Source organism: Puma concolor, chromosome B1 (assembly GCF_028749965.1).
Source record: "Puma concolor isolate L17-30 chromosome B1, mPumCon1.1.hap2, whole genome shotgun sequence".
Classification (NCBI taxonomy): Eukaryota; Metazoa; Chordata; class Mammalia; order Carnivora; family Felidae; genus Puma; species Puma concolor.
In genome coordinates, this window is record NC_141670.1 from 44,959,185 (window position 1) to 45,065,651 (window position 106,467).

At 42.0% G+C, this 106,467-nt stretch overlaps 4 protein-coding genes and 2 long non-coding RNA genes across 12 annotated transcripts; 3 read left to right on the forward strand and 3 right to left on the reverse strand.

Moving 5' to 3' along the window:
- Window positions 1–1,223: 1,223 nt before the first annotated feature.
- Window positions 1,224–31,427, reverse strand: BAG4 (BAG cochaperone 4). Of its 3 annotated transcripts, XM_086703700.1 has the most exons (5): window positions 30,966–31,427; window positions 14,449–14,553; window positions 3,665–3,919; window positions 2,963–3,217; window positions 1,224–2,237 (listed from the first exon to the last, which is right to left on the reverse strand). In XM_086703700.1, the coding sequence occupies exons 1-5, from the start codon at window positions 31,233–31,235 to the stop codon at window positions 1,752–1,754; spliced, it is 1,371 nt and encodes a 456-aa protein (XP_086559826.1). In that variant the 5' UTR covers window positions 31,236–31,427; the 3' UTR covers window positions 1,224–1,751. The 3 variants fall into 3 exon arrangements, with proteins under 3 accessions (XP_086559826.1, XP_025777580.1, XP_086559827.1); XM_025921795.2 differs by lacking the exon at window positions 14,449–14,553; XM_086703701.1 differs by lacking the exon at window positions 3,665–3,919.
- Window positions 31,428–42,231, forward strand: LSM1 (LSM1 homolog, mRNA degradation associated). The gene is made up of 4 exons (XM_025921740.2): window positions 31,428–31,823; window positions 36,257–36,325; window positions 37,683–37,798; window positions 41,718–42,231. The coding sequence occupies exons 1-4, from the start codon at window positions 31,526–31,528 to the stop codon at window positions 41,886–41,888; spliced, it is 654 nt and encodes a 217-aa protein (XP_025777525.2). The 5' UTR covers window positions 31,428–31,525; the 3' UTR covers window positions 41,889–42,231.
- LOC147581606 (uncharacterized) lies at window positions 41,983–48,066 on the reverse strand. 2 transcript variants are annotated; one of them, XR_015250082.1, is made up of 3 exons: window positions 47,896–48,066; window positions 45,545–47,420; window positions 41,983–42,661 (listed from the first exon to the last, which is right to left on the reverse strand). It is a non-coding gene; the product is annotated as an uncharacterized LOC147581606 (long non-coding RNA). The 2 variants fall into 2 exon arrangements; XR_015250081.1 differs by lacking the exon at window positions 47,896–48,066 and having other exon boundaries at window positions 45,545–47,729.
- A 2,620-nt stretch (window positions 48,067–50,686) lies between these two features.
- STAR (steroidogenic acute regulatory protein) lies at window positions 50,687–55,850 on the forward strand. Its single transcript, XM_086703709.1, has 7 exons — window positions 50,687–50,921; window positions 52,285–52,398; window positions 52,726–52,853; window positions 53,492–53,650; window positions 53,787–53,971; window positions 54,541–54,634; window positions 55,126–55,850. The coding sequence occupies exons 1-7, from the start codon at window positions 50,858–50,860 to the stop codon at window positions 55,237–55,239; spliced, it is 858 nt and encodes a 285-aa protein (XP_086559835.1). The 5' UTR covers window positions 50,687–50,857; the 3' UTR covers window positions 55,240–55,850.
- Window positions 55,851–58,319: 2,469 nt separating this feature from the next.
- On the reverse strand, window positions 58,320–90,858 carry ASH2L (ASH2 like, histone lysine methyltransferase complex subunit). Of its 3 annotated transcripts, none has more exons than XM_086703707.1 (17): window positions 90,631–90,858; window positions 89,889–89,955; window positions 89,612–89,757; window positions 85,362–85,450; window positions 84,981–85,075; window positions 80,337–80,432; window positions 79,619–79,714; window positions 77,930–78,005; window positions 77,179–77,196; window positions 75,634–75,727; window positions 74,657–74,874; window positions 66,735–66,902; window positions 66,244–66,437; window positions 61,344–61,436; window positions 59,953–60,051; window positions 59,150–59,209; window positions 58,320–59,055 (listed from the first exon to the last, which is right to left on the reverse strand). In XM_086703707.1, the coding sequence occupies exons 1-17, from the start codon at window positions 90,816–90,818 to the stop codon at window positions 58,948–58,950; spliced, it is 1,905 nt and encodes a 634-aa protein (XP_086559833.1). In that variant the 5' UTR covers window positions 90,819–90,858; the 3' UTR covers window positions 58,320–58,947. The 3 variants fall into 3 exon arrangements, with proteins under 3 accessions (XP_086559833.1, XP_086559834.1, XP_025777209.1); XM_086703708.1 differs by lacking the exon at window positions 90,631–90,858 and adding an exon at window positions 90,174–90,469; XM_025921424.2 differs by lacking the exon at window positions 77,179–77,196 and having other exon boundaries at window positions 90,631–90,857.
- Window positions 90,820–92,964, forward strand: LOC147581607 (uncharacterized). 2 transcript variants are annotated; one of them, XR_015250084.1, is made up of 2 exons: window positions 90,820–91,824; window positions 92,511–92,964. It is a non-coding gene; the product is annotated as an uncharacterized LOC147581607 (long non-coding RNA). The 2 variants fall into 2 exon arrangements; XR_015250083.1 differs by having other exon boundaries at window positions 90,820–91,534.
- Window positions 92,965–106,467: the final 13,503 nt, after the last annotated feature.

The following is a 106,467-nucleotide window of genomic DNA, read 5'->3' on the forward strand; positions in this document are numbered from 1 at the left end:
CACTTAAATAGTTAATAGTATTCTCTCCTGAATGTCACTGTCTCACTGGTTTCCTTTAAATTGGCTTTAAGGTTCTTCCCCTTCTAAATTTTTAGTATCAAGTACAATTTTCTAATTTTCATAGAAAGCCTTTTTTAACATTCTTACCTTAGGCCAAAAATAAAAATCCTAGAATAAAACTGTCACCATATTATCTCATAAAATCATTCATCCCATCCATCAGACCCAGCCAATATCTTTACTCCATTTCTTCTCATCATACGTTTGTTTGGCTTTGTTTAAAAGGAGAGGAGATGGCAGATAGATTTATTAGCACTAATAGGCCTGATAGTCTAGAAAAAAGTTATCACTTGGATATCTTATTAAGAAACAGCTGTTTTTCCAATAACAGATACTGTATACTAGAACTCACTTCTGACAGAAAAAGTAAGTCATTTACCTAAGTCTCTTCCATACCATAGCATGAAGCTACCCAAGCAAGCCCAGCTAAGACCCTTTCAATATCACTTTCTTAACTCTGTCTCTGAAATGACTGTTATTAATGGTAATAAACATCTTTTTTATAAAACAATTTACTCTAAGGAAATAAAGGTAAACATCAAATATGCCTTTAAAAGAAAATTTCCCACTCTAGCTATGGCTGATTCATTCCCTGAGCATGAATCCTTTTTTATCCTTACTGTTTTTGACTATCAACTGAGGTGAAATCTGCCCATAGGGATCTTGATGGTGAACCTAGTATTTTAGATGGAGAAGCACATTTCCAGATGGTCACATTTATTACTTTTGCAGTTATTTCTACTCACTGTGGCATTTAATTTTTCATCCCTACCTATCAAAATGCTCTACATGGAAGCAGCAGTAGTGAAAAGACGATGGGGGGGGGGGGGGGCAGGAGGGGATTAAGGAAATTTTAAGGTGGATCTTTATCCAAATATAATAAAAAAGCAAAAAAGAAAATGGCCACAAACATCTCATTCCTATGCCCCTGCCATCTCCCAATTCGCCTTCCACTATTAACATGAAAAGTAGGAGTGGTAAAACTCTACCCTAAAGATCTATACAAAAAAGGAGACAAGATACCTCAGGAACTCAATACACATTGCAATATGTTCAAGTGGTGCAAAGATAGAAATTCATTCAGAATTGCCATACTATCGGGCTACCAATATAGTCTCTTGAATAATTATATTAAACATATTACTACAAAACGTACCAAGAAGTAGAGAATAATACTATATTTATGAACTGCAAATAACAAACAAAACAGAGGTCCAAGAAGGCTAAAGTCCAAGCTGTAATTTACACATGAAGTGTATGTTGAAAGCAGTCACAATGTACAAAAATGTGACAAGTAATCCAGATGTTTAAAAAAACAGAGCCTGTTTGCCTCAGATTATATCCAGTCTCATCTGGTAGGTTTTTGATAAGCCTGTTACATAAAGCATGTTTCCCTCCTGCTGATAAGAAGCAGCGTGTAGATATCCACAAATTTCTTAAGGAGTGAGTCTACTTGGCAATAATGGTAACTCCACAGTTTCCTATTACATTCATTGGTCTGAAAACTGAAAACAACTCATAACTAAAATGTTCTTTCAAGTCCTTTACCAGTTTTTCAAGTTTTAATCAAAGGAAAGTTGGAATGTATTGCTTCTTGTCACCAACAAGCATTTCAAAAAGAGGGTTAATTAACCAAAATCAAGAGTTCTTTGGTCAAGTTAGTAACAGGCTTCCCCTTTGTTCTAAGTCCTTCATAATCCTTTTTTTTCCAATTTTTCCAGTATGGCCTGGATTTTACAAACAGCCTCTTTCCTGGCCTGCCGGACAGAGTCCTGGCCCCCAGTCTCAACTGAATCCAGTTCCAAAAGTTCCTTAGTTAGCATTTCTTCCAGAAGCCAGTATGCTTTGTCTGTCTTTTTTCCTACGAATTCTTCTACTTCTTGCTCAAGATATTGGACCTTCTCCAGCACATGTATGATTTTTTTAATACTTGGGGGAGTACCTTCACCTGAAGATAGACACTCTTCAGGAAGATTATCACTTTGATCTTGATTGCTGGGGTGTTCATTGGTGGCATTACCATAAAGCTGAGGCTCAGCACTGTACTGGACTTGGGAATCCAAAAGATCTGAATTATCATTGTTCATTGTTCCCGAGGACTCGTACTGATGGACATTGCAAGGAAAGTTGTGCCGGTTCATGCCTTGATCTGATTGGCTATAGGTGTAGGAGGAGTCCTTGGAGTGGGAGAGCAAAGAGGGGAAAAGAGCTGTTTTAATGGCAATCCATCAACATCAGTGGTTAGCCAACATCTTTCACCAGACCGTGAAGTACATGAAAAGAGTCCCCACTAAAAAAACTAGGCATCCCTCCTTAACAATTTGAGGAAAACACAACCCTAAAAAGACAAAAGGAGTGCTCTGTCAAGTAAAAGGCAGAGAATTCCTGAGTATAATGAATCTACCCTGAAGTGTTCATCCTCATGAACACCTCACAATCGCTCCTTTCCACCTCACAATCCACCCAGTGACTTAATAAATAGGAATTAGATAGTCTTCCTCTGAAGAGTTAAAACCTAAGACAGACCTTAAAAAGGAATGTAGCCACAGACAGATGATGTTTATGTCTGTGGTTTATACAATTTCACATTGATATTGTCTTCTGTGTACTGACTGAGGTAATAAAATGCAATCTTTGATTTTGCTTAACATTCAGATAGCATTACAACAAACAGTAAATGAGCGTTTTTCTGTCTTTTACAAAAAAGATGCGAACCTATAACTGCTCTAAAAAATAAAGTGTATTAAAAAAAAGAGGAAGAAACTGGGCTAAAGCTATAGGTAGTAATCACCAACTTTTTGCAATTAGTCCCCATTTAATACACACCAACGCAGGAAAGTTTCATGTTGTGCCTTTTCAATTACCCAAACATGAAAAGAACAATGTTTAGAAGGCCTCCTACCTTGGGCTGCTGGGGTGGTGGTGAGTGAGGGGACTGAGGAGAGCTGCTGCTGGGCCATGATGAAGTACTCTCACTCATGTAGAGATTCCCAGGTGGTGCTGAGGGCGCAGCTGAAGGCCAGGGGTAACGGGTTCCCATTCCATAAGCACCAGGAGAAGCCCATGAGTCCTCCTGTTGTCGTACAGTTGGTCCTGGTTGTGGAACACTACGATTACCATCCCCATAAGGATAATGGGGCAGGGTCATTCCAGGGTTCTAGATTGAAAGGAAGGAAATATGCTGGTCACTGCTAAAAACAAAAACAAAAACAAAAAAACCTGAACGAAGTAATGAAAATAACTCTAGTATCAACAGATTGAGATGCTTCCTCTCTCCTTAACAGATGTACTTTGGCTGCTACCAGGCTAAGTGGTAGCATCTCTAATCAGTTGCAGTCATTTCTTCACACCCAAAAAAAGCTTCATTCTGAAGATACCAGGGGCAGATTTAGAGACAATCAAACTCAGAAGGAAGAAGGCTTAAAATTCAATGGCTAAATTATAGCATAAATCTGTCCCAAGATACGAGAAATAAGTGGACCCATACGCTATAAGGAATAACAAATTAAGATTTATCAGAACTCCCCTTGAAGGGACAGAGAAACAAACATGGTATCACTCATAGAATATTAAACAAATAAAAACCCAACAGATAACTGCTCACCTGTGAAGCAGGATATCCTGGAACCTGCCCCCGAAGAGAGGGTGCTTCAGTCTGGCAGTCCTGCTGAGGATACAGCCAACGAGAGACTGGGGCTGGGCTGTTGCCAGGTGAACGGTAAGTGCTTGGAACCTCTGGGGAGTAACTGGTCTGAGTATATCCAGGTGTGTAATAAGCCCCAGAGTAGGATGCAGTATTCGCCCCAGGGCCAGGAGGGTATGGTGGACCATATGCTCCATTTGTATAAGAATTCAAACTCTGTTAAAAAAAAAAAAAGAAAGAAAGAAAAAAAAGTTACTGAGTAGAAGAACTGAAGTGCTCTGACCTAATACCCAACTTTGAAAAGTTTGGGAAGGGACAAAGGTCAGTAACTAATGAAAATATGAACTGCCTAAGCAATCTGTGAAGCATTCTTTCTCTCATGTATTATGGCCATATACCATATATTAAACTCAGATTATCACTGTAGAGTCTGTGTTGTAGCAATGACAGGGTATATTGTGATGAATGAGGAAGTGAAGGCCTCAGGGCTGTGCTTCCCAAACACTTCCATAAGTATACCTAACAATTACAACTGACAGTGGAGAACCTTTGCCTGCCACCTAGAGAGGGGTCCTGGGAGACCTAAGATAATGGCTAGTCACAGAAAAAAACAACCAGGGTACAACTAAAAGAGAAGACTTAGAGGAGCACCTGGGTGGCTTAGTCGGTTAAGCATCCGACTTCAGCTCAGGTCATGATCTCACAGTTTGTGGGTTCAAGCCCCACATTAGGCTCTCTGCTGACAGCTTGGAGCCTGGAGCCTGCTTCAGATTCTGTGTCTCCCTCTCTCTCTGACTCTCCCCCACTCATGCTATGTCTGTATGTCTGTGTCTGACTCTCTTTTAAAAATAAACATTAAATCAGGGCGCCTGGGTGGCTCAGTCAGTTAAGCGTCCAAAGTTGGACGCATGGCTCAGGTCATGATCTCGTGGTTCGTGAGTTCAAGCCCCACATCAGGCTCTCTGCTGACAGCTCAGAGCCTGGAGCCTGCTTCAGATTCTGTGTCTCGTTGCTCTCTGCCCCTCCTCCACTTGCACTGTCTCTTGCTGTCTCCAAAATAAATAAACATTAAAAAAAATAAAAATAAACATTAAAAAAAAGAAGAGAAGACTAGAGAGACCAAGCTCTGCCATAGGCTTTGTGTTTAATCTCTCTGAGCTTTTCTCTACCAGAAAAATGGAAATCATAAACTTACCTGGTAGGACTACTGTGAAAATTAAATGAGCTGATATATATAAATGCTTAGTACAGCGTCTGGCACTCGGTATGCTCAATAGATAGTAATTATTTATAATATCATTGTTGTTATTACTATTATGGCAATATCAAGAAATGAACCCAGATCTGAAAAGTACAAAGCCCATGAAAAGCCCACGTTCTTTGTACTATCCCACTCTGCTTCCCAAGTAAATAACAACAGGCTGCAATGAACTATTGGGACCTCACCAAAAAAGAAAAGCTTCTGCACAGTGAAGGAAACAATCAGCAAAACTAAAAGGCAGCCGACAGAATGGGAGAAGATATTTGCAAATGACGTATCAGATAAAGGGTTAGTATCCAAAATCTATAAAGAATTTATCAAACTCAACACCCAAAAAATAATCCAGTGAAGAAATGAGCAAAAGACATGAATAGACACTTCTCAAAGGAGACATCCAGATGGCCAACCGACACATGAAAAAATGCTCAACATCACTCATCATTAGAGATACAAAGCAAAACCATAATGAGATACCACCTCACACCTGTCAGAATGGCTAACGTTAACAACTCAGGCAACAACAGATGTTGGCGAGGATACGGAGAAAGAGGATCTCTTTTGCACTGATGGTGGGAATGCAAGCTGGTGCAGCCACTCTGGAAAACAGTATGGAGGTTCCTCAAAATATTAAAAATAGAACTACCCTATGACCCAGCAATTACACTACTAGGTATTTATCCAAGGGATACAGGTATGCTGTTTTGAAGGGGTACAAGCACCCCAATGTTTATAGCAGCACTACCAACAATAGCCAAAGTATGAAAAGAGCCCAAATGTCCATCGATGGATGAATGGATAAAGAAGATGTGGGGTGTGTGTGCGTGCGCACACACACACACACAATGGAGTATACTCAGCAATCAAAAAGGATGAAATCTTGCCATTTGCAACTACACGGGTGGAAATGGAGGGTATTATGCTAAGTGAAATAACTCAGAGAAAGACAAGTATATGACTTCACTCATGTGAGGAATTTAAGATACAAAACAGATGAACATAAGGGAAGGGAAGCAAAAATAATATAAAAACAGGGAGGGGGACAAAACATAAAAGACTCTGAAATATAGAGAACAAACAGATGGCTTCCGGAGGGGTTGTGGGGGGGGGGGGGGCGGAGGGAGATGGTCTAAATGGGTAAGGGGCATTAAGGAATCTACTCCTGAAATCATTGTTGCACCACATGGTACTAACTTGGATGTAAATTAAACAATAAATAAATTATAAAAAATAAAATAAAATGTTTAAAAAAAAGACTACAGAGGCAAATTCCTCATGTGTTGCTGTCATTTTTTTTTAAGATTTTATTTTTAAGTAATCTCTACACCCAATGTGGGGCTCAAACTCAGAACCTCAAGATCAAGAGTCTCATGCACTGCTGACTGAGCCAGTCAGGCGCCCTGTTCATTATAGTTTTAAATCACCCATCCACACTACTATTGGCACCCAGAATCCTAGGTTAGATATCCAAATGAATTACAGCCAAACTTTACATTTAAATGACTATCTTAATGTTTCAATTAACTTCTGCTTCATCTTTTTTAAATGCTAAAAACACAGAATCAAGTTTTCCAGTACTTGTCTAAGACTACATAATCTTTTCCACTTCAGGTAGAAAAACAAGCAAAGAATCCTATGATGTTAACCAGACTTACTGTGGTGATCATTATGCAATGTATGCAAATATTGAATCATTATGTTGTACATCTAGAACGAATACAATGTTACATGTTAGTTACACCTCAGTTAAAAAAAAAAAAAAAAAAGACAGCTGGGGCGCCTGGGTGGCTGTCGGTTAAGCGTCTGACTTTGGCTCAGGTCATGATCTCGCCATTTGTGAGTTTGAGCCCCGCATTGGGCTCTGTGCTGACAGCTCAGAGCCTGGAACCTGCTTCAGATTCTGTGTCTCCCTCTCTCTCTGCCCGTCCCCTGCTCATGCTCTGTCTCTCTCTGTCTCAAAAATAAGGAAAACATTAAAAAAAAAATTTTAAAAAGACAGCTGCTAACAACCGAAAAAATAATAGTCAAATTTGATTTCTAGTCTAACACATCAAAAAATGAGATGGATCGGGACATCTGGGTCATTCAGTCAGTTAAGCACCCAACTCAATTTTGGCTCAGGTCATTATCTCACAGTTTATGAGTTCAAGCCCCACATCTGTGCTGATAGTGCATAGCATACTTGGGATTCTCTCTCTCTCCCTGCCTCTCTCTCTGTCCCTCCCCAGCTTGTGCTTGCGGCTGTCTCTCAAAATAATTCTTTTTTAAAATGAGATGGATCAAAGTGGCAGGACAATCTAATTCTGTAGAAAATAAACTCTTAGCCATATTTTTATGGCAAGAGGATAAAAGACAGGGTATTATCACCACATGGCCAAAAAATTCCATGCAAGGACAGGTGCTTGGAAGATCCAGCAAGGCATTCCCTAACCAGAGGGATGACTGAACCACCCCTTGTTAAAGCCACTGGAGGGCTGTTAAGATCTTCCACCTAGATGTGCCTAAAAATAGAATCCTTAATACAATGTATGCTGTTAGAAACTTGATAAAACATCATGTGGCTTTTTGTACTATTATTCAACTTCTAGAAATTTTTCCTAAGGAGAAGATTCAACTACAGAAAAAGTTATAGGCATGAATTTGTTCAACACAGCATTATTTATAATCACACAAAACTGTAAACAACCTAAATTTCCTGTAATAATGGAATGATTAAGTACATTACAGGCTATTCATTGAGGGAATTTTATTGTCTTAAAATTCACTGTTAGACTGACCGGACATTTAATGATATTAAAGAATTATTTTTAGTTTTTTTAAGTTTTAAAAATGACATTGTTATGTTTTTAAATCTTCTTTACATTTTAAAGATATATACTTAAGTATTTACAAGTGAAATAATATGGTGTCCAGAATTTACTTCAAAATAACTCAAGGATACAGATGAAACAAGAAGTCTGTGCACTGATATTTACTGAAACTAAGATGAGTACATAGGAGATTATTGGGCTACTGTCATTGCTTTTGGTTATGTTTGAAAATTTCCTTAATGTTAAAAAAAAAAAACTTCACCTCTTATTTTAACCTATAACATGCAGAGTACATATGATAAATGAAAAGCCATACAAAAAAGTTTATATACAATAAGTTTAAAGCTGTGTAAACATAATAGGAAAAATGCAAAAACAAATTTACCAAAATATAGATCTTTTAGGATGGCAAAATTAGTATTTTCCTCCTTTTCTTTATTTCCCAAATATTTAGTAATAAAGTTGTATTACTTTTGTAGCAAAAAAAAAAAAAAAATTATGCTATTACAAATGTCGTGAAATCCCAAGTGTGTCTAGAATCCAGCGGGCTGCCAGGACCAGAGCCACTTCATCAGTGTCCAAGTAGACTATTTTACTGAAGGGAAACTTGTGTCTAAGGAAAAGAAGTTACAATTTGAAAACTGTCAGCTGATACGGCAACAGATAAAATCTGAAAGAGAAACTATAAGAATTAAGTAAAATCTTTGACAGTTATTAAATTTCTGTAAAAGTCTTATTCTGGCTTCCAGAAGAAATCAAGAGACTGGAAACTCAGAAATCCCAGCTGCTACTCTTGTTCTAGATGTAAATATAGATATTACCTAGCATTCAAAAGTCAAACTAACATCACATCATCTGGCATCTCCTTGCAAGCTAAAAATCACCCATATGAATACTTCTTCCAACAGTCAATTTCACAGTTGATGGACTGTTGTATAGATGTAGAATCCAAAGAGGAGAAAAGTGGTCAAGTCTCTCACACGGACAGCGATACACTGTTAGGCGGATTCCCTTTCCATTCTACAGCAAACAGACCCAATCCAAGCAAAAACAGATTACCTTTCAGCAACACAGTTCCTCCTATTGAGCTTCTCTTGAAAAACATGGAAAGTTTCACCACAAAAGTGCTCCAAGAGTCATAATCTTCAGCAGTTGACATCAACTTGAATTTCTCTAATACTCCTTTTTAGAACTAACAAATCTATGATCACCCACAGGTTGCTTCCTCTATTTATAGAATTTTTCCAATTTTTGTCTCACAGGAGCTCCTGACCAGTTTTTAATAGGCTGTAGTTTACAACCTAGTTATCCTTCAAATTAAATGAAATTTCTGACCAGTGTCTTTCTGTATCATGGTTTCTCAATTCAGAACCCTATCAAAGGACTTCAGTATTTTTTGTTAGAACTTTGCCAGTTCCTCAAAGTGTTAAACACAGCAGAACTACCTACCGCATGACCCAGTAGCTCCACTCCTACATATATAACCAACAGAAAAGACATGCGTCCACATAAAAATTAGCAAACAAATGTTTATAACAGCATTATTCATAACAGCCAAAAAGTGAAAAAGACTCAAATTTCTATCAACTGATAAATGGATAAAATAAATGTGGTATATCCATAGAATGGATAGTACTTGGCCACAGACAGGAACAAAGTATCAATACATTGTCACAACATGGATGAACATTATGCTAAAAGAAAACAGCCAGTCACAAGATATCAAATGTGATACGATTCCTGGGGTGCCTGGGTGGCTCAGTCTGTTGAGCATCTGACTCTTGATTTCAGCTCAGGTCATGATCTCACAGTTTGTGGGATCAAGCCCCATGTTGGGCTCCATGCTCACAGCACAGAGCCTACTTAAGATTCTCTCTCTCCCTCTCTCTCTCTGCCCTTCCCCTACTTACGGTCCCTCTGTCTCTCAAATTAATAAACATTTAAGAATATATGTTATATGATTCAGTTTAATGACATGTCCAGAATAGGCAAATCCATAGAGATAACAAGTATACTAAAAGTTGCCAGGTGCTAGGGGGAGAGAAGAATGGGGTGATAGGTACACAGTTTCTAACTGGACTGATAAAAATATTCTAGAATAGATAGTGATAACAGTCGCACAATCTTGTGAGTAGACTAAAAACAACTGAATTGTACATTTAAAGGGTGAATTTTATGATATATGGCCAAACCATAAGCATATCACATTAAGCAATAACAATGTGTGCCTCTCAATTTCAGTCACAGGAATGCAGATGACAGAAGTAAAATACAAGTCTGTGATAAGAGGTAACATGGTTTTGGGGTGCCTGGGTGGCTCCGTCGGTTGAGTGTCCGACTTGAGCTTAGGTCATGATCTTGCAGTTCGTGAGTTCAGGCCCTGCATCTGGCTCTGTGCCGACAGCTCAGAGCCTGGAGCCTGCTTTGGATTCTGTGTCTCCCTCTCTCTCTACCCTTCCCCTGCTCATGCTCTGTCTCTGTCTCTCAAAAATGAATAAACATTAAAAAAAAAATTAAGTAGTAACATGGTTTTTTCTTTATTTTGTGTTCCATGATCTCCTACAACCTTATCCTAAAGTTGATTTACACATAATCATTATGAAAAATCAATTGCTTTTAGATTTTCTTTAAGTAAAATAAGCAAATCTTGCTCTAACTTCAATGAATTCTTCTGGCTCAAAATCAATCTTAAAGGATTATATAACCAAATTGATGAGGAAAAAAAGGGAACATGATTTTTTTAAATTTTATTTTAAATGTTTTTTATTTATTTTTGAAGGAGAGAGAGAGAGAGAGAGACAGAGGATGAGTGGGGGAGGAGCAGCGAGAGAGGCAGACACAGAATCCAAAGCAGGCTCCAGGCTCTGAGCTGTCAGCACAGAGCCCGATGCGGGGCTGGAACTCACAAACAGCGAGATCACGACCTGAGCCGAATTCGGACGCTTAACCAACTGAGCCACCCAGCCACCCAGCCACCCCAGGAACATGATTCTTTTAATGAATTAATTATTCAGCCCCATAAAGAAACTTCTTTTCATTATTTCAGCCTCCATATCACCAGTAAGTCAGAACAGAATTGAACATATTATTTGACTATTTGAAATCTATCAGAAGAATTATATTAATGTTTTATGGTGATCTGAAAATTTAATTCTGCAGAGAATATCAGTTTACAGAGAATTCTGACCTGGATCTAAATTCAGATCCTTTGAAAGCTACTAAAATGCAACTGCTTTAAATTTGTATATACTACAGTCTTATTTTTAAAAAAAAAGTATTTGCATATGCAAAGATGGTACCTCAATAGAAAAAAATGTGACAATTATTGCTTTGTTAGGGTTGGCAGATTATGGGTGACTAACTTTTTAAACATTTCCTCATTTCCACAATGATACAACCATGGTGAAAAGTAATTTGGCTATATTTAATAAGCATGTATACCAAACTGAAACAATTCCATACTCCAGGAAAGTTCTTTCCTCAAATGTATCCAATAGAAAAATGGAAAGCAATGTTGAGTAAAAAAGCAAGCTGCAGGAGAATGCTAGTATGAAACCACTGATATCAAGTTTAAAAACAAGTTAAATAATATTATATAAATGTGTATACAAGTAGTACAAGCACAAAAACACATATGAGATCAAAATATAACTTCAGGAAATAGAAAGAAGTGTTATATGTGACTTCAACTGGGTTTATTTTACCCCCCTTTAAAAATCTGAAACAAATGTGGCAAACTTAAAAATTGACAAAGCTTGGGGCACCTGGATGGCTCAGTCAGTTACACGTCCGACTTCCACTCAGGTCATTATCTCACGGTTCATGAGTTTGAGCCCAGCAATGGGCTCTGTGCGGAAAGCTCAGAGCCTGGAGCCTGCTTCAGATTCTGTGTCTCCCTCTCTCTCTGACCTTCCCTGGCTCACACTCTGACTCTCTCTCTCTCTCAAAAATAAACATTTAATAAATAAATAAATAAACAGTAAAAATTTTTTAATTAAAAAAATTTGACAAAGCTAGGTGCTGGATAAAAAGATGTACGGGGGCACCTGGATGGCTCAGTCAGCTAAGCATCCAACTTCGGCTCAGGTCATGATCTCACAGTTCCTGAGTTTGAACCCTGCATTGGTGCAGACCTTGCTTCAGATCCTTTGTCTCCCTCTCTCTCTTTCCCTCCCTTGCTCTCTCTCTCTCGCTCTCAAAAATAAATCAACATTAAAAAAAGATGTACATATTTTCTGTACTTTTTCAGTTACTTGAAATATTTAAAATTAAATATTTGTCCTAAGAGGTCAGTTTTTTTGACATCAAAAGCAAAGGCAACAAAAATAAAGGTAAACAAGTGGGACTACATCAAACTAAAAAGCTTCTCCATGGCAAAGGAAACCACCAACAGAATGAAAAGGCAACCTACTAAATGGAAGAAAATATTTTCAAATCATGTATTTGATAAGGAGTTAATAACTAATATATATATATATATATATATATATATATATATATATATATATATATATATATATATATATATATAAGAACTCCTAAAACTCAATAGCAAAAAAACAAACAATCCAATTAGAATATAGGCAGACAACCTGAATACTTTCCCAAAGAAGACATACAGGTACATGAAAGGTGCTCAACATCACTAATCACCAGGGAAATACAAATCAAAACCACAATGAGATATCACCTCACACCTGTTAAAATGGCTATTCTCAAGACAATAATAAGTGCTGGTGAGGATATGGAGAAAAGGGAACCCTTGTGCACTGTTGGTTGGGAATGTGAATTGGTATAGCCACTATGGAAAGAAAACAGCTTGGAGATTCCTTGAAAAATTAAAAATAGAGTGACCCAGTAATGCCCCTATTTGCAATATATCCAAAGGAAACAAAAAAACTAACTCAAAAAGATATCTGAATCCCCATGTTCATTGCAGTATTACTTACAATAGCCAAGACATGGAAGCAACCTAAGTGTCTACTGATGGATGAATAAAGAAAATGTGGTGTATACAAAAACAATTTACTATTACCCAGCCATAAAAAAGGAGGAAATGTTGCCATCTGTGACAACACAGATGGAAATAAGTCAGACAGAGAAAGACAAACACTGTATGATCACATTTACATATGCAATCTTAAAAAAAAAAATTCGGGGCGCCTGGGTGGCTCAGTTGGTTGAGTGTCCAACTTCAGCTCAGGTCATGATCTTGTGGTTCATGAGTTCGAGCCCCGCGTGGGACTCTGTGCTGACAGCTCACAGCCTGGAGCCTGCTTCAGATTCTGTGTCTCCCTCTCTCTATGCTCCTCCCCTGCTCACACCCTGTCTCTCTCTCAAGAATAAATAAAGATAAAAAAAATTTTTTTAATAAAAAATAAAAATTCCTAAATTCAGATAACAGACATGGTTGCTAGAGGTGGGGCCTGGGATGCAAATGACTGAAGGGCGTCAAAAGGTACAAACTTCCAACTTCCAGCTATACAATAAGCAAGTCATGAGTAAGTAAGATACAGCATGGCGACTATAAGTTAATACTGTATTGCATATTTGAAAGCTGTCAACAGAATAAATCTTAAAAGTTTTCATCAGGGGGCACCTGGGTGGCTCAGTTAATTAAGCTTCTGACTTCGCTCAGGTCTCGGTTTGTGGATTTGAGCCCTGCGTCTGGCTCTGTGCTGACAGCTCAGAGCCTAGAGCTGCTTTGGGATTCTGTGTCCCCCTCTGTCTCTGCCTCTCCCCTGCTTACATTCTGTTTTTCTCTGTCTCAAAAAAAAAAAAAACATTAAAAAAAAAAGTTCTTGGGGGGCTTGGGGGGCTCAGTCAGTTAAGCATGTGACTTGATTTCATCTCAGGTCATGATCTCCAGCAATTCGTGAGTTCAAGCTCCACATGCAGCTCTGGGCTGACAGCTCAGAGCCTGGAGCCTGCTTCAGATCCTGTGCCTCCCTCTCTCTCTGCCCCTCCCCTGCTTGCACTCTGTCTCTGTCTCAAAAATAAATAAACATTAAAAAACTTTTTTAAAGTTCTCATCAGAAGAAAAAATTTGTAACTATATGTGGTGATAGATGTTAACTAGATTTAATTGTAGTGATCATTTCACAATAGACACAAATATCAAATCATTACATTATACACCTGAAACTAATATGGTATTACATGTCAATTATATTTCAAAAAAAGTCAAACTTAGAAAAATAAGTACATTTTATGTTTATTGTTTCCAGGTCCTAAGAAATAATCTATTACGCTTCAAACTACTTTTGCTAAGGGTAATATTTGCCTAGATATTTCTTTATCTCTGAGACAAAAACATGAAGACAGAGTCCATTAAATAACAAAAACCCACACATCATTATTATGAAATCTCACATGTTTTGAAAATCAGTATATTAAGAAAACATTCAGGGGGCGCCTGGGTGGCGCAGTCGGTTAAGCGTCCGACTTCAGCCAGGTCACGATCTCGCGGTCCGTGAGTTCGAGCCCCGCGTCGGGCTCTGGGCTGATGGCTCGGAGCCTGGAGCCTGTTTCCGATTCTGTGTCTCCCTCTCTCTCTGCCCCTCCCCCGTTCATGCTCTGTCTCTCTCTGTCCCAAAAAATAAATAAACGTTGAAAAAAAAAAAAAATTTTAAAAAAAAAAGAAAACATTCAGAAAGTCTGGCAATTTTAGACCATACCTGGCCTTGCATTTCCGGTCTTACAGGATATGTACTTGGGTATGGAGCCCTAGGTCGTGCAGAATTCCAATAATTAGAATTGTAGCTAGGATATGGTGGCTGGTCCTAAGGAGGGAAAAAAAAGTCACCTTTAATAATATTCTTACATCATATTGAAAAGTTGATAGAGGCAAGTATAATTATCAAAAAAAAAAAAAAAAAAAAAAGGCAATAGAACCCTACTATAAAATGGGGCACCTGCATGGCTCAGTTGGTTCAACATTCGACTCTTGGTTTCAGCTCAGGTCATGATCTCAGGGTTCTCACAGTTCATGAGTTCAAGCCCTGCATGGGACTCCATGCTGTGTAGGGCTCCATGCTGACAGCATAGAATCTGCTTGGGATTCTCTCTCCCTACTCCTCCCCAGTTGCACATGGACTCTCTCTCTCTCCCAAAATGAATAATCAAAAAAAAAAAAAAAAAAACAACTCTATTAGTTACAAACAGAGAGGGAGAGAGGCAAACCGTAAGAGACTCTTAAATACGGAGAACAAACTGAGGGTTGCTGGAGGGGTGAGGGACAGGGGAAAATGGGTGATGAGCATTGAGGAGGGCACTTGTTGGGATGAGCACTGGGTATTGTATGTAAGCGATGAATCACAGGAATCTACCCCCAAAACCAAGGGCACACTGTATGTTAGCCAATTTGACAATAAACTATATTTAAAAAATAAAAAAATCAATAAAAAATAAAAAGAGAACTTTACTATAAAATCACTCATTATTAAATTGATGCTTGAATATTATATTGTAAGTCACATGCCCTAGAAAAAGCAATTATTGACTATCTAGGTCTATTCTTATGCATTATGATACCAAATGACATATAAAGGAAATCTACTATTTTAAGATGATTATCAAAACCAGATACCTAGATTCCTTTGTCCCTCTCCAATCACCAATCCTATCACTACCAATTTAATTAGCACAACAAGAATATAGTTCTTTGCCACTGTTAAGAATAGTATTTGCCCAGGGGCACCTGAATGGCTCAGTCAGTAAGCATCTGACTTCAGCTCAGGTCATGATCTCACAGTTTGTGAGTTCAAGCACAGCAGTCAGGCTCTGTGCTGACAGCTCAGAGCCTGGAGCTCACTTCAGATTCTGTGTCTTCCTCGCTCTCTGCCCCTCCCCCATTCATGCTCTCTCACCTTCAAAAATAAACATAAAAAAATTGTTTTTAAAGAGTAATATTTGCCTATCTCAACAACTTTGAAGCTTGAAAATATTACCACTAAACTTTACTTCAAACACATACAACTTCAATACTCGTTTGCCTGCCACACTAGTTTTTTCATATTTCTTTGCTTTCTGATATGGCTACACCTTCTGCTGGCAGTCTACAACTAACTCCAGCATCAGGAATTGATACAGAATAACTACCACTCCAAGAAGAAAATCTAGCTATGACATTAATCTCTACAGCTGTGCACTACAATTCAAAGAGTTAATGATTTGCAATAAGCCAATAAACTCTAAGAGACTAGTTCAACTCAAAAAAATTTTAGAGTCTATTTAATGTATACACTTGTTCCTAGAAGTTATTTCCCTTTGAACTTTATAGTTTTAGTTTTAAGCTTAAACAAGATCTTCAAATTGTTTCACAAAGAAATTCACTGGCAGTTGTAATCACTGAGTTTAATTGTCACCATCTTAGCTTAACTGCACTAATCAGTTTCATAATGCTTTGTTTTCAAAGCACGAAACTCTTCCATAAGACATTATACAAGCTGGGCAAGTAGCATCTCCTTTACATAATGCAGAAATTAGAGAAGAGAAGATTTAAAAAAAAAAGATCACAGGCATACTTCAGATCCTAACTACCAAATTTCTTAATCAGGCAGATGCCCCCAATTAATGCCCTCCCTTCCTTCCCCTGGTGAAAGGGTAAGCATTTGACTAACTGATTTCTCTCTACCAAGAACATGAATTGTGAGTAAAGATGAAAAGACAAGAGTTGAAGCTGACTCACCCCGGCAGTGGTGAACTAATCCCTAAATCTCCAGAACTAGGTTCCTCTAGCAGGAACCAGGTTCCTGTTCTCTCCTACTGACTCTCTGAGGTACCCACATTTCCACTACTTCACACTCCTATCCCTCACCCTGCCCAGGTCCTCACTTCCTTCCTTCCTCAGCTTACCAACACCTAATCCTTTGCCACTGCTTCCCTCAGATACACTCACCCTGCAAAAACCCAGCCCTGTCTAAACCCAACTGTCCACTGACTTCGCATCTGCACTTCCTCTAAATACTGGTGGAGAAACACAAGCTCTGGTTTCACTTATTTAGAGGCCATAAATCTCAAGTAGAGACCACACTTCCTTAGAATGCTCATCTCACTCTCCAGAATAGTTCCACTCTTCTCGTTCCCTCAAATTCTAATATCCTCTTAGCCTGGAGTGCCTGGGTGGCTTAGTTGGTTAAGCCCTGACTTCAGCTCAGATCATGATCTCACAGTTCGTGGGTTTGAGCCCCACATCAAGCTCTCTGCTGACAGCTTGGAGTCTGGCACCTGCTTCAGATTCTACGTCTTCCCTCCTTTCTGCCCCTCCCCCGCTCGTGCTCTGTCTCTGCTGTCAAAAATAAACATTAAAAAAAAAATCTACCAGTATCCTCTTAGCCCATCCCTCATTTTTCAACTGACTTTATCTTTCACCTTAAAAAAAATAGGAAAAAGTAATCAGAAGTGCCATCTTCCCACTTAACTAAATTGAATGCACCCTATCTGCCATAGTCTTCCCAGAAAGCTTGAAGGAAGTGCCTCTGGTCCTATTAAAAGCTGATTCCTGGAGCTTCTGGGTGGCTAAGTCCATTAAGCATCCAACTCTTGATTTCAGCTCAGGTCAGGATCTCAGTTTGTGAGATTGGGGCCAAGCTCAGGCTCCATGCTCACGACACAGAGCCTGCTTGGGATTCTCTCCCACCCTTTCTGCTCACGCCCCACTCATGCTATTGTGCTCTCTTTCTTAAAATAAATAAACATTAAAAAATAAATAAATTAAAAAACTAACAAATTGGATAACCACACACAAAAAATAATTCATTCAAGTAACTCCTGAACAGGTTTCTGAATGGATAGCCTCAGTGGTATACATTCTAAAGGCAAAATAAATACAAAGAAATATTAAACTTTATGTAGAATATTCTCAGTAGTGATATTAGCATTTTAATTTTTAAACTATTTGTGTGTATTTCAGAATAGAGGAAATAAATAGAACAATGGTATTGGGAACCAGTATTTTCACACTAGAAAAGAAAAATAATATATTAAATGGAGAAACATCAGAAGTATTGTGTAGAGTGGATTTGAATTAGACGTACAAGTATAAACATATTCTAAAATGTAATTTAACATTTTTTTAAGTTTATTTATTTATTTTGGGGAGAGGGGAGTGGAGAAGAGAGGGAAGAGACAGAATCCCAAGCAGGCTCCACACTCAGCGCTAAGCTCTATGCAGGGCTTGATCCCATGACCTCTGGATCATGACATGAGCCAAAATCAAGAGTCGGACACTTAACTGACTAAGCCACCCAGGTGCCCCTAAAAATGTAATTTCACCATTTAAGCAAAAGAAACAAATATGTGTGTGTGTGCCACTTCCAAACAAAGGATTTAGGAATTAATGCAAACGCTAGCAACTCTTTTGCATACCTGTCCTCCACCATGAAACCAGCATATCCCATACAGGAGCTGTGATTTCAGCTTCAGTCCCAGAACAAAAAGACACACGAGCAAACCAAACCCAACCTGGAGCCTGGAGAAGAGTCACTACAGCAGACTCACAGAACACGAGCAAGAAATAAATGCTTACTGTTGGAAGCCACAATTCTTGAAGTGTTTTTTTTTTTTTACTACAGGAAAAGTCAGGAATACGATAACTAAATACCAAGTTGGTAACAAAACCATACAGAAAGAATTATTTCAAATGACTTTTAAATAGCAGTATTTTTACTATACATCTTCAGTGGAATATATTCTAGGGATAAGCTCAACTGCAAAGAAACCTAAAATTGCACTCATTAGTTAACTGTTAGTCATAACATTGCTGTTATTATTTTTATTAACAGCTTTACTGACATATAATTCACTACAATTTAACCATTTAAGTTGTACAATTCAGCGGTTTTTAGATTCACAGATAAGTGCAATCATCACTAGAACCAATTTCAGAACATTTTCAAAACCTCCAAAGGACACACTGTACCCTTTAGCTACACCCTCCTACCTCTGCACTCTCCCAGCCCTGTGCCACTACTAATCTACTTCTATCTCTATGGACTTGACTATTCTGGATATTTCATATAAATGGGATCATATACGTGATATCTTGTGGCCAGCTTCTTTCACTTAGCATAACATTTTTGAGGTCCAACTATGTTGTACCACGTATCACTACTTCATTTTTTTGTGTGGCCAAATAGTATTCCATTGTGTATAAATTCCATTGTGTATGAATTCCATTGTTTATCCATTCATCAGTTGACAGACATTTTTATTGTCTGTTGCCACCTTTTGGCTATTATAACATTATGTTAATGTTAATATAATACTATAAAATATATTTAATATATATATTTAACGTATATTACATACTTATTTACATATAATATATAAATATAATGAATATTTAATATATATTTTAATATATAATATAATAATAATGCTGCTGTAATCACTCATGAAATTTTTTAAAGATTTTTAAAAGTTTATTTATCTTGTGACAGAGTGTGAGGACCCACACACACAACCAGGGAATGGGCAGAGAGAGAGAATCCCAAGCAGGCTTTGTACTGTCGGCGCAGAGCCTGATGCAGGGCTCGAACTCACAAATGGAGAGATCATGACCTAATCTGAAATCAAGAGTTGGATGCTTAACTGACTGAGCCATCCAGGTGCCCCTTCATGAATAATTTTTTATGTGAACATACATTTTCAGTTCTCCTGGGTATATGCCTAAAAGTGAAATTGTTAGGTCATATGATAATTGTGTTTAACAACTTGAGGAACTAGAAACTGCCAAAGCAGCTACACCAATTTACATTCCTATTAGCTATGTGTGAATTCCGATTTCCCCACATCCTCAGAAATAGTTTGTCTGTAGTTTTGTGTTTATAGCCATCCTAGAGGGTGTGAAGTGTTATCTCATTGTGGTTTTGATTTACAGTTCCTCATGACTAATGATGTTGAGCATTTTTTTCTTGTGCTCATGGGCCATTTTTTGTCTTCATTAGAGAATTATCTGTTCAGATGTTTTGCCCATTTTTATATTGGGTTATTTGTATTTTTATTGTTTAGTGTTTTTCTTTAATGTTTATTTATTTTTGAGACAGAGCAAGAGACAGAGTGGAAGCGGGGGAGGGGCAGAGAGAGAGGGAGACATAGAATCTGAAGCAGGCTCCAGGGTCTTGAGACCAGAGCCCGACGTGGGGCTCGAACTCACGAACCATGAGATCATGACTGGAGCTGAAGTCAGACCCTTAACCGACTGAGCCACTCAGGCCCCCTACTGTTTAGTTTTAAGAGCTCTTTATGTATCTTATATACAAGTCCCTTTTCAAATATATGATTTGCAAACATTTTATTCCTTTTCACTTTCTTGATAGTGTCCCTTGAAAAGTTCTTCATTTTAATGAAATCCAATTTATCTATTTTTTTCTTTTGTTGGTTGTGCTTTTTGGTGTCTTATCTAAGAAACTGTTAGGCAGGAAGCTAGGCATGAGCAGCAGGAGAATGGACCTTACATGTCCTGACAGACAGCCCCAACTGAGGACCGCCCAGGGACTACCTTATTCCACTCATCTAGCAGTCGGTTTGTGGTTACATTATCACAGCAGAGAAAGAGTTAAGTTTGTTGTGCCTGTCCTTATCTGACCTATGTTTCTAGAATACAAATAATATTGCCGTTTCCTATCCCATGCAAGCATTTCCAATACTTCTTGGAAAGGAAATACATAGTTGACTAATTATCATGTATTCCAGGCCTATGTTGTGACCCTAGAACCCACCCAAAAGAAAAGACGGATACAAGTTCACACCCCGGAGTTTGCAGGGCCCTTGTCTGTCTTCACTGGTCCGCTCCTCCCTTGAGTGTACTTAACGAAACTTTGCTCTGCTTTTGCTGCCCTGTAACTCTTTACTATGGCAGTGAAAAGAATCCAGGCTTCCTTCCTTTTCCATCTAACACTCCGTAACATAACCACTCCAAAATCCCAAGTAATGAAGATTTACCCCTTGTCTAAGAGTTTTATTTTATAGTTTTAGCTCTTACATCTAGGTCTATGATCCATTTTAAGCTAATTTTTATATATGGTATGAGAGTCCAAACTTTATTTATTGTATATGGCTATCCAGTTGCCATGGTATTGTATATTGTGCCATAGACTGTTCTTTCCCTCTATTATATGGTCTTGGATGGGGCCCCTGGGTGGCTCAGTCAGTTAAGTGCCTGACTTTGGCTCAGGTCATGATCTTGCCGTCCATCAGTTCAAGCCCCGTGTTGAGTGCAGAGATTACCTAAAAAAATAGTATCTTGCAAAAAAAATTTAAAAATTAAAAAACACTTGGAGCACGTGGGTGGCTCAGTTGGTTAAGCGTCCGACTTCGGCTCAGGTCATGATCTCACAGTTCATGGGTTCAAGCCCCGCATCGGGCTCTGTGCTGACAGCTCAGAGGGTGGAGCCTGTTTCAGATTCTGTCTCCCTCTCTCTCTGCCCCCCCCACTTGCGCTCTGTTTCCCTGTCTCAAAAATAAAAAAACATTAAAAAATAAATAAATAAAAATTTAAAAACATTAAAAAAACCTATTTCACAACTCTGTCCATTGAAAGGGTCTAGAAGCAGTAATAACACAATTGCAATCAGTATACCTGGCACCCAAATTTAACTTCTGTACCAGTTATTAAGCTTATTGTCCCTCAACTCCACAAATGCAGTGCTTTTCTGTGATGCAGGATTTGGAACATTTCTCCTCTGCTGCTTGCTTATTACTATTCAGTTCTACCATAGGAGGCACTAGGTTAGAGGAGGAGAGAAGAGATTTGCTCCTTCCTGTTTGCTTGTTTGCTGTTTCTGTGTCAGCCCAGCAATGCGCTTCAACCTGGAGGCAGCAGTTAGTAGCAATCTCCAGATTCTTCTGGTTTTCCAGAACTCCCTCAGAGAGACCAGCAGCAGCTAGGCAGTGCCTCTTCCTGGATTCCAGCTCCAGCAGGCCATTCTTCCAAGTTTGCTGGTTCTAATAACCTTACCTCTTCTCTTATTTTCCAGCCCTAGGAACTGTAGTTGTTTCCTGCAGTTACCATCTTCTGTGTTACCTCCCTTTTCTCTTTTTGCCTTTTGAGATCTCTAACACCCACTTAACTAATTTCCTAAAACAAATTCTTTCTTTTAAAAGAACTAGTGTGGGGCGCATGGGTAGCTCAGTCGGTTGAGTGTCCGACTCTTGATTTCAGCTCAGGTCATGATCTCACAATTTGTGAGTTTGAACCCCACAACAGGCTCTGCACTGACAGTATAGATGGAGCCTGATTGGGATTCTCTCTCTCTACTTCTCTCTCTCTCTGCCACTCCCCCATGCTCTCTCTCTCTCAAAATAAGTAAACATTAAAAATAAAAAATAAATTAAAGTAGGTTCTGTTTTCCTGCCTACGTCCTGACATAAATGTTTCTGAAAACAATTCCCCATTAAAAAAAAAAAAAAAAATCAAGGCTTCTTAAAAGGAATGGTTGATTATATGTCTGGACAGAATATATACAAAATAAGCCTGGCACATCTTGTACCAGAAATCACAGAAGGTGACAAAAATCAATGGGTCATGTCAAAAGGACTCAGAAGCTAAGAAGAAGGAACTCCCATTGGCATGATATGAGATCATTTAAGCAATAGAAATCAAATGACTGCAACTGCTTGAAACGCACTGAAAATACTGAATATATTTTATATGTGTATACATACATTTATTCAGGTTATGCAAATGAGATCATAATGATACTTCAAACAACAAACAAGAAAGTTACTTTCCTATAATTTTAATAGGGTTTAGAAGTGAATGAAAACTAAATCTTACATCTTTTTTTTTTTAAGTTTATTTTTGAAAGAAAGAGAGAGAGCACACATGAGCAGGGAAGGTGGGGGGGGGGAGAGAGAGAGAGAGAGAGAGAGAGAGAGAGAGAGAGAGAGAGAGAATCCGAAGCAGGCTCCAGGCTCTGAGCTCAAACCCACCAACCATGAGTCATGACCTGAGCTGAGGTTGGACGCTTAACCGACTGAGCCACCCAGGTGCCCCTTAAATCTTCCATCTTCTCTTGGGAATCTTTTTTTTAAAAGATGGGTCAAGGGCGCCTGGGTAGGTCAGTCAGTTAAGTGTCCAACTTCGGCTCAGGTCATATCTCACGGTTCCTGAGTTGGAGCACCGCATTGGGGTCTGTGCTGACAGCTCAGAGCCTGAAGCCTGCTTCCGATTCTGTGTCTCCCTCTCTCTCTCTGCCCCTCTCCGGCTCACATTCTGTCTCTCTCAAAACTAAACAAACATTAAAAAAAAAAAAAAGAGAGAGAGAGGCACCTGGGTGGCTCAGTCAGTTGAGCATCAGACTTCAGCTCAGGTCATGGTCTCCCAGTTTGTGAGTTCAAGCCCCACATTGGGCTTTGTGCTGACAGCTCAGAGCCTGGAGCCTGCTTTAGATTCTGTGTCTCCCTCTCTCTCTCTGCCCCCTCCCCCACTCACGCTCTGTCTCTGTCTCTCAATAATAAATAAATGTTAAAAAAAAAAAGTCAATATCTATACCTTGATTATGGTAGTGGTTACATAACTGTATACGTTTGTCAAAACTCACAGAACTATATCTGTAAAAAAGTACAATTTACAGAATGTAATTATACCATAATTTTCAAAATGAAAAAAAAAAAAAGAATGTTGTCTATGGTCATACCACCCTGAATACTCCCAATCTTGTCTGATCTCGGAAGCTAAGAAAGTTCAGGCCTGGTTAGTACTTGGATGGGAGAAGGTCTTCAATGAAGTAGTAAGAATTATTATTAATTTTATTAAGTCTTAATAAAAAAATTGTCTTCACTTTTTTTCCTCCCTTTTGGACAAAATGGAACAAATCTAAAAATATCCCCAGTAATGATGAAAGTCTGCAGCTCAAGGTCCTCCTAACACAACACTAATTCTATGAAATAGCATTTGGTCTCACAGGAAGCTGGCTGAAGCTGATCTCTGTTTTATAAACTGAGTTGCCAATTTTATCACATGCTTAACTCTTTCCAAACTCTTTATTTGTTGTCTGAAACTAGACAAAGGTGCTAAAAGGTGATATAAACCAGACAGAGGTAAGAAAACGCTTTCACAAGAGGTAGTAATTAATGTGAATTAAAGTTCTTATGACACTGGAAATTTGATCAAAATTATGCAAGAATAAATTAATTTACTTCCCTTTTGAGAAGAAATACTTAAATCGTAGATGAAGGCTGGAGTCAACTCCTTTCACGTTTATCTTAGAACTAGTTAACAAACAGAAAACTAGGGTTGAAGAAGTGGATACAAGATTAAATTTACAAAGTGACTTACCAACATGCCTCCAAAATATGACCCCAGCCCAAGCAAATCTAACCAGCAGAGGAAGCTGACTAGTGCTGCTACTAAACTCCATTTACAGATTTGTTTACCTTGTTAACAAGAATTAGACAAAAACAATTAGAAAAGTACATTAAAAATGGTTTTTATAGCTATCTATGTCCAAATCACTACAAAAGCACTTTATGTTTCTGTATTGACCACCATCAAAAAATTTTCTCAATCTCATTTGGGTCTCTCCCGTGCTTCTCTACAATTTTCCACTTTCCCCTAGCACCTGTTTCAAATATTCACCATATCAAGTTCCCAGCTTAATCCCTGCCATTTCCTTTCCTCTCAGATGACCTCACCTCCTACTTCATCAAGGACACCAAGAGCTATAAACTCCTTCAATGTTCCTCCACTCTGACTCCAAACTGATTTTTCCTTCCTCTGGCTTGGATGGTTTTCCAGCTCTTCCTCACTTTTTTTTTTTTTTTTAATGTTTTATTTATTTTCGAGGTGTGGGGGAGGGACAGGATCAGAGTGCGAGCAAGGGAGAGGCAGAGAGAGAGGGAGACACAGAACCGGAAGCAGGCTCCAGGCTCTGAGCTGTCAGTACAGAGCCTGATGCAGGGCTCAAACTCATGAACCGTGAGTTCATGACCTGAGCAGGAGTTAGACACTTAACCGACTGAGCCACCTAAGTGTCCCTTTTCCTCACTTCTTAATTCCTCTTTCCACAAGCCACATTCTATTCTTTTGTTCTCATCTTTCTTCTCATTCTACTAGGTTACCCTCCTTTGCTTACAAACATATTCAAAATCACCTAATCCTAAAAATTCTTCCCTCAATCCTGGTTTGCAATCAGCTAACTTTCTCATTTACTAAACTTCTGGAAGTACAGTTTTTACACTGGTTGTGTTTTCACCCAAACCTCCCATTCATTACTTTTAATACGATTTTAAACTGTCATCACTAAAATCAACAAGGCCCTTTTAATTGCCAAATCCAACAGCATCTTTTCAGTTCTCATTACCACTTACCTGCAAAACAATATTACGTCCTTGCTTGCTTTGCATTGCATGACTTTCCTGATTTCCCTACTGTCTTTCCCCGTATTCTGATTGTCTCCTTCTGGAATCCTCTTTCTCTGTCACTATTCTAGATCACTATTTAAAGATCTCCCAGGGGAACATTACCCGGTTTAGTACCTCGAATATGCTTCAATTTGATAACTCTCAAATCACTATGGCCATCCCCCATCACTCACCTAACTCCACATCTATTGTTTTGTCCTACCAACAACTCCTGGATGCCAGACTCTAAAATTTGACATCAATGGGTACCTGACTGATTCAATCGGGAGAGCATGTGACTCTAGATCTTGGGGGTTTAAGTTCAAGCCTCATGTTGGGTGTAGAGATTACTTAAATAAAATCTTTAAGAAAAAAAAAAGGTGACATCAAAAAACCCAAAACAAAAACAAAATCATAAACTTCTCTCTAATCAATCATATACACTGCATCCAGAGGTTGGCACATCATAAGCACCATGAGTAACCGACGTCCAACAGAAATGAAATAAATGTAGCACATAAACCCTTGCCAAGTCTTTGTATTTTTTTAAGCTTCTCTATTAAACAATCACTAGTTCTTCTAGTACAAAACTAAACTATTATCTTCCCATAAAAACCTGTTCCTCCTTGGGAATGCAAGCTGGTGCAGCCACTCTGGAAAACAGTATGGAGGTTCCTCAGAAAACTAAAAATAGAATTACCCTACAACCCAGCAATTGCACTACTAGGTATTTATCTAAGGGATACAGGTGTGCTGTTTCGAAGGGACACATGCACCCCCATGTTTATAGCAGCACTATCAACAACAGCCAAAGTATGGAAAGAGCCCAAATGTCCATCGATGGATGAATGGACAAAGAAGATGTGGTGTATATATATATATATATGCACACACACACACACACACACACACACACACACACACAATGGAGTATTACTCAGCAATCAAAAAGAATGAAATCTTGCCATTTGCAACTACATGGATGGAACTGGAGGGTATTATGCTAAATGAAATTAGTCAGAGAAAGACAAAAATCATATGACTTCACTCATATGAGGACTTTAAGAGACTAAAACAGATGAACATAAGGGAAGGGAAACAAAAATAATATAAAAACAGGGAGGGGGACAAAACAGAAGAGACTCATAAATATGGAGAACAAATTGAGGGTTACATGAGGGGTTGTGGGAGGGGGGATGGGCTAAATGGGTAAGGGGCACTAAGGAATCTACTGCTGAAATCATTGTTGCACTATATGCTAACGAATTTGGATGTAAATTTTTAAAAAAATAAAAAATAAAACAAGTTAAAAAAAAAAACACAAACCTGTTCCTCTTCCTTTTTATTACTATGGAATATTTACTCCTAGGAAATACTAAAACCTCAGGATCACCTTGTTTCTCCACCTTCCCTCACTTCCAATGGACATACACTTTTAAAAATGTCTTTCTGGGGCGCCTGGGTGGCGCAGTCAGTTGAGCGTCCGACTTCAGCCAGGTCACGATCTCGCGGTCCGAGCCCCGCGTCGGGCTCTGGGCTGATGGCTCAGAGCCTGGAGCCTGTTTCCGATTCTGTGTCTCCCTCTCTCTCTGCCCCTCCCCCGTTCATGCTCTGTCTCTCTCTGTCCCAAAAATAAAAATAAAAACGTTGAAAAAAAAAAAAAAATTTTAAAATGTCTTTCAAATCTATGCAACTTGCTTTGAAATGCATTCAAAAAGTAAGATAGAGGTGCCTGGCTGGCTCAATCGGAAGAGCATGTGACTCTTGATCCTGGAGTTTTGAGTTTGAACCCCATGTTGAATGTAGAAATTACTAAAAAAAAAAATAACCTAAAAAAAAAGTAAAAGTAAGCTACATAGGTATGATAAAGCAAATATAATAAATGCTAATTACAGAATCTAGTTGGTGGCTACATAGGTATTCACTGTGTAGTTCGATTGTTCTGTATGTTTGAAAATTTTTGTAACAAAATGTTGAAAAAAAGCCGTGTACATTCATTGTTCAAATGCTTGCCTTTTTTACCTCTCCTCTGAACTACTCTGAGAGCATAACTGAGCTGTTTCCCCAGTCCTTCCCATTGTAATCACCCTCTAAGATGGCTCCCAATGATCCCCTAGTGTGGTATTTTCACCTTTGTGGCGATGGCTCCCACACTGTACCAGAATTGGTCTCTGTGACCATAGCACACAGCAGAATTGGTCTCTATGACGCAGAGCACACAGTGATGGTCTATCACTTCCACGACTGGGTTGTAAGACACCAACCCCGCAGCTTCCAGCTTCCATCTCAGCTCTCTCTCTCTCTCTCTCTGATGACTCATTCTGGGGTAACATGCAGATCACCTAGGGATCTTGTTAAAATACACACTTGATTCTGGAGGGCAGGGGCAGGGCCTAACATACCTAATTTCCAACAAGCTCTTAAGGGATGCAGATGCTGCTAGTTCAGGGAAGGTGCTGTAAGTATAACTAACAAGTTAAGGAAAGAAAGAAAACAGGGATAGTTAGATTTCCATTTTCTTCCCCTGCATATTTACATATGTTAATACAGAGTCAAGTCCTTGTAGTGGTTCAATGCAACATCACCTCAGTATCTTTAATTCTATACAGCAGTGCTTCTCAAACATAAACAAGCATAGAATCACCTGGGGATCTTACTAAACTGCAGCATTAAGTATGGAGTAGGAGAGATTCTGCATTTCAAACAACCCCCAGGTGACACTGAAGCTTCTGGTCCATGGACCGCATTTTTTGAGTAGTAAGATTCAAAAGTCTCCTATATATACCTCCCAGCCCCGAGAGAGAGAGAGAGAGAGAGAGAGAGAGAGAGAGAGAGAGAGAGAGAGAGAGAGAGAGCGCGCGCGCGCACACGTGTGCACGCTAATGAGCATGAGAGAGGGGCAGGGAGGGGGAGGGAATTTCAAGCAGGCTCCACACTCAGCATGAAGCCCAATGCAGAGCTCAATCCCACAACCCTGGGATCATGACCTGAGCCAAAATCAAGAGTTGAATGCTTAACCGACTGAGCCACCCAGGCGCCCCCTCCTATACCTTTTGTTTTTTGACATACTTGATTATATAAAAATGTAAACTTATTATATGTCAAAAACCACATTAAGTTAAAAGACAATGAATTTGGAAAATACATTTGCAACATCTGATAACATGCATATCTTTTGCATCAATTTTCTATTGCTGTGTAAGAAATTGCCATCCTATGCTTTTCAAGTTTCCAGAACACTAACATGAAAGATAAATTCTTGAAATGGTTTACAAATACCCATAACACATTCCAGTTTCATCGCCAACCACTCCTACTCCAGCACCATCACCCATCATACACGCACACCTATACTCCAACCATACGTTACAACACCCTACACAATTCTAAAACCTTAACTTCTCTAACCTCGCCCAGAAAACACACTTTTGTTTTCAGAATACTGGAAGTCCAAGGAGAAGTGTATCGGTCCTCTCTTTTCTTTCCCCTGATCTTCGGTCTAGTTTGCCTACCTATAAGCCAAGCATTTCATCACTCTGATCCCATGGAACAAAAGTTCCATAGCCTGCTTATTCCAGATTTAGACAAAAAAATATATAACCCTTCTTCACAATTAACCGCTACTACAACATGTTGTTTCTCGCATAATTTTTTTTAAAGATAGGACTATCATAGCATAAAACCCACCCTTTTAAAGTGTACAATTCAGGTGCACCTGGGCAGCTCAATCGGTTAAGCATCTTACTTGGGCTCAGGTCATGATCTCTCCCTTCGTGAGTTCAAGCCCCACACTGAACTCTCCACTCTCAGCACAGAGCTGGCTTTGGATCCTCTGTCTCCTCTCTCTGTCCTTCCTCCACTCGCATGTGCGCGTGCTCCCTCTCTCCCTCTCTCTTTCAAAAATAAACATTTTTTAAAAAATAAAGTGTACAATTCTTAGTATATTCAGTATACTCAAAGTTGTGCAATCATCATCACTATCTAATTCCAGAATATTTTCATCACTCCAAAAAGAAACCCCATACCCTTTATCATCACCTCAGAGTCCCCAGTCCCCCTAGCCCCTGTCAACCACTAATCTTTCTCTCTACAGATTTGCCCATTCTGGACATTTCATATAAATGAACTCATACAGTATGAGGTCTGACTGTCTTTGTTCATGTAGCATGATGTTTTCAAGGTTCATCCACATCATAGGAAGTATCAGTACTTATGTCCTCCCTATGGCTAAATAATTCCATTTTTAAGTGAACCATATTTTATCTATTCATCAGTTGATGGACATTTGGGTTATTTCCACTTTTGGCTGCTCTGAGTAATGTTGCCACGAACATGCTTGTTGGTCATAAAAACATGCAAGTTTTTACATAGACATGTTTTCAGTTCTGTTGGGTACATAATTAAAAGCAAACTTGCTGAATAATATACTAACTCTACACTTAATGCTTGAGGAACTGCCAAACTATTTTCCAAACCACTGAACCATTTTACATCCCCACCAGCAACGTATGAGAATTTCACTACTACATTTTCAATCCATGAAGATGCTATTAATTACTGAACAAAAACAGAGGTGTGCGCCTCACCATATAATAATTCTCTACTAAGAATAGTGAAATTAGCAAAAGAGAGTATATATCTGGCAAGAATACAAGGAGTAAAATGCTGTAAATCCGAGTGTACAGGTTTCCCCTGCTATCTTGAAAGTAGGACATTCCTATGAAATCTTTTGCAAGCCAAAATGGCATAAGGCGAAAAAGCGATTACCATTAATTTTTATGAAAAACGTTTGCGCAATCCCAGACCCTCAAAATAACCTTTCTGAGGCTTTTCTAATACCTTAGGACATATCCTGCTGATGGATGCACAAAATAAATCGACATAAAACACAGATGCTCACAGACACAGTTCAAAGCTATGGCAGCATGATACTGAGATGCGGAGTGCAGTTCCCAGGGAAGAAGCTTGGCGGTGCCACTCTCACTGCCCAGTTGCGCACTGCCTCTACAACTGCTTGCTGCAAAACAAACGCTGAAGCTATTTTCGCTTTTCACCTTTTTTCGTGAGAGCAAAACTCTTCTTCAGATTTCTTTTCGTTAAGTAAAAATAGGCACTAATGTAGGTCTTTCCTGAAAAACCTGAAGTGGCAATGAGGTGAACCTTCAAAAAGCGGGGGATACCTCTATTGACCAAGTTAAGTGAGTTGACCTCTCAGAGCCAACTATTTAAGCATAAAATAGGGAGACTGTGATGACATTTACGTTGCAGCCGCAGTGAAGATTAAGTTAATAATCCAAGTAAAGGTGTTTTCTAACACTGATTATTGGTGATTCAATCCTGGGCAAAGTATTAGGGGCAAAGGGCTAAATGCCGGATCCCTCCTCTTCCTTCACCGCTCCTTCCCGGCGGGAGGGGTTGCTGAGTGACAGCGGGGGCTGCAGCCACCTCCCTTCTTGGGGAGAGCCGGCCATATGAGCCACGCAGGATAAATTGTCAGAGCTCGAAAAGCTTGCCCAGGTCACTCCGGCCCCACATCAATTCAAGGCGAGAGACTCCGCAGCCTGCTACTTAGCTTAGCAAGTCAGCGCAGTATCTTTCTTCCTTTTTTAATGGTAATAGACACATTTACTATGGTCGAAGCAGGAAAGGAAAAGCAAAGAGAACACAAGCATATCCCCCCGCCCCCGCCACAATTCCGGTCTCCGTCTCTCCAATCCTCCCATAAGGAAAACAAATATGAAACCTGATCCATTATGAACTCTGGAGGTTTATCAATCCCGATGGCCCTCACCCCCCACCCAAGACTCCCCTTATCGGAACCCCCTGGGACAGATGGCGCAAAGCTTACCTGGTGGCTTCCTCCAGCTCGACCTGTCTCTGACCAGGCGCCTGCAGAGGCATAGTAGCCATCGCCTCCTCCGCCTTCTCCCGGCCAGGTGGTCTCAGCCGGGCCGCCCCCGCGCACCCGCCAGGAAATGGGAGGCTGGGGAGGTTCAGGGCGAGGAGGATACAAGGGCGGAGGTGGGTGCATGGGCACATCTCCACCCCCTGGCCCGTAGTAGCGGCCATATGACGGGCCGTCACTGGGGCCGTAGCCCGAGCGCCTCAAGGCCGACATGGGGCTCTACTGCCCCTAAGCGCTTCCCGCCCCCCACGACCGTCCCATTGCGCAGGCGCCTGCCCGCGAGAGGAACTGGACAGCAGTGAAAGGGGTCGGCCGACAACAGCCAATCCCAGACCCGGTCCCGCCCCTTCGGCTGTCGAGTCCCGACAATTGAGGAACGGAGGTCCGTGACTTTGGGGTCTGGGAAGTAAGAAGGCAGGCGGCAGCGCCGCGTTCCTCAATAGGTAGAATACGTCTTCCCTGCCATCTAGTCAATCTAGATTCCTCTTCCTCTTTTATCAGGGATGGGGAAATGTTGTCTCGGGACCGCACGACAGTCCCGCCTCTTCCTGAGGACGGGCACGTGGTACCGGAAGTGGGTGGGAATAATATGGAGGCGTTTCCGGCAGGCCCCGGCTGCTGAAAGCCGGGGCAGAAGTGCTGCTCCTCGTCGGGTCCTTGTCCCAGTCCCGCCCAGGCGGCGACTGCGGTCGGAGGAAGGTGTTGGACACGCTGGGCCACCGCCGCTGTACACTGCAGCCTTATCTCAGCTCAAAATGAACTATATGCCCGGCACCGCCAGCCTCATCGAGGACATCGACAGTGAGTAGCTCATCTCCCCTGGATGAAGTCCGGGGTGAGATCCTTCCTCCTGGGCGCGTATCTCTTCGGGAAGGGGCTCGTAGAATGAGTCTGGGGCGGGTTGAGTGTGTTTTTGACACAATTCAGGGTGTTTGGCGTTGACATCCTCCACGTGAGTGAAGAGCCGCAAGACGCTCCGTTTGCCCACCCCCTAGCCGTCTACCTCTGCCCTGCCTCTCGCAGCCTCCACCAATCCCGGGGTCGGTAAGCCACAAGCTGTAGAATTTAAGTCCTGCTGTGGAAGGACGCGGCTACTGAGGCCCAAACACCAAAATTGCCCCCCCCCCCCCCCCCGTCTACTATCTCCCACCTGCGATATATCGAAGTACCAGGTTGTTAATGGTGGATGAATCAGAATAGAGAAAGGATTCATTAAGAAACGAAAAATTTAAGACCAACAGTGGTTGGACGTAATTGACACTAAACATAGGCTTTATGCTGTGTAGTCATTGCAATATTCTTCTACCGTAAGGGTCTTAAGCACTTTCAGGTTATGATAGTAGAGATCGCTGTCAGACAAGGTCTTGACTTTTCTGGAAAGGCTGAATCACTTCAAATTTTTTTTTCTTTTTCTGTTCGACAATTTTCTTTTATTCCTACTAATAAGACATCTCTTATTGCCAGTAATTGTCCTGAAGATGAGTACAGTCCTGTACAAAAGAGGATCCAACTTAATAGTTGTCCTATCTTTCCTTTTTTCTAAGCTCTCATCTGTGAATTATTCCTCAAGCAACATTTTATAATTTTAATCGTGTGATCTGTCTCATTAACTTGTAATTGCTGTAGAATGGTTTACACGGTTTTGAACAAGTCACAACAATCACAGTTACTGTGTATGCAAATTTAAAAAGTGAGTCTGTGTGGCCCCTGGCTGGCTCAGTCAGTAGAGCATGCGACTGTTGGTCTCTGGGTTGTGAGTTTGAGCCCCATGTTGGGTGTAGAGATTACTTAAAAATAAAATCTTTAGGGGCGCCTGGGTGGCGCAGTCGGTTGAGCGTCCGACTTCAGCCAGGTCACGATCTCGCGGTCCGTGAGTTCGAGCCCCGCGTCAAGCTCTGGGCTGATGGCTCGGAGCCTGGAGCCTGTTTCCGATTCTGTGTCTCCCTCTCTCTCTGCCCCTCCCCCGTTCATGCTCTGTCTCTGTCTGTCCCAAAAATAAATAAAAATATTGAAAAAAAATTTAAAAATAAAATCTTTAAACAATAGTAAAATAAGGGGCACTTGGATGGCTCAGTCAGTTGAGTGTCCAACTTCGGCTCAGGTCATGATCTCATGGTTGGTGAGTTCAAGCTCATATGGGGCTCACTGCTGTCAACTTGTCAGTGTAGAGCCTGCTTAGGATCCTCTGTCCCCCTTTCTCCATCCCTCCCTCACTTGTGCTCTCCCAAAACTAAATATTAAAATATAATAATAATAAAATAAAAAGTGAGTCCATGATCATATTCTCTTTTTATCATTGTCTGAAATCATTTTTTAAATCAAAATTAGTGATTTTGCTGTCAAAAGAAAGTGTAGTGTGAATTGGACCATATTCATATATGAATAAGAACTGCACAAGCTTATCTGTAATATGTAATGAAATCTTCAATTTCTGTCGTCTGTGGATGCCCTTTTGCCTCCATCTCTCGTTTTGTATATCTGAATTATGTGAGGCCCCTAATACATTCTGCTGTTTTACTAAAAATAATGTAGTAAAGCCCTCTAACCCGTTCTTTGTAGATTCCAAGCCCCTTCCTTTACTAAAAAGTTTGAAACAATTCTTATGCACCCTTCACTACCCCCACAGCCACACATACAATTTCATCTTCTCTCCTCAGTCTTTCTGCGTATTCATTCATTGTCTCATCTGAGTAGGAAGTGTTTCTCCCTTTCAGTCTCTTTTATTCCTCTTTCTTCCCACTGCTTCTTCCATTAATACCCTTTTCCTCTCATATCTTCTCTCTTCCCCTAAATTCTTTCCTTCATTTATATTCTTGTGTGTCCATCTCATATTTTCTCTCAGTTACGTCTCCTCAGCAGACTCCCATTCCTTTTTTCCTATCTTTACCCCCAAACCTTTTGAATCTTCTCCATTTGACTCTACTTCCTGAGCACCTCCGTTACCCCTGCAGTCTGATTTTTCTTGTCATCATACCGCTGAAGCTGCATTCTTTTTTTTAAGTTTATTTATTTTGAAAGAGAGAGTGCCGCAAGAATGTGCGGAGGAAGAGCAGAGAGATAGAGAATTACAAGTAAGCTCTGAACTGTCAGCGTGGAGCCCAAAGCAGAGCTCAAGAACCGTGAGATCTTGACCTGAGTGGAAATCAAGAGGGTGGACACTTAACCGACTGAGCCACCCAGGTACCCCTGAAGCTGTATTCTTGAAAGGCAGCAGTCTGATGCCTTCTTCTGGGTTCTTCCCTCCCCTCTGCAGCACTGTGATACTGTTACTACTAGATTCTTAATTGTTTTCTTTTCTTGATTTCGCCAGATTGATACTTGGTGATTTTATTACCTAACTCTCACTATTCCCTAAAATAGGTGGTCCCTTAGGTTCTGTCTTTGGTGTGCTTCTTTTTTTAAATCTCTAAGAGAGTTCCTGGACTTTAATAATTATATCACCTCCCTGTGGACTTATCCAAAATTCTAATTCTGACCTCTTTGACATTCCAGTCTTAACATTTACAACTGCCTGTTGACATCTCTACATAGGTGTCCTGGTTAGCACTTCAGAATCACAAATAGCTAAATAGACTTCCACCTTAAGCTTCTTTTATTCCCAACTTTTGATAAATGAACAGCCCTGACATGAAGACTCAAAAAATTCCTACATTTCCTTAACTCCTCTCTTCAGCACTCACCCCCTCCACCCTCCCACACCTTTACAAACTCAGCTGACCAGTCCCATCATTTCGAACTACATAGTGTAGGGGTGCCTGGATGACTCAATTGGTTGAGCATCCAACTCTTGATTTTAGCTCAGGTCATGATCCCAGGGTTATGGGATCAAGCCCCACATCAGGCTCCTTGCTGAGTGTGGAGCCTGCTTAGGATTCTCTCTCTCTTTTCCTCTGCCTTTCTCTTGCGTGCATGCTGGTGCTGTCTCTCTCTCTCTTTCTCTAAAAAAGAAAAAGGATCACACAGTCTTAGTTCTCTCTGCCTCTCCGTTTCCATTGGCCTTGGCGTAGGTTTCTTTTTCATGTCTCACATTCTGCTCTCCCTTTTCTGCCGTTTCAGTGTTCAGTGTTTTCTTGTGAAGCATAATGTGAGCTGAACCTGCTTCTGGTACTTTTTGGACTTTATCTCCTGTGACTTCCCTTTACACCCCCAACTTTTAGCCAAACGTATGGATACATACAGACCTTTTTTTTTTTTTTCCTGCTGCCTAAATTACAGATTTCCCTTTCTCTCCCCTTCCCTGTCACTCTTCCCAGAGGCCAAAAATTATCTACCTTTCAAGGTTGAACTCAGATACTTCCTCCAGCTAAATAGTTTTTCTCAGTTTCATATAATTAAGATTTGCTTTCTTGTAATACTTCATTATAGCCCAAAGAAGACTACAGATTCCTTCAGGGAAGAATCACTGTCTTGTTTCTCTCTTATGCTTCTAGTAAGTACTTTATGGCATTAAAGAAATTAATGAATTTTGCTACCTATTCTAGCAACTGGCTTATTGTCATTTTTCAGTATCAGCTGAAAGTCACCTCTTCAGAGAGGTTTTTCCTAGCCACTTTCTCTCTCTCTTCATCATACTCTCCTGCTGTCTTGTTTGTTATTCCATTGCACTAATCACAGTAGGTCGTTTTTTGGTTTTTTGCCTTCCTCCACCAGGAATATAAGTTGATAAGGTTGATCACTTTGAGTCTTCTCTACTGTGTATCTCAGCCCCGGAACAACACATAGCTTTCAATAAATATTCATGAATTTTTGCTCTAGCTGATTGTCAGCATCCTTATTTCACTTGAGGCATTGTTTGTATTTAAAACCTTCCCTGATTCCAAAGGGTGAAATAGAAGCTCTTCTAAGTTGAGAGGAAAATAATTGTGGAATTAAGATCACAGAGGTCATCTAGACTAAATTTCTCAATTTGTGGATGTAGAAACTGACATGACACTGGGAGGGTTTAACTGCCAACATTAACATCTAGAGCTGGGAGTCATGCTTCCGTGCTCCTCACCCAGTCCTTTGCCCACTCTGCCACATGCTTCTGCTCCTTTTCACCACGACTGTTGTCATCTAAACCCCAGAATACCTTGGTCCTCTTTCTAATTTCCCAATGAACTCTGCCATAAATACATTGGAAGAGGAAGTGGTGGAGCTTAAATTGCTATTAACTTTTTTTTATTGTTAATCCTGTAAACTAATCCTGAAGGTAACAGTTCTCATTTTTTAAAGATCTTTTTTCCTCTCCCCAGAAAAGCATTTGGTCCTGCTTCGAGATGGAAGGACACTTATAGGTTTTTTAAGAAGCATTGATCAATTCGGTATGTACTAGTTGTGGAGTCTTATCTTCTGGATAATGAGAGACACCATTGTTACGTATTTTTGTTAATTCATGTTGAAATTGACTTACCTGCAGCTTTCTCAAGTGTCTGGCATAATGGAATACTGTTTTGAGTCATTACATCATTGTTTTCTAAATTATGATTAGGTGATTCAAAAGCTAGTATTTTCAAGTTCGTATTTCTAAAACTGGTTTTCACTAGAACATACGATTACAATGTTTTGGACTGTTTTTTTATTTTCCCCAGTAGAGGGAGCCAAATGATAGAAATAAACTCAGTCCACTGAAAAAGCTGCTCATTTGTACATTGGCTTGGGTGCCACTACTCTTCAAAGCAGTTCCTGCACTGAAGGTAATCCTTCCCTGTCCAATGAAAGTTGGATAGAAGGTATTTCTGGAAGCTTTTTAGGGATCCCAACGTTAAGCTCAAGATTTTACACTTTAGGGATACATCAGACTCAAGAGTCTCGATCTTTGTTTTGCACCTTGCATTTTTCTAAAGAGATCTATATTTGCTTCTGTTTCAAGGAACTTCTCAGTTCATACCAACATTTGTTGGATTTCTGCTAGTGGATTTGGGCATGGGGAAAAGTAACATAATTGAAACACTTTATAGGAATTGGGGAAGATAACATAGATATTTGCTTTTCTTCAAATAAGACAAATAGTACCAATTTTAAAAAGAAAAGTAGTTACTCTTAACAGATTAGAGTTCTGAATCTTAAGTCAAATTTGTCTAATTATTTGGGGGGGCGGGGGGGAGTAGCAAATGCTTTATTCTCAGTTTACCAGGTATGGTTATCTGACAGTGTGAAAAAAAGTTTTTGTATGTCATAACCCATGGATACCTGCACTGGGTTAAATGAATCCTAAGTACTGAAACAAAGTTAAATCTTTGGTAAATCGTCATATACACATACCCACACGACATAGAGAGATTGCTTTTGTCTTAAAAAATTTTGATCTCTGCAGTTGTTTAGGCTTTAGAGTCTTCCAAGTGTCCTACTCCTTTGTATTTTCTTACAGTCATGTTGATATTTTCAATTTAACTGATAAAGGAAGTTAATTTTTGTGACTGATTCCCACCAACATTCATGCATCAGTGCAACATAATCCCAAATGCTCTCTCAGTTTGCAATTGTTTAGAAGTCTCTCCCAAGTGGTATGTCTTAGTGAAATAGGAGAAGACTATTTCAAATTTTAGCTTTTGACCAGAATTAGAAAATTTTAAAATCATGTTTAGCTAAATCTTTTCTACTCAACTGATTATTTGAGTTGTGGACCTTTACCCAATAATTTGAACTAAATATCTTTGTTTCTTCCCTATACACTTATAGCTAATTTAGTGCTACATCAGACTGTGGAGCGTATTCATGTGGGCAAAAAATACGGTGATATTCCTCGAGGGATTTTTGTGGTCAGAGGAGAAAATGTGGTCCTACTAGGAGAAATAGTAAGTGAAAACTGTTAAGCTGCTGTGGGTCTTGATAATCATGCTAGTTAGGTTTCTTTTTGTCTTTTTAAGAAGGAAAAAATACATTTTTCACGTTTCTCCCAGCTTCTCATAGGAAACCACCAAATTAGCTTAGGAAAGCTAGAGTGGTAAAAGGAAAATTACAGAGAATAATTAACTTTGTTTCAGTGCCTCTTGGCATTTTAAAGATTTTGATCCCATTAGCAGCAAAGTATCATTGATTTTACTGGATACAAAAATACCATCTGGTACAAATATGTTCATTAATATATTATTTCTGTTATCTTTAATAGCAGAAAATTGAAAAACTTAATACCTAACAAGAGATGAATAGTTCAATAAAGAATGATTTATATACACTGGAATATTTTGCAGTCATTTAAATAATTGGTTACAAGTCGGTTTTCATGACATAAAGCTAATGAGCAGGGTTTGGGGGAAAGACACATTGCATGTACAATATGATGTCCCTGTTTTTTAAGGGGGGAAGGGGAGAGAATGGCTGTAGGAGAAGCCATCTGTTACCAGTCCTGAGAATAGAGTTCAGCTTCACTTGGATTCTTAGCTCACAACTAAAGAGGTAGCTGTGTATCTATGCCAGGAAGACCAGTTGGCAGGTGAAAAGTTAAGTCTTCTAACCTGTTATACTGTAGATCTGTGTGTGTAAATACATAACTGTGCATATACATATATGTAAGCATATATACATACAAAACTATTAGAAAATCATATATAACTATTAGAAATACACTTTTTTAGCTTTTTAAATTTTATTTTTAATTTTTTATGTTTGTTTATTTTTTGAGAGAAAAGGAGAGCACAAGCAGGAGAGGGACAGAGAGGGAGGGAGACACAGAAACTGAAGCAGGCTCTAGGCTCTGAGCTGTCAGCACAGAGCCTGACACGGGGCTTGAACTCACGAACTGTGAGATCATGACCCGAGCCGAAGTTGGATGCTTAATGGACTAAGCCACCCAGGTGCCCCTTATTTTATTTTATAAAGTCTATTTACTTATTTTGAGAGACAGAGAGTGAGCGTGTGTGTGTGTGTGTGTGTGTGGGAGAGAGAGAGAGAGAGAGAGAGAATGAATGAGAATCCCAAGCAGGCTCCAACACGGAGCCTGACGTGGGGCTACATGTCACCAACCATGAGATCGTGACCTGAGCCAAAAAATCAAGAGCGGATGCTCAACTGACTGAGCCACCCAAGTGCCCCTTAAGTTTTTAATTCCAGTTAACAGATTGTTATATTAGTTTCAGGTGTACAATATAGTGATTCATAGACATTTTTAAAAGAAGATAAAACTTGACTTCATGTTTTACATAAAATATTTACTTAAAAGTGCTTTCTTTAAAACCTTTGACTTTGCTTCTGATTATTGGGTTTGTCAGGAAAATCAAACTAAAAAACTTTGGCATTTGCTTAATTTTATCCTTTCCTATTTTGTTTTCAATGTAGTTTCTCAATACCTACCCACATCTTAAGTTAGGTTTACATAAGTCTTTGGAGTGGAGTGGTTTGGTCTGTAGCAATTTTCAATAATAAGTCATTTGAGAAAGTAAGAAGATAATTCTGCCAGGATCAGGTTGGTTTAGAGACCTCATGTTGAAACAGCTAGAGATTACTAATCAGTATTATCAATAAATAGCAGTATTGCTAAGTGCTGCTATGAAATGTATGAAATGGTTTTTTCTAATTTTTAAAATGTTTTTGTGGTTGCTATTTTTGGTCCATTAGATCATTTTTTGCACTGTTCAGCAGTAGAAATTGTCATCCGGTCATAATATGTAAAAGTTGAAATACAGCACTCTGGTATCCTGGGGTGTCGGGAGTGGGGCTAGTAAATGTTAAGTTGTTGCCAGTATATTAAGAGAGCTAACCCCTCTCTGGACAGTAGGAGTGTGGGTGATTATTTTTCCTTTGTTTATACTTTTCTCAATCTATTGTTTAAAGAGGAAACATACTACTTTGCTATCAGAGGAAAAGATTTAAGTTAAAATATTCATACATACTCTGCTTTGGTTTTATAGTTGTAAACACCACAGAAATGCTTTGTGTGCCAGTTAACGTTGGCACAAACGTACTCCTGTGTAGATGTATATGTGTGTGGGGAGGAATGACCTTGCATTTGTTCTTGAAGGTTCATTGTTTCCTAGGGGCCCTTTTGTGGAGAAAGTACTCTTATATGTTAATTGTTTGGATGCTGCAAAATTTCTACAGTGGTACCACTAAACACTTAACGGTTCAAGTAAGTTGAACCGTACACAGCTTATGAAATCAATAGTCAGTGTGAAGAAATTAAGTACCAGCCCTAGGGAAGCTCATACCCAGAAACCATTTAGATTCTGTGAACATCTTGTTTAAGAAGTCCCTGGATTCTGCCTCAAGGACAGTAATGCACACAGCCTTAAGTAATAAGACTGCTTGTTGGGAATTGGCATCATCATAACCACATGCATAGCTTGATGAATAGCATATTGAAAAGTCCAAGAAGCAGTACACCGGGCTAAGACCTTATCTTCCCTGCAGCTGCTACCCATAGATTGTGAGGGCAGGTTACATTTGATTAGATATATTTTGCCCAGTACAGTTAACATTTGACCCAGGGCAGGACTTGTGTAATTTATTTGGCTTTCTTTCTAACCTCTCTGGTGAGAATCTTCCATCTGCTGTCACTGCCTGTGGCTTTCGAGGCCTTGGCAGGCACATGAAGTGTTAGTATCTGGGGTAGGCTGGAGCATCTGGAGCACATCGTCAATGTGTTGATGCCTTCCCAGAATTTTATTACTGAAAATCATAGAGGAAGAGAAGAATACCTGTGTGTATTGGCCTTCCATGTTACAGAAACACAGAATTGTTTAAGGAGAATAAACAATCTGTGGATAATGAGATACTTTTATAGCAAGGTTCTGCATGAAAAGTTAGTTATCAAATGTTTGTAAGGTGTTCAGACATAAAAATATTAAGCATATGATGCCAGAGTAAGTGAAAAAATTACAGTTAATGTTTGCATTGTAGATTTTTTTAAAGTCAGTATATACATAGAAAAATTGGAAGGATGTTCACCAAAATATTGTTCTATACTGGAATTATAGATAATCTTAAAAAAAATTTTTTTCTGCTGGTCTGTTTTCTAAATTTCATACAGTGAGTGTGTATTTTTAAAATAAGGGGAAAAATGAGGCACCTGGGTGGCTCAGTCAGTTAAGCGTCTGACTCTTGACCTCAGTTCAGGTCTTGCTCTCAGGGTCGTGAGTTCAAGCCCTGCATTGGAGGTGGAGCCTACTTAAAAAATAAAATAGGGGAAAAAATAACTTTTTTTTTTTTTAATGCAAAAATATTTTAAATTAAAATAGTGGAGCCAAGCTGATTTTTAGTAACCTAACTGGTCTAATGAGGTTTTCCCTAGAAGACTTGTTGTCTTTGGGTGGGGGTACATCTTTGAATCAGTGTTCTCTACCTTAGCCACAACCCCCAGAAATTAAGCTGACTTTGATCATGTAAAAATACAAAACTTATCTAAAGCCATCTTGGCCTCAGTAACTTTTCTTTTGTGTCCTTTGGGGCTGGGGAAATAGCTATTCATACATATATATGCATATATGTCATCTTTTTAAGAAAAACAGTCCTTGAGTAATGTAGGACTTCAGATAACTTAAAGCTTTCTATACACACTGGTACTGATCCCCAATACTGTGTTCATCTAAGTATGTATTCTGTAGTAGTGTTGCCATTTCTCTGTGAAACTTCTCTGTCCTCAGGAGAAGGATATTTCAGCCGTGTCACAATCATGAAAAATAACCCAAGCCTGGCATAGGAATCCATTTGCCTAAAGATTTATAATATTTTCTATTCTTGGTCGTCAGTGGAAGTTTTTCAACCCTGCTTATTTTGTAGGACTTGGAAAAGGAGAGTGACACACCCCTCCAGCAAGTGTCTATTGAAGAAATCCTAGAAGAACAAAGGGTAGAACAGCAGACCAAGCTGGAAGCCGAGAAGCTGAAAGTTCAAGCTCTTAAGGATCGGGGTCTCTCCATTCCTCGAGCAGATACTCTTGATGAGTATTAAGTCATTTGCTCAGAGGCCATGGCTCTTGGGAAGCAGGGTTTCTCACTGAATGAAAGTGACATCCTGGTCTCCTCACACGTTTGACTAGAGACTGTAGAGTTTGGAAAGTCATTTTTATTTTGAATTCTTTCGCATGTGCAACATGAAGAAATCACGTGGCTTTGTTGTTTTTTTTCCTTTTTAATGACAAAATCATTGTTTAAGAAAAACCAATAGCAAGGACTCCTTTCACACGTCACTGTGGAGCCAGCAACTACTTCTTTATGTTGTTCTTGTTCCAAATTAGCGTTCACAGGACACATTCTTCATTTACTTGTAAATAAAATATGAATCTCCAAACTCATATTATTTCCCAAGTTTGAGTTGCCGCCAGTGAATTGACAAATTAAGTTTCTGTTCCCAAAGGTAAATGCTGTCCACGGACTGCGATTGCTCCGTTCTGTGAGAGTTCCAAGTTGCTAGTTAGTTGTGAAGGAACATTTTCAGGTTCACCCCTCTCCCCTTTTTGTATTTTTGTCTGGTAAGAAAAACGCATTTTCAGGCTTGAGGAAGGAGCTTTCGGTCCAGGTATGCAGTTACTGATGAGAACAGAAGCCTCAGTTTTGAGAAACAGCATCCCAACTGTATTTGCTGTCCTGCTTCACCGACAGCTATTCCAAACTGTGTTCCCTTGAGATCCAGCACTTTACGAAGGTGACTTCTTCTCTAAATCTTCTGTTAATTTCACGAGGTTTTCCTGTTCTTCGGATTGAGTCTTGAGCCTCTTCTATGTCCTCAAAAAGCACAAATGAAGTGGTGTTTCAGTGGCTGGTAATCTAGGTTATTCCCGGCTAACAACCCATGCGGATGCCACTTTGCTGGCATGGTGCTGATTGTACAGGGAGTGTAACAGACCGTGTTTTGAGAGTGCAGTGTAGTGTGATGGGCAGCGTACTGAACTAGGAGTTCAAACACACTGGCTGATAACTCTGTTCTCTCTGCTAATCTCTCCGACTCCATTTTTTTTAAATGTGGAATTACTCCAGATAATTTCCTTTTTGTAGTCTGTTGAGCAAAGAACTTTTCCTTAGATACTTGTATCCAATCCCTATGTATTGACAGTATTAAATATACTTAACGTTTTACAGGTTCAGGTATTTTTAAAACTGCCCCAGATATCTGTAAACCATTTGACTGCTGAGCTATTCATCATTGGATTGATTTTAAAGTAGATAATTTGTTTTTTGGTTTTTGTTTTCTTTTTAATATTTATTTTTGAGGAGGGTACAAGTAGGGGAGGGGCAAAAGAAGGGGGACAGAGAATCTGAAGCGGACTCTGTGCTGACAGGCTGACAAGCAGCAAGACTGATGTGGGGCTCGAACTCAAGAATAGCAAGATCGTGACCTGAGCTGAAGTCTGACGCTCAGCCGACTGAGCCACCCAGGTGCCCCCTTAAAGTAGATAATTTGTGAAGAAACTATTGCACGTAATGATTTATCTAGTGTTTTGCCTCTAATCTTACTGTTTAATAACCAGAATTTGTTATTAACACAGAAAGGGGAAAAAAAACCATCACCAACCTTTGAAAAACCTGTGTATCTCTACAAGAATTACAGCATCTTTTTCTGAGCACCACTGCATCAGAACATCGGACATCTTCAAGAAATTTGGATTCACTAGGTTTTCTTGTTTTTTCGGCCTCCTTCAAACAATTCTGAATGCAGTAACGAGTTATCGTTTATGAGAAAAAGGGACTTAATTTCCACAATAGAATTTCCCGGCCTTAGCAAGTTTTGATCATTGCTTTCTGACCTTTTGTCACACAACCAGCAGCTAAGAGTTTGACCCAAAGGATGAAACGACTACCTGCTTCCTTTCTTGGTCTCCAGGCTGCTCGGCCCAATGGCTCGCCCTCAGCTCTGCCCAGCCCAGCCTTTTTGCACATACTGAAATCTGGTGCTTTTTCTCCTGGACCATTGCTAGCCCTCTCTTCCATTATTAGATTTCGGAATCAACCTCAGTTCACACTTTGCTATTATCTTTAATACTTTCTTCCAATAGGGGTTTCCATGAGGCTGCCTTCTAGGGAGACAAGGATAATCTACCAAAGCCCCTTTCCTGTCCATCTTTATTCTGATGACATTGAGTACAGCAGCGTATCTCTTTCCCAGCTGTTCTTTTTCCCTTTCCTTGGCCCTTGACCTTATATTGCGTGCTCTTAGCTAATTTAAACCACAGTATCTGCTCCCCTCCCCTGGCTCTGATAAACTAACAGGTCCTAGATATTTAGTAAAGCCAGATAGTCTCACACTGTTCAATGTGCAGGGCTTTTCAGGGAAGGCCTGTCAGCGTGAACCCAGAGGTATTACATGGGTGAAGATGGCTGAAAGTGGTCTCATTTTGCTCCCAAGAGTATAGGGCTGGCAGGCTCAGGCAGAGTGCAGTACAGACAGCAGACGCACCAGGCAAGCTGTAGCCTCAGAGCCATACGTGAGATTCATAGCACTGCCCAGGTCAGGGAACCAATCCCAGGAACTACCTTACAAGAAAATACTAGAGGAGAAGCAATTAACAAACAGTTCCACACCCCCATTCTCCGCCAAAAGAAGTTCTATGTATGTACATATCTGTGGGGCATTTTTCACCTTTCCAAAGGTATGTTACCAGATGAGCTCCACCCAACTTCCTTTCCCATTAGAAGCCAGGGTTCTCAGGTAGAAAGAAGGCATCCTGGTTGCAGATGTTACAGGCCGATGCTCTCGTGTGCAAACAATCCTACAGCTTTAAGCTACAACTGACACTCTGCTCATAATGAAGGAAAGTAGCAAGAGAGTCTAGTCTGAGCTGTCTGTCACCTTGGAGTTATTGTGAGCTGAGCAGAGTGTCATCTGTGATAAAAGGTCACATGCACACATGCTCTACCAATGCCGCTGATTCCTAAGGGTGACCCCCCAACCTGTTGGAACTACAGTTGACTAGGGGCACCTGGGTGGCTCAGTCGGTTAGGCATCTGACTTCGGCTCGGGTCATGATCTCATGGTTTGTGAGTTTGAGCCCCGCGTCGGGCTCTGTGCTGACAGCTCAGAGCCTGGAGCCTCTTCAGATTCTGTGTCTTTCTCTCTCTCTCTGCCCCTCCCCTGCTCACACTCTGTCTCTCTCTGTCTCTCAAAAATAAATAAACATTTTTAAAAAATTAAAAAAAAAAAAAACTACAGTTGACCCTTGAACAATGCAGGGGTTAGGGACCCCAGCCTCCCCACACACACACTCAGTCAGAAATCCCCGTGTAACTCTTGACTCTCCACAAATTTAACTGCTGACAGCCTACTGTTGCCCAGAAGCCCTACCAATAACATAAACAACACGTATTCTGTATGTTCTATGTATCATATACTGGATTCTTGTAAGAAAGGCCAGAGAAAATGTTACTAAGAAGATCATAAGAGAAAATACATTTACCATCCTGTACCGTATGTATCTATTTATCAAAATATCCACGTATACATGTACCTGTGCAGTTCAAATACCTGCTGTTCTAGGGTCAACTGTTCATTAAATCCAAGACAGGTCAGGTTTTTGCCCATGAGACTGAACATGTGGACAGCTGGAGCCAATGAACAACCAGCAGGAGTGATTAGTAGAGACCCTTACACTGAATATGGAGATGTGCTCTTACCTTAGACTACAGCCCTCCAAGTGTGAAGAGTGGAGAGAACTGATGTAAAAATGTCTGGAAGAGCATCCCAGGGAAACATGAGGTTGCAGGTCGGGGACGACGCGTCAAGGTTGCTGGAAGGAAAGAACATACTCTTCTTTCAGCCTGTCTTCCTCCCAACTGCCGTGCCCCACCCCCATCTTTCTTTTTTTTTTTAATTTTTTTTGACGTTTATTTATTTTTGAGACAGAGAGAGACAGAGCATGAACGGGGGAGGGGCAGAGAGAGAGAGGGAGACACAGAATCGGAAACAGGCTCCAGGCTCTGAGCCATCAGCCCAGAGCCTGACGAGGGGCTCGAACTCACGGACTGCGAGATAGTGACCTGAGCTGAAGTCGGACGCTTAACCGACTGAGCCACCCAGGCGCCCCCCCCACCCCCATCTTTCATATTACCCTCCAGCAGCTCCCAGATAATTAGAGCAAGAGACTGCTTGGTGGGCGCTTGCTTTTACTGACTAAGCAGGTCTTGTATCCAGTTAGGTGATCCAAAATCAAAAGCAATTTTTCCTATCCCATCCCTTGATCTCCTAGCCTGAAAGAATTAGAAAACCAACCCTAGGAAATGGAGGCTGGCTGTTTACTCATCTGGGTGGGTGCACTTGGTTAGGACTCCCCTACCTCTCTGCTTCTCCGGTTCTGCCTGGGGTCTCTGGAAGTAGAGAATAAAATCAAGTTCTTCTTTTACTTTTCTCCTATCTCTCTTCACCACTTTGCCTCTTTTTCCCCTTTTTGTACCCATTCCCCTTTTTAAAAGAAAAAATTTTTCCCCCTAATTCCAGCCACTCAATAGCGGTTGCTGTCACTTGGCTAAACCCAGGGGTAGAAAATGGCCTCAACTGTGGCTGCTCTGGGCAGCCAGCTAGCCCCTAGCAAGGACAAAAAGAAGAGCGAGGGTTCAGTGCTGAGTGTATTTCAAGGTCAGATATCCAGATGGCCTGGGGATTTATCTCTAAGACCAGATTTTTTGCTGTATCATTTACATACAGTAAAATCCCCTCTTTCAATGTACACAGTCCTAGGAGTTTTAACAACTGCATATAGTTATGTACCCAATACTCCTGGCCCTTTGAATTTAACTGCTCCCTCCTTTCCAGCCCCTGGCAGCCAGCCACTGGTCTATCTGTTGTTGCTATAGTTATGTTGGCAACTCATTCAAAATTTTCTTAAAATAGTGTACAGGTCAAAAAAATCTGGAAGGTTAAATTTATCCCACCCACCTTCAGTTTGCTCTTCTGGATTAAGCTATTCCAAAAGACAGAAAGCTTTGTTTTCTGTGCCCAAATCCCTGGGCAAGGTGACCTAAAGTCTGGCTTACCTGTAGGGGAGATGGAGAGTGAAAGGGAAACAAGGGACCAAGTATAACTTAATAGTTGGCCCTGGTTTTCAGAGAGAAACTTGAGATTTTAAAAGGTTAAGCTGTAGGGGTGCCTGGGTGGCTCAGTTGGTTGAGCATCTGACTCTTGGTTTCGGCTCAGGTCATGATCTCACGATTCATGGGATTGAACACTCTGCGCTGACAGACAAAAGCAAGACTCCTTGGGATTCTCTCTCTCTCTCTCTCTGCCCCTCCCCTGCCTGTGCTCCCTCTCCCTCTCTCAAAATAAGTAAATAAGCTTAAAAAAAAAAAAAAAGGTTAAGCTGTATAACAAAGCACAGACTAGATTGTCTGGTTTTGCATACCGGCATCTTCATAGTTGTCTAAGTTTGGTCAAGTTGCTTACCTCAGTGCCTCGATTTCCTCATCTGGAAAATAGGTATGACTATAGTAACAACTTCTTGGGTGGTGGTTGTAAGAATAAAGTAAGTTAATATGGGTGAAGAGCTTAGAACAGTGCCTGGAACAGAAAGAGTGCTCAGCGTCAGCTACTATAATCCGCTCAATACCTGATATGTGCTGGATTCTTGGGATAGATGCCATAACCTCGATGAACTGATACTTAGCAGTCTCCTTTGTACACATAAGGATACCTTGTGAGGCACCTGGGTGGCTCAGTCAGTGAAAAGTCTGACTTCAGCTCAAGTCATGATCTCGCAGTTTGTGAGTTCAAGCCCCCGCATCAGGCCGTGTGCTGACAGCTCAGAGCCTGGAGCCTACTTTGGATTCTGTGTCTCCCTCTTCTCTCTGCCCCTCCCCTACCCGTGCTCTGTCTCTCTCTCTCTGTCTCTCAAAAATAAATAAGTATTTTTTAAAAAAAGAAATAAAATTGATTCCTCTTTCATTTAAAAACAAGAATCAAATAAGGATACCCTGTGAAATACCAGTGACCAACTTGAATTAAGGAATTAAGTACTGACTATACCCATAATTACCTCAAGTCCAACGAGTCAAATTTGCATTAACTTTCTGCTTCCCTCTCACAGTGACGCCTATGGAGGAAAACACCACATTTTTTCAATACTGAATAAGCATTTACCCTATAAGCAGCCCGGGGTTTGTCCTCACCTCCAGGCTGATCACCCTTAAGAAGTAGAAGAAAATCAGTATTTATTGAGAATTTACAAAGTACCAGGCTCTATGCTTTCTAATCATTCATTAAACATTGAATCAAGATCTCGTCATTATCTAGTACTGTGCTAAGTGCTGGGGATTCAAGAACCTGCAAAAGAGCCAAATTCTCCTAGAGTTTACAGGTCCTTATGGAGCTTACAGACATGTAAAAAGGGGGGGCCTGCACGTGTGGGGACAGGGGGTACATGAAAAATCTCTGTACCTTCCTCTCAATTTTGCTGTGAAGCGAAAAGTACTCAAATAACTTTAAAAAGGTGTATGTGGGGGAGAATGGTCTTACTGATACTGTGCTACACATTTACCAAGAGGGCCCAAAGGAAAAAGTATTGAATTCTAGTTAAAGAGCAGAGTGAGTGGGGCCCAAGGGGGATCTTTGAGGGGAGGTGATGCTGTGAGCTACCCGGCCATGAACGTGTGCACAGGGCAGGCCCCTGAGGAACTTGCTGAGCCCTGCCGGAGAAGACAGCCAGGGTGCGAAGCTGGAGGGCCCAGAGATTGGGCTAAGAAGTCTGGACTTACTCTGTGGCCTCCTGACGTATCACCTGATTTCAGCTGGGTCACACCCAGGAAAAGAAAAAGAAAACATATTCCCATTTCACAGATCAGCGAGTCCAGATGGAAGTAGTGAGTGGCTCGCAATCACGAAGCGAGAGGTGGGCCTGGGACTGAGAGTAGGACACCTGTGCTTTCCCCACTGCAGCCCCCAGGCTCCCCACCTGACCCCCGGGTGCACAGTGGACACTCAGCAAGGGGGCGTTGAAGGAATGAGTGGAGTCCTCTCTTCTCCAGGCCCTGCCTCTCTCCCTGGCCTGCTGTGTCCACCTGGTCTCCTTCCTTGGGGGCTCTGCCCTCCTCAAATAGCAAAGCCAGACACAGATGACTCCTAGAGCCAGAGGTAATTCCAGACCTGTCCCCCCACCTTACTGCTCAGAGGGACAGTGAGAGTTAACTAGTCATTCGTCCTGGAAAGGATGAGGGAGGATAAAGGGCCTTGGCCTTGGGGGAGGCCACCAGCACCCCTCCCTGAGTCAGTGGCAGCTTCTGACATCAGCAACAGCTGTGTGCCTCAGTCCCGAAGTCTCCCCCCCACCCCCAGCTGCGCCCTCTCACAGTGGCTATAACTCTCCACAGGATGGCAACAGCAGGGCCTTGAACATTTTCTGCACTGCCCGTCCATAATAAGCCCCTCCCCACTCCCCACCACCTCCACTGAGGTACACATGTGCATGAGAGCTCACGTGTACAGGCAGAGAGGAGAAGCCTGGGTACCTGGTGTCCGACTTCTGCCGCATGCCCTCTGCACCTCCTCTTTCCAGCCTGTGAAAGGTTAAGTCCCCCCCCAACCCCTCACCCAGGCCAGAGATGAACCAGAGGCCAAGGCCCATCCCTTTGGTGTTGTCTTCTCCAGGACTCCACAGGGGCTGGAAACGAAGCCTACAGGCACGCTTCCTAAGCCAAAGACATAGCTACACCCCCCCCCCCCCCCCACTGCGGCCCTGCAACTGTTCACCCAACAGGGAAGCACCAGCCTGCTCTGTGCCCCGCCTCGAGCTGAGTGTGGGGGCGGGGGGGGGGATGCGGGGAAGGGGACATGCCTCAGGGAGAAACAGTCCCACAGAAGAGACAAGCCAACACATACCAACTGTTATACAAAAGGGGACCTGAGATTATGAGCCCTCTGGGGGTAGTGACAGGGTGTGCTTCAGAGGAACAAACCATTCCAGAAGGTTGAGGTGGTCAAGGAAGGTTTCCCAGGGGAAGAGGGCCCACAGTGGGCCTCGAGAAATGGGCCTCCAGGCAGCCACCGCTCGGAGAGGAGCCCAGGACAAGGGCCTCTGGATTACTGGACCCTTCCCACTCTCCATGAGGAGTTGACAGGGCGGGTGTGGGACTCTGTTCTGTAGGGGCTCCGGGTAGTGGGCCAACCTGAACAGGTCCTGTCCCCTTCATCTTTCTGTAGTGAGGAACCCAGCAAGAGCCAGTGGGGACCGCCACTGCTCCCCACTTTTCAGGCCTTCCCTCCCTGCCTCCGGACAGCAGTGCCAGGACACAGAACTCTCTCTCTCACACAGAAGGCCCTGGGCCAGGGGCCAAGCCAGTGTGCTTCTCTCGCCCCCAATACTCTTGCCAGGTGAATCTGGCTTGAAAGCAACCTCAAGTTCAACCTTAAAGGGAAAAGACTTCGTCCCAGACCGGGGCAGGTTTCTCAAAGAGTAGCGTGCAGTTCACAGGATACCTGCGCGGCAACCCGGGCATTCTAGCCTCAATTCTAGACCGGGTTAGATCTAGAGTTTCTGAGGCCAAGGGCCGGAAATCTGCATTCCACATGCTCTTTGAAAACCACAGTTGGATGGTGTACGCTTTCTTCTAAACTGCCTTGACCTCAGCTGCTGCTTTTTCTCCCCGCTCCATCCGCTGGAGTCTGGCACCAACCTCCCTGCTCCTTTCTGTGCACCCGCCCCCCCCCCCCCCACCACTCCCCGCAAATGGCCAAAGCCATGGCGTGAGGCAATCCCTCTGCCCTTGACCCTTTCCTTTGCATAGCGAGTGATGGCTTTTTTATCTCCTGATGATGAAGTACAGCCTTCAGCCAGGGGGCATTTAAGACACGGGACATGCAGCTGGGCGCAGCCACAGCCGCAGGACCCAGAGGCAGACCTTGACAGCTGGGGAAGGAGGGAAGAAGCCACCCTCGAGAGCAGAGGCCACAGCAGCAGTGGCAGCAGCACCGTTACCCTGCCTGTCCCCCGCTGCCTGGAAACAATGCTCCTAGCGACGTTCAAGCTGTGCGCTGGGAGCTCCTATAGACACGTTCGCAACATGAAGGGTGAGATCTGGGGCGAGAGGCTGGCCGCGTGGAGGCCATGTGGTTACTGGGACGGTGGGGGGACGGGGGGGGGGGGGGGCGGCCACTCCGCGCTTATCTCACTTGCGCCTCTTGTTGGGTGAATGTGAGCAAATCTCTCACCTTCTGGGACCTCCCTTTTCCCACCTGAATGGTTGGCCTGGATACGAAGATGCCTCCGTCTCTTCTGGGTTCTGTCACTTGTGCTGTCCTCTCTGGGGCACCAATCTTTCTTGAACTTTGCCTGGATTGGCACTAAGGGTACCAAGAGAGCCACAGCCACAGTGGCAGAGGTGGGAGTGAGCCTTGACGCCAGTGAGCAGTGTTGGCAGGCCTGAGACATCATGGGCAGGGAAGAGAGGAGAAAAAAAAGAAAGTGGGGAAGGCCCCGAAGAGCAAGGCAGAGAGAGGAAGTGGGTGCAGCAGGAAGTCGTGTTCCCATCCTACAAGGAGGAAGCAGAACCAGGTACCGAAGTCTGGTTTGGTAGAGCTAATCAGGACCCAGGGCCATCCTAGTCAGTCCCCTGCAGTCACTGAAGGGTACACAAACCAATCTAAAGTCCTTTCCAATTACCCTGGGTTGAACAGGCTTCCGTTCATTTTATTTTTTTAAGTTTATTTATTTTGAGAGAGAGAGAGAGAGAGAATACAAGCTGTGGAGAGGCAGAGAGAGAGAGAGAGAGAGAAAGAGAGAGAGAGAATGAATCCCAAGCAGGCCCTGCACTGTCAGTGTGGATCCCAATGCAGGGCTTAAACTCACAAACTGTGAGATCATGACCTGAGCCAAAGCCCAAACTGGACTGAGCCACCCACCCAGGCACCCCTGGGTTCTGTTTAGAAGGAAGCCGTGCTTAGAAGACCCGGCCCAGCAGTAGGGCTGTTCCACCAGATCAACAGGATCCCTTGCTCAGACCCCAGTGGCATGCAGAGCAGTTACTCATGCGAAGGACCCCAGCTGCTGACAGCTACACAGGCCTCAAGGGCTGGGGGTCTTGAATTCTCCTTCCACAGCCAGGATTTTTCTGCTTGTTTGAACAGAGCTTCTTTCCCTTTCAAGAAGGAAACTGCAGCAGGTTCTGGTGCAGCCCCTGCCTCCAGGCAGCACCAGGCCTGGCCAGCCCAGATGGAAGACCGACTCTGGGCCCAAAGGCGGCCTGGCACAGAGTGACAGCACTGGGTGGAGGTGGCCTGGCTCTCATTCAGACCCCACCAGGGATCTGTGTTCCTGTGCAAGTTACCTCTCCCTCCACGCGTTTCCTCCTCTGTGGCAAAACGAAGGGGTGGAACCATCTCGCTCTAAGGGGATTCCTCTGTTCTACGCAACAATATTCTCTCCTCTCTGCAGGGCTGAGGCACCAAGCCGTGCTGGCCATCGGCCAGGAGCTGAACCGGAGGGCACTAGGGGGCCCGACCCCGGGTGCATGGATTAACCAGGCTCGGCGTCGGAGTTCTCTGCTTGGTGAGTGCTGATGCTTCTGGGCTTGTGCCGGTGGCAGGAGCTTGTGTACATTGCTCTGTGCACGACCCACCTCCCCCTAACTAGCCCTCAGCTGGCCTTTCTCACTTTGAGGGGGTGGGACCGGGGTGCAAGGCTCTGCAGACCCCGTCGGCTGCAGCTGTGTGTCTAACTTCACCTGTAGGCCGGACCCTATGACTTTGGCCTTGGCTCTTCAGAGGAAAGAGCAGATCCAGACTCAAAGGATGGAAGCGCGGGTGGCAGGTGGGGGCGGGGGGATAGGCTAAGGAAACGGAAGCAAGCTCGGTCTCTCCTGGGCTGTGTATCCAGGTTCTCAGCTGGAAGACACTCTCTACAGTGACCAGGAGCTGGCCTATATCCAGCAGGGAGAGGAGGCCATGCAGAAGGCCCTGGGCATCCTCAGCAGCCGGGAGGGCTGGAAGAAGGAGAACCAGCAGGTGAGGGTGGGCCTGGAACCCCCGTGCCTCACTGTTCCATTGCCATCCTCAAGGCCATTCTCACAATTCCCGCCTCACGCAGCAAGTGGTTTTAACTTACATGCTGCCTAGTGTCCAGAGTTCAGGTAAACCCTCTCCTTCTCCCAAGTTCTGAGTTAGCAGACACTAGTTTGGGAGTCAGGAAATCCGGGATCGAGGCCCAGCAGTGCCCTAAGGGTCTCTACATCTTTCTGGTGTAAAATGAGGACTGAAAACATCCTTAAGATCCCACCCAATACTGTGTGTACATAATGAGCTGGTTGTAGACCAGACTTTCCCGCTTCCAGTTTTGTTTTGCTCAGGAAATTTGAGCTTCTGAGGTCAGGTAGGGGGGCCTTTTCAGTTGGACCTACCCACATTTACCACCAAGAAACAAGGGTCCAGAAGCAGGCAGGTTACTGCTCAAGGTTTCAGCAGATGTATGAGGCTCATGGCGGGAAAGATGACCAACTGTCTTAGAAGAAGTAATTTTAGGCTTCCTCATGCTTAGAGTTCTTTGTGCTGTTCCCCTTCCTGCCTTGCCTGTCCTTGTCATATTCCTGCCTAGGAATATTTTTCTGTAAACTTTATCCTGAAGCTCCTTTTTTTCTCCCTGACAGGCAAATGGGGACACGGTACTGAGTAAAGTGGTCCCAGATATGGGCAAGGTGTTCCGGTTGGAGGTGGTGGTGGACCAGCCCATGGAGAGGCTTTATGAAGAGCTTGTGGAGCACATGGAAGCGATGGGAGAGTGGAACCCGAACGTCAAGGAGATTAAGGTGAGGAGAGTCCAGGTGTGGGTGGCAGGAACCCATGGGAGCCCAGTCTGAAAGGTGTGCCAAAAAGGTTGCAAGCTGTGGGTGGTGCGTCAGCCCCAGCACTGGCTAATGATTCTGGCTCCCCGTGGCCCGGTAGGTCCTGCAGAAGATTGGAAAAGATACAGTCATCACCCACGAGTTGGCTGCAGAATCAGCAGGAAACCTCGTGGGGCCCCGGGACTTCGTGAGTGTGCGCTGCACTAAGCGCCGAGGCTCCACCTGCGTGCTGGCTGGCACGGCCACACGTTTCAGTGAGATGCCCGAGCAGAAAGGCATCATCAGGTAATACTGGCAGTCGCCCAAAACCTCTCTTCCCTCACGCAGGCTTGTGGGCACGTGCCCGGCAAGGGTGTGATGAATCCTCGGCTCCAAGAAACCAGTCCTTGGTCCCTACCTTCAACTGCCTTTTGCACAGGAATATGGAGGAAGACAAGTTCGGCCCTAACCAACCTTCCTAGAAAGTTTAAGAACCTTAATAATTTTCTAAAACATGAGGTAGGGCTGAGGTTTAGCTGGTACGCTCAGGTCTGGCCATACTGGCGACTGAAATGCAAGCCATACTGCTTAGAACACAGCTGCTGTTTGTGAGGGGCCGCACCCATCACCTGGGACCCTTTCCCTGGCATCCGGCAACTCACAGGCACCACAGGGGGCCTTCAGGCTCCAGCCCCAACCAGCATGTGTTCCGGTGAGCTGGTAACCAGGCCAACTGTTAAGTTTATCACCCTTGACAAAATAGTTCTGAGACTTAGAAAAGACAAGGTACCAGAGAAGTGTGGCTCGTATAACTGGTCAGCATAAAAAGAGCATTCTGCCTTGTCCTCCTGACTGGACTGCTCTCCATTTGCCAGAGGAGAGCATGGTCCCACTTGCATGGTGCTCCGTCCCCTGGCCGGAAGTCCCTCGAAGACCAAACTCACGTGGCTGCTCAGTATTGACCTCAAGGTGAGGGGCACAAAGAGGTGGCTAGTGGGTAGGGGGTGGGGAGAAAAACTGACTCTTACCCTCCCACGTGATCCTGCAAGAACAGGAAAAACCCTCCTCCATTTTGAGACAGACTGTTGGGAGAAGGACGAGGCTTGAGTATCGGCCTGCTATTCCATCATCTCCACGGACTACAATAGCTCCCTTTTACCTCATATCAAATTTCAGCTCTGTAGTTGCCCATTTGGAAAGAAGGAAACTTAGACCCCCAAAGATATGGTTGCTAGCTCAGGGTCACACAATTGACCTTTGTCTTGACATAATTGACCGCTCTTACACGGTCATGACACAGCAGGGCAGTAGGGCAGTCCTCCCGGGTCAACTCCAAGGTCAACCTATAAACAGAGCTGGAAGACCAAGCCCCAAGCAATCCATGTTTGTGACAGGTACAGAGGTGTCTACAGGGGAACATCACCCACAAGGTGGCCAAATTCTTCTATCTTCTACTCTAGGGATGGCTGCCAAAGACGATCATCAACCAGGTCTTATCACAGACCCAGGTGGACTTTGCCAACCACCTGCGCAAGCACCTGGAGTCCAGCCCCGCTCCTGATGCCAGGTGTTAAGGACCAGCCTGCTGCTTCCAACTGTTTCTAGCGCACTGGCTCGCATGCCCTTCAGGGAGATCCCTGCTAGAAGCCTACAAGTCTGTTTAAGCTCTTCATCCGGGGACTGTGGAATGGGCTGGAGTATATTTAGGATGCTGGGACTGGCAAAATTTTAGGACCAAGAAAATGGGGACAGAGCTTTTAAGAGAAAGAGCTTTCTAACTCTATTCAATGATTAGCTCTGAAATGAAGGTTAAGGGCTCCAAAATATTTGTAAAACTTCCTTCTGGGCCCTTACACATCTATTTAAAAACATCTTTATAAAATGCTACTAGCTGACACAGGGTGTAAGTACAAGGACTGGGACCTCATACTTTAGGGGCTCAAGAGCTCCATTCCCCGCAGGCAGTGTGGGGGGGGTCTTACAAAAGGGACTCCAGCAACCCTCTGCTCCTCTACCAAACAGGTAGAGAGCTGCATCAAAGACCAAGTAACTCCCCACAGCGGATGTGTTCTAGAAATGTAGTCTAAGTTTTCTTGATTGAAAAAGATACGAAACTAATTAAATTAGTTACCCTATTTCTTCCATGGGCACCAGTCAGAATAAAGAGTTGTAACTAAGACGCAAACTTCAGTCTGTACCTGTTTAAAAATTCTACTCTTAAAAAAAAAAAAAATCATTCTAGTAAACAGCAACTTCATGCTAAAGGAGTCCTGGACAAAGATTTTAATTAAACTAGATCCCCGAGCTCATTAAAAGGAAAAACTACTGGGGACATAGGTCACTCAATTATTTAGAATCTGCTGCCAGAATCTTTCATAAGTACTTAATTTCCACAATAAGCACAAGCCTAATTTTTTAAAGTTTATTTAGAGAGAGAGAGCAGGAGTGGCAGAGAGAGAATCCCAAGCAGGCTCAGCGCAGAGCCTGATGTAGGGCTCGAACTCACGAACCCCAAGATCATGACCTGAGCTGAAATCAATAGTCGGATGCTTACCGACAGAACCACCCAGGTGCTCCAAGCCTAAATCAATTCTTAAAAGAACTCTAGAACTGGTAGCTGACAGGCATTGCAAGATGAAGGTGATGACTGAGGATTTTTATTTATGTAATTAAAAGATAGGATGGTACCAAATAAAGAAAATTAATGATATTACTAAGATAAACAAAAACAAATTTTATTATTTTCCCTTCTGTGAATGTTGACACCTAACAAGGGAACTGAATCTGTAAGGTTTACTTATTTATTCTGAGAGAGAGAGAGAGAGAGAGAGAGAGAGGGACAGGGGCAGAGAGAGAGAGGGAGACTCCCAAGCCGGTTCCACACTGTCAGGGCAGAGCCGGACACTGGCCTCGAACTCACAAACCCCAAGATCATGACCTGAACTGAAGTTGGACACTTTACCTACTGAGCCACCCACGTGCCTTGGAAACTGAATCTTCAGTTATTACATCTGCTTCCAGCTTGGCTCAGGGCTGCCAATTTCACGGCTTTCACAGTAAAACAGGTCACTGTTTTACTATTTTGAGAGAAGGCCAAAAGAGGGAATATGGTGAGAGCAAATTCCCCTTTCAAGATTCAGAGAATTTATGCTTTCAAAATATAGATTGGGGTGGGATTACTTTGCTAAGAAGGGTGAGTAGGATGAAAAGCCAGCGATTACCACTTGAAACTTTCCCATTCTAGTTATAACAGCACTGATGATTTAAACCGTCCAGAAACAGAGCCCCGGCTTGTTAAGTAAACAGGTTAGCAGTCGTGGGAATGCTCATATTTATGGAGGTACTGAAATTTTATATCTGATAGAAGTGTTTCTTCTTATTTATTCTTATCTCAGAGTAGTCTATTTTTAGCACAGACCAAATTATTATTTACCAGGGAGCCTCAGAGCTGTAGAAAGTATTTCAAGAACAGACTATCCTCCACCCCCAGCTAAGTAAGGGAAAATGACCATCTAAAGATGTGTAAAGTGATACACACTGATTTCAAAAGAGCAGGCTGGAAGCAAGGAAATGGGCTTTCTTGCTGCACACCACCGTTTGGAGCTCAGTTAAAATTTGCCTTCTCCAAACCGTGCAACTGTGTCTTTGAGGGGACTGGGAGCCACTTCCCCACTTGTTTAATTTTATGTTGGAATAAAGTAAGTGGTCAGTGATGATATGCTCACTGACACCATTTTATAGAGGACTCCATGGAGAGTGGGTATTCTGTGAGTCCTTCAAATCAACCTTCTCAAAACACACACACACACACACACACTTTTGAATATGAAATATAAATAGGCAACATCATAACTTCTGTAACCTGATTTATGAAGATCCAATGTACAGAAATTTTATCAAATGGAGAGTGGGTGTACAAGTAATAAAATACGTGGTAATTTATATTACAAAGAATTTACCTCCAGTTTCCTCTACAGAACACTACCCTCATTCTCTTAGAGTTCTTCAAACTCTGATGGTCCAGCTTTATGACCAAGTCTGCCCTCTAAGACCGGCCACGAATGAATGGGTGTCCAGCGGTGACAGGCTGAGCCTTCAGCCTACAATCACACTGATTCTGTTAGGTTTCCTGTTAAGAGATGTGGAATGGCCAAAACAGCCTGGATGGTTCATTAGGAGACAAATCTATTAGTCAAAGCTACCAAGTTAAGGTACCAATAGTCACATGAAATTTGGGAAATTCCTGGGAGGCTGCATTGTCACTGATGTATTAAAAAGGGGGACAGGGAAGCCATAAGGGAGCTCAAGGGAAGGCTCGTTCTTACATTCCAGTTTTTAGTATTCTGAATCGTCACGTATTTGGAAGGAAGGTAAGTAAGGCAAGAAAACAACGTGCACGCATTAGCATACACGTTCAAAGGGAAATGCTGGAGGGACACCATTAACCCTTTTAAACTCTTGTTCATCTCCTTGAGGTGACTTCCACTGGAGAAAAAGGGTGGCTGAGCTGGCTAGAGAGGATGGAAGCAGAAGAGGGGCTGGGATAGTCAGAAACCCGCCTCCCTCCCCCTGCGCTGGCTCCCTTCCTCACTGCCCACATCGCTACCCCTGTCACCAAGAGGAACTCACCCCGAAAGGGAAGCAGAGTGCCACACACACTTGAAGACAGGTTTTATTTGGGAAGAGTTTCTAATTGTTAAAGCTGCAAGCACGTTCTTTTTACAATTACAGTTCTAGAGACCTAGTAGTTTCAGAGACCCCAGTGTTCAAAAATATTTCAAAAGGAATAAAAACCCATACCAAAAGGAAAGACCTTTTAGATCTGGAATGTACAGCCACTGATTTCAGCTGTTCTCAGAAACAGGCCTACTACTTCCTTGGAAATCGGATGGGATGGAGTCAATGCCACAAAAGGAGAGGTCTTTAAATAAGTCAGTGCCTTAGACGAGATTATTCACTCCTCAGAAAATACAATAAGGTAACTAGTCCTGGTCGGAGGGATACGTGGTACAGCACCAGTTTCACAGGGGGCGCAAATGATCCTGGGGTCAGCAGCTGTTGGCATATGGCACACAAAATAGAAGCAGTCACCAGAAGTGGGGAGAGTGTTGAAAAGCAGGGAGTCTCCCAGTCTCACCCATACTTTTAATTTGCTAACAGCACAGGCTGTGTCCTGCAGTATCTTTGGGAGAATGTTTGCAACAGTTCAAAAAACAAAAACAGGCCTCCCTCCCCAATTTATTCCCCAGCAAGTCCATGTCTGCAAAGAAAGAGGGACCTGGTCACGGTTCCCATGGAGGACTCCGCCTCCCATCCACTTCTGTTTCCACATGATATAAGACATCAGCCAGAGTATGTTCTACCACAGCGCCCCAGCCCATGTCACTCATCTGTGGGAGGAACAAGAAACAGAAAGGAGGTGATCAGAATAAGTATGGCAAGAAGGAGCAGAGATACTGAGGATGCACTGTGAATGTTACTCACAGGGCGGTAAGTGAGATCCTTTGGAGGATACTTGAAGCACGGTCCAAAGTTAATGGAAACCTGGGATAGATCAATTCAAGCAGACAGGAGAAAACAGAGGAAAATAGTGAAAAAAAGCTTAATGTGACCTGGGAACTTTTTATTTTTAAATGTAGCTATGATATTCAGGGTATAAGTGGAACTAATGATATAGATTACCAGTGCTAAAAGTGGTCAACACCCTAATGTCCATCAAAAATTAGGTAAATAAAATAGACTTTTGTTGATTTCTGTTTATTACCTGAAGATTTCCTTATCTTACTCCAGTGGTGGTTACTGACAGACTAAAAGTATATGTAAATTTCCAGATATTACCTTTTCAAATCACTTAAAAAAAGACAACAAAAAAACCCCACAATAGGATCTGATGATAGTCCCCTTCATACTGTATCGTGTTAAAAAAAAGATTGGCATAAGCAACACTTACTAACCAATGATGGTGGGTTATCATGACATATAACACCAAGCTGACTTCTGCATGCATATGCTTCACATCCTTTACACTGAACAATGACATTTACCGTACAGCACATTCAAAGTCAAAGTATGGAGCACACTAGTTGCACAATCTTTTAACTATCCAAGCAAATACTTCCTAAGACACCCAACTGTTTTTGGAACAAACAGTAACAACAGGAACGCATTCCCATCTCACTCTTAGGCTACTCAGATTTCTTTCTAGAATTCACATCAATGGTCATCCATCACAACCATTCACCTGTTTCCCTCAAGTTCTGTTCACAGGATGAACAGACGATACATACCGTGCAACTCTTATACAGTGAGATGGCCGGAAAGTAAACCCCTTCAAAAATATCTTTGTAGGCCACACCTTGATTGACACCATTTTTATAAAATATTATCTGAAACAAAAACAACGGTTTTACTTCAGAATTTAACAACAGAACAAGCAAACTGAAGAACTCCCTTGGAGAACCCTTTACAAGCACTGCCACCACGCTGGTAATGATGTCTTCTCAGAAGAGCATACAGCTGATGTAATAACGTCTTCTTACATTTTTAGGGCGTATTTACATGCACCAATCTAGCTGGTCTTCAGGTTTTTCAGAGCATATTTATATGCACCATGTAAATGGTGGTCTTTAGGTTTATTTGCTTCGGAATTCCTACATTACCTGTACCAAAGCATTCTTTCTATTATTCGTTATACTATCTGTATAAAAAACAAACTGGTCTTCTGCCGATTCCTCAGAACCGTACCTACTTAAGCTTATTTATTTGATCCCTTCCCTTGCATCAGATTCTCACTTCTGCATTTCTACTTTGAAAATCTCTTCAGATCCTCTAAGTTTCTGAATCCTCATTTTCTTTGTCCTTTCTGTCTGGAAATTATTCTGAATATCCTCTCTTAATCACTACATATGGACTTCAGAAAAGACCCCCTTTTCTCAAGTAACTTTCTCTGCCTGTTCTTCCCAGCAAGAGCTGTCTTCTCCTGGGCTGGATTTTCTGGCTGTATCATCCTAGGTCCGTTACCTGTTTCCCTTTGCTATTTTCTCCCCTAAAAACAACTGGAAGCCTACTTTATTTTCTCCTACATTAGCTTCTATTACTGTCCTAGACAGCGATCACAGCATTTTTAGGGAACAGTGTTTCCAGCTCAAAATTTTCTTCCACCCCTTCTCCTATTTTGGGCCAGACTGTATTTATGGTACGACTTTGGCCAACAACCTTGGAAAGGGGAAGTAGGGAAAGTTCTAGAGGAACTAAATAAGCCATTACAGCTCCTGCTGCCTCTGGGTCACAGAGCAAGGTCCCCTCCTCTTCTATTCAGTGTTCCTCCCTCTGTACTTGATACTTCCTGAGCAGAAGAAATATCTCTGCCTTGCTTCCTCAATCGCATATGGATTTCCTTATTAGGCTGCTGCTTTTACCCTCTGCACTGGAGACTGTCCCTAGAAGAACACCGATCATCTCTCTGAAAGCGGGATGGTGACACAGGAAGAGCGATCTGGTCCCACAATCACAGCAGGCAGGAGAGGGAGCTTGCTCTGCGGCTGGCGAGCTCTCATAGCACATACCCCTTCAGTCCTCTCTGGGCCTCACTTTCCTCACTTTTATAATTAGGAGCCTGGTCCCAATCTTCAAAGTTTTCTAGTTCTGACATTTTTATGATCATGACTCACCGACTCACCTCACTATGGGGGGTCTGCTTTAGGCTCTTCTCTGCTTTATCCACAAAGTCTTTTTCCTCAAAATACAAATAACTCTTGAACTTTATCAAAGCCTTGAAAACCAAGAAAGAAGGAAAGGGAAAAAAGGGAACATTGAAGCATCAGCTACATCATCATGAAATTAAAAAAAAAAAAAAAAAAAAAAAAGCAATTTCAGACAAGTAGCATTGAGTCCTTGTGTTTTTTTATAATTTTTTTTTTTTTTTAACGTTTATTTATTTTTTTGGGACAGAGAGAGACAGAGCATGAACGGGGGAGGGGCAGAGAGAGAGGGAGACACACAATCAGAAACAGGCTCCAGGCTCTGAGCCATCAGCCCAGAGCCCGACGCGGGGCTCGAACTCACAGACCGCGAGATCGTGACCTGGCTGAAGTCGGACGCTTAACCGACTGCGCCACCCAGGCGCCCCGAGTCCTTGTGTTTTGCAACAGAAATTAAAAATCTATGCAGGGTTAGCTTTGCTAGATTTTAAACAACTATGTGCTTCTTAAAAAATACCAGATGGCACATACTTGCTAAACATTTTCAAAAAAAGACATTTCTAAGATTTGCGAGGAAATACATACACACATATATATACTTTCATCACAACAAAAATACCCATTAAGTTAAAAATAATTCAGTTTTTTTCCCCCTCAGTAATCTCAGTGAAAGAAATGACAACCTTACTGGGCCTAAAATCTCCTATTCTATAAAAACATTTTTTTAGAGCCAATTCCTTCCCTCCTAGTTCCCTACCTGTTTCTCCTATAGGTGGGCCTCTGGGTCACCCCTTCCTTGCTGGTTCTCAAGAGCCTAACTATTCACTCCCAGGGAAATATATGACATTAACTTTTAAAAATTTTAATCTCTAGCACATACATATATTAAGCATAGTAAAAAAAAAAATTCAAGGGGCGCCTGGGTGGCGCAGTCGGTTAAGCGTCCGACTTCAGCCAGGTCACGATCTCGCGGTCCGTGAGTTCGAGCCCCGTGTCAGGCTCTGGGCTGATGGCTCGGAGCCTGGAGCCTGTTTCCGATTCTGTGTCTCCCTCTCTCTCTGCCCCTCCCCCGTTCATGCTCTGTCTCTCTCTGTCCCAAAAATAAAAAACAAAAACAAACAAAAAAAAAAAACGTTGAAAAAAAAAAATTCAAGAGATATACAAGAACATGAAATTTCTCTACCTCTCCCCATGTCCCTCAACACTTAGTTTCTCTTTGCCAAAAGGGATCTCTGCTCCAGTGGCCTTGTATCCTTCCAGAATGTCTAGGCATATATTAATATCTTCAAAATTAAAATCAAACAAAAAACCCCACATCAGACAAAAACACAAAGAAGCAAAAAGGACTGATACTACCCAATTTAAAGACTGACTCTAAAACTACAATAATTAAGACAGTGTGGTACTGGCATAAAGATCAACAAATAGATCAATGGACTAGAGAGCCCAAAAGCTAAACGTCTGCATTCTTCTTATAAAACCATCTGATTCCGGACGCCTGGGTGGTTCAGTTGGTTAAGCGACTGACTTTGGCTCAAGTGATGATCTCACAGTTCATGGGTTTGAGCCCCACATCAGGCTCTGTGCTGACAGCTCAGAGCCTGGAGCCTGCTTCAGATTCTGCCCTCCCTCTCTCTCTGTCCCCCCCCCCCACTCACACTCTGATCTCTGTCTGTCTCTCTCAAAAATAAACAAACATTAAAAAATTAAAAAAAAAAAAAAAAAAGGGCAAAGCAAGACCCCAAAAAGTCATCTGATTTTCACAAAGGGCACCAAAGAATTGAGAGAAAAAATTTTCAAAAACTGATGCCCATATGAGGCGCCTGGGTGGCTCAGTCGGTTGGGCGTCCAACTTCGGCTCAGGTCACCATCTCATGGTTCTCATGAACTCATGATGTGGGTTTGAGCCCCACATCAGCCTCTGTGTGGACAGCTCAGAGCCTGGAGCCTGCTTCAGTCTGTGTCTCCCTCTCTCTCTGTCCCTCCTCTGTTTGCTCTCTCTCTCTCAAAAATAAATAAGAAAATTTAAAAAAAATTAAAAAAAAAACCACACCCATCCATGTGGAAAAAAAATTAAGCTTCATCTCTACTTTACACCATATACAAAAAGTAATTCGAGGTGGATCAAAGATCTAAATGTAAAAGCTAAAACCATGTTTTCAAAGGAAAACATGGAATATCTTCATGAGTGGGGAGTAGGCAAAGAATTGTTAACTTATAGAAAGCAATAGAACTATAAAAAAAATTTGACAGATTTCATAAAAATTAAAAATGTCAGTTCATCAGAAGACACCATTAAGAAAATGAATAAACAAGTCACAGACTAGGAGAAAAAATTTTTTTAAAAAGTCATTTTTTGTAATGTGTATTCATTCTTGAGAGACAGTGAGCAGGGGAGGGGAAGAGGGAGAAGGGGACAGAGGATCGATCTGTAGTGGGCTCTGTGCTGACAGCAGCGAGCTGGATACGGGGCTCAAACTCAGGAACCGTGAGATCATGACCTGAGCTGACGTTGGATGCTCAACTGACTGAGCCACCCAGGAGCCCCCAAAAATAATTTTTAACCAAGGACCGTAATCCAGAATATATTAAAAAAAATTCCACAACTCTATAAAAAAAGATAAACAACCTGATTCTTTTTAAAAAGGCAAAATATTTGAAAAGAAACTTTACAAAAGAAAATAGATGAATGGCTAGTAGCACATGACAACCTGCTCACCAGCATTAGTCATCAAAGAAACGCTAATTTAAACCATAATGGGACACTATACTAGGCACCCATCAAAATGGCTACAATTAAGTTGGCAAACAACAAATGGTGACAAGGATGTGAAGCAACTAAAATGACCTTACATCACAGGTGGGAATGGAAAGTCTGTCAATTTCTTCTAAAACTAAATCTATAACTACCCTTTGACCCAAAGAAATGAAAACATATTTACAAAGACATTTGTACAAGAATGTACATCACAACTTAATTCATAATAGCCCCAAACTTGAAACAGCCCAAGTGTCCATCAATAGGAAAATGGAACCATACAATCCAGTAATCCCATTACTGGATATTTTCAAAAGATACATGAACACTTATATTTAGTGAAGCATTATTTACAATAGCCAAATTATGGAAGTAACCCAAGTATCCATCTATAGATGAATGGATAAAGGAGATATGGTATATACATAAAATGGGATATTAGTCATAAAAAATAAAATCCTGCCATTTGCAACAACATGGATGGATCTAGAGGGTATAATGCTAAGTGAAAGTAATCAGAGAAAGACAAATACCGTATGATTTCACTCATATGTGGAATCTAAGACACAAAACAAATGAACAAAGAAGAAAAGAGACAAACACAAAAAAAGACTCTTAACTCTAGAGAACTGGTGGTTACCAGAGGTGGGGGTGGGGGAGGAATGTGTGAAATATGTGAAGGGGGAAAACAAAAAATAAAAAAACAAAAAAAGGAACATGTGAAGGGGATTAAGAGTATACTTATCATGATGAGCACTAAATAATATATTGAATTTTTCTTTTCTTTTTTTTTTTTTAAGTTTATTTATTTATTTTGAGACAGAAAAAGTGTGGGCAAACTAGGGAGGGGCAGAGAGAGAAGGAGAAAGAGAGAATCCCAGGTAGGCTCCGCACGGTCAGCGCAGAGCCCGACGTGGGGCTCAAACCCATGAGCCACGAGATCATGACCTGAGCCGAAGTCAGACACTTAACTGACTGAGCCACCCAGGCTCCCCTGTATGGAATTTTTTAATTACTATATTACACACTTAAAACAAATGTAACACTGTATGTTAATTATAATGGAATTTAAGAATTTTCTAAAAATAGGAAAATGGATAATTATATGTCAACTATAATCAATAAACCTAGAAAAAATGGGAAAATAGATAATGCCCCTTCTCACATGCTCTCTCTCACAAAATAAACATTTAAAACAACAATCACAAAAAATCCCAAAACCCAAAAGATTATGTACTGCATGGTTCCATTTATAAAATAAGTTTAAGAACAAACAGAACTAATGGAATAGAATTATGATAGGGAAAAAAATTTCAAGAATGGTTGGCTCTGTAGGGATGGCAGTTGGGACTGATTGGGAAAGAGCATGAGGGCACTTCTTGGGGTGATAAGATTCTAGTGTCTCCTTAGGGGTTTGGGCCAAACTCAAAACTCAGTGAATATACATTTAAAACTTATACATTTCATTTTATGTAAATTTTGTATCAAAATAAATAAATAAATAAATAAATAAATAAATAAATAAAGGTTGAACTCTAGCTAATGATATGTATCTTGAAGTACTTGGGCGCAGGTGATGTATACATATTTTTAAAGTTCATTTATTTTGAGAGAGAGCGTGCACGCACACACACAAGCATGTGTGAGTGGGGGAGGGGCAGAGAGAGAGAATCCCAAGCAGGCTCCACACTCAGCATAGAGCCCACAAACTGTGAGATCATGACCTGAGCTGAAATCAAGAACTGGATGTTTAACTGACTGAGCCACCCAGGCGCCCCCTCCCCCCTCCCCCCCGCTGGTGAGGTATGTTGATGGCTGTAATATTTTCTGAAGTGCATTAAAACAAGATGGATGGATGGATGGATGGATGGATGGATGGATGGATGGATGGAAAAATGAACAGATAATAGGTTAAGGTAGAATCTAGGTGATTGGTATTTGGACACAGACTTTAAAATTCTTTCAACTTTGTTACGTCTAAAAACTTTCAAAATGAAATCTTGGAAGAAAGTGTGAATGCTAGGTCAGCATTACAAGAGAACACTCAGGCCACAGGTGCAGGAATATGTTGGTTGCCACAGGTCTTCAAACCCAGGAATCTCTCAGGGATACAAACTCACCTTATCTTTATAAGTATCGGGCAGTGACTTGGCTGTCTCTGTATCTTCAGGAAGATTGATATAGAATCCCAGGACGTCTCCCTGTCCATAGCCAGAAGAGTAGTGTTTGCCAATTGACTGGTGGAACTTGGTTCCCTTTTTGCTCCTCCACGAATAGCTAAATTTATCATAACCTAAGGGAGCTTGGAGGTTACCTGTCCCAATAAAGAGATGTACAGGAAGTCACAAGATTGCAAATTGACTCTGGTTTGCTAAAAGAAAAATTTCTACTCCTTTTCACTGTATTTTTTGGTCGGTTTTGCAAAATTCCTGACAAACTATTTCTCACAAGTAAAGAGTTATAAAAATATTTCTAGGAAATGCAAACCACCTTATCCTTTAGGAAGTGAATTTTATGCCCATAATCCAATAAGCCAAAAAGTCATGAAGCACAACCACATGGTCTGTACCTTTCTGCCTGCGGTGATGTCCTCATGATCGCTCCCACTCACCTAAGGGCTGGGACCAACCCAGTCTGGCAGCAGTGTCAGGCGGCATCTCATCCACTGTGATTTCAAAGTACCAGGCACCCTTCCGTACCCCATGAGAAGCCCGGACCATGGAGTAGCCCTTCTCTCCAACCACAGTCAGCCGGTCATCAGAGATCTTTAACTGGGGAGCTGCAGTGTGGAGATGGAAACAAAGGCCTGCATCTTACTGGAGGCACTTAGAGACGATTGCCACAAAAACCAGAGTCTCCTACACTCCAGTAAAACAAAGTAAAAAATCAGAAATACCAGATCAGGGCTCTCAAGTTCAGAAGGTTCAAAATCTCAACATTAAGATACGGCCGAAGGAGAGAGGAAGAAAATGGAAGTTAAGTGGTCAAATAACCTAGTTTCTATTAAATGTGATATTTGAGATAACAGGTTAAGAGTTAATTATGCTGTCTATTCCCTAAAATATAACAAACCAACTGTAATGTGCTTGGATCCTGATTTGTATAAACCACCCCCCTTTTTAAAAATAATATGTATTAATTTTTGAGAGACAGAGAGAGACAGAGCAGGAGCAGGAGAGGGGCAGAGAGAGAGGGAGACATACAATCTGAAGCAGGCTCTACGCTCTGACCTGTCAGCACAGAGCCCAAAGTGGGGCTCGAACCATGAACCGTTAGATCACGATCTGAGCAGAAGTCAGACACTTAAATGACTGAGCCATTCAGGCGCCCCCTTCCGCCCTTTTTTTTTTTTTTTTTTTTTAAAGTAAGTTTTAGGCCCAGCATGGGATTGAACTCATGACCCTGGAACCAAGTCACATGCTCTACCTACTGAGTCACCCAGGTGACCCTGTGTAAATCATCCTTTAAAAGACTTGATATTTTAGGGGTACCTGGGTGGCTCAGTTGGTCAAGCGTCCGACTCTTGGTCTCAGCTCAGGTCGTGATCTCGCAGTTCGTGGGTTCAAGCCCCATGTCAGGCTCTGCACTGATAGCACGGAGCCTGCCTGGTGCTATCTGTCTCTCTGCTCTGTGTCTCTCAAAATAAATACACTTTGTCCCTCCTCTGCTCTCTGTCTCTCAAAATAAATAAACTTTAAAAATAAAATAAAAAAATTAATAAAAGACTTGGTATTTTATTTTGAAACAATGTTAGACTTCCAAAAACAGTACACATTCCCCACATGCCCTTCACTCAGCTTTCCCAAATGTTAACACCACCTACAGTCATAACACAATTATCAAAACCAGAAAATTGACAATGATACAATGTTATTAACTAATCTATACATCGTCTTCAAATTAAGCCGATTATCCAAATAATATCCTTTTTCTGTTTCAGGATTAATCCAACATCCACATTTCATTTAGTTGTCATGTGTCCTTAGTTTCTTCCAATCTGGGACAGTTCAAGTCCTTCATGACCATGACATTTTAAAGAGTGCTGGTCACTTTGTTTGTAGAATGTCCCTCAATTAGGTTTGTCTGATGTTTCCTCCTGTTTAAGCCCAGGTTAAGCTTTTTGTAAGGAATATCACCGAAATAATGCTGTGCCTCTCAGTGCATCATATCAGGAAGCACATGATGTCAAAATGCTGATACTGTATTAAACTTTGATCACTTGATTAACGTGGTACCTTACAGGTTTCTCCACTATAAAGTTACCATTTTCCCTTTGTAAATAATGAGTATTTTGTGAGGAGATAAAAAGATATTTCAAGGAAATCTGATTATGGACTGAATTCAGATGATAGCAAGAAATGATCTATTTTGTTAAGTGTGATAATAGCATTGTGGTTATAAAACAAAATATCCATATTTTTAGAGTATGAAGGGTGAGATTTACTTCTTACAAATTCAGAAAAAAAAAGAGAGATGCAGAAATAAACAGATAAAATAGAACAAAAACTTGGTAATTGTTCAATCTGGGAGAAAAGTATATGAAGATTCATCGTATTCATCTTTCTATGAGGCCGTTATGTAAGATAAGGGGACAATCTAAACCAATAGGAGGGGACATAATGACTTGGAAGTGAAGAAAAAAATGACAAAAGATAGGAGAACATTTCCAGGTGTTGTAGGTTGATTTTATCAATGTAGAAACATCACAAATCCAATTAAGACTTAATTGAGGAAAAAGTATTTGAAACAGTGTTTAACACTAGAAGTTGTCTGAATTCTACTTGAGGAAGCACAAAACTTAGCTCTAGCTTTTACAAAGGCCTTTACGACTTACACAGTACTTTCGTAGGTAGACAGGCAGGTAGGCAGACTCTCTGACCCTTGCAACCACCATGCCTACTATGCAGATGTGGAAGCAGAGCATGTGGCTGTTCGAGATCACACCGCAGGCCAGTGTGGCCTGGCTGACAGTGGCAGAGATTGAAAAGCCCTGGATCTGCACTCTTTTTGGTTATGCCACCACAGCTTGTGTACCAGCCAGATACAATGGTAACCTATTTAAATTAAATGCATATTGTTTAGCAGAACTTTCTTAGGTGTTTGGGAAATTCTACCTTCTCAAATACAAATTCTTCATCCTTTACTCCTTCCTGAGAAATTCAGCCCCTGAAATCACTAGGTGGGGGCTGAGCAAGGCAAGTGTTCAGGACAGAATAAAACACTAAAGGACTTACCTCCTCATAAAACACTTATTAATTACATAGGGGAAATAAGGTAACGTTACAGTGGCTAAAGCCAGCCGATACCACCTTAGCAAAACGATCAAAGTGGACATGATCAGTAATGGGACAAATTAAAATCAAGAACCACCTGACAGGATGCAATATGAAGAACACAGCATTTTAATGATATTTCTGTCAAAGATGCAGAACTGAATTGAATCCCAAGTATTCAACCAGACAAACTCAAACTGAGGGATATTCTATAAAACAAGTGGCCTCTAATTTCCAAAAGCTTCAAGGCTGGGGTGCCTGCGTGGCTCAGTTAATTAAGCGTCTGACTCTTGATTTTGGCTCAGGTCATGATCTTACAGTTCGTGAGTTTGAGCCCCGTGTCAAGCTCTATGCTGACAGAGCGGAACCTGCTTGGGATTCTCTCTCTTCCTCTCTACTACTTGCCTGCTCACACTCTCTTTCTCAAAATAAATAAATAAACTTTAAGGAAAAAAAAGCTTCAAGGTCATCAAAGTCTAGGAAAGACAGAAAAACTATTCCAGATTAAAGAAGACTTGAGACAGGACAACTAAATGTAGCACACACTTCTCAACTGGATCCTCTGTTATAATGACATTGGATCAACTGGAGAAACCTGAATATGATCTGAGGACCATCAGAGAGTAGTTAATTAGTGTTAATTTCCCATCTTTGATGGCTATATGCTGGTTCTGTAAGAATGTGAAAGTTTAAAAAATACCCACTAACTCTTTGATACTCTTCCTTTGTAGAGGTGGAGCCTAATTTCCCTCCACCTGAGTGTGGGCTGAACTTAGTGACTCATTTCTAACAAATAAAACAAAATTGAAGCGACCAACTTCAAAGATAGGTCATAGAAGATACTCAAACTCTATTGCGATCTTGGATCACTTGCACCAGAACTCTGCTTCCAGGGTGAGGACAAATAAGTGGTCTATGGAGAGGCCCACATGGTGAGGATCTAAGGGCATCCTGTCAAAGCGGCATGAGTGAGCCATCTTGGAAATAAATCCTCCAGTCTCTAAGTCCTCAGAGACGGCAGGCTCATCTAAGAGCCTGATCTCAGCCACGTGAATTCTCCTGAGCCAGAACACACAGTCAAGCTGCTCTCAGATTCCCAACCCTCAAAAACCACAGAAAATAATGAACATTTGTAGTCTTAGACTGCTAAGTTTTATGTTAATTTGTCAAGCAGCACTAAATAACAACAGAAGGATAATGTCCTTGCTTGTAAGAAATACACAATCAAGTTCTCAAAAACCAGAGGGCATCATGGCAACTTACTCTCAAATGGTTCAAAAAAAAAAATTTGGTACTGTTCTTACAGCTTTTTTTTTTTTTAATTTTTTAACGTCTGTTTATTTTTGAGAGAGCAAGACACACACAGCGTGAGCAAGCAAGAGGCAGAGAGAGAGAGAGAGGGAGACACAGAAACCCAGGCAGGCTCTAGGCTCTGAGCCGTCAGCACAGAGCCCGATGTGGGGCTTGAACTCATGAACCACAACACAATATCATGACCTGAGCCTAAGTTGGACACTTAACCAATTGAGCCACCCAGGCGCCCCTGTTCTTACAACTTTTTTACACATCTGAAATAATTTCAAAATAAAAACATTAAAAGATACAATACAGATTTATCATTAATTTTTATTAGGCTCAGCATGAGTAGCATAAATAGCAAGCATGCATTGCTTTTCTATATATTCTAATAAATGAATTTACTATTAAGGACCAGTGTTCCTACTTTTTCTCCCCTTGTCCAGAATTAAAGCTGTGAAGTATAGTGAAACAAGACAAGTCTCACTTCTTAAAACCTGAAGTCACTTATTTGGCCCTCCCCTACTTGCCCTACTAGCAAAGTATGCTCATCACTACAAGAAGTCAAACAATCCACATATAATGGACATCACACCATGGAATTACATCACTTCACTTCCAAATGACCAGTATCAATACAAGTGTTCATTTCTAGCATGAAATCAAGAAATAACGGGCTTCCAAATGCAATAAATATATGACCTGTTTGGATCCAATTCAAAGAAACAACCGAAAGAAGTGTATTTTAAACAACCGAGGAACTGTGAATGTGGACTGGGTATTAGATCATTAAGGAATTATTATCCATCTTATTTAGGAATAATAATGGTATAATGGTTTCATTCTAAAGAATCCTTGTTAGACACAAATACTGAGGGTTTTTTTTTTATATTTATTTTTGAGAGAGAGGCAGAGAGAGAAAGAGCGAGAGCACAAGCAGTAGAGAGGCAGAGAGGGAGACACAGAATCCGAAGCAGGCTCCAGGCTCCGAGCTGTCAGCACAGAGCCCAACACAGGGCTCGGACTCACAAACTGCGAGATCATGACCTGAGCTGAAGTTGGACGCTTAACTAACTGAGTCACTCAGGTGCCCCTAAATACTGAGGTATTTATTGGTGGATAATATGCTATTTGGAACTTGCATTAATACTCTAGAAAAACAAAGACAAAATTCATAAGGTACGCTTGTCTAAAAGTAGTGAGTTTATTATTTTAAGTAGTGAGTGTATTTAAATTCACTTTCACATTCTAAAGGATAATGAAGGCTATTCTGAATAAATCATGTCATTAAAAGAGCTACTAAACATTAAAGAGTTTTATGACAAAAAAGTCATAAAATCAAAAGACAACTGACAAACTAGGAGAAAATGTTCACAATATGTACCACAAAAAGCCAATATTCCTAGTATATAAAGGGACAGATAATTCAAGGAAACACAAATTAAAACAGCACTGGGATATCATTTCTCACTTATGAGACTGGCCAAAGTTAAAACACAGGACAACACATTCTGTTTGTGAGGCCACGCGGAAATAAACACGCTACATTGCTGATGGGAATACAAAATCACACAACCTTCTGAAGGGAAATTTGGCAAGGCTAGCAAAACTACATATATAGTTGCTTATCTTTTGCTCCAGCAATTCTACTTCTGGAATTCTACCTTGAAAACACACCAGCAACAATACAAAACACACATGCTCACGGTTATTCACTGTCTCTTTGTGATTGCGAAATACTAGAAATAATCTAAGTGCCCACAGAATGGCTGAATAAACCAGATACATCCACATAATAATCATGAAGCTAAAAAAATAGAAAACAATTAGGATGATCTCTTCAAAGTGCTGTGGAGTTATGACATGAAGCAAAACGCAAGAGTATCTATAGTATGCTGCCCTCCGCATACGAAAAAAAGAGATAAAAGGAAATACACATATATCTGCTTATTTGTGCAGAAGAAACACAGCAAAGATAAACTAGAAACTAAAGAGACTGGTTACCTATAAAGGGTAGGTGAGGGGAAAAAAGGGAGAATGGGGTTGCAGGGATGGGGTTGCGTTAACCTTTTCATACAACTTTACTCCTGGAACCACAGTAATGTTTCACACACGCTTCACATAACCCCCTGACACAGACCCATAGACACAGACACACACAGACACAGACACAGACACACACACACACACACACACACACACACACACACACACACACACACACTTTGCCCCTCCCCCGAAAGAGATGGGAGAACCTAAAAACAGCATACAAACACTAACAAATGAGCCTGTTATAAATGAGAAACACAAGCACACTGAAGGTGGTGAGAAAGAACAGAATGAATCTAAGTTAACAGTAACTTGAAGGGATACTGTGAGGCCAAAGACAAAGAGCTGTGCGTAAACACTGGAAGCTCGTGAAGGTTTCTCATAGAGGTTAGCAATTCTGAGACTGCTTTATGTGCATATGAGAAGTGAACAAGGGAATACAATGCAGATAGAGTCAGGTGTCTCACAGTTGGAGAAAGAAGTGACAAATAAGGAAAGGTGGAGGCCTGGAACAACCCTGCAAGCATTTGGGAGCCAAGCTATCAGTACAAACTCAGTCTAGCCCTGTACGTATACGCGTCAGTTGGTATACATATACTTTCCTACTTCTGTCGAGGGAGTCTGGAAGTGACACCCAGGGAGCATACCTAACACTTAGGTCTTTATTTCTAAACATCATTTTCCAATCAAAGGAACCAGGGCTCTTCAGAGAAATAGCAGATACTTGGCCTGGGGCATGGAAAATACAAGATAAGCCCGGAACATTTTGTGATGCCAGAGAGTAAAGAAGTACTTAAAAAAAAAAAGATGAGGCTTATCAAAAAAAAACCACACAGGAACTAACCTAAAGAAGCTCCCAATGGCCAAAGCGGGAATAATTTGAGCAACTAGATAAAGTATACCCCAACAGAATAAAATAAATATCTGAGTTCACACTGATATAAATAATCGAGTAAATAATAAATGGAGAAGAAATAAAAAATCATCAGGCAAACACCATGTCAATAATCACTGCAGAAAAGATCCAGGTACTAAAATTAGTGAGCAAAATATAAACAGAATCCAAAACAGACCTGGGAAAGGTGGCCAGAGACTTACAAATTGTGAGATCCTAGAAAAGAGGCATTAATGAGGAAACTAGTGAAATGTAAATGAAGTCTTTAGTTTCATTACAGCATTTACTAATGTTTACTTCCTGGTTTTGACAACTATCAATCCTATAAGATGTTACCATTAGAAGCTTGAGGAGGAGATGTTACCATTAAAACTATTATTTTTGTAACTTTACTGTAAGTTTAAAATTAGTTCAATAAGGGCACCTGACTGGCTCAGTCAGTAGAGCATGCAACTCCTGATCTTGGGGTTGAAAGTTTGAGCCCCATGTTGGGTACAGAATTACTTAAAAAATAAAAAATAAAATTAAAAAAATAACAAGTTCAAAATAGAAAAGTTAAAAAAACCCATATATATATATATATATATATATATATATATATGTATATATACAAATGGCTAGAGCTTAAAGGAAGACAACAAGGAAATTATTTCTTGTGTGTTCAGCTGAGTCTAGTTAGAACTAGGCGGCAGGGGAGTGGTTAAAAGACCGACATGTATATCTAATTCTAAACTGGACAAAGCTGAGGACAATATTCAAAGTAACATCTGGGTCCAACATGAACATTATTATTTTAAAGGTGTTTTTAAGTTTGTTTGTTTTTTTGAGAGAGAGGGAGAGATGGAGACAGGGAGGGTGAGAGACAGAGAATCCCAAGCAGGCTCCATGCTATCAGCACAGAGCTTGATGCGGGGCTTGATCTCATGAACCGTGAGACCATGACCTGAAACAAGAGTCAGACACTAAACTGACTGAGCCACCCAGGCACCCCCCGACATTGAGTATTAATATGTTACATACCTCGATCATGTAGGGCTAACAAAACCCGTTCATATAAGCAGGCTCTGTAGAGGTCTCCAGGAATAGGTTTTCCTGCCCAGCAGTCAAGTTCAAGTTTCTCAGGGTCAGGGGCATGGGGATCAGGCTCAGCTAGAATATACCGATAGCCGTCTTTGTTAAACGGGTGTTCCAAGGGGTAGCCATGAGGGGGAAGGCGCTGAGCAGAAAACAAAGGATCACTGCAGAAAGGAAAAAAATAATATCAAGAAACTAAAACCCCCTTAGCTCAAATGGCTTCAATTCTTTAAGAAGGACATCTGATTTATTAGATTTCAGCAGGAACACATGCAATTTCACACATGCAATTGAGCAATTTTCATTGCTCAAACAGAGGATCCTGCCCTCTGCAGGTAAAACAGGGAAACAAAAAGCATCCGCTTTTAAATTTAGCAAAGTAGTTTTGGTCAAATTACTCTAGCCTGTAGGAATAGCTATGAAAAGGACGCAGTATGTCCTAAGGGGAAAGTAAGGAAGAAGGGGAACAAGGGTGATTTCCTTTATTATGTTAATTACTAAAACTAATGAACAGAAACTCAGAGATAAGACTGGGAGTACTTACAATCTTAAATAAGAAAAGACCAGGATTTACTGAATAAAGAGAAGGGAAGAGGCTTGAGGGCAGAGGCACACAGCTGAAGTAAAAGAGATAAAGTTCAATTCTTTCTCAGGATGTCTTAACAGCATTGAACTCTACTCCCCAGGCAATGCGCCCCAGGTGCTGCCCCAGCACTCCCCTAACAAAACAAATGTGTAAACTTCGATTCCCAGCCTGGCATTATTTTATCCCTCAAAGCGCTCAAGATTTGAGAAAAATGGACAGGCTTTTTAATCTCAGACACCTGAGCTACTGAAGAGTGCAGCTCTGTTCCCTCTGATGGGCTGTGCCAGCACCAAAGATGGCCTAACAGTGGTGAGTGCGAGTGGGTGTTTCTGCCCACCTCCGGGCCTTCTTGGTGGTCCCCGCGGTCCCTCCATCTTGCTGCTTGCGCTTCGCTCCTCTTCCTTTTCCACTGCTTCCTGCTGCAATTCCCCCTTTGAAGAGAAGGCAGATCACTTTCAATAAGCTGTCACAGAAGCTTCATGTGGATGTGGAAATTCCATGGTGACTAACGCTCCTGTTGTGCATTTGTGTAACACCACACACAGGAGGATTTCCTTCCTGAAAGCATATTGGGGTTTCACCCTGGTTCTGAGAGAGTCGGCTGAAGGTCTCACAGCTCAGAACATTGGGTTCTGGCAGTAAGCTCAAATGAACCTAGCACTAATGACACCTGTGTTACACATTCAACCTTCCTTTCTTAAGGAACTGCAACTACTGGTACACTTTCTGAGGATGTGACACAAATGCATTTTCGCGCATTCAGACTCCAAACACCCACATCTAAAAACAACTGCAAGGATAAAATCTGTTTTCCACCCAAATCAACACGAACACCCACAACGAATATCCTCACTACAAGTAGATGTTCACTCACTTGATCTATGCAGGATATATTCCATAAACATAATAAAGGCACAGTATCCGCTAAAGCACTTAACTTGAATACCCAACAAGACAAAGGTACATAAAACATAGAAAACAGAAACAAAAATACTAAAAAGGTGTTTCTCTCCAGTGCTGCTAGGTATCCACTCTGGTTGTTCATGACCCAAGTAGAAAGGCTTTAAATTTAGTAAGCAACTTTTACAATTAAGATTGTGCCAATGCATAAAATTCAGGTCAGACTAACCCAGCTTGTGGAATTAAGAGCGAGTATCAATAAAAAATTTACATATTTTATGCAAAAAATAATTTAGCAACGTACTAAGGCCACAAGGAATACTACCTAGTGATTTCTGAAATAGGTACTTTGAAGTTTTTGTACAGTTCTGTCTTTCCTCTCAATTTGTTTTTCTGTCAGAAAATGTCCGAACTGCAGGAAAACACCTTTATGGTAACAACTGCATAGAGTACTGTATCTTAATTTGGGGCAAGCTTGGAAATTCTCAGCAGTTCTGCTGGAATAAAAAGGATCAAGACATTGAGAGCAGGTCATATTCTGCATATACAGGACCAGATTGATGCAGAACTTCCTTTTATGAACACACCATGTATTATTCCTATTTTTCATTTTTAAAAAGGTTTAATGTTATGCTGTTGCAATATCAATTTGAGTTTGTGTTACCTTAAAAGACTATGGATTTCTTACTGTTATTGGTATTTTAATTAATTTGAAAGAGAAGTTTTAGAACCATCTTGAACAAGACGCACTATATTAAGGTGACTGCTGGCCATGTTAGGCAGAATATGACAACGTACAAGCTTTTAATTACTAACATTCAACTGGAACTATGGTTTCATATCAAGTGCTATTGCCATCATTTCACGATGCTTTAAAATTTTAATCTAGTTTTAGCTTCTACCACAACTCAGCAAAAAGCGTTTTCCAAACCACATAATACTTAAGTCTGAGAGGATGAAAGAAGACAGAGGAGGAATTCACCTCCAAAAGAGACTCCACCTGTAAGAACAGAAGTGGCACCATGTATTTGTCAAATTTTAACAATTAAAAAGGGAAAAAATGGTGTAAAAAGATAAACAATACAGTTAGCTATTTCCAACCCATCTCAGAATATTAGTGACAGTGGAAATGATTACACATTTAAGATGCTACTGCACCAAAGGACAAGTTAATGTTGCCAAGTGTTAGATGAATAGCTAGTTGCCTCCCAGCTACCCCGACCTTTGTTAGATTACCATTAGTAATAAAGTCCATTCCTGTCATTAGGTGGATTACTGACAGAAAAACATCTACAGCTAGTGATCAGTACAGAAACGCTGTCATGGGAATAAGCTGAAGTTTCAGGGCAAGAACAATTAGAAGATGGGCAGAGGAAGTCTGTTAAATAACAGCTGAATTAGCAGTAAGAGAGAACAACCAAAACCACACTGGGTGTCAGTGATAAGGATATAGATGGGGAGTCTAAGATAATAAGCACAGTAAATCTGACTTTAAACCTGTACTTTGTTTTATGCTAAATCTGTTTCACTTAAGACCAAACTGTGGTGTAAAGGAACAAACAGTTCTCCACTACCATCTGTCAAATCTTTGGCCAGCTTCACAAAACTGAGGTTTGGACTGTAAAGCATCTTTCTAAATATCCAGTTAAGAGTCAACCCAAAGGATGCCCAATTCTAGGCATATTTGGATCCAACAGCTTACAAATATTTCATCGAGACATTTAAACACTTACCATTTAGATTCCCGCTTGTAGACACAGCGCTGCTTTGTTTTTGGTTGTCATAAGCAGGACCAATGTTACTAAGATCCTAGAGGGAAAAACATTCAATTATAAAGGGAGGCTATATAATCAAACCTATCTGGCAATGCTCAAAAAACCAGGAAATCCTAGTAGAATGTGAATCAAAACTGACAATCCTAGGGGCGCCTGGGTGGCGCAGTCGGTTAAGCGTCCGACTTCAGCCAGGTCACGATCTCACGGTCCGTGAGTTCGAGCCCCGCGTCAGGCTCTGGGCTGATGGCTCAGAGCCTGGAGCCTGTTTCCGATTCTGTGTCTCCCTCTCTCTCTGCCCCTCCCCCGTTCATGTTCTGTCTCTCTCTGTCCCAAAAATAAATAAACGTTGAAAAAAAAAATTAAAAAAACAAAACAAAACAAAAAACCTGACAATCCTAAGAAGCCTGAAATTTACAGGGGTCCAAACCTGGATGCTTCAGAGATCAACAAGTAACATGTGTGAGGCAGGCCAAGTGTAAGGATCGAAGTTGTTAACAGTGAATAGGCAGGGGGCGGGGCGGGGGGGGGGGGTGTTGGAGCAGGAGATGGCAAACAGGAGTGCATGAATGCTATTTTCTCAGCCCCCTGTGGGAATTCAGGCCCACTGTAATCAGATCTTCTCATTCTAGAAGAAAAGACAGAAATCTGAATTTCTGCCCCCAGCACATTAAGTTAACAAATGCTTGATTCATCTACCCTAAGAAAACTCTGGCTAACCTGACTGATTCACATGAGCCTGTTTTGTAGAGTCGCCTGACCACAGATAAGGGGAGCCAAGCAACTGCGAAGAAGGGACCAGGAGTGAACAAAAGTAACCTCTGTGAGGACATGCCCCAAGATCCCTCCACCCCACGTCATCATCCTTTATGCTGTCATTTTTTTAAGCACGCGTCCCATGAAGAGGCTTGATTCCTCAATGTGCACGCCCAGAAAGGAAGAGACCTCCTTTTGTCCCTATATCAAATCAGCATATTCCATTCAACCTACATACCACCCCGTGACATCCTGACTCCTACCGTTAAAGGCACCCAACCCACACCCTTTGTGAAGGCCGATTTGAGAAATTTTCTCCCATCTCCTTGCTTCGCACCCTGCGATAAAGCCCTTTCTGCTACAAAACCGGTGTCAGCGTTTGGCTTATGTGCATCATCCGGCAATGGGTCCTCACAGAGTAACATTTCTATGTGAAACCTTTAACTTTCAATGCTGGCAGATCAAACATTTCAAGGCACAGCTGAAAGATTTGGCCTCCTGAGATGCCAAATGTGACCCATCGAACAAAGAGTGGACATTTTCTTTCTCCTCAATTGTTCACCACAAATTTCTCTTAATAACACATTTTGAAGAGTAAAATTTGAGATGGGAAGAAAATTAGAAATAACTTGGCCCAGCATATTTGTGTTACAAGTGAGGAAATTAAAATTAAAAAAGATAAAAATAATATGCAAAAGGTTGTAATGTTAAGGGGAAGAACCACAACTAAAACACTAGTCTCCTGGTTTAAGGTAGGGGTTTTTCTCCCCACACATGACAATAACTGCTTACTTGGGGCTCACCACGTTAGAGGCCTGGAATGGCCTGCAGCAAACAGACAAATGTAAACAAAACCTGATTCTGTCTCCAAATCAAAAGGGGAATATAAAGTACCTGATCCAAAAGTCCAAATTTGGGGTAATCTTCTTCTGGGTCCTTACTCCCGGGATCAGGATGTTCCTTTACTAAGAATACATCTCTTTCTTTACTCTAAAAGGAAGCAGTATTTTAGCGTTACCGGAAATTTTATACTTCAAAGTAGTATCGAATGGATGATCAACGAGCAACTCCAATTCCTAAGTGTAATCTCCCCAAATGATAGTATTGCTTTTCCCTCTGATTAGAAAATACACGACCATCAAAAAATTCAAACAGAGGAACTTGAAGAAATGAGAGCCAAAGTCCTTTGGAATCCTCCCCTATCCCTCCACCTCACAGATATAAGCACTGTTAACAGCTTGCTGTGGCCTTCTCCCCAGGTACTCTCTTTAATTCTAAGGACAATAATGTTTAGAACAGTGTTGTTTTTGTTTTTAAATCAAAGGGAAAAACAGTCTGCCATGTCAATATAAATTATACTTGCAAAAGCACAGTGGACCAAGGTTCCCGTCGTGTATAAAACGACATTGATGTTCACTTCAGACACAACTTGGTGATTGTGCGAAAACTATTAAACTTTACAATCAGTGATACCTCACTGTCCAAGATTTAAAACTAAGTTGTTCTCATTTTCTTAGTCATCACGTTATTTCAGTGAGACTAAAACAGATTTAATACTTACAAAGAACACGGATTTTTGAAACGTCAAGTCTGATCATTTTGGTCTACTCACCATTGTTTTAACAATATTATTTGGCCAGGTCATTTTCCCAGGTCTCTGTCTGGTCGTCATGCACTCCCAGTATTTATCAATAAACGGTATGATATCCTAATTTTTTAAAACAAAATATATTAAGAGTTCTATAGTTGCTTTCAAAGTTATACTCACAAAAATGGAATGAAAACTGCAGCATTTTCAAAGAGCTTGTCAGAATCGAGAGAAAAATCCACGTTTAGTTTTTTCATGATTAAACAAATACATAATTGCATGCAAACAATATACAGATTGTGAGGAATTTCATATAAGTATATACAAGTCTTAGCCTCAGAAGGTTTACAATCCAGTTGGAGGGAAAGATCCACCCCATTCCCTTGGGTGACATTTGGACAATGACTCCCAAGTGATTCTCTCTCCTGAGCTCCTGTTTTACCTGCTTCTAACATCTCTATTTGGTCATCCCAAAGGCACCTCAAACTTCTTGTTACAAAACTAAACTTTGTATCTCAACTCATAAATCTGCTCTGCAGATCTCTATTCTTGCTCTTAATGCTCAGAATCACCTACCTCCTAGAATCACAAGCTAGAAGCCAAGGGCATCATCCTTGATTCTTCTCTTGTGCACAACCATCACATCTAAACCGACACCAAATGAATTTTAAGATTTCAGAAAATTTCTCACCCATCAGGTCTCTTCTATCCCCACTGCTCTGATTATTATCCTCACCAGTTCTTGCTGACATGACTAAATAGATATCTGAGCTTGACCTTGACATCGACCTTCCCCCACTGTCACCATTCTGCCAAAGTCCATCAGAGTTAGAGTCTACCACCAAAACCTTCCACCGCTTAGTTCCATGAAATGACAACCAAATCTTTACCAAAAGGAACTATTTGGAGTGCCTGGCTGGCTCAGTCAGTGGAGTGTGTGGCTCTTGCTCTGAGGTACAAATTCAAGCCCCATGTCAGATGTAGAATTTACTCAAAAAAAAAAAAAAAAAAAAAAAATCTTTAAATAAATAAAAGGAACCAGGGTCAAATCAGGGAAAGTAGAAGGGAAATCTGGAATATTCTCTTGTTCCAGAAAGTAAGGAAGAGTTCAAAAACCCATAGGGACATATCAAAAAGTGCAGGCATCAGACTCAATGGGGATATACTGATCAAATCTGAGCACCAGAAATCAGAAATCCACAAATTGGGGCATCTGGGTAGATCATTTGGTTAAGCCTCCAACTCTTGAGTTCGACTCAGGTCATGATCTCACAGTTGGTGACATCAAGCCCTGCGTCAGGCTCTGCACTGAGGGTGCAGCCTGCTTGGCACTCTCTCTCTCCTTTTTCTCTGCCTCTCCACCTCTCTCTCTTTCTCTCTCTCTCTCTCACTCTCTCTCCCTCCCCTTGCCTCCCCACTCTCTCTCAAAAATAAACAAACTTAAAAAAAATAATCCACAAATCTGCAGGGATACTTTAAAAAAAAAAAAAAAAAAGATGGACAGAAAGGAAAACTCTCTTAACAGAAGAATTGCAAGTAACAAATGTATTCTTTTTCACAATGACCACTCTATTAACTGATTCAGGCTAGGATAATCAGGCTAGTTGCTAAAACCATTGCTTGAAGGGGTCCCAATGAGACATTTACACAATCTCAACACATCACCACACAGACTGCTTAATAATTACAAAGACAAAAGGTCCCTTTACAATGGAGAAATCTGATAGATACCTCCTCTTTACCCAAGTAATCAAATTTAAGGTCATTAATAATAAAACAAACCAGTATTTTATGCCTCCTGATGTGATACAAGGAAAAAATACACTATACATACATTATCTACATAATATTCTTGCCAAAAATGTTTAACCTGAACTCTATCATGGGGAAACAATCAGATAAATGCAAACAGAAGAATCACGCCAAACAACTGTCTGGGCTCCCCAAAATTTTAAATGTCATAGCAGACTGGGGTGCCCGGCTGAGTCAGTTGGAGAAACACACAACTCTTGATCTCGGGGCCATGAGCCCCACATTGGGTGTAGAGATTACTTTTTTTTTTTAATTTTTTTGGGGTTTATTTATTTTTGAGAGACAGAGAGAGAGGACGAGCAGAGGAGGGGCAAAGAGAGAGGGAGACACAGAATCTGACACAGGTTCCAGGCTCTGAGCTGCCATACAGAGCCCAATGTGGGGCTTGAACTCACGGACCGTGAGATCTTGACCTGAGCTGAAGTTGGATGCTTAACCGACTGAGCCACCCAGGCATCCCTGGGTGTAGAGATTACTTAAATAAATAAACTTTACAAAGAAATAAACTTTATAGAGAAATAAGTAAATAAATGTATGTCACAGCAGACCAAAAAAACAAAGTAAAATAAATTCAGGAACCATTTTAGATTAAAGACAAAAAAGACATTACAGGGCACCTGGCTGGCTTGGTTGGTAGAGCATGCAACTCTTGATCTCAGGGTTGTGAGTTCCAGCCCCATGTTGGGCATGGAACCTACTTAAAAAAAAAAAGAGCAAGAGAGACATTACAACTAAATGTAATGTGCAATCTTTGCCTGGATCCTGGATAGAGAAAAAAAAGCTATGGAGGATATTAAAATGATAATTAACAATGAGAAAATATAATTATATACTTTATATAAAAAATAAAAACTATATATTAGTAGTATTACATCAACATTAAGTTTTCTGAGTATGATCACTGTACTATGGTTATGGGAAAATACTGGGTATAGTATTCAGTTTAGTCTCATATAACTTAGGGAGATAAAGCAAATGCAGTAAAATATTAATAACTGGCAAATCTAGGAAAATAACTAACAGATGGTTCACTGTACTATCTGAATTTTTCTATGTTTGAAATTTCAAAATAAGAATTTGGGAGGAATAAAAAAACCAGAAAAAACGCAAATCTAATCATAACACATCTCTACTGCAGGAATAAAAAGGAGGTGAGAGGGCTGTCTGACTACTCCAGCCTGCAGGATTAAGTCCTAACTTCTATTCAGTAGAAAAGCCCTTACAGGTCTGATCCCAACTATATTGGTCTCACCATATGCCAGTGTCTTTCAAACTGTAGATTGCAATCTATTAGTAGGTTATAAAATCAATTCTGTAAGTCAAAACTAGCACTGACTAGAACAGAAAATAACAATGCAGAGGAAAAAGAGTGGAGGGTAAGCACTGTTCAGTGAAAAAAAATTTTTTTTCAAGTTTATTTTGAGAGAGAGTATGTGTGCACACACATAACAAGGGAGGGACAGTGAGAGGGAGAGAGAGAATCCCAAGCAGGCTCTGTGCCGTCAATCTCACAGACCACCTCACAGACTGTGAGATCATGACCTGAGTGGAGATCGAGAATCAGAAGCATAACCAACTGAGCCACCTAGGCACCCGTGTTTGGTGAAATTTTTATTTATTTTTCAAGATTTTATCTTTTATATTTTTTGAATTTTTAAAAATATTTGTTATTTATCTTTGAAAGAGAGAGCGTGAGTGGGGGAAGGACAGAGAGAAAGAGAGGGAGAGAGAATCATAAGCAGAGAGAATCCACACTGTCAGCACAGAGCCTGACGTGGGGCTCGATCTCTCAAACCATGACATCATGACCTGAGCAGAAATCAAGAGTTGGATGCTTAACTGAGCCACCAGGGACCCTTAAAGATTTTATTTTTAAGCAATCTCTACCTACGCCCAACATGAGACTCGAACTCAAGATGCTCTACTGACTGAGCCAGCCAGGTGCCCCTTGTTTCAGCTTAAATGAAAGTGGGCAGGTATGAATGTATAGTAGGCATAATGTAAACTCCATCATTCTAAAATTTACTTAATTTTCATATTTTCTTACCGTGAATCACAGTAGGAAAGACTCATGGGTGGGCTAGTCGTCTAATTTTGAGTCCTGACTTCAGTTGTGTGGTTTTGCAGTTTAATAATAAAGGATAATTCGTTTAAATAAAAGGCATATATAAACCTACCCCCTTCCCTCTGACAAAATCTATAATAATCGTCTATAAAAATAGTTAAACTGTGCTGAGAAGGTTCAGCTCGAGATCTGATTTTTTTTCCTGGTTAAGTTTATTTTTGAGTAATCTTTATGCACAATGTGGAGCTCGAACTCAAGACCCTGAGATCAAGAGTCACATGCTGTACTGACTGAGCCAGCCAGGCACCCCCTCAAGATTTTTTTTTTTTTTTTTAAGTTTGAGAGAGACAGAGATAGCGCCAATAGGGGAGGGGCAGACAGAGAGAGGGAGAGAGAGAATCCTAACCAGGCTGTCAGCGCAGAGCCCGACATGGGGCCAAAGTCACAAAACCGTAAGATCATGACCTGAGCCGAAACCAAGAGTCAGACACTTAACCAACTGAGCCACGCAGGTGCCTCAAGATCTGATTATTAATTGGGGGATAGACAGTTGTTTGCTTCTATAAAGCCAACCAAAACTATTTAAGGATTCCCCCAACTAATAATTTAGCCAACTGACATAATGTGCACATATTAGAAGTTAGTAAATCACATGAAATCAGTAACAACCACTGAATCTACAGTCATATATTCATAAAAATTGGGGGCAAAGTACTCATTGTTAAAGAGTATATTTAGATGTTCTACCAGATTCTTTGGCATAATTGCAATTACATTAATCTCTTCTCTACCTTATCTTTGGAGAACATGGTTTTTGGATGTTCATCTTGTGTTCGAGACTGCCAAGTTAGGTTGGCCAAAGCACTAAGGCACATTTCTTTCAAGTCTGTTAAAAACAAAAAGGAAGAAAAAATTATCTATAGTATTATAGTCATGTTACCTAAAGGATATTCAACTAGGTGATCCACAAGTTAACAATTATAGCAGCAAAAAAATAAGAGTCATGATTTTACCTGAAGTGGACCATAGCCATTATTTGGAGCTAAACTCCAATGTTACATAACTTTTACCGGCTACTAGGCAGGAGTTCCCTGATCCTGCTAAGCCCAAATCTCTTTTCTTTTGCAGCTACCCAGAGGACAATTTTGCGGCACTCGTGAGTTTGTTCTTACTTGCTTGCTTCCGGAGGAAATAGGTATTCCCACTATGATGGCACACGTTGCAATGAAAACTGTAGTTGGTCATGAAAGGCAGACAGGATCTGCAGAACAGCCAGATTAAAAAATCAGTGAACTTCTAAATACACACTTCTTGGGGCGCCTGGGTGGCGCAGTCGGTTAAGCGTCCGACTTCAGCCAGGTCACGATCTCGCGGTCCGTGAGTTCGAGCCCCGCGTCGGGCTCTGGGCTGATGGCTCAGAGCCTGGAGCCTGTTTCCGATTCTGTGTCTCCCTCTCTCTCTGCCCCTCCCCCGTTCATGCTCTGTCTCTCTCTGTCCCAAAAATAAATAAATGTTGAAAAAAAAAAAAATTTTTAAATACACACTTCTTTGTAGAAGTAAATCAACTGAATCGACAGGGATCCCTTCCCTGCAGTGAAAATAATAATGTTAATATATTAATATATGATTAAAACTTACAAAGGTCATCAAAACCAAAACAGGGCTTATATTTTCACAAATACCTGGATTTTTCTGTTAAAACATTTAATAAGATATTATCTATCATAGTAGATAATTCAGCACCAGGAAGATTATCACTGTTGCCTTGTCCAAGCTAGTTTATTATAGTATTTAAGCACCTAAAAAGAGCATGCCAGGCCAGTTGTGGAAGACAAAGTAGTCTCCTTAAATAGTTACATGCAAATATTTGTATGTAAATTATATTTAAATATATACAACTCTAATTTACACACAGACATTTATACACTTAAATACTTAAATATCTGGGCGCCTGGGTGGCGTAGTCGGTTAAGCGTCCGACTTCAACCAGGTCATGATCTCACGGTCCGTGAGTTCGAGCCCCGCGTCGGGCTCTGGGCTGATGGCTCAGAGCCTGGAGCCTGTTTCCGATTCTGTGTCTCCCTCTCTCTGCCCCTCGCCCGTTCATGCTCTGTCTCTCTCTGTCCCAAAAATAAATAAACGTTGAAAAAAAAAAAAAAATTTTAAAAAATAAAAAATAAAAAATAAATATCTCTTTAAAAGGCCAATAATACTGCTGGAAAGGGCAGACAGAAGATATGACAAGATTAATTAAAAATGTAAATATAATTATTCAAGAAGACAACACGTAAGTCACAAAACATTACTTGTCTCAGTACCGAAGGAATCCTACACGTGATAATTACTCCAGAGGAGTTTTAAGGATCCAAGTAGTAACTTCAGATTTAAGAGTTAGAAACATTTTGGAGAACGTAAGTTATGAACTAGATTTGGGAAGATGAGTTGGTTTTCTTTTGTCTAAGTGAACTATATACAGAGATGAGAAAGGCCAACAAGGGGGCAGAGGAGCAAACTGCTGTAGATAAGTTTGTCCCAGAGAGGGGATTTGGAAGAAAAAAAGAAAAAAAGAAAAAATAAATAAAGAAAAATAAAAAAGGCTTGAAAGGCAGGAAGTGCAAGGAGCCAGGTAGAGTTGGATTTTTTCTGTGGGTAATGGGAACTCCTTGAAGGGGAAGTGACATGGTTAAAATTTTAAGTGACAGGTTGGGTCTGAAGGAAGAGATGAGAAAAAGCAAATGTAGGGGCACTTGGGTGGCTCAGTCAGTTAAGCATTAGACTCGACTTTGACTCATGTCATGATCTTACAGTTTGTGAGTTTGAGCCCCAAGTTGGGCTCCGCACTGACAGAGCACTTAACAGAATGAGCCACCCAGGCACCCCTACGTAAGACACTTTTGTAGCAGTTCCAGCAGAAGGCAAAGAAGGCCTCACTTAGGGTGAAAGAATAAAAACGGAAAGGACAAGCCCATATACAAGAGAAAAAAATTGGTAAAGCTTGGTGACTGATTAGATATGGAAGATGGGGCAGGGGAAAGGAAGTGAAAGGAGTTCTAACTATTAAGACTGCTTGTATCACAAAGATATCTCCTCAGAAGTGAGTTTGGGGGCAAGTGAAAACTTGTCTGTATTGTATAAGGGGGCCTTACTCTTTTTTTTGTTTTTAGTATTTATTTTTGAGAGAGAGAGCAAGAGAGAGCTAGCGCACGGGAGGTGGGGAGGAGGGAGGGGCAGAGAGAGGGAGACACCGGGAAATCGCAGGCTCCAGGCTCTGAGCTGTCAGTACAGAGTTCCACGCTGGGCCTGAACTCACAGAACCAGGAGACCATGACCTGAGCTGACGTCAGGCGCTTAAGTCACTGAGCCACCCAGGTGCCCCAGGAGACCTTAGTCTTAACAAGGAGAAAGTAATAGAAAAATACAAGACTGGTTTAGGTTGTAAGAGAAGAAATCAAAATAAAAGCAGATTTATCTGGACTCAACTGAAACTTGCTTTAAGTATCCTCAAAGAGAAGGTTCCCAAATGTGTGTCTATTGTCACCACTCAAGAAATTAAGAAACATTCTTGTGAATGTTAAGACTGAATTCCCTTGCCTTTACCTTGCTCTTGAACCCTTTCTGTTCAACAGCCCACCATGATAAAATCACCTACAGAAAGTAAAGCCTCAAACTAGAGACATGTAGAAGTATAGTTATTAATTCAAATATAATCAGGTATTCACAGCAGCCTTTTTCCTACCCTGACTAGCTCCCTTCCTCCATCTCAGCTGTGAAAGACAATCCGTCTCACCTAGTTGGGCTTTAGGTGTAACTTCTCAAATTCAGGTACAAACTGGTTTCTACCAAAACTCTTGAACTGTGGTTTGCTTCTTCCCTAGATCACCCCAAGTTAGCTCTCTGGTAAATTTCCTTTCCTAGGCTCTGTCTATCCAAATAAATTCTCTTTGGCCAAAGCGGCCAGATTTTAGTTGGGTCTTATCTAAGTGACCAGCTTTGCTTATCTTGTATACTTTCCCTATAGATCCTTCTACCAAGATCAATTCTTTCTTCCAGATCCTTCAGTATTTTTTTTTAAATACGGTATCCTAGATCACTAATCACATGTTAATTAGAACATTAGCATTTCTAAAGTGCCCTACAACTTTTTAATTAGAAAGCACACAATAAATTATAAAGGAAGGCGTTTCCTCGACAACCCACCCAAGAAGGAAGAATTTCAAAATAGTGCAGCCTTATTTTGAGGCAGTCTTATCTGAATTTACTTGCACAATAAGAACCATAAAAAACACCAAAGAGAGCCAGCAGTACAATGATTTCCATAGACAGTATGTCAATATCAAGCACTTGCTAGCTGTTGGCTAACTCCCTGCAATAAAGCAAAAATTCTTTTACTTTCAATCAATCATAAAGTGATTTTGATTTATTAGAAGAGGTAAAAGATAGGAAATATGTTTTGCTGAGAAGTGAACACAGAATACTTAAAGGGAGTGAGTTTGAAGCCAAAAGGGAAAAAAGGATCGCTCAAGCATGAAGAGTCACTGGTTATCTCAAATTTTTGACAACAGGCTTTGTCCACCATATACACCAACCCTCTCCCCAAAATCCATAACACCAAATACAACATCTAAATGCTACTGTCCCATAACTGTTTATATAATGCTTCGTAATTGTATGGTTTTGTCTCCTAACCAGGTTGTAAGCTCAAAGCAGGGAGAATACCTATCATTGTACCTATTAGGGCTCGACCCTCAATAGATAGAAAACAGTTCAGATTATTAAAACAATTCTTGATTCAAATCCTACTACTCACTGAAGGTGAGGTTAGAAGACATAGGAAATAATATGCTTTTATATTTGCCTACAATTTATTATTCAACTGTTGAACATACTGAGATTTATTTTAAAAAGCGATTTTTTTTTAATTTTTAAAATTTTTTTTTAACGTTTATGTATTTTTGAGACAGAGAGAGACAGAGCATGAATGGGGGAGGGTCAGAGAGAGAGGGAGACACAGAATCCAAAACTGGCTCCAGGCTCTGAGCTGTCAGAACAGAGCCTGATGCGGAGCTCGAACTCACCGACCGTGAGATCATGACCTGAGCCGAAGTCGGACGCTCAACCGACTGAGCCACCCAGGCGCCCCTAAAAAGCGATTTTTTTAAGCATTTTTTTTAATGTTTATTTACTTTTGAAAGAGAGACAGAGCATGAGCGGAGGAAGGGCACAGAGAGAGAGAAAGAGACACACACACATAGAATCCGAAGCAGGCTCCAGGCTCTGAGCTATCAGCAAAGGGCCCAACGCAGGGCTCAAACTCACAGACCGCGAGATCATGACCTGAGCCGAAGTCGGACATTCAACTGACTAAGCCACACAAGTGCCCCTTAAAAAGCGATTCTTAACAAAGATTACAAAAAATACTCACGAGGTATCTATGCCAAAGGTGTCCGCTGTGAACCATTTTGTACATATGCCACACTGCAGCTCTACCTCTCCTAACTGTCGGCCATTCTCTTCATCCACGGAGCCCGCCTGAGTATCCATCACCTCTGAAGTGTCCCCAGCACCTTCCTGTGTCCACACAGCAATTAGAGAATCAGGTCAGTTGATCCTATTGTATTTAACTCACTTAAAAACTTAAAACAAACAAACAAAAAACAGAACCTATTTTGCCTTGCATACATCCAAAAAGAAATACTTACTAGTGTATCTTTTCCATTAGAAGATTCAGTCTCCAAACCACCACCTACATCAACTGAATTTGCATCCCTACAAGATAGTGAAAGTACTCAAGTGAGAATCTTCAAGGGAAACAAACCTCAAAACGCCTATGCCTAAGGATAATGATCAAAGTACAGGTGAACTTCACACTCCTACAGCTTTTTCAGCTAAGCCTATTCTCTCAGCCTGGGTGCCCAGGGTTAGGAAGAATATGACCAAGACAGACGCAGGCCCATAGGGCAGAGGGAAGCCTAATCTGTCCTTACTGACAAATCTACAGGAGATGGAATTAGTCCTGGGGGAGGTTCGCCTAGATGCAGCTCTCCCACTCTTGTTTTCAGAGGAACCGTTACTTCTTCCGGTCCGGCAATGCAAAGTGGTTTCTCCTCTGGGATATCTGAGGAGTTCCTGCTATAAGAGTGAGCTACCAGACCTCTCAGGAGCCTGAGAGAGAACAAGAACCTTGACTCTCAGGACCCGCGAAAGGTACGGAAAGGGGCGTAGTTACAGACACAGTTCAGAGGGGAGGGAGAAGGGGACGGGCCAAGCGGCGGGCGGGACTACAGTCCTGGAAGGGGGGTGGGGGTGGGGGGGCGCAGGGTGAGCCGTTGGCTGCAGGGCCTAGGTTCGGAGAGTGCGGCAGGAGAGTTCCCGGGAGCCGCGGGACTCCAGGAGGGGTGGGCCTCCCTCCCAGTGTCCCCCTCGGGCTGCAGGACATCTTACCCACTTTCTGCCTCTCCAGAACCGGGTTCTGCTGCTGGAGCAACAGATGTTCCCTCTCCAGCCGGGGCAGTTGCCACCGCTACCACCGGTTTTGTCTCCCCTTCTTCTGCCACTGTTGCATTTGCTGCCGCTGCTGGGCCGGGTCCTGCATCCACTCCAGGTCCCGGTCCGGTTCCCGCCGCCGCCATCACTGCCGCCTCCCAGAGTTCTCGTGAGAATACGCTCTCCGTCTCGCGTGAGTTGCTGACTGGCTTTGTAATCTTCAAACAGTAAACGCGTTTGGTGGGTCCACCGCTTGCCTTGACGAATGGGCCCTCCAGGCCCACTTTAAGGTCGGGCAGGCGGAGGCGGGCAGGGTCCTGGGATTTGGAGTGGTAGCCACAGAGCTAGGAGAAGGCGGAGGTACTAGTTTGGTTTCTTCCAGGGCTCACTTCGTTTTCCGGGCTGGATGTTGTGATTTTCGTGGCCGACACTGGAAATCAGCGCTGATGAGGCGCCTTGAGAGCGCTGGGTGCCTACGGACTCTGAAGGCTGTGGTGTGCATTGCAAACGTTCCTCACCATTAAATGTAGGAAATGTCTTCTACAAACACTAGCACTCACTGCCCTCCCGCCCCAGAAGCAGTTCGTTACTGCCGTGGTGATCTGCCACTTTGGGCACGTTTTCAAGTGGCTACTTAGCCTAGAAAGTAGGAGTCCAGAGTCCCAGCTACATAGGTGAGGACCGGAGAGGGGATGTTCCAACCAGGCGGAAGAGGTAAGCAGCAATGTGTGTTCTAGAAGCTGCAAGCCACTTAATATTTTAAGAGGAGGAAAATGAAGCCCGAGTTAGGAAGCCAGGTGCTGGAGGACTTTCCAGTTGAGAGAAGATTGTCCTTAGAGGAAGGAACAGGTAGCGACCAAAGGTAAGAGAGGAATCAACCTCAGTATTGGTAGGTGAAATCACTGGAGTAGACTTATTCAGAGTCTTCAAACTCAAGAATATAAACCTCTAGAAGGAGAGGCCAGGAGAGTTTTCAGAAAATCAGTGTGTACATCCTAATTTTTACAGAGTCGCCCGAGAACACACTTTTCTCCCACTTTACAAAAAAAAAAGGCATACCTCTCTCCAATCGTGAATCAAATCTTACTATGGTGTCTTGCCCAAGGGTGTACAAACCTATGGGACACCAGACACAAGAACAATTGGAAATATGTAAGTATTTGGATTTCCCAATTGGTTCCCAATTATTTGTTTTCAACAAAATTGAAGGGGATCCTAATTGAGTTACCAGTTGATAGATTATTTTAAAAACTGGTTATTATTATTTGTTAAATGTTTATATATTTAGTTTTGAGAGAGAGAGAGAGAGCACAAGCGGGGGAGGGACAGAGAAAGAGAGGGAGACACAGAATCTGAAGGAGGCTACAGGCTCCGAGCTGACAGTCCATCGCAGGTCTTGAACCCATGAACCGGGAGATCATGACCTGAGCCCAAGTCGGATGCTCAACTGGCTGAGCTACCCGGGTGCCCGGAAAAATTGATAGATTATTTTAAAATTTTAAATAATTATTTTAAAAGTGGTGGGTGAAATTTGAAGAAGAAACAGAATACTTTGCACAGACTCAAAGTATCTCCTCCAAAATATTTACTCTAGTTTTAAATGTTTTAACATACAGCTACAAAATCTTTGATACTGCTTCCTCCGAGGTAGAGCTTGAATCCCACCTCTTATTGAGTGTGTGGGCTGGATTTAGATACTTGTTTCTGAACAATAGAATATGGAAAAGGAAAATGGTAAGTTTTACAGTAGAGAAACTGGCAGATACCACCTTAACCAAGTGGTCAAGGTTAACACCACCAGTAATAAATCAGGTTGATATCATTTGCCCCTTTGATAGGATGCAATGAGAAGGACTTCATCTCTGTGGAATTCTTCCCCCAAATCTATAACCCCAGTCTAATCAAGAGAAAACAGCCAAATCCAAGTTGAGACATTCTAGAAAATATCTAACCAGTACACCTCAAAACTTTTCACATCATGAAAGACATGAGAAACTCTGGAGGAGACGAGGAGATGACAACTAAATGCAACGTATCCTGGATTGAATCTTGGAAGAGGAAAGGGACATTAGAGGGAAAAAATGGTGAAATCAATAATGTCTGTAGTTCATAGTATTTACAGCAATGTTAATTTCTTAGTTCTGATCAATGTACCATGCTTCAAGATGTCAACATTAGGGGAAGAGCTGGGTTAAGGCTATGTGGGGGAACTCTTTGCACTATCTTTGTGACGCTTCTGTAAATCTAAAAGTAATTGAAAATCTAAATTAAAAAACTGGTGGTAGATCACAATGTGATTTGGCATAGAACTTCGAAGGAGTTCAAATAATTGAGTTCTGGGGTGCCTGAGTGGCTTAGGCAGTTGAGCGTCTGACTCTTGATTTTGGCTTAGGTCATGGTCCCAGGGTTGTGGGATTGAGCGCCTCCTTGGGCTCCTCACTGAGCATGGAGACTGCTTAGGATTCTCTCTCCCCCTCTCTCTTCCCCTCCGCTGCTTGTGTGTGTGTGTGCACATGCATGCTCCTTCTCTCTCTCTCTCAAAATAAACATTAAAAAAAAAGTTGCACAGTCCACAGACTGAGCCAGCTGGCACCCCAGAAATTTTTTTTTTAGTTTTATTTAACAATGCTGATGTTTGCAATCTGTTTGAAACCCCCTGTGGGTAATTAAATTTACAATGATAAATTCATTCATGCAAACAAAATTTTGAAGACCACTAATTTAGAACAATGTCTTTCAAATGTTTGGCCACAACTCCCGTAAGAAACACATTTTGCAATGTGACCTAGTATACACGTTATATTAGTTACAATTAGGAGATTTATGAAACAATCTGCATTTGTATTATGTCTTTTTTTTTTTTTTTTTTTTTTTTTTAATGCCAGTAGTGACACTCTAAATTGATTGGACAACCTCTGATACAGAATTGTTTTCAAAGAGCTGTGATCTGGGGGTTGTGTTCTGGGCAGCAACTTCATTTTATTTTATTAAAAAAAATTTTTTTTAATTTTTATTTCTTTTTGACAGAGAGACAGCGTAAGCAGGGGAGGGCCAGAGAGATGGAGACACAGAATCCGTAGCAGGCCCTAGGCTCTGAGCTGTAGCACAGAGCCCGACGCGGGGCTCGAACTCACAAGCCATGAGATCATGACCTGAGCTGAGGTCAGACGCTTAACCAACTGAGCCACCCAGGCGCCCCTTAAAAAAAAATTTTTTTTTTTTTTTAATTTTAGAGAGCATGAGCAGGGGAGAGGCAGATGGAGAGAGAGAATCTTAAACAGGCTCCCTGCTCAGCAGAGAGCCTGATGGAGGGCTCGATCTCATGACCTGAGCCGAAGTCAAGAGTTGGATGCTCAATCAACTGAGCCACCCAGGCACCCCATCAGCTACATTTTAAATGAAGGCCATGAATGATTCATTTTAAATGAAAGTGATGAGTGATTCCAGTTTCTTGGAATCATTTAGCAGAACCCACATTATAGTGGATTGAAAAGGGAGTGGAAGGATAGAAGCAGAAATAGCTGTGTAGACAGATCTTTCCAGTTTTTTGAGGCTCGCTTTCTTTCTTTCTTTCTTTCTTTCTTTCTTTCTTTCTTTCTTTCTTTCTTTTTCTTTCTTTCTTTCTTTCTTTTCTTTCTTTTCTTTCTTTCCTTCCTCTTTCTCGTTTATTTTGAGAGAGAGTTGGAGAGGGACAGAAAGAGAGGGAGAATCCCAAGCAGCCTCCAAGCTATCAGTCAGTACAGAGTCCAACACGGGGCTTGATCTCATGACCTCGAGATCATGACCTGAGCGGAGATCAAGAGTCAGGAGCTTAACTGACAGCCACCCAGACATCCAGAGGCATTTTATTTCTGCAAAGAAAAAACTGAGTCAATGTGGCAAAATGTTGACATTTGTTAAATCCTTGTTTGTTACCTGGTTCTTTGCTCTGTTTTCAGTGTGTTTGAAATAGTTCCTAAACAAAGGTTTGGTTCTGAAGGAGCAATTAGATGATAGCTGGAGGGGAATGCAGGGTTGGGAGAGAGGCTCATGACACACTTTTATTCATCAGTATGGAGCCAGAGGTTGAAAATGCAGGAGAGGTGGTAGTTGATGAACAGCTTTCTAAAGAAACTGGGTCAGGGCACCTGGGTGGCTCAGTTGGTTAAGCATCTGACTCCTGATTTTGGCTGAGGTCATTATCTCACAGTCTGTGAGTTCGAGCCCTGCGTTGGGCTCTGTGCTGACAGTACGGAGCCTGCTTGGGATTCTCTGTCTCCCTCTCTCAGCCCCTCACCCCATGCATGCGCACTCACTGTCTCTCAAAATAAATAAACTTAAAAAAAATTATTATTATTTTTTAACGTTTATTTACTTTTGAGACAGAGACAGAGCATGAACAGGGGAGGGGCAGAGAGAGAGGGAGACACAGAATCTGAAACAGGCTCCAGGCTCTAAGCGGTCAGCACAGAGCCTGACGCGGGGCTCGAACTCACGGACCATGAGATCATGACCTGAGCCGAAGTCGGATGCTTAACCGACCGAGCCACCCAGGCGCCCCATATTATTTTAATGAACCGGGTCAAGGAGCTGAGTCAACTGGCAGAGATGAAGTTAGGCTTGATGACAAAGAGAGAATCCATTCATCTGAAACAGGAAGAAATCGGGAGGATGGAATAAGGACGTGGTTTGTAATTAGGAACAGGAGACTATGAGAAAATATTGGTGGCTGATAGGGCTTCACTGAGCTCTGAGCCTGCATATTGATAGTGCCTACAATTTATATCTTCCAGTTCCTACAACACCACAATGCTATATAACAGCGAAGATGATTTGAAACAATCATCTGAGTTTTCAGTTTTGCCAGGCAGGTAAAAGTAAGGGCCAGGATAAAAGGCAGCCAAAGATGATAGCGAGAAAGCAGTTCAGGTGATTAACCATGGCATCTGAGGAAGCAGAAAGAGAAGGAAACGGGGGAATTCAGCGTCCAGAAGTCTGGATGAAAAGGCAGGAACTAGAATGGGGAGAGGTCAAGGTAAGAATATTTGAGTTCAGGATTTTCGGAGAATTCCACAGCCAGCTCACCTGTGGGTAAAAGTGGGTGAGGCTAAGGTGGAACCAGACCTAATTTCTAGAATTGGAAAGCAAGGCATCGCATACACTGGACAGCTGCTCAAGATGAAGGTTAATAAAATCATTCATAGCACCAGCTTACAAGTTTAGGCTGGATAAAAACAGGAGAAACACATTTTGGGAAGGTTTCCCTGTCAGCAGCGGGGGAACTCACTCAGCTTGTAAGAAAGCGGACTATCCAGCTGGAGTGTCGCTTATTCTCCTGGCCCTGGTGAAAATATGGAGCGCATTCTCTCATCCTCAAATACAGTATTCAGAATGTTCACAATTGTTATTCTTGAGCAGTGGGTTTATAAAGACTGCCTCTTACTCTCTTCTCTGTATTTTCCAAGTGTTTGACAGTGTGCCAAGAGTTGCTCAGAAGTAAATAAAGTCTTCAAAAAGAAAACTTGCCTCCTTCCACACTTTTCTCCACTAGGTCTCAGATTTGTCCCTTCTCCAACCTATTTGTCCCTCCAACCTATTGTGGTTTTGTTTTGTTTTGTTTTGTTTTGTTTTGTTTGAGAGAGAGAGAGAGCAAGCAGGGGAGAGGCAAAGAGAGAATCCCAAGCCAGCTCTGCACTGTCAGTGCAGAGCCCCATGCAATGCGGGGCTCGAACTCCTTGAGCCAAAGTCAAGAGTCTGACACTTAACCAACTGAGCCAGTCAGGTGCCCCCAGCCATTTTTTTTTTCACCTCGCTAGGATTACCACACCTGAATCTTCCTGATTCGGGCTTTCCTACTCCAATTCAGCCTGGCCAATCATCTGATACCTCTGCAGCACTTCATCTTTCTTTAGGGAACTACTTACTGCCTTTCAGAGAAAACTTAGAGTCCAAGAGTGCCCAGCAAATGACCCCAATTCCTGTGGGAACCCACCATTCTCGGCATACTCCACCCCATCTTCCAATCTCTAGGTTTGGTCCTGCTTCCCTCCATCCTGATTGCCCCTGGCCCCCCATTGCCCCTGGCCCCCCGCGTCCATTACATCAAGACACATGCCTAAGTTACTTCCCCTGGAAACCTTGCTTCCCGCAGTCTTTATGTGAGTGTATGTGATTCACTAGGCCTCAGTTGCAAATTAGAACATTTTTATTGTAGACCCAGTGTTCATAATCCTGTTTGGCTCATCTGTACGGGGACCAACACGGGATCATTTCGTTTGTAACACACCATGATGTCTTATGAATAATTGACTAAAATGTTTAAAAGCAGTCAGCACCCCACTCTGCATTCAGTTCACTTTCATTTCCTTTTTCTTTTTTTAAAGATTTTATTTTTTTAAGTTTATTTATTTTGAGAGAGAAGGAGCACAAGTGGGGGAGGGGCAGAGAGAACGGGAGAGAGAGAATCCCAAGCAGGACTGTCAGCGCAGAACCTGACATTGGGCTCAGAGCCTCACACGAACTGTGAGATCATGACCTGAGCTGAAAGTAAGAGATGCTTAACCGACTGAGCTACCCGGGCGCCCCTAAAGATTTTAAAGTGGTCTCTGCACCCAACCTGGGGCTCAAACCCACAATCCCAAGATCAAGAGTCACATGCTCCAGTGACTGAGCCAGCCAGGCACCCCATTGTCTCTCATTTCTTTGCTTGAGCTGTTCTCTCCAGTTCGAGTGGCAAATGTTAAAAATCAAGTTTCAAAAGAGTATCGTTTCATCCCATAGGGTTTTAATATTTTGGATGAAGTTAATAGCGCGCCTGGCTGGCTCAGGTGGTAGTGCATGCGACTCTTGATCTCAGCGTTATAAGTTTGAGTCTTGCGTTGGGTGTGGAGTTTACTTAAAAATAAATCTTTAAAAAAAAATTAAGCAGCGCCCCCCGGGTGGCTCAGTTGGTTATGTTTCTGGCTCTTGATTTCGGCTCAGGTCATGATCTCACAGTTGGTGAGTTCTAACCCCACCTAGGGGCTCTGCGCTGACAGTGCAGAGCCTGCTTGGGATTCTTTGTCTTCCTGTCTGCCCCTCCCCTGCTCTCACGCGTGCCCTCTCTGTCTCCAAAATAAATAAGTAAACATTTTTTTTTTTTTAATTTAAGAAGCAATTATTTTGACTAATGGATCTTCTGGATTTGAGAATAAAAGAGTGTAAAGAAAAAACAGTATTGGGGTGCTCTCTCAGTCGGTAGAGGAAGCAATTCTTGGAGTTTTGAGTTGGAGCCCCACGTTGGATGTAGAGATGACTTAAATAAATAAACTTCAAAAGAGAAAAAACAGTAGTATGTTGTGATTCTACTTTTGTATATTTTTAGTATACACAAAGAAATCTGGAGTTACAGCTTATATCAGTGGTTATGTCTGAGGGAATGGAGGTGATTATAAAGACTTTCTGTAATGTACTTATGTAGTATCTTAGATTTTTCTGTGAACTAGATTTGTAATCTGAAAAAGGTGGACACATGTTCAAGAACTGTACACACGGGTAAACTAAACCACACAAAGTAATTTCCCCAGGATAAGTGTTGAAGTGAACTAACCTACTTCTATCATCTTTCAAGCAGAAAAAACGATGCTCCCTCTCCTTAAGGAACGGATCATTTTCTTCTCATTTAAAGACAAAACGAGGGGCGCCTGGGTGGCTCAGTCGGTTAAGCATCCGACTTCAGCTCAGGTCACCATCTTGCGTCCGTGAGTTCCAGCCCCGCGTTGGGCTCTGGGCTGATGGCTCAGAGCCTGAGCCTCCTTCCGATTCTGTGTCTCCCTCTCTCTCTGCCCCTCCCCCATTCATGCTCTGTCTCTCTCTGTTTCAAAAATAAATAAAAACATTAAAAAAATTAAAAAAAAAATAAAGACAAAACGAAGACATGGATGAGCTGGCTTCTAATTGTTTTGAATTACTCCTCGCTCCTGAAAACGCACCCAAGCTGTGTCCATTTTGTCTGTCACCAAGCAGCCCCACTAACTTCTTGCATGAGTGTTTTCTTGCTGTTTTCTCAGAGATGAATGAAGCTTTCCAGAAAGTTCTACAACTTAAAAACCCAGTTCCAGACTTTCCTCCTCCCAAGAGTCTGCTTTAGCAAAATAAATGTGTTAGGCAGTACTTCTCACATGCTGAAAGTCTGATGGGGGGGAGGGAGGGGAGGTGGGGGCTGAGATTCTTGCATTTCTAACAAGCTCCCAGGCGGGTGGCAGGAATGCTGGCCTGAGGATCATAAGTATTTCTGACCCTATTTCACCTCCCGACTAGCTTCTCTAACATGATCCCTTTCAACAGGGCTTTGTATACAGCTGGTAATAACTAACTATGCTTAGCTATTAGCTAACATAGAGTAATTCCACATAGTAATGAATTTCCCATCTACCCCGTCTCCCTTCCCACATAGTGCTTAACCCTGGCTATACTTTAAAATCACCTGAGGAACTTTACCAAAAAAAAGGCAAGGACCCTTGGCCAATACAATTTGACCTTGTGAACGGGGGATCCAGGCATTGATAGCTTTATTAATTTTTCAAAATTTTCTTAAAGTTTATTTATTTATTTTGAGAGAGAGAGAGAGCACAAGCAGGGTAGAGGCAGAGAGAAAGAGAGACAGAATCCCAACCAGACTCCGCGTCATCAGTGCAGAGCCTGATGGGCTCAGAACTCAGAAACTGTGAGATCATTACCTGAGTGGAGATCAAGAGTCTGGATGCTTGGCCGACTGCGCCACCCAGGCACCCCTAGGCATTGATAGCTTTAAAAAAGCTTCCTGTGTGGTTCTAAGATGCAACAAGCGTTGCTCTGTGCTTGTCACTGAAGGGGAGATAGGGCAAGGTGAAAGAGAAATAGTCTGTCATCTCCGTTCCTTACAGGTACAGAAAGAACTCAGAACTAAGATACTTGGGATACATACTTCTACCCCCATGTAGATTACCTACAAGATGAGAAAGGGACGCACCATGACTGTGGGGTAAGTCTAGACAGACCAGGACTGAGCCTTGCAGAGATTTGGGTGCCCTGGTGCAGCGCACGCAAGACGGGATGACTCCCATATCCTCTAACCTGGCCCAGAAATAGCAGAAGGGGCTGCTGGAGCTGCAGGGCCAAGGCTTCAATGCCCCACGTGGGGCCATAACTGAACATCCGATGGGGTGGCTGAGGAAGCCATTGGACGCCTTGGGGGTTAGGCTTGGGTATACCACGCTCAACAGAACAAGTTCAAGAGAACTTTGTTGGATTATAAAAAGACATGTAAAAAGAATGTAAATTATGTTGAATTAAAAAAAGATAGCCCTATTCCTTGCTAACGAGTTGCAGACCAAGATTCACATCTGTTACACTAGTAAAGATTAAAGTGTGAGCCCTTCAGAAGCACTGTATTTGTACTTTATATAGAGTTCTTGACTAGCAGAGGGCCTTCAGTACCCAAGGGAGAGAACCTGTGGGAAGCAAGCATCCCAGACCAGCCTTTGCCAAAAGTTTCCAGGCCCTTTCCCAAAAAAGAACAGTGGGTCGGATGTCCAGGACTCTGCTCCCTGCTCCCCCTTCCCCTGCCCATACCTCCATGTTTTTATCATCTGTAAAGCAAAACAACAACAACAAAATGTTATGTTTGTTGTAACTATCAAAAAGATGACGATAACTACTGCGGTGGTTTGTCTCAATGGAGCATTTATTTAGTCTGCCTGAGTTCTTGGTCCTTAATCTCTAGTGTATATAAACTGAGTTAACTAAACACTCCTGATTCCTCCCAGTAACCACATATCTGAGTCCTGAAAGCAGTGAAAGGGTTTTATCCTTCCTTTTTAAAGAAAAAACGAAGCTCCACGTGGGTGGGGATTTTTGTGTTTTGCTCACTGATGTATCCCAGACACCTAGATCAGTGTCCAGCACACAGAAGGCACTCAGGAAATATTTGTTGAATGAATCAAACTGCATCACTCTCCTGTGAAGGCTTGTCCCACTATAAGGCCAAAGGTGCCACCAGTCCCACTGAGGAAAGTGGCCCAGAGGCTTCAGCAAGGGGGTCCTCTGGAGTCTGAGGAGGACCTACCCAAGGACGTAAGGGCACCTGCTGGCTGATTCTCCACTCTGGCTCTTGTAGTGGATGCAAGCTTGCTGTGATAGTTTGGACTAATAGAGCTGACGTCCTCAGATTATGTAGCTCAGTGGTTCTCACAGTGGACTAGCAGCATCAGAATCATCTGGGAATGTACTAGCAATGCAAATTCTCAGGCTCCACCCCAGACCTCCTGAATTAGAAATTCTGGGGGTCCAGCCTAGCAAGGTGTCTTAACAAGCTCCCCAAGTCGTTATAATGCCCTCTGAAGTTTGAGCATCACTGATGTAGCAGGATGAGGGGCAAGAGGATGAGCTGGAGAGGGGACAAGGATTGGAAGTTCGGGGCCCATTTTGAGTCTTAGTGTGGGGTCTGCATCCAAGCAAAAAGATGCTTCCTGCCTTCCTGCGGTTCCTCAGGGAGCTGGTGATGAATACTGTTTAGAACACATGGGGTAGGCATGAGTTTCTCTGGTGAGAGTCCCTGTGGAATACTTGAGGCCAAAAATGTGGGCAGGGAAAGAGTGAGGTTACAGTTTTCCCTTGCTCTAGACATAGTTCTGACCAGGACATGGTGGATGGTTGTTCTGTTGGAATTGTAGGGGATGAGGTGTAGTCAGGAGCGCAGAACATAAATGAAGCTGTATGGTACAAGAAACCCAACTATCTGGGAAAGGTCAAGAAGACAGCAATTATCAGAGAATTGAAGTAGGGGAAATCAGAGAGTGGGTTTACTTCATTCAGGAGTCCATGAAGACTCCTGGGGAGACAATGTTACGACCTCCTTTCTTTCCCTTCCTTGGCAAAAGAAAGCTTCTGACTGAACTGAAAATTTTAATGCAGCTACTCATTCAGGGATTTAAGTTTTCATGATGCAGGTCTAAGAGCCAGGGCCCTCTGCTACCCACCCCTCACTGGATCCAAATACCCACTGGTCACATATACTTTGTGTGGCATCTATGTGAATGTTATACATAGCAGGCCAACTGTCTTGATGGGTCAGGATCAATAGCTCTCCTTGGGTTGATAATGTCTTCCTGTTTGCAATGGCTTATCTTCAACCCTGGAGGAACGTGAAGGAAGCTGTCAAGTCTGAGATGAAGAAGAAAGAATTGGGAGTCTCCAGGAGGGAAAGAGGAATCAGTGGTAAAAGGTTTGTTCCATTTGAAGGTGCCAAATCTTGTCAAAGGAGGGACTATCCACTGATGATGGAGTGGCATTGCCAATTATATCTTGACTACAGCAGAAAAATGGTGGTGCCATCTTCTTCCTTTGTGATTTGAGATCTTCTAAACCCAGGGCTGAATAGGTGGAGGTAATGAACCACAGCCTCTGGGCCCCTTGCACTACAGAAAGCTGATCTGGTTCAGATACCATCTATGGAGGAAAGGAGAGAGGAAGTCATGCTACTTTCCCTCCAAATCAGTACCACTAGCATCATTTGTCAGTGAATTAAGTGGCAAAGTTCATCAGGCTTACAGAGTAGAGTTCAATGCCACTATGTAGGACATCAGAACTGTCTAGTACGTTGTAAAATGTCCCTCGTCTAAGTTAAGAGGCTCAGCTCGGGGGCCAGGAAACACAGTTGTGGATGGGCTTCTTGGTGGTTCTTGAATGGCTCAGAACTTGAAAGTCCCAAGAGCTGAGAGATGACCCGAGGGACAACTACATTTATTATTATTATTTTTCAATGTTTAGTTTTTACAGAGAGAGAGACAGACACAGAATCCATAGCAGGCTCCAGGCCCTGATCTGTCAGCGCAGAACCCAATGCAGCCCTCAAACTCACGAACTGTGAGATCATGACCTGAGCTGAAGTCAAACAACGGACTGAGCCACCCAGGTGCCCCAGGACAACGACATTTTTATCCATGATTCCACTGCAAATCTGAACCTATCCTGATAGAGCCTAAGGAAAGAGTTCTTAATAGTTCAGAGTCCTGTCTGTCCTATGGGAAGGAAGTCTTGTTCCTCCCATGTCAGGGTAGAGTGACTAGAAAAAGGTTTAAATGCAACCCAATGGCAAAAGGTCAAGTCGAGAAGCCATGCAAACTTTGTTCCTAGCTGGATAGAGCTGACTGATGAGTGGTGAACTGAGGTCAGAAGGTAGCACATCTGCCTGCATGGCTGTGTTTGACTGGAGTGGGGAGGCAGGGTTGTAACTAGCTTGTCCCAAACCAGATCTGAGCAGTGCAGAAGTGTTCTACGCTGTCCCTGGTTCTGCCTCCCCCCCCCCCCCCCCCCAGCAACTCTGGTTAGGCTGTCTGGAACTTTTCCTTCAGTATTCATCTCAGACAGCATGAAGCCAGGTGCATAATCTTGAGATAATGTGAAGCAGTATGCTGAGGTGTACAATCCTTGTGGCACCCCTCACTGAATGGTACAGAAGCACCGAGACTAGACTTCCTTCCTTGTTTTAACGAACTCTTCCAGCAGGAGGCAGCACTAACTTGAGTATTGTGGCTGGAAACTAAACACACACACACACACACACACACACACACACACACACAAAACTTTTCATAAAGAACCTAAGAATAAGGAACAAATGACAGCTCAAAGGTCTTCCTTTATTTTTACTTTTTAACATTTTTAAAAATGTTTTATTATTTATTTTTTGAGAGAGAGAGAGCGAGCAAGTGAGCAGGGGAGGGCCAGAGAGAGAGGGAGACACAGAATCCGAAGCAGGTTCCAGGTTCTGAGCTGTCAGTGCAGAGCCTGATGTGGGGCTCGAAGTCCAGAACTGTGAAATCGTGACTTGAGCCGAAGTCAGTACTCAACCAACTGAGCCACCCAGGTGCTCCCAAAGGTCTTCCGTTAAAAACCAGCTTCCTGTGCTATGGCCTCTTAACAGCTGGAGGAAGGAGGGATTTGCTTCTATTTTGGCCATGGGGTCCCTTCCCTCCCTGCAGGGCACATTCAAGTCATATTCTTTGGAATGTGTACATTCAAGAAAACCTAATCTTCAGGGGTTGTGCTTTCCCCCAATCAATCTACAGTTTCCTCTACTCCTCATATTCATTTAACCTGTTGCAGATGAGGAGGGAGGTTTGTTCTGGTTATTTCCAGAAAATAAGGTATCAACTGCCTGTCACTGGGGTGTTGGCTCTTCCATGCAGGAGTACTTGTCCCACAGCACATGGCACCTGTCCTCTGCTTAGAAGGGCAGGGAGGGTTGGCTCTGCTAAATTCTGAACCTCATTTTGAGGGGGCCAGGTTTGTGATTTCAGCAACAAAAGCTGAATATACAAGATAAGAATCATGCGCAGGCTCAATCCCTAAATGTGTTACCTCCACTAGGTCAGCTCCTGGAAGGCAGTGCTTTGTTGTGCCACTGCTGTCTCTAGTGCCTGAAAGTGCCTGCATGCAGGCACACAGTAGGCACTCAATAAATAGCCCTTCTGGGGTGCCTGGGTGGCTCAGTCAGTTAAGAGTCTGACTTTAGCACAGGTTATGATCTCGCTGTCCGTGGGTTCGAGCCCTGCATTGCGCTCTGTGCTGACAGCTCAGAGCCTGGAGCTTGCTTCAGATTCTGTGTGTGTCTCTCTCTCTGCCCTTCCCCTGCTCATGCTGTCTCTCTCTCTCTCAAAAATAAACATTTAAAAAAAATAGCCCCTGCATAAATGACAAAATGTACCAACCTTCTTTCACTCGCTACTCTTCACCCCCCACCCCCACCTCCCTAATTCTCAGCAACCCACCGAACATCTGAATGACTTCTTTGCTCTAGTTACCTTCACCTGATTCGCCTTAACACCTGTCACTGCCTTATTCGAATACCTCCATCCAACATCCTAGTTGTCTATGGCTCAGAATCTAAATAATGCAGACCTCCCTTCCGTCCAGTGTGGTACGAAGAGCATGGGCTGTGGACCTGGACAGACAGAAGCTGGAACCCCAATTCTGCCATGCATTCACCACGGACATAAATAAAATGGGAATAAGAACATCCACCTTCTAAGTTATTGGGGCCATAAATAAGATTGTAGTAAAGCTCCAGACATACAAAAGGCACTCAATCAATGGCTTTTTACCCCAATAACCTAATCTTACGCTATCTAAATTTAGCTCGTGCTACCCCACACACCTGAGCCTCACATAGTCTTCCTATACACACCGTATGTATCCAGTCCAGACACCACCCCCGCAGCCTACCTATCCATCATACTCCGACTGCTCCTGCCCGGCTCTCATTCCACCTTCTTGCACTTCATCATGCCTCCTTGGATTTTTTCCTCACGTGGTAGTCTTGAAATATTGCTTGGAAGGTCTAGCACCATGCTGAGTATAGATAAGGGGCTTAGCAAAGGCTTGTTAAGTCAGAATGCAGTTGGATTTTAGCTGGAAAAGACCACATGTAGGTCTATTAATTAATGAACCCTGCCCCTCCTGAAATACCATGGGATTCCTTGGTTGGCTATGTGTCTTTGGGCCGCTCCTTGCGTCATTTCCACAGTGAATGTCTCACAAAAGGATGCTAGTAGAAAGACAGCCTCCATCAGGACCTCATCTAGCTTCTTGGGAATTGGAGGGATGCCCACAGCTGTGCCAACAGCATCACGGAGGCCGGAAAAATCACTGGCAGTCGAGGTCCCTACTCCGCTCGTGTTCCCTGGGAACATTCCCCAAGGTTCCGGTTTTAGCCTTCTCACTGTTTATTCTGTGCAACTCCTGACCCAGCATTCCCTTCTGACCACTCTTCTGGGTCACCCAGACCAGAAACCTCCAGGACACGTCTTTCCGCCTTCCACCGCACAAGTGCCTTCAAGCCTCCTTTCCCAGTATAGCCCTATTGCTGTCTCCACTGCCCCTGACCTGGCCTCTTCATTTGTGTATGGAAAACCCAACAGCTTTGACACTCCTCCAGCTAAACTGCTCTTGGCCCCTGTACCTCAGGCCATTCATGACCCAGGGAAGGCCCTTCCTAGGATCAAGTCCTACCCTCCTCCTCTCTGAAGACTTCTCAGATTCCCTTAACTCATGGCATCTGCATAACCACCACACTGGACAAACACAGAAGTATTGTTTTATGATGTTTCTAGGTGTACTTTTCCTATTCGTAGCAACTCTCGTCTCCAGACCGGGTCGATACCTTGGAAACATATACTACAGCTTGAAACACTTCTTTGTATTCCCTGCTTCACAGCATGTGGTGTCTGTCCTAACAGTTGTCACTGGGGTCCCAACTGCCAGAAACAGTGCTGTTGGTGATGTCAGTGGGTGGGCAGGCCAAACTGATGGTTTCCTAGGGTATCTCTACAAAGGCTTTACGACTCACTACACTGGGATGTTCAATTGGGCCTGGGGAGCCTTATCTCCCAAAGATTTTAACTTCCTCAAGGGCAGGGACTGACCTAGATCTTGGGCACTCCATAGCATCCAGCTAAAATGATGTTCAAGAAACACCTGGGTTTCCTGAAGGATGCTTTCGTTCAGTGGGAAAGGCGTACAACTTATGATTTCCTTATTGTCAGAGAAGCCTCTTTTTTACACTTTCTTGGACCGTAAGATGTAGGACCAAGGGGACTAGATCTACCATGTAGACTTGTGGGCAAGACCTCAGGTTGGATGTCAGGAGGGGAGAGTAAGATGTTTTTACTGGAAAGCTAAGGGATGGGGAAGCCTGACTGGTCTCCATGCTGAACCTAGTTAGAGCTTCCGTTGTTGTCTTTGCTCTGATGGCTTCTCCAGTCTCACTTTCCATCTATAAGAAAAGGGTATCCTGTG

What these genes read in the sequence shown, in the direction of transcription:
- BAG4 (XM_086703700.1), bottom strand. Translation starts at nt 31,235, where the DNA reads ATGTCGGCCTTGAGGCGCTCGGGCTACGGCCCCAGTGACGGCCCGTCA. An exon ending in GAGCTGGAGGAAGCCACCAG is followed by an intron (nt 14,554 to 30,965) that starts GTAAGCTTTGCG and finishes TTCCCTCCTTAG; the next exon opens with GACCAGCCACCATATCCTAG. An exon ending in CAGGATATCCTGCTTCACAG is followed by an intron (nt 3,218 to 3,664) that starts GTGAGCAGTTAT and finishes CTTTCAATCTAG; the next exon opens with AACCCTGGAATGACCCTGCC.
- LSM1 (XM_025921740.2), top strand. Translation starts at nt 31,526, where the DNA reads ATGGGGAAATGTTGTCTCGGGACCGCACGACAGTCCCGCCTCTTCCTG. An exon ending in CCTCATCGAGGACATCGACA is followed by an intron (nt 31,824 to 36,256) that starts GTGAGTAGCTCA and finishes TCCTCTCCCCAG; the next exon opens with AAAAGCATTTGGTCCTGCTT. An exon ending in AAGAAGCATTGATCAATTCG is followed by an intron (nt 36,326 to 37,682) that starts GTATGTACTAGT and finishes ATACACTTATAG; the next exon opens with CTAATTTAGTGCTACATCAG.
- STAR (XM_086703709.1), top strand. Translation starts at nt 50,858, where the DNA reads ATGCTCCTAGCGACGTTCAAGCTGTGCGCTGGGAGCTCCTATAGACAC. An exon ending in GGAAGAAGGAGAACCAGCAG is followed by an intron (nt 52,854 to 53,491) that starts GTGAGGGTGGGC and finishes TCTCCCTGACAG; the next exon opens with GCAAATGGGGACACGGTACT. An exon ending in TGCTCAGTATTGACCTCAAG is followed by an intron (nt 54,635 to 55,125) that starts GTGAGGGGCACA and finishes CTTCTACTCTAG; the next exon opens with GGATGGCTGCCAAAGACGAT.
- ASH2L (XM_086703707.1), bottom strand. Translation starts at nt 90,818, where the DNA reads ATGGCGGCGGCGGGAACCGGACCGGGACCTGGAGTGGATGCAGGACCC. An exon ending in CCGATACTTATAAAGATAAG is followed by an intron (nt 61,437 to 66,243) that starts GTGAGTTTGTAT and finishes TTGGTTTTCAAG; the next exon opens with GCTTTGATAAAGTTCAAGAG. An exon ending in CACTGTATAAGAGTTGCACG is followed by an intron (nt 59,210 to 59,952) that starts GTATGTATCGTC and finishes GATCTATCCCAG; the next exon opens with GTTTCCATTAACTTTGGACC.